Genomic DNA, 144179 nt, shown 5'->3' with positions numbered 1-144179 from the left:
ATTTGGGCCAGTGGTCCAACCGAGCGAAAAAAAATTGGGCCGATCATAAAAAAGTCCAACCCCTCCAAGGTGAATCACCTTGAAGGGTTTGAGGGAGGGTGTTGACAATTGAAACATAAAAATGAATATAATAATATCTCACATCGGTGTACACAAAGAGCTTAATCCACTATATAAATCTCATGAGTCACTCCTCCTATAGCTTAATCCACTATATAAATCTCATGAGTCACTCCTCCTATCACCAATTGGTTTTAGGATATCATGAATTTTTATCAATAACTATTGTATGTACACGTGGATAATAGCAAGCAATTCCGTTGCAAGTAGGGAGAAACTAATTTAGTAGTAGTGTAATAGTTAATTACATCCTATATATTACAAATTTTTGGTGCTGTGAATCAAGACTTGCACCAGAAAAAATGAGGCAAAAGGGCACTAAATAATCTGAATTAAAAAAAACAGAATTACATAATGTTTTAAATGATAAGAAAAACCCCTAAAAAAGGAAAAAGAAAAGAAAAGATTGTTGGATTGGCTGTAAGAATTGATTTAAAATCCATGTCAGTTATATACAGCAGAGCCTTTTCTTTCAGGAATCATCATGCGCTGTCAAAGCTCAACTTTCATGTTTGAGGTTTGATTTTGAACTGCCAAAAATAAAAACAAGAAAGAAACATTAATTGCCAACATTCTACATGGTAAATTTATTTTTTACTGCCACGCACGTTCAATTAATTACCAGTGTTGTGGATAAATCCCATTTGGACAATGCTGTGCAGATCATCTTCAGTGAATGCTGGAAACTGCTATTTAGATTTAGACAAATGTTTAGATCGGAATATTAATTAGGTAGTATAACTTTTTTTCATCCGAAGATGAAGTGCTATCTTTTTTTACCTGGGGTAAATTTTGGGCGAATCCATCAATCTGAATTCCTAAACTAGCATCTAGAGGTAGAGGGTCCACGCTTGAGATGTTTGTACTGTGAAGCTGTTGCTGTTGTACATTCTGATGATGATGGTAGTATGCTGGGGAAGAGGAATCCAAAGGGTACATTTGTTGTGGTAGACTCGTGCTTTGTTGATACATCTGCGAATCGAAATTGGACCCATCAAATCATTCCTCCACCAAATTGTGTGGTCGAGTAACATTTTAGAGACAGAGAGAGAGAGAGAGAGAGGCTCACATCTTTGGAGAGAAGGTTTTCCATGTCTGGATTCACTGATGCCAACTTCATTGACAAAAACTGTTGAGAAACACAAAATTAGTCAGAAAAAATTAAAGACAGGTCGTTAATTAATCCTTGTGACAGCGGCAGCTTTCGAATTTTAACCGTGTTAATTACCTCGACCTGTCGCTGCAATGACTGCACGTAGTTTATGATTTCGTCGAGCATCAGTGCTTTTCCAGTAACCTGAATTATATAAAAATGATTACACTTGAATCAATTTTTTTCCACCAAAGGTGAATCAATTTTTGTACGAACCTTATTGCAACCCGGTACGAGATCTTGGAGAAGCTTCATCCTCTCACTAATTTTCTCTCTCCTCACCTAATACATTACAAATCCAACTCTGCTTAAAATTGAGGTGTAGAAAAGAGAATGATTTTTAATTTTTTTTACCCTTTCTGCTAGACTATGGCTGTCAGTGGCTTGGCCCCTTCTGGCCCGGACATGAATGTAGTCTTTGGGCGGCTCCGGCGGCTTTTGATTCGTCTTATTTTCGTTACATTCTTGTTCGTTTTCGCAATTTTCCGTTTGCTTTGATCGCTTCAGGTTTTCATCTTCCTCGGCTTCCTAATTAAAAAATAAAAAAAACATCAACATAGAATAAACTTGATGCGGAATTAATTAATTAAATAAGAAAATAAGATTAACCTTAGGTGAATTGGATCTGTGATCCTTGTTTTTGCCTCTTGAAGCTGACTTTCTTTTCCTGGAATTGGAGCCGGTTTCGCCGCTCGGTATCTGCTCCGAGACTGAGGATTCCTCGTTGGAGTTGGCGCCGGAGCCGGGAAGCTTCCTGTTCCGCGGTGGCGGCGATCCGTTCAGTTTCAGCGACGGGCTGCTGGCGACGCGCGGCAGCGCCACCATAGATTGGCCGGGGGTGGCGCTGCCCGGCGGCGAAGAGGTCCGGCCGTTGAAGCTCCGGCTACCGAAGCAGGAGAATTTCGCAGCCCGCTCGGCGAAGCCAGGATCGGCGGCGAGCGATGGCAGCGCCGCCGGGGAAGAGCGGTCGAGTTTCCCGATGAGGTGGCGGAGGGCGAAGGCGTCGGAGTCAAAATGGTGATCCACGGAAGAATTGGGGTTGAAGAAGGATTGATCGGAGCTCCATGGAATTGGCATTGAGGCTTCAATTTGGAGTGGAATTCCGGCATTCATCAAGTAATGTTGTTTATCCATTGTTCAAGATTGTTAGCACCGCCACAAAATGAAAACTTTTGCTGGCCCAGATCAAGTTTTTTTGGCTTTCCCTTTCAAGGCTTAGTGTTGTTCTTCTTTTTCTTCACAGACAAGCATACACGTACAAGCACACACATGTATGTAAATATCTTACGAAGAAAGGAGAGAGAGAGAGAGAGAGTATGAAATTGAAGAGGGAGGTTTAGGGGAAGGGGAATGAAAAGTGACGATCGGGATCGAGTTATGTAGCACAAATGGAAAATTAATTATTTTGACCTTTTCTATATTATAATGAGCATACCATCGAAACATTAACAAGAAAAAAAAATTAAAAATACAATATTTATTATTGAAAAAAGGGGGAAGTGTATGTTTATTAAATTAAGAATATTGAGTGAGCATTGGAGGCGTTAAAAGCGGTGGAAGGGTTAACGGCGGGCCTTGAACGTCAAACCAGCACTTTCTTGAAACTACCCCTTTTCAAGATGGTCTTCAACAAATTGCCTGTTGTGTTTATTGAATCCGTATTTAGATATTTAATTATTTGGTAATACTTTTTCTTAAAAGAATTGCTTCTAGCTTGGTGGTATGGCAATCACGAATGTTGCGTTTTGATACTTTCGCAATTTGTGGGCGCTGTCAGACGTCTTTTAAGTACTTCTTCTTTTTTAGTATTTCTTTGTTAATGACACTTTGCCGATTTTACTTTCTCAACGACAGCTTTTGTTTCTTTTTTTTACAATGAAATTCATCTTCAATAATTGGTTTTGCAGCATACTTCCTATTTTCTTTATTTTAAATTATTTATGATGAATTAAAAAAAAAACAAGATTCTCAAAATTCATAGCTTAGTTACACCTCAAAATTTTCAAATACTACTAGTTTATACTACTATGTGATAAAGTAAAAATAGTGGCAATATGTGTTATGTGTGACGATAAAAGTTTTAAATGTAAGTTAAAGAATGAGGTGACAGCTTTTAAGAGATTGAGAACTTATTTTATGATTGTTTATATATTATTGGGAAAAGTTGCAACTTTGTTGCTAAAAACGCCTTCTAGTTTTGGGGCAGGCAGAGGCAAGAGTGTCAAAATAGATTGCTGCTTAGTCCGAGAGAGGGAAACACAAATTATACTACTTCAATAAATATTTTTTTACGAAAAAATATCTAAAATAGATGGAAAAATACTCCAGAAAAAGAGAAAAAAACAAAGATTTTGTGAAACTTATCTTCGGATACTGAACTTCTACTTTATGGATTTTGTAGAATCTTTTACGTTTATATAGAAATGTAATTGGGCCCTTTTTTAAATGACCAAATTTTGTTTATATATGTTGGAAAAAGTAGCAAGATCTGAAAAAAGTTATTATCAAGATTATTCATTATTATAAATAGAATAAAATTACCAAATTGATGAAAACTTTGTATCATTATATTTACCACACCAAATTACACTAAACGTGTGTCCACTCTCATTAAATACAGTATATATAATGGTTAAAAAAACGAAACTTTTGATATTACATGTAACTAACTTGTAGTACTATTTCGAAGAAATAGTAAGTTTCATGATATCATGATTGATGACATGCTTACGTTATTCACTTCGGAAGAGTAGTTACATATCAGGAATTATTTTTCTTGTATTTACTATGGTTGAGTGGAATCGGCATCGATATTTTACAATTATTCTCCCTATCCATGAAATAATATCCTACCTATTTACTATGTATATAATTTATCTCAAATCAGGATGATGACTTATTATTAAAAATAGAAATATATTTATCTTAATTTTATTTACTTTTCGAATTTTATTCTTTCCACTTAAGACAAAATAAATTGTATAAAATCTCGTGTAGCACAAAAAAAGAGTCAATCTTTCCTAAAACAGATATATTTCTTTCGTCCTAACTAAGTTGAGTCAAAGCTTTTGGGCACAGATACTAAAAAAGTATAAAAAATAGGAGTAGGAAAGATAAAGAGAGAGTAAAGTAGATTATGGAATAACGTACAAGTGATTAAATATATTTTGTTTTTTTTTTGTCAAAAAAATGTTTCGTACTTTACTCTCTCATCATTAACTCATAGAACAATACTACATAAAATCTTGTGTCGATTTCTAATGTTTCATATTTAATAGGACGGATTGAGTATTCCCTCCGTCCCAACTAAGTTGATACAAAACTTTTTGGCACGGATGTTAAGAAATTGTGTTCAAAAGTATGAGAGAAGAATAATGTAAGAAAGATAAAGAGAGTAAAATATGTGATAGAATAAAATAAGACTGATTGAATGTTTTGTTTTTATCAAAAAAGGAAATGACTCAAATTTATTGGGACATTTATAAAAAGAATACGACTCTCCTAAATCGGGACGGAGGGAGTATTATTTAGAATAATGTTATGCGGCCACATTATGGCCAGCCATAAATTAATTAAATAACAAAAAATTTGATTTTTTTTTTCAAATTTTTGGTTTAATACTACTTGATTTTACTTTTATATCATCTTCATTATATGTTGCTCAACATGTTAGTGTTGCTCTTTCGTAGTTTTTGCTCAACTTATTACTACTGTCATTTCTTGATTGTTGCTCAACGTATACAGTAATTCGTGATATTAATGTGTTTTACGTAATGGAATTCAAAGATAAGTATCAACTCACAGTCCATTCACACACATATAAATTTATATCGGTAATTCTAATTTTTTATACATGTAAATGGACTAAATTTACTCTTTATGGTCTGCCATATTATGACCATTTAGCACCACTCTATTATTTATGTATATTATATTTCTAGAAATAGAAGAAACTGTCTTGCAGAAATCTGGACCTTGAAATTCACAAAATATTTGCAGCTTTTGATTCAGCCGCAGCCCACTAATTTCAGTGGCCATTTGCAGTTTAAAATACTCAATGATTGGAGTCAACTGAAGCTGTCGCTTGAGCTTAAATTCAAAGAATGTAAAAAAAAATGTTTGCGGATTTTTTTTTAATGTTTTTACTACTCACTTTATTTACTTTTATTAATATTATTAGTTGTTACGCTCTTCGTCTACAAAATGTCCATATTTACTATTTTAATCCGTTTATATTTTTTAGTCACTCCATACCACAATAAGTGTTACTCTTTTCTATTTTGATCTGTCCCATAATAATTGTCACACTTCATTTTTACCATAAATGATAAGTAGGTCTCATATTCCATTAACTCACTTCACTCACATTTTATTATAAAACCAATATTAAAAAAATGGGCCTCATATTCTACTAACTTTTCCAACCAACTTTTATTTACATTTCTTAAAACGTGTGCTCACAATAAGAGTGACAATTATATGAGACGAAGGGAGTAATTTTTAGTAAATAGACTATATTTTTCACTAAATTATTAAGCTCACGTTTTATTACAAAACCAATATATAGAGTGAGATTAACATTTCACTAACTTTTCAACACACTTTCTTTCACATTTTCTTAAAATCCGCACCGAGTCAAAGTGGAACTTGAAATCGTGGAAGAAGAAAGTACTCCCTCCGTCCCGTGTTACTCGCACTTTTCATTTTAGACCGTAAATTTGGAATTAATTTTTTAATGTAATTAAATTAGAATTTTTAGTGTAATGAGATATCACTTAATAAAGGAGCTCTTTGATATAAATCTATGGGTTCCATCCTAAAACCAATTGGTGATAGGAGGAGGGGCCCATGAGACTTATATACTAGTTTCAGTTTTCTCTTGACACCGATGTGGGACAGTTATATGTTATATTTTTAGTTTCAATTGCCAACACCCTCCCTCAAACCCTTCAAGGTGAACCTTGGAGGGGTTGGACTTTTTTCTAATCGATTGGACAATCAACCCAATTTTTTTTTCGATCGGTTGGACCACTTGGCCCAAATTTTTTGAAGTCCAGATATACTGCTGGGTCAGTCATTTTTCCAGTTTCGGCCCAGATATACTGCTGGGTCAGTTAAATTTGACCCACAGTCGGCGACCCGCTCTGATATCATGATAGAAATCTATGGGTTCCATCCTAAAACCAATTGGTGATAGGAGGAGGGGCCCATGAGACTTATATACTAGTTTCAGTTTTCTCTTGACACCGATGTGGGACAGTTATATGTTATATTTTTAGTTTCAATTGCCAACACTCTTAACTTAATCTAACATATTAATTAAATACATTAATTCTAACTTAAACTATAAATAGTGTGAGTAGTTTGTGACGAGCCGAAATGGAAGAGTGCAAGTAACATGGGACGGAGGGAGTATATGTTTTCACTCCCTCCATCCAATAATAGATGATACACTTATATAATAACATAGGATTTTAAGAGATGTTATGTATGTTAAGTGGATATAGAAAATATTAGCGTACTATATTTATATTAGTGTAAAAGAAAACTTTTCCAAAAGGAAAATGTATCATTTTTTTCTACAAACAAAAAAGGAAAGTATGACATCTATTATTGGATGGAGAGTACAAAAATTTTATTCTTATTTTTTCTTTATTTTCTACTACTCTTTTTTTAGTTAAACTCTAAACATCAATTTCTTGAATCTCATATCCAAAAGAAATGTGTCAAGTAGTTTTGAATGGATGGAGTACTTATTTTAGGGAATGACTAATAAGGAAAGAGTTCATACTTTTAGGACGGAGGGAGTAACTTTTAACTTTTTCTTGTTCTTTTATCTTTAACAGTCAAACAATTTTTAAAAATTAATGCGAATCAAAGTGACTCTTTAAATGATGGATGGATGAATTATGTATATGAAAATATTTAATACTCCATCTGTCTCATGTAAGTGATCAACTTGAGTTAAATAAATAAAATAAAATATGAGAGAACATAAAATAGGAGAGATAAAAAAAATAAAGTAGAACAAAGATAAAATAAAGAAATTAAAGTGTTACTCGTTCCGTCCGCCATTAGGTATTCCGTTTCACTTTTACTAAAAATAGTAGGTACACCTCAATTTCCACTAACTCATTCTACACACATTCTATTACTCCTTACGTCCACGAAAAATAGGACATATTATGAATGACACGGGTTTTAGTGTGGAATTGGTAAAGTAAGAGAGAAGGAGAAAAAGTATGAGAGAAGTAGTGGTAGTGGAATGTGGGGTCCATATTATTAGTAAGAGAGGGGGAAAAAGGTACTCCCTCCGTCCCTCTGTAGTAGAGACGTTTCTTTTCGGCACGTGATTTACGAAATTGTGTTAAAAGTGAGTTAAGTGAAGGGAGAATAAAGTAGAAAAGGAAAAAAGTAGAGAGATGCAGAGATAATAAAGTAATAGAGAGTAAAATAAGAGAGAAGAAAATGGTGTGCTTTTAGCTAAAATAGGAAATGACTCAGCTACATTGGGATAACCAAAAAAGGAATATGACTCAGCTACAGAGGGACGGAGGGAGTAAGAGATAAGTTAATTGTGAAAAACTTTTCATTTTTAACTAAAAATGACAAATGTATTCTATTTTTCTTGGATGGGGAGTATGAAACTAATAAGTCACATTCAACTATCTTTTCTCGTACACTTTTCTTTACAAACTCGTATTAAATTCAAATGGGACACCTAATAGAAATCGAATGAAGTATATTTTTTTTTAGTAAAAAATGAAATCAATAAGTTGAAAGGCCATCATTTAAATCATTTGAAATTTGAAAAACGTAAACGTGATATGAGCAGGTCAATGATTGCACAGATTCTATCCTGTGTCCGCCTAAAGAGGGTTTGGTCGGACTCCTATGCCGAATGACCAATTATGAATTTACTTACTTATTTTAGGGTAAAAATATCACTATTTAATAGAACAACATGAACAGTTGACAGTATAAAAAACAACCTAGCAGTTTACTCCTATTCATTAAAAGAATTATTATAACATGTTGATCAAGATTATGAACAATAGCAGAGCTGTAAGAGTTCATCTGGAATGTTGTATTCATGCATTTAATATAACAATTGAAGTGATGGGGTATGTGATTAATTAATTAATTTATCACCAGGTATTATATTCGGAATTAATAATTTTGTTTATGATTTAATAATATTCCAATTTGTCACGGACTCTTTACCCCTAGCCATATATACAATCACGACAAATTATGCGATGGGAAATTACAGATTTATGTCAGAAAATTATTGATTCTATGCGGCCTTTTGATTTCTTTTTACAATCGTTATATCTCGTGCAGATTTTTTTTACCTACACAAAGATGCAAAATCAGGATACATTAGTTCCCTGGAACTAATAGGGACGTGATCAATTGCTAATTTTTTAAATTGTTAACTCTATTGAATCATCAACGTAGTATATTAAAAATGTTAACACCATGATATTAAAATATCAACACATAATTTTGTTGACATTCCAATATACTGTTTTGATATTTTAATGTCAACGTATTGACATTTTTAATACACTGCATTGATGAGTTAGCAAAGTTAGCAACATAATGCATTCCCATCCAATTATGGTATTGCCATAATCTCACTCAGAAACTCAATTTTAAATTGAATTTACTAGTAATCGTCTAATTCTGCCTCTACCATAAATGGCACCATTTTATACGATTGTTCTGTATTGAACTAAATCAAAATATTTAGAGCCTATTAGTTTTTAATAACTCTAGACATGATTATTTAAATTATTACAAATAGGGTGGGACAATGAAAGTGACTAGGAAGTAGGAACCTAAATAGTGAGCAAGAAGACATACTCCATATTTTCGTGATCAGTTTGTCAACTTCGAAAAGGAGTTATATACATATATTCAGCTTAAATAAATCGTGAATGTTTCCTTTGCGGCTTTGCCTACTACCTATATCACATAGTAGTAATACAAATTAAATTGGGGTTATGTTACTCAGGGGTTTAGTGATGAAATTGGTGAATTTACAACATGATCGGCTCTTATCGAAAAATTTGTGGATCCAATTAGACATAAGTAGTAATTTTCTAGCGAGATATTTAGTTCTTATTTGGGAATAGGGTAACTAATAGTACTCTAATAGTAAATATTATAAAATTTCAAAACGCAGCTTCAAATCCGATCTTGAATTTTCTAGTGTTAATATACGTTTATATCAGGTTTCTGTCTTATCATCTAAATATTCATCAAGATTTTTTTAAAATGATTTACTTTGGAAACTGATGGGGTACGTACTAAACAAGCCCAATAGCAGTGACAGCTCGGCCAGCCCAAAGCCCAAGAGTTCAGTTCGGCATTACCAAAGAGTTCGGCCTCAGCCTACAGCTCGGTAAAAGCCAACCAATCAAGCTCTGCTCTCAGGTCGGCATCAAGCTCTACTCTCAGATCGGCAACCAAAGCAGTTCGGTCTCGGTATTCGGCCGAACAAGGAGTTAGTGGACCCATACAGGATGTCCAACACACCCACTACCACGTGATGTCAGTTCAGGCCACGATCGTAGGCCATGACCTACGCTTCGCCCACGATCTTAGGCCATAACCTACACGACATCCACGACTTAGGGTGGTGATGCAAGCCATGATCTGAGTTCATTATATAAATAGAACTTAGATCTGATAGAAGAGGTTAGAATCTCTCTAGAGAAACAATCATATAGCAAGTCTGTGTTGTAAGCTGTATTTGGCAGATCAAGCAATACAAACCTGCCCCCATTTCTCCCCGTGGACGTAGATTTACCTCAGTAAATCGAACCACGTTAAATTCTCTGTGTCGTGATTTATTTTTACGAGCATTTATCATCATCAAAAATTCGCGGAATCATCACTGGCGCCGTCTGTGGGAAGATCAAGAACAAAATTTGTGATAAAGCGAATTTTTGATCCATTTTTTCCACCCAAAAAATGCATACCAGATCGCAGAATACCCGCATTCCTGCCCGTGAGAACCCGGAGGAAGCCAATCCATCCCATAGGTCTGGAAAACAGCCTAGGGATAAATCCACCACCAGTTCTCATGGCGAAGGAACAGGCCGCTCCAAAAATCGTCCCACTGAGTCTTCCCAGCAGCCTGATTTGAATGAGGCTGTCAAGCTGTTCTTGGCTGAGAAGCAGGATGAGTTTTTAGCCTTCCTGCAAAAGAGCCAAGAGCCGAAGACGAAAACGGAGGATTCTCCTTCCTCATCCAGACATGAAAGTCACTACCGCAGTAGTGCCGTGTCTTCCAGGAAGAAGAATCCTCAACCCCGACATATTCCTGATCTTCCTCGGTACCGGAATCACAGGAGAACTCAATCTCCTCCATACCGACGAGATATCGGATTCGCCGTGTACGGAGCACTGAAGACTCCGTTCTCGGACGACATCACCCGAACTCCCCTACCACAGAACTACCGAACTCCGTCGATGACTTACGACGGGCTCGTGGACCCTCACGATTTCCTGGGGCGCTATCAATATAACATGGCGAACCAGGGTCTCAACGAGGTCCACATGTGCAAGCTATTTCCCGAGCTGCTCATCGGGAACGCGAGAAGGTGGTTCGATAGCCTCCCCCAGGGCAGCATCAGATCTTACCGAGATCTAATGGATGCCTTCCACAGGAGGTTCTTTCAGAAAGCGGAAGCCCGAATCACTTCGGCTCAGCTGCTTTCCATTCGTCAAGGTCGCGACGAAAAAATCAGCGACTTTATGACAAGATTCCACAAGGAATGCCTGCAAGTGGACGATCTCAACGATCTGCTTGTCATCTCGGCATTCCAAAATGGAATCCTGCCCGGAGCTCTCTACAGGAAGCTCGTTGAGTGCGGTCCGCAGACAGCTCAGGAAATGTGGGACATTGCGGACCAGTACTCCCGAGCCGATGAGGCAGACCGTCGCAAACGGTCGTTAGACAGCTCATCGTCCCGAGGAGACAGGAGGAAGCCCGATCATAGCGATCAGGGACATCCTCGCCGAACTCCTTTTGGCGATCAGGGACATCCTCGCCGAACTCCTTTTGAAAGGATTCAAAGGACTCCGGTGCAAGACAGATTGGGACCCCGTCTCAATCCCGAGAAGCCGCCCGCTCAGTTCGTACCGCTGAACAAGCCGAGAGCGGAAATTTTCGAACTACACTCCGACCTGTTCGAAAAGCCAAAGCGGATGACGAAATCTGCCGCGCGCCGACCCCAGGATAACTACTGCTCCTACCATCAAGACCACGGTCACGATACCGAGGAGTGCAGAAACTTGGCTGCAGGTATCGATGTTCTTGTGAGGGCAGGGACATTGAAAAAATACCAAAGCAAGCAGTCGAAGAAGAATAAGAAGCAGAGAGGTGCGAACTGCGCTCCTCAGGATCCGAAAAGGCAGCCGGATCCCGAAGACGATGACGAGCCGCAATATGATGGAGTAATCCTGACTATTGACGCTCTCCCTGCCGGGAAGACCAAGTCGTCCCTGAAGTCAGAGCGCAGGGGCTCCAATCGAGAGGAGCCAACGCATAAAAGGCTGAAGCAGGACGAAGTGATTACGTTCTCGGATGCTGATCCCGTCCCGGCCATCTCTCCTCACCAAGACGCCATTGTCATCCAAGCCGGAGTGGCAAACAAACTGATCCACAGGGTGTTTGTGGATACAGGAGCGTCAGTCAGCATTCTTTTTAAAGAGTGCTTCGACAAACTAGAAGTGGACCCAGCTCGGCTCAGCCCGGCTCCGCTTCCCCTGAAGAGCTTCGCCCAGGAGGACACCCGCCCTGAAGGTATTATCAGCCTTCCGATCACGGTGGGGAAAGCGCCTACTAGCTCCAGTACGATGATTGAGTTTTTCGTGGTAAAAGCTCGGTCCCCGTACAACGTCATCCTGGGAAGAGACTGGCTCAACACAGTTCGGGCCGTTTGCTCCACCTATCACCTCACCATCAAGATCCCTACTAAAGGAGGGATAGCGGTCATCCGAGGTGACCAAAAAAGAGCAAAGGAATGCCTGCAAATTGCGCTTAGAAGTGCCGAGCAGTCAGATCGGCACCACCAAGCATAGCAATCACAGCAGCCGGAGTCAGAGGCGATGACCGAAGTCATACCGGAGCCGAACTCGATGACAGTTCAGCTGTACGAAGACGATCCATCCAGAACGGTTAAGATCGGCTTCGCGGGAACGCCTCTACTTCGGGAAAAAACCATCCAGCTCCTCAAGGAGTACAAAGACGTCTTTGCATGGTCTCCGTTGGACATGACCGGAGTGCCCCCCGAGGTAATCACTCATCGTTTAAATATTGATCCTTCGGTCCGGCCGATAAAACAGAAGCAAAGACTCTTTGCGGCAGAACGAAGTCAAGTCATCCATGACGAAGTCCGTCAATTATTGAAGGCGGATGTGTTATTCGAAGTGAAGTATCCTTCGTGGGTGGCCAATCCTGTCATGATCAAGAAAAAGGAAGGAGGATGGCGGATGTGCATAGATTTCACCGATCTAAATAAGCACTGTCCCAAAGATTGCTATCCCCTTCCGAACATAGATAAAAAAGTAGAAGCTCTGATAGGCTTTGAAATTTTTTGTTTTCTTGATCTATACAAAGGATACCATCAGGTTTTAATGGATGAGATTGACGCTTCAAAAACGGCCTTCATTACTGATTTCGGCATTTTCGCTTATAAAAAGATGCCATTCGGTTTAAAGAATGCCGGAGCCACTTATCAAAGGATGGTAGACAAGCTTTTTCGGCACCTGATTGGAAAGGAAGTCGAAGTATATGTTGACGATATAGTCGTCAAGAGCAAAAGCACCTCGGAGTACGAGCGCAACCTCAAGTCCACTCTCAACGTGCTCAAGAAAGCCAACCTCAAACTTAATCCCCAAAAGTGTACCTTTTTGGTAGATTCGGGAAAGTTTCTGGGTTGTTGGGTTTCAAAAGACGGACTCAAGGCAAACCCCTCAAAAGTTCAAGTCGTTCAGAACATGGCAATGCCGAAGTCCATACATGACGTGCAAAGGCTAACCGGATGTCTAGCCGCACTGAGTCGATTCCTTTCCCAAGCAGCCGAAAAGCAACTGCCGTTCTTCAAGGTGTTGAAAAAGGCACCAAAGTTCGAGTGGGGAGCCGAGCAGAAAAAGGCCTTTGACGAGCTCAAAAGTTATCTAGCCGAGCTTCCTATTCTCTCTGCTCCAGCCGAAGCCGAAGTACTATTCTTATACTTAGCGGCATCGGATCAAACCATCAGCGCGGTGCTTGTACGAGAAGAAGGCCTAAAGCAGTTTCCCATCTACTTTACAAGCCGAGCATTAAGAGGTCCAGAAACAAGGTATCAACCTCTGGAAAAAATTGCTCTGGCGTTAGTAAATGCAGCAAGGAGACTGCGGCCATACTTCTATGCTCACAAGGTATGCGTCTTAACCGATCTACCTCTTCGGCAAGTTTTGACCAAGCCAGAAGCATCGGGCAGAATCGCCAAGTGGGCTATAGAGTTGGGAGAGCACACAATTGAATATCTACCTCGGAAAGCCATCAAGGGACAAGCCTTGGCAGATTTTCTTGCAGAAGCGAAGTTCGATCAAGCAATTCCTATTATTGCCGAACAGAAGAATTCTGCCAATGCCGAACTAGCACAACCCTTGGAATCCGAAGTAGAGCCGCCGGACTGCTGGAGCGGATTCGTAGATGGAGCTTCAAACAAGATGGGAAGTGGAGCTGGTATTTTACTTGTCGCTCCCGACGGACACGAGGTAACCTACTCACTTCGTTTCCTATTCCCCACTACTAATAATGAAGCCGAGTACGAAGCCCTCCTGGCCGGACTCCAGTTAGCGCAAAGTCTACTCGTCAAATCTCTCAAAGTCCATTGTGATTCACAAGTCATAGTAAATCACATGTTGGGTACAAGTGAAGCCCGTGACGAGAGAATGAAGAAGTATTTGGACAAAGCGCAAAGCATCAGCCGAAGTTTCTCCTATTTTCGGATAATCCGCATTCCCAGAGCGGAAAATAGCCGAGCAGATACCTTAAGTAAGTTGGCCTCAGATCCGAGCTCAAAGGCGGAAGAATTAATGCATCGAAGCATTGATGAAGCCGAGGTACATTCTGTATCCAGCTCGCCGAACTGGATGACGCCGATCTTGCAGTATCTGGATCATGGACAATTGCCCGAGGATAAGAGAGAAGCTCGGAAGATCACGTGCCGAGCTCTTCGGTACGAACTTCATGAAGGAGTCCTCTTTAGAAAGTCTTACCTCCAGCCGTTATTGCGGTGCGTAGGACCAGAAGAGACGGACTACATCCTCAGAGAAGTTCATGAAGGATCGTGCGGTAGCCACATCGGAGCCAGAGCTTTAGCTAAAAAAGTTCTGAGATGGGGATATTATTGGCCAACCATGGTACAAGAGGCAGTGCAGCTCGTCAAGAAGTGTACGAAGTGCCAAATTCATGCAAATGTCCCAAGGATGCCGCAGACCGATCTATACACTATGCAAAGCCCTTGGCCTTTCATGCAATGGGGCATAGACATAGTGGGACCACTTCCTCAAGCTCCTCGGCAAATGAAATTCCTTATCGTTGCCGTGGACTACTTCACGAAGTGGGTGGAGGCTGAACCATTAGCTACGATAACGAGCTCAAAGGCATTGGACTTCGTCTGGAAGAACATAGTGTGCCGATTTGGCATACCCCACATCCTCATCTCGGATAATGGGACTCAGTTCACCGACAAGACGTTCAAGAATTGGTGCCAAGAGCTGAACATACAACAGCGGTTCACTTCGGTCTCCCATCCCCAAGCAAACGGACAAACGGAAGTAACGAACCGGATTCTGGTGAAAGGGTTGAAAGCTCGGTTAGAACAAGCCAAAGGACAATGGGTAGAAAATCTCCCTCAAGTCCTATGGTCCTACCGAACTACACCCAAAACCTCCAACGGTGAAACTCCGTATAGTCTGGTGTACGGCACTGAAGCCGTAATTCCGGTGGAGATCGGCGTACCCAGTCCCCGAACTCTAAATTTCTCCTCAGAAATGAATGACGACGGACTGAGAGCAGAACTAGATCTCGCCGAAGAAAGAAGAGAATTGGCGTGCATAAAAGCAGCCAAGTATAAGGAGCAAGTAGCCCGGTATTATAACCAAAGGGTGAAAAAGCTTCAATTTCAAGTGGGAGATCTCGTCTTGAGAAACAACGAAGTAAGCCGAGCAGAAAAGCTGGGCAAACTCGAACCCACATGGGAGGGTCCATATCGGGTGTCAGAAGTCCTCGGCAAAGGGTCTTATAAATTGACTCACATGTCAGGAGAACAAGTACCCCGAACATGGCACGTCTCCAACCTCAAGAAGTTCCACTTGTAAGAGACAAGTCCGGTCAGTCCGTCTCGTGTCTAGTTCGGTCATAGGGGTATGTGTTTTTATTTGTTTGTTTTTTACTTGCACCTTTTACTTGTCGTTTTATAAAAAGTTTAAAGTTTTTTCTTTCGTCTTTTTCATTTTTTCTCTATGTGTTTTGTCCCTATGTGCTTGTCGTCTCTTACAAATGGTACCAAGGTATATCGTTCTTTAAAGACTGATCCCCTTTTTAGATCGATTATTAAAGACTATTGTGAGTCCAAGCTTCTAAGGAGGATATAAGACCACAATTCAGCTTAACAAGCAGTCCGTCTGAAACGAACTGCAATAAGCCCACGATTGCGCGTCAAAGCTTCTAAAGAGGATACAAGACCACAATTCAGCTTAAACAAGCAGTTCGTCTGAAACGAGCTGCAACAAGCCCACGATTGTGTGTCAAAGCTTCTAAAGAGGATACAAGACCACAATTCTGCTTAAGAATCAAGCACTTCGTCTGAAACGAACTGCAACAAAAGTCCGATTCTCGCGATAAAACTTGCCTGAATTAGGACAAGGGAAAGTCCAATCCACGCGATAAAACTCGCCGAATTAGGACGACCAAGTTCGGTCAAAGCAGTTTACCTCATAAGACCGAGGACGACCATGTCTAGTCAAAGAGGTTTACTGCATAAGACCACTTCGGTTAACTGGGAAAGTCCGATCCACGCGATAAAACTCGCCGAATTAGGACAAGGGAAAGTTCGATCCCGGCGACAAAAATCGCAAAATTAGAACACAAACCAAGTCCGGTCAAAGATGTTTATTTCATCAGACCAAAGACGAGTCCGGTCGAAGATGTTTATTTCATCAGACCAAAGACGAGTTCGGTCAAAGGTGTTTATTTCATCAGACCAAAGACGAGTCCGGTCAAAGATGTTTATTTCATCAGACCAAGGACCAAGTCCGGTCAAAGAAGTTTACTTCATAAGACCGAGGACAAGTACGATGAAATTTTTTCGCTAAGCTGTAAATACAGTGTTAGAAGCGAAAACAAAATTTCATTTATCAAATCTTGTTCGGCATACAACTCCGCTACCCTACAAAATGGCGTTACGCTATTACAAAGGACTATTCTACCGTCCAGGGTTGCTGAAGTTAAGCCACCTATCTGCAAAATCCTCTGGAAGCCGAGTTCGGTTGTTCCGAGCAGATGAAGAATAAGCAGGTCGACGAGATGCTATCCTCGACCCAACGCCTCTTCCCCGAGCCCGAGAAGTCCTAACACCTCGGCGATGAAGAGTCTCTGCAATAAGCATCTGCTGATCTTGCTCGCTCATAGTCACAACTCCTCGGCGAATTTCAGTCCGTCCCCGTCTTGACGATTCCGGTTGCTCCTGAGCCCGTTCTCGTCTTGACGTTTCCGGCTGTTCCGGAGTTCGTTGTTGGCTGGGAGTAGGATTTTGAACAAGGGAACCAGAGGTTTGATCTGGAGTGCGAGCATCTGTTGGCACGATATGCCGAAGGAATCTTTCTATGGAGGGGCGCCGAGAAAGGACAATGTCGTACCGAGAAGCCCAGCGCCGTAATGATTTCACAACTTGTTGGCAAGCCGAGCTCTCCAGCGCATTGTTCCTCCGGAGTACAAGATATTCCTCCCACAGTTCGTCAACTCGACTCTGAACATCTGAGATGGTCAATCCCCCGCGCACACGGATGTAATCCTCGTACGCAGTCCTCTCAGCAATGGTCGTATTCAGCTCGGCCTCCAGATCCTTCTTATCGGACTCTAAGTCCTTATTATCGGCCTCCAGCTTCACTAAACGAGCCAGAAGCTCGTCATTCTTCGTCTGATCGGCTATAGCTCTTCTCTCAGCTTCGTCTAAAGCCGAAGAGTACAGCCGTTTCCAGTGAAGTATCTCCATCTCCTTGAGTACAAAGCAGCTATATTAGTTCGGCAGCTGTACCGAGCAGGTAGTAAAATACAACAGGAGTAAAGGCGAGTACGAAAAGCTATACGAAGACAAATGTAGAGAATTTTTCATTCACAAGGAAAATTTTTTACACTAGGGCTTCAAGGCCATTTTACAAGGAAGAAACTAGACTAAGAGAAGGGAGACGAAATCATACTCCGCCTGCTTCGTCTCCGGCTCCTCGGTCTGGTACAGCTTCCTTCTCCTGGGCTACCTCAGCCTCGGCCTCGCCTCCTGCCGGCCTCGCCTCCGCCTCCTGATCGGCCTCCTTCTCCGGATGCCCGGCCTGATCGACTTCGGCCTCCCGCTCCAGCGGCTCGGCCTCACCCTCTCCGTTGTAAGTCGAAGCGGGTGAAACGGGTCCCACGGAGGCAAAGATAGCCTCCAGGTTCTCGTCCCGATCAGCTCGACAACTCCGGACTCGGTCTGCAGAAAGCAGGACCGAGGATGAAGCGAGCTCCTCAAGGAGCGGCAGATTCTGAAGCCGAGCAGCTATCTCTCGGCTGTACAGAGGCAGCACGACGTCGGGCCCCTGCTCGCCCTTATCGGCAATTAGCCTTACCAGACTACCGACAAAGGCCGAGAACTGGCTGCTCAAAAAGAGTCTCTCCGTGTAGGCACGGAGACCCTCTCCTTGGGCAACCACGGCGGCAGCATCCCTCCGTTTCGTCTGCTCTCGCTGGATGACGAGCTGGTTTTTGGCAAACTGAGCTTCATCCTGGGCCGAAATCCTAGCAGCCCTGGCTTTCTCAAAGTTTGCCTCAGCCTGCTCGGCCCGGTGACAAGCAGCCGCCAATTTCCTCTGCATCTCGGCATAGTCGTTGGACGCTTTGGAGAGTTCGACGGCGACGAGCTTGGAGAGCATATCATTCCTCTGAAAATGGATAAGGAAAAAAGTTAACAGAGGGCACCAAAAATACAAGACAAGCCAAGCCAAGGAATCAAGAAGACAATTCACCTCGGCGAAGTCCGTGGGCCATAAAAATGGCTCACAGATATGCTCCGAAGGAGGCGCCAAGACCACGTCTTTCTCTGGCGCCCTTGGGGGCTTCTGGGTCTTCCCCTTCTTGCTTGCCGAAGTCGACTCCGGCTTCTTTGGACCCGAAGAGGTCTTTTGCCTCTTCGGATTCTTCTCGGCATCAGGCGCCGAGCTGGTAGCCTTCTCTCTCTCCGGCTCCACAAGCTCGGAGGACTTTCTGATAGCCTTATTCAACATGAACACTGCCAAAAAGCAAGAAAGCAAAGTCAGATTTTCTTCGTTAAAGCAGTAGAGCATAAAGATAAAGAGAAATCCTCACCCTCGGCCTCTTCGTCCGAAGACGAGATGTCGAACACGACGTCGCCCTTGACGAGCTCAGACTCCGTGTATTGTTTCCTAACTATGGGAATCTTGTTGAGCTCGCCATCGAGCTCGTCCAACGGTTCAGGCCGAGGGTGACGGATAACGGACTCCGGCCCTCTCCAGGGAAAACTAGGAGCCGCGGTCCTATCATAGTAGAAGAAGCGATTTTGCCACTTCGGCCACTTCGTTTTACAAAAGGCCCTAAAGGGCTGTAAAGGGATCAAGTAAAACCAAGACCCCTTCCTCTTAAATTGAAAGAATTTAAGGATCGCCTTCAAAGACAAATCCCTTCCTAACCTACGGAGTTCGGCAGCGAAGGCCGACAAGTGCCTCCAAGAGTTCGGAGTCACCTGGCCTAAAGGAAGCTGAAAAAAATCTAGTAAATCTATAAAGGCAGAAGGGAGGGGGAAACGAAGCCCGCATTCTAAGCAGGCCTCATACACGGTGACGTAACCCTCCGGCGGGGAGTCAGCCCTGTGATCACCGTCAGGTACCACCGCCTTCCCCCCAGGAAAAGAGTATTTTTCGTAAAGGGATATCACAGTATCCTTACTCAAGATACTGTGAAAATACTCTACGGTCTTCTCCCCGGATTCTTTCCGGCTAGAAGACCCCTTACCCCCTTTCCTAACGCTACCCGACTCCGAAGAAGAAGAAGAAGACATTTTTCTTACTTTTTGAAGGTGAAGGTAGTCTGAAGAAATTTTTGAAAGCGGAAGGAAATTTTTCACGCAGAAGATAGAGAGTGCAGAAGAAGCCAATAGCAAAGGTGTTCAAATGATGAAGAAAGACGGTATTTATCAGATTTGGAAAAGATTTCAAATCATCGCACCGTTTCATATCCCACCTTTTCAGGATTCAACGGCCGGATTTTACTGTCGCATTTAATGCCGCATTTAATGCAGTCACGCGCAGGGCACGTCCCCTGACTTCAGCCTCCCCCGTACCCTTTTCCAGAATGCCGAAGTGACTCGCTTCGCCGAAGTGAATCACTTCGCTTTTCGGGGGGGGTAGTGATGGGGTACGTACTAAACAAGCCCAATAGCAGTGACAGCTCGGCCAGCCCAAAGCCCAAGAGTTCAGTTCGGCATTACCAAAGAGTTCGGCCTCAGCCTACAGCTCGGTAAAAGCCAACCAATCAAGCTCTGCTCTCAGGTCGGCATCAAGCTCTACTCTCAGATCGGCAACCAAAGCAGTTCGGTCTCGGTATTCGGCCGAACAAGGAGTTAGTGGACCCATACAGGATGTCCAACACACCCACTACCACGTGATGTCAGTTCAGGCCACGATCGTAGGCCATGACCTACGCTTCGCCCACGATCTTAGGCCATAACCTACACGACATCCACGACTTAGGGTGGTGATGCAAGCCATGATCTGAGTTCATTATATAAATAGAACTTAGATCTGATAGAAGAGGTTAGAATCTCTCTAGAGAAACAATCATATAGCAAGTCTGTGTTGTAAGCTGTATTTGGCAGATCAAGCAATACAAACCTGCCCCCATTTCTCCCCGTGGACGTAGATTTACCTCAGTAAATCGAACCACGTTAAATTCTCTGTGTCGTGATTTATTTTTACGAGCATTTATCATCATCAAAAATTCGCGGAATCATCAGAAACATTCATCCATCAATATTTAATGCTACGGTAATATTAGTACATGGAGTATTAATTAATATCCAGGAACTGAGGCACCGCTCTACTACTATATTTTTTAATTATAAATATATATATTAGAATCCAGTTTATCTGAAGGGTAAAAAGGCAGAAAAGTGCCATTGTATTTAAATAAATTAAATTAGTCCCACCTCCATCCTTAATAAATAAATTATTTTAAAATAATATGAATTTTAATATATAATTGATAAAGTAAGAGCGGAAAAAAAATATTGGTAAAATAAGACAGAAAAAGAAAAAATAATGAAAACAGTAGTGTTAATGGATTGTGAGGTTCACGCCTTAAAATAAAAAAAATTAACAAAATTTCTATTTTTAAACGATGACCAAACATGAATATAATTTTCATTTTTAAAGGTCTGATGTAGTAAGTCTCAGTTATGGTTTCCTGGTTATCATTTTCAGACTCAAATTTGATAAGAAGTTACGTTGCCTTACGAATATGTAATCTTCTGATGTTTTTATTATAGAAATAATAGTTTTAAATTTGAACTGAGTTGGCATATTTAAAAATAGGCAATATTAACTTTGAAAAAGTTTATTTTTTCACGTGAATTTTAAATAATATTACGAAATTATATAGTTGTTGCATTTTTATCACCAATGACAACTCCGACTACATTTCACTTACCATCACAACACGTTGGATATTAATGGGAAGAAAGTATAGTTGAATCACAATTCTATTTTGTTCTTGCTATAGATAGAGCCATTTTTCTTTATATCAAAATTCAACACATTTAGTTTCTATTCTATTTTACTCTATATTCAATTATCTATTGTATTCTTTCTCTAATTTATTCTCTCGCACTGAGCTTACTATTCCCATTCTTAAATTTCATGTCCAAAGAAAATGTGTCAATGGGACTCGGGAGTGAAAGCAATATAGTTTTAAATAGTTAATTATAGACACTAAATGATCACAAAATAAACCCAGTTAACGTCAAAACCAAAAAGTGTTAAAAGTTTAATGCTGAGCTGGTGAGTTTATTTTAAAGTGAAGGAGAAACGCATAATTGTTGCATTAAGTAATTATTAGTAGTATTACTGGACTAAATTTTTCTTATTATATTAGTGAATTACTGAATTAATTTAATCAATGGTCGGTGCTAGTTGTTCCCCTTGTTTCTGGTTTTGTGAAATCTAGGGGCGGTGCAAGATAATATAGTAATGCAAACAGGTCTTTAATAAAAAAATAATTCGCATAAATTTATTTACCACGTAGTTATGAATTAAATAAATTTGACATGATTACATCATATATATATATATATATATATATATATATATATATATATATTTATAAGGGTGCATTATAATGATAACCCCAATTTCCGTAATAACCTTATAACTAAATCTGGACCACACATTTTTAAAATCACGTGGTCTAGATTCAAACTTAGCTTTCCTTCATAAAAAAGGCGCAGAGGGTAAATATGTCATTTTGCTTATTTAATTTCTGAAATTCGCTCATGATAAAATTTACGTATCCAAATTTCGCTCATTTAAATACGTAAAATCTTATTTCCCATGATGTACAGATGCATGAGGTTCAGTTACACGTATGTATGAGGTTAAGTTATACGTAAAATCTTATTTCCCATGATATACAAATTTCGCTCATTTAAATACGTAAAATCTTATTTAAGTATCATTCTATCATTTTATCAGTCAAAAGTATCATTTTATCAACTCAGAGTATCATTCTATCCGCCAAAACTATCATTCTATGCAATAAACCTAACATATATCATTTTATCATTTTATCAGTCAGTCAAAAGTATCATTTTATCAACTCAATGTATCATTCTATCCGGCAAAAACTATCATTCTATGCAATAAACCTAACATATATCATTTTATCATTTTATCAGTCAGTCAAAAGTATCATTTTATCAACTCAGAGTATCATTCTATCCGGTAAAACTATCATTCTATGCAATAAACCTAACATATATCATTTTATCAGTCAGTCAAAAGTATCATTTTATCAACTCAGAGTATTATTCTATCCGGCAAAACTATCATTCTATGCAATAAACCTAACATATATCATTTTATCATTTTATCAGTCAGTCAAAAGTATCATTTTATCAACTCAGAGTATCATTCTATCCGGCAAAACTATCATTCTATGCAATAAACCTAACATATATCATTTTATCATTTTACGTGATATTTGGCGAAATTCAGAAATTAAATGAGGGAAATGACATATTTACCCCGCGCTTTTTTTTATGAAGTAAATCTAAGTTTGAATCTCAACCACAAGATTAGAAAATATGTGTGGTTCAGATTTGGTTATAGGGTTATTACGTGATTTAGGGGTTATCATATGATCACAACTCTATATCTTTTATATATATATATATATATATATATATATATATATATATTCTGTAAAATTTTGTCATCCAAAAGAAAACAACAAAATTAAAAGAATTAAGTAAAATATGGACACACGAATGTCTTACTCTACTTTTATTTCTTCGTCTAAAATGAATTTATGGAATTTTTTATAGGATTCGACTATAATTTTAATACAACAAATTAAAGACGATCGCACAATCTATATCTATATCTACATTAATATTAAAGGAGAGTTTTAAAACCATATATACAAACACCATTTTAAGGGGAATTGACTATTTGGCAAAAATTAGAAGACTTAGACATCACTATTATCCAATAGTAAAATATAGAGATGTTGACTTCTCAAATAAAATTTAAACATCTAGTATAATCTAATTTATTCATACTTTAATGTGAATTTAATTGTTTATTTCATGCTATTGATAATATATTTTAAAAAAATGTTAATTAGTAATCCATCTGTTTCATAAGATTACACATTTTTTGTTGGGCATAGATTTTAATGCACAGTTGAAAAAGTAAGAAAGAGATAGAAATAAAAAAAATAATTAAAGTATTATTATTGGAGAATATATCCTATCTTAATAGAGAGAAAAAAAGTTTTCAAATTTAGAAAGTGCATACTTTTATGAGATAGACTAAAAAGGAAAGTGTGCATACTCGAATGAATGGAGGGAGTATCATTTGTTGATAAGAATTTATTTCAAGTTATATTTACATTTAAAGTTAAAAACATAAATAAAATAATATATATAAAATAATAAATAACATTAGTATGATATATTACAAATATTAATAAAAGTAATACGCGGAAAAACAATCTTATAATTTGATAGTCCTTTATTAAAAAATTAGTACGCAAAAAGAAAAAAAATCTTAATAAATACTTACAATTTAAATGTTATAGGTATATTTTGTTATTTTATTGCTATTTTGTAAATCAAATATATTGTGAGAGAATTTAAATTGTTGTTATGCGCCTTTATTGATATACTATACTATATAAGCATATGTACAATAAAATTATTACTCGTATTTGTAACGATATTGATAATATTTTTTTACGTAATATCACTATTGTTGGTTATAAAATATTCGCTAAATTTATGTACTCCATATTATTGTGATGAAATTTAATAATTTTGAATTTTTTTATGTATGTACTGAAAATTGATGTGTATTAAATAACAACGAGTTAATTATAACAATGGTTATTTATCTATAAATACGTGAACTTTTTAATATTTTTTTAATTTTTCCATAAATTTTTATTTTTGAATGTAATTAAATAAACTTTGAATTTTTCTATATGTAGTGAAACTGGGGAACTCAAAGATGAAAGAGGCTAAGGTAGTATATTTTGTGTATTAGCATTATTTTTTTATTTTAATTGGTTAACTGACAATGTAAAATTAATACGAGGAAAATAAATTGGACCGATTGCACCGGCATGAAAACTAATGGATAATAAAATGGTTGTTCCTGACGTACAAAATGAATTTTTTCTGTTACATAAATTAACTATGAAATCAAATGAAATCATTAAATGTACGACTTCGTCTGAACAAAAAACTTTTGGTCCAGTTTCATTATAAAATCGGGCTTTACGTGCTCATTAAAAAATGGATCATTTAACGGGCTTCAATATAGCGAAGGGGGTGCTGGGAACATGGAATTGGAATTGGAATTGGAATTGGAATTGGAATTGGAATTGGAATTGGAATTGGAATTGCCAATTCCAATTCCAATTCCAATTCCAATTCCAATTCCAATTCCAATTCCATTTCCATTTCCATTTCCATTTCCATTATTTGGTATCACAAAAATATATAGAATTGGAATTGAATTATAATTCTAAGTTTTTCAATTTCATGATTTGAATTCCATATCAAAATTAGAAAATTGGAATTCCAAATAGTCATCAAATTAGATAGCTTCACCATATACCCACTACAGACATTTCACATACACTTCACACACTACACACACTACACACACTACACACCTTTCACACACTACACACCTTTCACACACTATACACACTACACAAATTTCACATATTTCCTGCACTACACACATTTCACACGCAACACAAATTTTACACATTTCCCGCACTACACACACTACACAAGTTTCACACACTACAGTACACATTTCACACACTACACAAACTACACAAGTTTCACACACTACTCACATTTCACATACTACACAAACTGCACAAGTTTCACACACTACAGTACACATATTTCACACACTACACACTACACAAATTTCACACACTACACACATTTCACACATTTTACATATTTCAAACATCCAATTTTTTATTTTTTTTCAGTTTTAGATTTTTTTTTTCAGTTTTATATTTTTTTCCGATCTGAATCAAACAACTGAAATTTTCCAAAAGTTAAACTGAACCAAATTTGAAATTTTAGTTTGTGAATAGTGTGTGTACTTGTGTAAAATTTGTGTCGTGTGTGTATTTTGTGTGTAATGTGTGTAGTATGTGTATTTTGTATAATAGTGAATGTAGTGTGTTTATTTTGTGTATAGTGTGCAGTGTGTAGCGTGTTTTGTGTATAATGTGTGTAGTGTGTATATTGTATGCAGTGTTTGTATTCTATGTATAGTGTGTGCAATGTGTGTGAAGTGTGTGCAATGTGTGTGAAGTGTGTGTATGTGTTTATAGTATATGTATTTTGTGTGAAGTGTGTGTGAGTGTGTATTTTGTGTACAATGTGTGCATAAATTATTTAAATTCAATTTCATATGAATTACTTTACTTTATCAAACATAGGATTCCATTCTATAGAATTTCAGTTTTACTTCAATTCCAATTCCAATTTCATGTACCAAACTGAGTCGAAGGGTATATAGCCGAAATTACAATTTAGTCGCTGAAGTTTCAATAAAAGTTGACTAATTTTGGCTTGAAGGGTCAAAAATGCCCTTAATTTTAAAAATCCATTTTTTTATATTTTAAACTGCTACTTACCATTTTCCTCTTTAAATACACATTTTGATCCAATCTCATTTGTGCAAATTGATCATTTCAAAATCTAATATGTTCCTCATTTTCGTGAATCTCAAAATTTTAAAAAGTAGCTTTCCAAATTTGTTGGATCTTCCACTCGTCAAATTCTGCATCACAAAATTCTAATTTATCCTTTTCAAAATATAGAATCATTCGCTTTTGCAAAATTTTGATGTTTTTTTTAATTATCCAAATCATCCAGAGTCCAGACCAAGTTTTAGTCAGTGGTGTTTTTGTGTATTGTATTTTATTTATAATGTGTTGTGTTGTGATAGTTTCAATTTTATATAATCAATGGTTTAGCCATGTTATTTTTATATTTCGCACAATTAAAATATAGTATTTCTTTTTATATATTAGTATTATTTAAAACAGTTTATGCATTTAATTATATAATAAAAAAATGTAGGACTAACTAAAAAAGCCAACAATATCCACCAAAATGATGTTGAATTTATGCTAAACACTTCCCTACCAAAAAAGCTCAATACAATAGCAATCAAGCAAGAGCTGGAAACTGTTCGACATCTTCAAAAGAAGGTGGCGGCAAAATAACAACAGTTCCGACTCTCGGAGAGGCATCGGGTTGGTTTCTAGAACCATTTTCTCGTCTAGGACGCCTCCGTGGTGGTTGCGGCAGCATAATCTTTTTGGCCTTAAACGAACATGAAGATGAGGAAGACGAACGAATCGTCTTCTTCAGCTTGTCACCAGAAGAGATCTGAATAAACACAAGCATGCACGATAAATGAATGGAGGGAATATATAAAGTTGAGTTGATAAAAATTGGATGAATTGAATAGTATAAAGACTAACAAAATTGGGTTCTTCTTCACTCTTCTTTGCAATGATATGCATAGAATAGAAGTCTGTGTCAAGTGCGACCCTCCGCTCTTCAGTTTTCATTATAGAAAGTAAAATAATCTAAAAAACAGATCATAAGCAAATATACCACGATTGAGAGAAGACGACAAGTGGTTACTGTCATTCCTTTTCTTCGCCTTTGCGGTGGAGACGACGACGAGTAAATTTTCGGCGTCGGCTTCGTCGCCTTCTAAAGCCGAAAAGGCGTTCTTGCCGCCTCCGCCATTACGGCTGCTACCACGTCTCAAATGTATAGATTAATATCTGTATATATATGCACGAGAATGGATTTTATGGTAATACACTAGTATAAAATTTCATAAATTAAATGGAAAATATATAGGAAAGGCCTTTGTCACCACGCAAAATCTCGAATAAATTTTAACTATTCCGCTAATAATCTACAAAGATTGTATGATTTAAAAATATTATATAATCAGCCTTTGTGACCACGCAAAATCTCGAATATATTTTAACTATTCCGTTATTAATCTACAAAGATTGTACTAGATATGATTTTTAAAAAAAGTATACAATCAGCCTTTGTGACCACGCAAAATAATTTCTACTATTCTGCATATAATCCTTCGATCCCTTTTTCTTATTTACCCCATTCAAACTTTGTCACGTCCACTAAAAAAACTTACTATAATTTTTAAAGACTCTAAAATCGAGTGCGTTGAAATTTTTTTTAAAATAAAATAATTTAAGATGCAAAAGAAAATGTTCCTAAATTAAGGATAAATTAAATTAATATTTTACTTTTATAGGATGCTTCCATTTGCATTCTCTAATTTTAGTTGGGACAATAATAATAACAACGATTTTTTAGGTGTTGGTGGGAGCATATTTTAAAACATAAACTAGCGTCTTTAACTAAATTAAAAAACCTTTTTCATGGATTTTTTTTTGTTGGAGAGGTCGACCGATAGTATCAGTTAGTGCACTCACTAATATATTGACAAGAATTTGCTACGTTGCTACTAAATACGTTTAAAAAATTGAAGCAATACAAGGTATAGAAAGTAAAAGATATACGGAAATGGGTTTTCTTATACAATTCTCGATTTTTTTTTTCAACCATATTAGTCCATATATATGGTGTATAGTATACTGTCTGTTTGCTAGATGCATAACAATAAAATTTAACTGGAAACATGATTTATTGGCTGGATTTTTGGAGTAGCAAGGAAATTATATTTCATAATGCCCTAACTTACCGGCACAAATCATATTCTAATTTTGAGGTGGACCAAAAACAAGTACAAGGAGTACCAATTATCATAAATTTCAAATAGTTGGGCATCTTGATGGTCTGATTTAAGCCCAATTGATATAAAATCCATAATTAAAATCATCAATATTGGACTTGACTAACTAAATCCTTGAAACATTCGACATATCTTTATTACTGATTTGAATCACATGTAATTCAAAGCCAAACTATGGAATATGTGAGATCTTACATATATTTAATGTGTACATAGTTTTAGTTTTAGTTTGTAGACGCAAATAATAACATGGGATTCAGATCAACGTTTTTTTTCATTCAATCTCCACTTGACACATACCATGGGAGATATATAATTGATTCGGTTAAAAAATTGAAATTCAACTTAGTGAAAATTACAACTATTTGGAGTTTCATTTTTTAATGTCTATCATACACTCTGAAAAAGGTATCATGCGTTATATAGTAATGTGCTTGTTATCTTGAATAATTTGGATTGAAATTGTCAAGTAATTATAAATATCTTATTATACTACCTGATACTAATATTCACATAGTCTACCACCGCCAAAAGAAATATGGTTGGCGGTGGCCTACAAAAAAATCTAAATATATGTGTTTTCTTGATTTGGTTCACCACAAATTAATAATAAGATTTTAAAATAGAGAAATTAAAAAAAAAACGGAAGCAAAATTGTTAAGTCATGTGAGTTGAACTCCTCCCTAATTACTCCTTAATTAACGAGGACCCAATTGCATTCGTATCAAACACGTATAATACATAGAAAAAGTATATCTTCATAAAAATATTCTGCACCTTCCCTTCACGTCGACTCCTGACTGTATAGTTAACCATTTCATTTTGTTATAGTATTATATTATATATTAATATCTTTATTGGTATATGTCAACTTTAGGATTGTACAAAATGATGGAAAGATAGAATACGAAAACAAAATAATTTTTTATTCGTTTAGTAGTGTTTAGATTCAATTTTGATGAATCTTGATCTATTGAACACTCATTATTACCGATTCTAATAAATTGTGTACGTACAACTACACTTAGGAGTAAAAAAAAAAAATATCTCATCATTGTGCATGCTTGTTCACGTATTTATAACAAAATTGATTGCGATATTATATTGGCATATCAGTCTTTAATATTTTATTCTGAATTTTACAATGTAATTTGTCGATTATTTGAAATTTTAGTAATTATGAATCCGAACAACGAGTTGTATAAATAAATCCGACGCGTTAAAAAGTAAACGATGTGTTATGATTTAGGAAACAAAACAATCATGAAAGACTCGTGATTTTTGCATTTTTCTAGTTTTCTATGGAGAAGTGTGACAGTAATAAAATTACGGAAATTGCGGTAATCAAATTCCCTAATTGTGAGATCTCTTCAACTTTCGGCAATCCTTTCTACCTTTGAATATGGGTCACAAATCAACAGAAATATATTCCACGCTCAAAAGAATATTATTCACTGTTCTAATTCTAGCTGTTGAACTATGTTTAACAAACACAAAAAGAAAAAAAAATACTCCTATAGAGTAATTATATCGTAATGAAATTGATTTCTTCTTTTCCCCTTGCACTAAAATTAATTCTATATTCAATTAGATAGTAATTTTAGTAAAATTACATTACTACTAACTTACAATTAAATTGTATGCTTATTATCTTAGTACCTACCAAATCAAATCCTAATTAACTTCTAAAATAGATCAAATTAAATCTTAACAATTATAGCAATAAGTTATAAAATAAAACTAAATAATATTAAATAACACATGCGTTTAGTTGACATACAAATGCCTACATGTTAACATCTATAAAATAAATGGTTGACATAATTGTTAATTATCAATTTAAGCAAATTACAAACAGATCATATCCCAAGTTACCGAAGACTAACTGAATTGTTTGCTTTATTTATAAAAGCAAGGATCGAACTCATATCCTCATATTTAAGGAATAATCATGCGCTGATACACTATGGTTATACAATGAATAAAAAGTACTCCTTCCGTCCCACAAGAATATATACTATTTTCTTTTTAGTCCGTTCCATAAGAATATGCACTTTCTAATTTTTGAATCTCTTTCCTCTCTAATGAGGTGAGACTCATTATCCACTAACAATATTTTATTTACTTTTTCTTTCTATTACTAATTTTGCATTAAAACCCGTGCCGAAATCAAAGTGCATATTCTTTGGAGGGTGATGGACTACTACTTAATAAATAAGGAATGAGTCTAAAGATAAATGTTGACTTGCGAGATGTAATTAATGTCGGTTGATTTATTTAATTCAACTATCTAAAAATGACCATAAAGAGAAAGCTGAATAAAACCCGGCTCCACCGCAGTTCTCTCGGTGCGATTATGCTGTTACTCAAATTTCCACTAGTTAAATTAATTAATTCTTCTGTCTAATGAGAGACAAATAAATGAATAATTAAATATGAGTATTTAGGTGTAATATTTCATTGTGATACTTGACGTGTACAATATTTCAATTTGGGTTTATGAGATCGATTTATTTGATATGACTTGTTTTTGCTAATGTCAATTGAAAATAATTGAAATTTCACATATGGTTTAACATTTATACAAATTATTTTACGTTTTAGATTTAATTTTGTAGTTTACTGCCGAAAACCTATTTATGATTTTTTCGGTGATCTGTTATTCAAATTCACATGGCAATGAACATATGTTTCTTCTTCCGTTGGAAATCTCATATTTTCGCAGTAATTAGGTGGTCTACACTCTACAATGAATTTCAATTTTCTTAAATATACGACACAAACTTTTATAAATCAAATAGTTTAAAACGATTGATGAAGATTAATATGTTTATCTTTCTATAATAAGTAATGAATGAAAAGACTAATTTTGAACTCGATATATGTATAATTAGCTATAAATTTAATAGGACATTAGGTGTTTAGTAAAGAAATACTTTAAATAATAAAGTATGTCTAAAAGAAATTTGTTCTGTTCAATTGAAAATTTAGAGTGTATATACAATTTATATACATTTATTTTATTCATTAACGGATATAAAGTTTATATGCAGAGTTGAATCACATTTTTGCATTATTTTTTATATAGACATTGCATATTTTATTTTGGGTTTTTTTCATTTTATCATGACATGAATTTTGTCCTATACTTTTAAAAATGATAGTCTTCGATAAAATAGTACTCTTAAAAATAAAACTACTTCCGTTAATAAATTTTTTTAATATAATACTCAATCCGTGCCATGACAATATAAATTTTCTTTTGGACGCCCACCTAAAATAAGACAATTTTTTGTTTGAAAAATTTTACTATAATTACACTCACTTATATTATTTTCTCACCTATTTTATTTTCTCTTCACTCGTCCACAACATCATCGTATCATCACATATATATATATCCAACTAAATTTGATGGAGTATAATATTTTCATAAATTTCGGGTTACACTTGCATAAAATTAAATCATTATTAATTTAGTAAATTTAGGGAAATTCACCGTTGCAATACAAAAAAAGAGTGTAAATTCGATAATATTTTCATTATTTAAATAATATTATTATATTACTTATTTTGAATATATGTAATCAATAACTATTTTTTAGACAATAGAAAAGCACAAAAATAATAAAAAGGACATCACACATGTCCTCTTATCATTTTCAACTAGTACACATGTCCCTTTTGATCCCTCTCATCACATGCAAAACTAGTACACTTAATTAATTAAATAAATACTAATTTTTCTTTGCGATGCCTAATTTTCTCATATTGTACACTACAACACATAATCACATTTATAAGTTTTAAATATTATTAAATAATTGCACTCGGTAGTAATATTACACTCTGAAAACGCAATGTGAAAAAGTGTATTTGCATTTTAGAAATTACAGTGAAACCATGTTCATCTATGAGATTAATTAGTAGTGCTATCTGAACAAATTAAAATAGTCAATTCTAATTACTATTACTCCAAACTTAAGAAATTAGCCTTTTACCAAATTGATAATTAATTATACTCTGTGACTTCAAACCTGCTGACACATTTAACAAAATAATTTAGTCTCAAAACCCAAAATTAAAACAATTGAAACCCCAAAACCATCCACGTAGTGACACATAGTCACAATTTCACAATCAATGCTAATGAGTAAAACATATCAAATGTAACATACAACGCACAAATATATTAATTTGTGCTACAACTTACTTACTGCGCTATGACAACACTAATATGAATGTCCATAATTATTAATAAAATTTCAAAACGAAATTCTTAAGAAATAGTGAATTAATTTGAAATATTAGGTGGTAATTAATTAGTCCAGTAATTGTGCATGAGAATTGAGAAAACGCCCTTGTGCCAGCTGTCCAGCCATGGATTCACTGATTGCTTGATAACCGTCCCCACCACGCCTTCTCTTCTCTACAAACCAAACCTACACACACACAGAGAGAGCACTTATTCGTATCGCACACTTCACTCGCATCACATACAATACAGGTACAGCCCCCTTTCTAGAGAGAGAGAGAGAGAGAGAATTCAATTGCGAATTATATGCTGCGGCGAGTGGAGATTCTGTATGACTCGAACTGCAATTGAATTTTGCGGGTTAGAGCTGATAATATGGCGAACAGCGAAGGGGATGGAGAGATCAGGCTGAAAGCAATCGAGTTGAAGAAAGAGCTGCAGAAGCTGTTGGAGGTGATTGTGGAGGATGAAGACCTCAATCTCAAGACGGTCGATAGGACGCAGCAAATGCTCTCTGTGTTGAAGGATTTGAAACTGAAGAAGACTGCTGATTTGGAGCTCCAATGCCAAGATTCCATCCCCGTCGCTGTACCGGAGGAGTTCAAGTGCCCTCTCTCTAAGAAACTCATGAGTGATCCCGTCATTCTCTGCACCGGACTGGTTCGTTCTCCATTCTCTCCCTCTCTGTGAAATTATGGTCTGTTTTCTTCTTTTTAGGTTCTCAATTTGGTTGCAATTGTGTGTCTCTTTCTTCATCTTCATTTTAGGTTATGAATTTGGTTGCAATTGTGTGTGTGTGAAATTATGCTCTGTCAATGTATGTATTTCGACGGTTAAATTGGCTCAATTGTGTGTGTGAAAAAATATGGTCTGTTTATGTGATGGCTCCGATCATTGTGGGGATTTTTGGGGAGTTTAAAATGTTGCTTCTCTCAAAAAGAGGGAAATTCCTATACGGTTGATTGGATCCTTTTTTCCAGATTGAATTTTCCCTACTTGATCTTTTGGTTTTTAACTGTTTTTCTAAATATATTTGAATTTCTCTGTTAGATTTGGTTGAGTGTCGATTGTTTAAAGGGGATCTGTTTTGTTGAATATTGGCAGACATATGATCGTGCCTACATTCAAAACTGGCTTAAATCTGGGAAGAGGATGTGCCCTCAAACCGAGCAGGTGCTGTCACACACTGCTCTCGTACCAAACCATTTGATCCGTGACATGATAACGAACTGGTGCGAGATTCGTGGGATCAAACTGCCAGAATGTAATTACAATGACGGGGAGGCCTTGTCCGAGGCAGACACACGGGAAGTCCATCATCACCTGTCCAAGTTGTCGTCCACGTTATTATCTGATCAGATAGAAGCTGCTAAAAGGCTGCGCCAATTGACAAAACAAATTCCTTCCATTCGCGCGTTATTTGCTGAATCTGAAAAGGCCGTTCCACAGCTAGTGTCTGTGCTCTCTCGAGTGAATACCAAGATTCATCAAGGCCTGCTAGAGGATGTCATCACGACGATCTTGAACATCTCCATCCACGACAATAACAAGAGGCGCGTTGCAGAGACGCCTAATGTGATTCAGATTCTTATTAATGCTGTGAGGCCAGAGACTGCGACTGTGCGGATAAGAACCAATGCAGCTGCAGCCCTTTTCACATTGAGCGCCCTAGACTCAAACAAGGAAATGATTGGGAAATTGGGCGGCTTGAAGCCCCTCATCACGCTGCTGGACGAAGGGCATGATTTGGCAATGAAAGATGCTGCCTCTGCGATTTTCAGCCTGTGTATCCTCCATGAGAATAAGGTGCAAGCTGTAAAAGATGGCGCGGTTGGAGTGATTGTGAAAAAGGTCAAGGAAGGAACACATGTGAATGAGTTGTTGGCCATCCTTGCTATGCTTTCGACCAACCAGAAGTCGGTTGAGATGATGATCGACATGGGTGCAGTCCCTTGCTTGCTCCGCATCATAAGGGAGAATCCTTGTCCCCGCAATAAGGAGAACTGCGTGGCCATTTTACATACAATCTGCTACAGTGATTCAAGTACATGGAGGGACATGAGAGAAGAGGAGAACAGACATTGCACGCTATCTCAGCTCGTTCGAGACGGCACTTCCAGGGCAAAGAGGAAGGCCAATGGCATTCTTGATAGGATGAACAGAGCTGTCAACATCAACCACAGCGCATAAATGTGAGCACATATATTCTGTAAATTCTGGTGACAACCCTGCTTTTGAAAACGATCTTGAGGTATCTCGTGGTCATTTTTACCCCTTGTGTATATTCGCGTTGGAGAAAGGTTTTGATATAGTTGTGAATAATTCATTTCAATATCAAGTTTTTTACCGTGGTCAATGGGTTTGGGAGTATATGCCTGCTTAGATTGAAATCTTAGTAGTAATTGATAAGCTCAACGTGATTAGATGTATCACAAGAGCTACACTACTTTCCTTTGCTACACTTGGTGATGTATTGAACAGGTTCGTCACCGACTAGGAGGGTGTTTAGTCATCTGCTAACGCCCTCCCAACGAGAGTAATGTGGGCACATTGAATGGCCGTGTGTTGTCTTGCTCCGTGGTCCATCAAAATGGCACCAAACTTTTCTGTGTTTTGGTCACTATGAATTTTGGGTATAACTAGTGCATGTATATTAATTCTACTATTTCATAAATATAATACTAGTACTAATACACATATCACAGTCGCAATAGACAAACTATGCCACCTCAGAGCTAACAAGGAAAATAGGTGGAGTCAGTGTGTGTATCCACAATAATTTCTTTTGAGTGAAAATCACATAATTTGCTAAGAACTTTAATTTGCATTTTTATTAAAATAAATAAAATATCCGACAATGTCAAAGAGCTCCTTATATGGTGGAATGGAACCTCTCCAAAATATGGGTATTTAACGCTATTTCCCAAAACAGGACAACTCATCCAGATAATAAAACAAAAAAATGATATTGCGCCAAAAAAAGAAAACAAAAACAAAAATGAAAATGAAAATGAAAATTATTATGGTTATGCTTTCAGTGTTTGAAATAGAATATTTTTGGCAACGTGTTCATTCTGCACATAAGAAGAAGGAAAATAATGAAGTCGATAATGCAAGAGAAAATAGGTGTCACATAATTTGCCATTGTTGTTTTCAGAGACACCCACTGATTAAATTGATGGGAAAGAAAAAAAGGGGTCTACCATGTGTGACTGCACAACTTCATTTTCCTCACATTTTGCAAAAATGAGCTTTTTAACTTTTTGTGCACATATGGCTCCCTCCCTATGCTGTTTCAAAATTATTTTACATGGAGTAATAAATTTGCAAACCTTTTTTTTCCCAAAAATTTATCGTGGGTCGTGTGACGTGTAACTGCTATTGGAAATGGAAATATTTTTTTTCATATCATTATATGTAATTGATATCTTATGCAAAATGTTTTGTCGTTGAGGATGGAGACAAAATTACTTGAGTTTTAATAATAGAATGCCCAATCAAAGTGAAGCCCACTTTGCAGCGCATAACGTGAATTTCATAATACATTTCAGAATGTTTTTAAGTTTTAATTATTACTACCATAGAGTTAGCCCAATTTGTTATTGAACCAATTAAAAGGTCATCCATTTATAATTGATGTTTTAAATTCGAAATCAGTATATACTAGTACTTACTACTATCGAAGCATTCGAATGCATTTATTGTCATTTGTTCAGTTCAATAATAGTTTTTATTTATTTCTGTGGATGTGGCAACTCTCCAAATCAATTTATTTTTTTATATGCATATACAAAATTTTAATAATAGCTCCCCATGGATAAATTTTATGCATCTGTAGCATTAGAATCAAAATGGTCAGATTCTCTTGCCCATTCTCATTGAAAATAAAATTAAACTAGCGAATCTTATTTGGGCCTTTGTTTCGAAAAAAATGCTGATATTCAAGTGGGCTGTATTTTAATTTCAAACTAAGTCGTGAATTGATGTTTTTTTTGGAAGAATGGATTGTGGTTCTCTTTCCTCTTTAAGGGTAATGCTTATGATAATTGTGATTAATTTGAAATTTAGTGTAATTGGGAAAATCTATAAACTTTAGGATATTAAAAAATAGACGTACATAAACAAAAAAATTCAATCATATATATATATATATATATATATATACACTACATCAACCAATATTGAAATGAATTAAGCGAGACATCTATATGTACACGAAAATCAATTAGTACCTTTTAATTATTATGAGTAAACAGTTTACACATACCTAATCCTTTTCCTACTCCACCCCTCACAAACATAATAAAATCACGCGGTCTAGATTCAAACTTAGATTTACTTCATAAAAAAAAGCGCGGGGTAAATATGTCAATTCGCTCATGATAAAATTTACGTATCCAAATTTCGCTCATTTAATTTCTTAATTTCGCTCATTTTATCATTTTATCAGTCAGTCAAAAGTATCATTTTATCAACTCAAAATATCATTTTTATAAGGTTATTGTCATTTTATCCGCTTAGATTATCATTTTATCATGTAAAAGTATCATTTTATTAAACAAAAATGTCATTTTATACACCAAAAATACCTTTCATTCTATCGGCTGAAAGTATCATTCTACCCGGCAAAACTATCATTCTATCGTCTGAAAGTATCATTCTATCCGGCAAAACTATCATTTTATCAACTCAGAGTATCATTCTATCCGGCAAACCTATTATTCTATGCAATAAACCTAACATATATCATTTTATCATTTTATCATTTTATCAGTCAGTCAAAAGTATCATTTTATCAATTCAGAGTATCATTCTATCCGGCAAAACTATCATTCTATGCAATAAACCTAATATAATCGGCACAATACATAATATACAAACTTACAACGCAGTAAACGTATCATTTTATCAACTCAGAGTACCATTTTTATAAGGTTACTGTCATTTTATCCGCTTAGATTATCATTTTATCATGTAAAAGTATCATTTTATTAAACAAAAATGTCATTTTATACACCAAAAATACCTATCATTCTATCGGCTGAAAGTATCATTCTATCCGGCAAAAGTATCATTCTATCGGCTGAAAGTATCATTCTATCCGGCAAACCTATCATTCTATCGCCTGAAAGTATCATTCTATCCGGCAAACCTATCATTCTATGAAATAAACCTAACATATATCATTTTATCATTTTATCATTTTATCAGTCAGTCAAAAGTATCATTTTATCAAGTCATAGTATCATTCTATCCGGCAAAACTATCATTCTATGCAATAAACCTAATATAATCGGCACAATACATAATATACAAACTTACAAAGCAGTAAACGTATCATTTTATCAACTCAGAGTATCATTTTTATAAGGTTACTGTCATTTTATCCGCTTAGATTATCATTTTATCATGTAAAAGTATCATTTTATTAAACAAAAATGTCATTTTATACACCAAAAATACCTTTCATTCTATCGGCTGAAAGTATCATTCTATCCGGTAAAACTATCATTCTATCGGCTGAAAGTATCATTCTATCCGGCAAACCTATCATTCTATGCAATAAACCTAACATATATCATTTTATCATTTTATCATTTTATTAGTTAGTCAAAAGTATCATTTTATCAACTCAGAGTATCATTCTATCCGGCAAAACTATCATTCTATGCAATAAACCTAATATAATCGGCACAATACATAATATACACACTTACAAAGCAGTAAACGTATCATTTTATCAACTCAGAGTATCATTTTTATAAGGTTACTGTCATTTTATCAGGTAAAAGTATCATTTTATTAAACAAAAATGTCATTTTATACACCAAAAATACTTATCATTCTATCGGCTGAAAGTATCATTCTACCCGGCAAAACTATCATTCTATCGGCTGAAAGTATCATTCTATCCGGCAAAACTATCATTTTATGCAGTAAACCTAACATTTATAAGCTAAAAGTATCATTTTATCAACTCAGAGTATCATTCTATCTGGCAAAATTATCATTCTATGCAATAAACCTATCATTTTATCATTTTATCAGTCAGTCAAAAGTATCATTTTATCAACTCAGAGTATCATTCTATCCGGCAAAACTATCATTCTATGCAATAAACGTATCATTTTATCATTTTATCAGTCAGTCAAAAGTATCATTTTATCAACTTAGAGTATCATTCTATCCGACAAAACTATCATTCTATGCAATAAATCTATCATTTTATCATTTTATCATTTTACGTGATATTTGGCGAAATTCAGAAATTAAATGAGGGAAATGACAGTTTTACCCCCGCCCTTTTTTTTATGAAGTAAATCTAAGTTTGAATCTCAAAACTATCATTCTATGCAATAAACATATCATTTTATCATTTTATCATTCTATGCAATAAACATATCATTTTATCATTTTACGTGATATTTGGGGAAATTCATAAATTAAATGAGGGAAATGACAGTTTTACCCCCGCGCTTTTTTTTTGTGAAGTAAATCTAAGTTTTAATCTCAACCGCGTGATTTTAAAAATGTGTGGTCCAAATTTGGTTATAGGGTTATTACGATATTTAGGGGTTATCATATGATCACAACTCTCTATATATATATATATATATACACACTACATCAACCAATATTGAAATGAATTAAGCGAGACATCTATATGTACACGAAAATCAATTAGTACCTTTTAATTATTATGAGTAAACAGTTTACACATACCTAATCCTTTTTTCCTAATACATTTCCTACTCCACCCCTCACAAACATAACCCTTCATCCCGCTACAAGTGAGGCGCTTCAAATCGGACGTTGTTTTACAAAAATAATAATAAATAGTTAGAGTAGAGATAAAGTAAAATAAGAAAAATAATAATATATATACGACTCTCTTCTATACTATTCTCTTTCTTATTTTACTTCTAATGATGGAGTCCATTACTCATGCTTGTGAGTGAGGAATAGGAAATGTATTAGGAAAAGGATTAGGTGATGCTTACCGCACTTTCACAGTTTCACCCATGAGTTCCAAAAGAAACATTTCAGTTTTTTTTTACATATTTTTACCAACTGATCATTTGACGTTCCTGCAGAAATTTCCACCTCTTATTCACATAGTATTTTGTAGTGATATTGTTATTTTTTTTCATTTTAAATATCATGCTGCGTTCATAATGTTATGAAAAATCGATAATATTTTATTTAAACAACATGATCAATAGTCAGTGGTTTTATGGATATTTATGATAACGTAAAATATTAAATGTTAAAATGGGTTACCTATTTTCCAAAAAGCGGCAAGACATCGTAGCCGCCTTTGTTTGGAATGAAAAAGATAAGTGGTTTGCTGTTTTTTGCAGCCAATTGAATAATGCCATTCACTTTTCCTTCACACGTGTGCTGGGTATTGCTTAACTTTTGCCAATGTGATTCATTCATATAGTCAAACTAAAATTCTACTATTGATAAGGCAAAACTAATATTCTACTATTGATAAGGCTTCGGCTATACATAAGCTACTTTAAGTATTGTGTAAGTGATTATGTTTTGCTGATTAAATTTTTTTTGGGTGAAAATAGGCCTTTGATTTAGCAGTTTAGATTACTTTTTGTATTGACTGCGTGAATTCACCAAACTATTGTATTGACCCATTTTGTTTTCAAATGCATTCTTCCCTAGTTACTTTTTGTTGTCGTCGGCAAATTATGTCGACTTACACGATATTCATGAAACTCACCAAAATTAACACCGACCAACTGGTGCTTAGCTCATTTTAGATACAGTATAATACTTGGTTGGATTATAAGTATATCGTAGTGACATTCAATATTTGCTTCGACTTTGTGTTGTGATATAATAGAACAATTATGTAATCGAGATAAACAGAAACGTAAAGAGATACATACTTTACATGGTTCAATGTTGGCTACGTCCACGAGAAAGAAACATAGAACAAATTGTATTCAGATTAGAGTAAAGACCAAAATTGGTTCTGAACATATGCCCATTTTACGATTTTGGTCATATACTTTATCTTTTGAATTTTTGCATACTGAATATTTCAACTCGGATCACAATTGGTCATGCACTAACTGTTCCGTTAGTTTTTAACGATCAACAGATTTAATTCCGATTTTGACCAAATTAAACTATTAATTATAATTTTTTACTACCTAATTATATCCTTAATTATTTATTCTAAATAAAATAATTAACCCAAACCCAAAACCTTCTTCTTCATCATCATGCAAATCTCCAATAAAACCCTCTTTCCTTTTCCCACAATAAGCTCGAGATTCCCCAAACAAATCCTCCAACAGCCCGCTTCTAATCCTCTCCGACGCCTCAAACTCCTCCGCCGCGTCGCTCGACGCCGCTGCCGGAGTCAAGACCGGCGGCGGCGGTGGCGATTGGACTGAAGAAAGCCCTAGAGCCCCAATTCCATAATTCACTGGATTTAGAGAATTGTAATATACCCATCACTTTTAAAAAAAAGAATGTGACTAAACAAAGGTACAAGCGTATAACATTTGATTAAAATCGGAAAGAGGAACACAATCTTGAAGCATTAAGATGTTAATGACAAAGATCTATACATATTTATCGGCATTTCTTCGAAAAATCTAACTAAAATAAACTTGATAAATGCACTAATCAGATCTCTAGTGTTTCCGCATTGAGAAAGAGTGAAATAATTGAATTTAGAAGAGAGCCTTAAAACTCACCGCCTATTCTTTCTGGCGGAGCTTCGGGATTATTCAGGTGACCGGATAATTTTATTCAACCAAATAATTAAGGAGTAAAAAATCATAATTAACAGTTTAATTTGGTCAAAATCGGAATTAAACCCGTTGACCGTTAAAAACTAACGGAACAGTTAGTGCATGACCAATTGTGATCTGAGTTTAAATGTTCAGGATTCAAAAATTCAAAATATAAAGTATAGGACGAAAATCGTAAAATGAGCATATGTTCAGGACCAATTTTGGCCTTTACTCTTCAGATTATTTTTCAATGTGCCCTACTTCTATGTAAATAGGCACACAAACGACGGGCTAGGCCCAATATAACAATTAGGGCCTAAAATAGAAACATATCATGGAACCATCATACAGATTCAAGGCATACTCAAATACAGAACAAGATAAATCATGGAACCATCATCAGTTTTGTTGTGATACACGCAACAATCATACGAACTCCTGATATATCCCATCTGAACCATGTAGCTGTCAAATCACTTATACCATTGCCTTGGAGACTGCTTTAGTCCATACAAGGACTTCTTCAGCTGAAAGGTGTGGATGATATGGTTCCATGATCTATCTTATTCCTACGTGGATGATATGCTTATAGCTGCAAAGTCGAAGTCCGAAATTCAGAAGCTATAAAAGTGTATATTATAATGATATGCATTTTGTTAAAAGAGTTAGTCTCATGTGCGCGCACATAGCACGCTCAAACAGTACAAGGGAGGCATAAGCGATGATGGAGGAGAGGGAGAACTAGAGAAGGGTGGTGTGTACACAAAACCCTTTGCCTTGTCAAAAATAAGTAATAGTGCATCTTTTATACTCCCTCCTCTGTCCCAGTTTAGGAGTGCAATTTAGTTAGGGCACGAGTTTTAAGAAATTATTAAAGTGTGTAATAATTGAAGTGAGGTAGTGATTGTTAGAGTGTGTAATAATTGAAGTGATGCAGTGGAAAGTGAGACCCTTTTGACTTTTTGTATGTTTAGGATTTTGTTTTGTTTTATTTTTTATGAAAGTAATGGCATTTGAGTGTAAATTTCATCAACAATGAGATTACATTTTATGTCCAAATATGGTAAATTCTAAATGAGACTCTTAAATTGGGACGGACGGAAATAGCAAAATATGACTCTTAAACTGAGACGGAGGGAGTATTTAAAAAGTGATAAATTTATAATTATAGGCAGCTATTTGGGTCCAATTTAACCAAGGAAATTATTTTGTGATGGAATGAATGACGAAAATCAAAAGTAGCATATTCTAGGAGACTAAGATTTAATAATAGTAATAATATTTGGAAAAAAAAGAAAGAAGCATCACGCATCGTGCGCATGCCTCCAAATTCTACTCCTCACGTTGTCATGTTTGTGTATGCGTGTGCCAAACGCACCATCTCCCCAAAAATGACTTCCCTTTCTCTTTCTCTGAAGGTCCATTATCTGTAAAAATACAGAAATCTGTTAGGCCATCCACAATAGGAATAACCCAGCAATAGCCTAGCCACAAACTCCTCCTGCCACATCATCAACACTAAAAATCCTCCTGCCACATCATAAATAGCTCAGCCATAGCCTAGCCACATCATAAATAGCCCAGCCACATCAATAGCCACATCACTCAAAAATATATAAAACAAATAATTAACAATCACACAAAATACGCAATTTAATTTACGATACATATACGAAAAAATTCAATAATATTATTAAAATTTAAAAAGTACATTAATTAAAAAAATTACATAATTAACAAAAAAACTACTGCCGTGCAGTCCTCCACGCCCATAACTCTTCAATTAAATCCTTTTGGAGTCGAATATGAGCCTCCGTTTGGCGCATGTCGGCATGTGCTTGGAGGCGGTCGTCTTCATCGTGAGGTACTCCACTCCGTACGTTGGGGGCGGCCACGCCGTGGCTTGGACCGGCTTCATTATCATCGTTGGCCCAATCAGTCAGTTGTCCACCTTTATCTTCGACAATCATGTTGTGCATGATAATACATGCGTACATTATATCTGCAATGCAGTCGACATGCCATAAACGCGTTGGCCCCTTAACTGCCGCCCATCGAGACTGGAGCACACCAAATGCGCGCTCCACGTCCTTGCGCGCCGACTCCTGTCGTGCCGCAAAGTAGGGCTTCCGCTCATCTGATGCGCATCGGATCGTCTTCACAAAGACGGGCCACCTAGGGTATATCCCATCCGCCAAGTAGTAGCCCATATCATGTCGGTTGCCGTTGGCGACAAAACTGATGGCCGGACCGACACCCTGACACTGCTCGTTGAAAAGTGGCGACGAGTTGAGGACGTTGAGGTCGTTGTTCGAACCGGCTATCCAAAAATACGCATGTCAAATCCACAGCAGGTAATCAGCTACGGCCTCGAGGATCATCGTGGGATTCTTTCCCTTGTAGCCGGTAGTGTACATCCCCTTCCAGGCGGCGGGGCAGTTCTTCCACTCCCAATGCATACAATCTATGCTGCCTAACATCCCTGGGAACCCATGATGTTCCCCGTGCATCCGCAGCAGATCCCGGCAGTCATCAGGGGTAGGGCTTCGAAGGTACTGGTCACCGAATATTTCAATCACGCCCTGACAGAAATACTTCATACACTCCAGGGCAGTCGTCTCACCGATGTGGAGGTACTCGTCCCACATGTCTGCAGCGCCTCCATAGGCCAACTGCCGGATTGCCGCAGTGCACTTTTGAATAGGAGTGTGGCCGGGTCTGCCAGACGCATCGTGCCTAAAGCGGAAATACAGATATCGTTGCTCCAATCCGTTAACAATACGTATAAACAGGGACATGCTCATCCTAAAACGGCGCCTGAAAAGGTTGGCGTTGAACCGCGGCTCCTGTGCGAAGTAGTCTTCGTATAGGCGCTGATGTGCAGCTACGTGATCACGATCAATCACCGCTCGGCGGTGTACCACTGGTCGAGGTCGAGGTACCGCCGGCTGCAAGGCCCTCTGCATCCATTGATCAATCTCACGGTTCGTATAGGCCTCTAGCGCTTCGTTCATTATACGCTCGTACTCCTCAGCATCCCCACCGTTCCCACCACTACCACCGGCGTTACTCATTTCTAGGTGTTGATCTTGTACAGAAATTAAGATAGATAGAGTACTCGTTAATACAAGTGGTGCGAATGAAAATGACGGGCAAGTCGCGTATATATAGTGTTTCGGAAATAAAAAAAAATTAAAAATTCGCGCTAGGCGGTGCACTAGGCGATCCGGACGCTGCAATAGCGCCTAGCGGATCGCCTAGCGCACCGCCTAGCGCCACGGAGCCGCCGAGCGCTAGACGGTTTTTTTTCGCGAAAATCGCTAGGCGGTGCGCTAGGCGCTATTGTGGAAGCTCTTATTTTTATGTTGCCACTCTTAAAACCAACACTAATAAACCCAATTCATCAAGTGCCATTTGGATTCCATTCCGCGAACACACATTCACTCATGTGTTTCTATTCTCGATTATTTCACCTTTTTTTAATCCAAAAAATACCCATTCACATATTGTAAGTGTGCATTCTGCCAACGTCGTGTAACATCCCTCCGTAACAAAAAAAAAAAGATTTTTCCTCATTTTTAAGTATACGTATGATTTATGGTCGCAGGTCGTATAACCAAAACCACGCCCTGATTATATAAAATTAACATTTTCTGTATACACACACTTTAACTTTAATTTATTACATCTCTGGTCTACTACATTTGTTTCCTAACAAATTCTCTACCCTCCCAACTGATATTCATAAATGCGTTTTCAATAATATGATTTCTGTAGGTATGACGAAAGAAATTACTCTCACTTGACTTTGTGCTCACTTAATTATACTTAGCAATAGCATCCTGCATATGTATGTAAATATGATTAAATAGTTCGGGACAATTATTATATTGTTTATATTTACAATTTACATAAAATTTAATTGAAGTAACACTAAACTTGTATATTTAGGTGTTGTTCGGTTGCCATAATTAATTATTATACGATAATCCATCTATGATTAAGTTGTGAGATTATTTTAGTTGTAGAAGGTGACTATGACTAATTAGCACATAATTATCCATTTACGATTAAATTATAAGTTACATATTTCATATGTTCCATTCTCAAATCCATTTAGGATTAAGTTGTGAAATTATAAATTGTGAGATTATTTTAGTTATAGAAGGTGAATGACCATATGTTCCATTCTCAAATTCTTATGGGAACAGAATCTTTCCCACCTTGTATACAAAATATGGAATATGAATTATTAGCAATTTAAAAAATAGAATTATTGGAATTTAGTCTCTATATAAACCCTTCCGTAAATATCTCTCCTCTCCACAAAACACAACCAGCCATGGCCTCTCTCCTCCTCCTCCTCGTCGCCACCGTCTCTCTCCTCTCCTCTCCGGCATTGTCCCTCACCTGCAAAACTCAACCATTCTCCAAACACAACCTCACATTCCCCAACTGCACCGACCTCTCCACACTCGACGCCTCTCTCCACTGGAACTACGACGCCGCGGCCAAGACGCTCTCCGTCGCCTTCACCGCCCCGCCCGCCAAGCCAGACGGCTGGGTAGCCTGGGCCCTCAACCCGACCGCCACCGGCATGGTCGGCGCCCAGTCTCTGGTCGCCTTCGCCGCCCCCAACGGATCTACAATAGTCAAAACGTACAACATCTCCTCCTACGGCCCGATCTCCGAGTCCCCGATCTCCTACCGCGTGCTCGCCAAGAGCGCCGAGTCCTCCAAAGGCGCGATCACTATATTCGCCACGCTGGCGCTGCCGGAGGGCCCCGCCGCGCTCAATCAGGTCTGGCAGGTCGGATCGGCCGTCGTCGATGGCGTCCCGGCCAAGCACGCCTTCGCACCCGATAATCTGGCCTCCAAGAGCACTCTGCAGCTCGCCACCGAGGCGGAGGGGGGTGCCCCGGCGCCTGCGCCGGGTTTCGCGGCGGCGCCCGGAGCAGGACAGAGCGGAAATGTTAGCGGAGGCGAGAGCGCGTGGGGGAGTGGATTGGGGGTGTTTGGGATCTGTGCGATGCTTGGGGTTTCCATTTTTGGAATTTAGATAATTTGTGAATGATTTTTCACATTGCTCACGGGAATGGTTTAACACATTTTTATTTATTATACTGTCCTCTTTTTTTTTAGATTCTGTAAACGACATTTTGAAATAAAAGTTCTGTTTTGTTTGTGAGTGCTATATAGCTATTAAATAATACTACAGTAATGTTTAGTTTTTCTCATTTGATTTCAAAAGTTTTGTAGGGGATAGTTTTTTCATTTAAAAAAATAAAAGTTCATTTTTGTGTGTTTGTGTTTGTGTTTGTGTGTGTATCATATTGCAGATTTGTTGATATCGTTAGTGCGGTGTATATTTATTTCCAGCTGGAATAGTGGATACCTAATTTTACTATAAGATCCTAACATTGAAGAAAAGCGACTATTTAGGAGTAGTATTTTCGAATAACTAATATTGGGTAAAGTTGATTATGCCTGCTTTTTAGGTTTGCCCCATGCAAAAATAACCATCTTTTCTTCGTCTTTTTGTTAATGTAAACGTCAATTACCTTTTTTTAACATAGTTTGGCATCTTAATTACGTACTACTACAAACAATATGATGCTTTGTGTTTCCCACTTTTTACCGTTCATTTAGCTTTAGCTAGCTGCATACCTAATCATTAATTAGGTATGCTAATGTTGGATAAGATTATTTGAATAGCGCCGCGCCTATATAGATTTAATCATTTAATCTGATTTATTTTCTATGAAATTCTCAAAATGTTTGGAATTGAATAAAGCAAAAAAAAACCTTTACTTTAACAATATTAAACACTGTACTGGGAAAAGGAGAGGAATTAATCAAAAAAGGAGAAAAACAATTTAATTTGACTTTTATGTGCACGACATTTGGACCATTAATATTTTTTAAATCATTAGCCTTCTATTTTATGAAGAAATTATGTTCATCGATACAAAAAAAAGAGATATAACTGGATGATGTTATTACTGACTAGTGTTAACCCTAGTGAGATGCAAGACTCAATTTATTTTCACCATATTATTTTCATATTGTCATTTATTTATTAAAATAAGAAAATGGCATTACATAGAGTGTAGTAACAATTAAAAAAATAGTATTGATTTATTGAAAAAACTATAAATATAAAATAGAATAAGTTTGAAACTAAACAAATATGAACATACATGTCGATTAAACACTTTGGATCTCTACTACAAACAGAGCAATCACATTTTAAAAACAAACTTCTATACCGAAACATAATCTAATGTATCTATAAATCTATGAAAATAAATAAATTACTAATACTTATGGAGGAAAATTTACTGATTTTTTTTTCAATGCATCAATTACTTTTTATTACTTTGAAACTTTTAAATTGTAATTGACCGAAAATAGTTTAGAAAATGAATTATTCATTATTTTCAAAATTTATTTGGAAAGCCAATGATTTTGCATTGTAGTAATGGACAAAGGGTTGACTAATAATTTTTGCCTTTGATTTTAGGCAATAAATAAATTTTCCACTAAAATGGTAATCTTATAAGACTAGTAGCACAATGTTTGTTTTCTTCATTTTTTTTCTTTTACACATTAATCGAGTAGATAAAAATATTGTAGGTGCCTAACATAAAAATCTCTTGTCGACATAAAGTCGTTAAAAAAGGCGTGGGTCGGTAAATGTTTCTTGGAATGTATTGTTCTGAACTGAATCAAATCATCAATTATATAAGCATTCAACTTAAGGTCTTAAACTATATAAGAAAATGATGAGAAGTAGTGGGAATTCGGGCCACTTAATATAAAGTAGACAAAAATAATTGGATTTTGTTACTCCACTGGATTGACAATTTCTCCATGATTAGTGCTTTCATGATTTGTCATATTGCTAATTGTCCAACAAACTATGTTAGAAGCCCACAACTATAGGAATTAAATTCCACGTCGTCGTGCCCCATTCCATATGCTAGAGAGTATTGCTTTTACTAGAAAAAGTAGACAGAGACTTGCAACAAAAGTCTTTTAAATTTTTAATCGATATAAACAGACGATTTACAATTTAAAAAAGATACTACTCCTAACAAACAATGCAATCAAATAACATTTTTTTAAAAAAAAATTATTCGGTTGCCGTTAATCAAATTTCACAGGTTAGTTTAGTAGTAATAATTTGTTTCTTTTGTTTTTATGTCGTAATGATATGCAAACATATAACATATGCAAGATGACTATGGCCGACCTTATGATTTCATGAGATCGATTCAAAATTTAAATTTTCTTTGATTTAATTAGTAACCGACTCTGTATAAATCACAACACCTTTTTCTATAAAAATATAGTAAATCACAATTCTTTTATATTTTTCTTTTTATATAAATATAGTAGTAATATTTTCAATTATCTTCCTATATTTGTATTCTTAATAATTATCGTGAAAATACTCCTGGACGACTTTCCTAGTGCAATTTGTTAAATTTCTATCAAACGTGGCTGAATTTCGCCATGATATAAGGCAGTTTCATATTATTAGTAAATGATATAGTTTTCATCTCAATTAAATGAAATTAAATTTCGCCTTCTAAATTAGGAGGAGAAATTGAATTGAACTCCTCCATAATATTTACACACAAAAATCATAATACAATAGAATTCGATTACCCTAAATATGGAGTGATTAATTTGATGATCGGATTTTTATCTACATGGTTAAGGTTAATGGTAAAGAAGTCCATATTGCTATCATTTTTTTAATCTACTTAAGTCAACTGCCACAAATTAAGGTCCACATGACCTGCATTTCAAAGCCGTTGAAAATATAATTAATTTGACTTACTTCCACTTGAAATCCCCTTAAAACACGTCTTCCTTCTGATTTTATAACTCACGCATAAATAGCGGATTAATCACCAACTTATTTAACTAAATTCAAACAAAAACATCTAACTAAATCATAACTCATAAGGTGTGTACATTCACGTCTATCTCCAACACTTTATAGAGTAATTCAAAAGGTTGATATGATATAAATTTAATTTGGTAGTGGGGTGCAAAATGATATGGTGTGATGATGCAATGATGTATAAAACCTAATTATAACTATTTCAAAGGAGAAAAAGGAAATTGGGCCCATTATAAAAAATTCGTCACGGGTGCATCGTGATTACATCCAAATAATTGCAACGCCATCAATATCATATTATGTCGACGTGGACTTAATTAGAGTCTTTGTCTCCTAAATATATTCAATTCATCAACGGCCAAAGATGAGCGGGAAATATGTTTGAGATTCTTCAATAAAAAAAGGAACATATATTCACAGATCTAGCGTCAATTTCAAATTTATTCGAATCAGAAGGTGTTACAGTCATTAAATAGAATAAAGAGTAAATGTCAAAATTGATCCTGAATATATGCTCATTTTATCATTTTGGTCATAAACTTTATCTTTTGAATTTTTTGATCCTGTACATTTTAAATCGGATCACAATTGGTCCTCCGTTAACAATTCCGTTAATATTTAACGGTCAACGATTTTAATCACAATTTTGACCAACTTAAACAATTTTTAATTATTTAATCATCAAAATTATTTTTTTAAATAAAATCATAAATTATTCATTCCAATTGTCACTTTCATCTTCTTCCTCCACTTTCATCAATGGCGTACGTGGAATCGATCTTGCAGAAATGCATCTTCTTCCCTCAAATCCTCTCTTCTCTCTCATTAACAAAAAATCCCTCTAGATCGGAAGACGAAGAAGAAGCAGACATAGGAGAGGAGATTAGCGCAGCTGTAATTCGTCATGGCAAAAACAGATTGCAGTCTCCAACAACCGAAATCCGTAAGCCTGCCCGCCATCAATCATCAGATTTGATTTCATGTATTAATTAATGAATGGCAAATTGCTTTGTGTGAATTAAAGGCGAGGGGCGATCAGAACAGGTCGAGGCTCAAGTATTTGTGTGAATGCCACCATTCATTTGATGATGCTCATCGCCACCATCTACCGTTTCGCCAAGGAGAGATCCGGCCGCCTCAAGCCAACTATTTGCGTCGTTGAGAACTCTGTCAGGACACTTATTGCCCCGCTTTACGCCAAAACATACCATCTCCCCATTCAATTCCTCACCTTTGCGGATTTGAGGGAAGAAGATGCATTTCTGCAAGATCGATTCCACGTACGCCATTGATGAAAGTGGAGGAAGAAGATGAAAGTGGCAATTGAAATAAATATTTTATGATTTTATTTAAAAAAATAATTTTGATGATTAAATAATTAAAAATTGTTTAAGTTGGTTAAAATTGTGATTTAAATCACTGACCGTTAAATATTAACGGAATTGTTAACGGATGACCAATTGTGATCCGATTTGAAATGTACATGACCAAAAAATGCAAAAGATAAAGTTTATGACCAAAATGATAAAATGAACATATGTTCAGGACCAATTTTGACATTTACTCTAGAATAAATAATCTTTAGTGCATACGAGATAAAAGTGGGTAAGTAAGAAAAAAAAAATGAATTAAAATCCTAGGCGTCGACCGTTTCAACTTTGAAGTATCAATTCGATCAGCCCCACTAAAATAGTTTATTTAACTTATTTATAATATTCATATAAAAAAGGTTGAAACCACAACCAAAAGGCCCCCACTTCTCAGTCCGACAGTATTGTCAGGGGTGTTAAATTAGGATACACAGTGACCCGCTAAGGGGGAGGGCCTAACCCACTGCCTGCCAGAAGCCCACCTTCATACTTGTGCTTGAGAGGTGTTGCGTTGCAACTACACGACAGTAGTGAGATTTGATCCTTGGTCATTTTTACAAATCTGCCCCTCCAGAACCAACTGCGCCCCTGCGGACAACTTATTTATAATATTAGACTTAAGAGAAATTATCAAAGTATAACTAATATTACTGACATAACTAGAGTTCACTATATAAGCGCTTTAGTTCACAATATGAAATTAAAAAAAGGAGTGAACCAAAATACCTTTATAGTGAAGTATTTACTACGTCAAGATTTAGTTCACTGTAATGGCGTTTTGATTCACTCCTTCATGTAGTGAACTAAATCACTTTTATAACTCTTATAATAAACTAAATTCTTGTTCTTTAGTTATGCATTTAAGCAATGGTTTCCCTAGATCACTACTCTTAGACTTAATACTCACTTGTTGTGTAAGCCGTGTATTCATAACATAACTTTTAGAATTCCATAAAATAAAAGAAAAAAAACATATATCTGACTAAAATTCAAGATATGGCGTGATATTCATTTATTCTTTCTTTTACTAAAGAGCCCCTTTTTCTTTGTTGAAATGTTTGAATTATAAAGTAACACAAGACACCAAATCTTGATTTAAGTTTTACTCGATTCTCAACCTCGCCTTTTGGATTTCTTCTCTAAAAGGTAGTGGGAGTAATATATATTTTCTTTTATATTTAAAATAATCTAACTTGAAAAATTAACCGTTTTAGCTATTATATATTTTTAATTACAATGACTTAGGAGTATTAATTAACTGAGGATTTATATAAACTTGTGTTAATACCCGTGCTATGTACGAGACATAAGATTTTTAAGTAATGAATACAAATTTTAATGAAATTATAGATAATAAGAATTCAAAATAATATAAAGATTTATATAATTTTAAGTTTGATATAAGAGGAGTAAAATAAATAAAATAAATGACAAAGAAAAGAAGTGTGACTAATGATAAAAGAGTATGAGCTAGTTAGACTACGATAAGTAAATAAAGAAAATATGTGTGAGTAGATATCAAAGAGGAAAAAAAGCAGATAATTGAAAAAAACATAGCTCAACAATTGTGATCAACAAAACATAAATATCCATAAGTTTTGGAAAACTTATTAGTAAATAACATTTGTAGTGAAATCACCCCTAGTAATTAGAATAAGTATTCATAACATTTTAAACTATTAATAATATTATAAACAATAACAAAAAGAAAAATATACTCCTCTCAACTCACTCAAAATGAAACATTTCATATTGGGCAAGTTGTGCCACAACTTAAAATTATGAACTAAGTGGAGTCAAATAAAATAAAATAAACCATATATTACTAATATTATGGGGGTAGAGGTTGTTGCCTACTGTGTCGGTTATTGTAGGGTTGATACGGTTTGGTAGAATAGTCGGCCATTTTCCTCTTAAATACGAAGACCCAAGTGAAGGCCGCCAGCAACAAGGCAATGCCTCCAAGAAGCGCGATCACAATAATGTATGCACGCTTCCATTTGGTGTCAGGCTGCAATATGTCCACCCCTTTGAACTCGTTGATGATCCTGTTGGAGAGAAGATCCTCAAGAATCAAGGACCCGATTCCCTGCAATCACAATTAAATGAGGAGATTAGGAATTAAATTAATTGATTTTTACCTTGTATAGAAGATTAGATTTGGGAGAATGATCTTACACTGGTTTGTAATCTTTAGCCTATAAAGAGGCGTGTAGAATGTACTCATTTGTGTGAATGAGAAAAAACCTATTCCAAAACCTACTTTTATCATGGCATCAAGAGCAGGTTCGAACTAGGGCTCAGAATATAGCTTCATCACTGCCCGTTCCATACCAAACTCGGCCAATTCACCAAAATCAGAGAGCAAACAAACCCAAATCAGTATCCCAACAAACATCAAAATGTCAGACGATAAGAAACCGACAGAATCAGAATCAGAGTCATCAAGCAGTAAGATTCGAGCGAGTAAGAACGTAACTGTTGCGTTCAAACTCAATGGAGGGAATTACCCGTTATGGTCGCGGCTAATGAAGGTTGCGATTGGGAGCAGGGGAGGCTACTCCCACATAACCGGAAAGCCGGCTCCACCACTGCCGGGAACCAAGGACTACGACGATTGGGAAGAAACAGACCTAATCGTTTTTTCTTGGATCGTGGATAATATTGAGAACGATATTATAGCAGATTTTGCCCACCACCAATCGGCTAAGGCTATATGGGATAGCCTAGCCACCACATTCGAGAGCGAGGCCGACCTCTATCTCGTGTATGACCTGGAAGATCAAGCAAACACAATTAGACATGGGAGTATGGATCTCGAGACGTATTACCGCAAAATCCACGGTATGTGGATCAACATCGACCGGTGTCAGAAGCAACCGGTCGACTGCTGTGAGAAAGGGGTGAATCAATTCAGAGTCTACACCAACACCAAGCGATTACTCCGCTTTCTGGCCGGCCTTAACGAGGAGCACGAAGGAGTCAGACGCGACATCCTCAAGGAGGTGTCACCGCCCCCACTGGAAACCGCATACGGGTGGGTTAAGAAGGAGGCGGCCCGACGACGGTTAGGGCCACCGGAATCCCAAAAAACCAGCACCCACGGCCACGGAGGAGAAGGAATCGGACATGGGTTAGCGGCGCAGGGGCAACGACAAGGCTACCGAAGCGGAACCCCACGCCAGAACAGCACCACCACCGCTCATCGCCCGGGGAACAAACCGGTGGATAAATCAAAGCTTTGGTGCTCTCACTGTGGGATGCAAAAGCATACACGGGAAACGTGCTTTCAATTGCACAGATATCCCGAATGGTGGGAGGAAAGGCAAACGGCGAAAGCCAAGATGGCGACCGGAATCTCGGTCAACCGAGAGATGGAGAAAATGGCGATCGGAAATCGGGAGGCGACAACCGGTCGAGGCAAGCAGAGGGATGAACCGGAGGCCCCCAGCGGAGGCGGGAACGGAGGTGGACTGATCGGCGCCGGCAATTTTGCCGGAAGAGCAGAGAATCGAAATTGGGGAGGCGGCGAAGGAGGTAACGGGTTAGGGGATGAAATCCCTAACCCTAATTTCCCAAATATAGAATTAAGTTTCAGTAAATTACAAACCCCCCCCCCCCCCCCCCTGGACTCTATGAAATTAGAATGCTCACCCCGGAAATTGCATGCCAGCCACCCCACTCCTGGAAAATTACATAATGAACCCCAGATTATGAATTATTGTGAAAAACCCCCAGATTTTTGGCCATTTAAGCAATTAAGCCCTATATTACTTAGAAATCAATTTGAGCCCTTGGACCGTATTTCCGCTGCATTTACCGTTAAAAGGGATAATTTGGGAGACAAAAGAGGATGGATATTTGATTGTGGAGCCACAGACACTATGACCCCTAATAAAGATGATTTTGTTAACTTTAGTAGTATTACTAAATCTTATATCGAGACCGCAAGTGGTGAATTGATTACTGTGGCGGGGGCGGGTACCATTGAAATATCCCCCACCTTGAAATTATCAAACTGTCTCTATGTCCCGACCTTGTCTCAGAGACTGATGTCTATAAGCCATGTAACGAAAGAGTTGAATTGCACCTTACTGATGCATCCCGACTTCTGTATTTTGCAGGATATTCGGACGAGGAGGATACTTGGGCGTGGCACTGAAAGTCAAGGACTCTACTATGTGGACGAGATAGCTCAACAAGGCAGTGCGATGCTGGCTCACGGGTCCACTAACAGAGAAATTTGGCTTTGGCACCAACGACTGGGACACCCATCTCCTGGTTATTTTAAGTTATTGTTTCCTAAACTTTCTATTCCAACAGACTTTTCTTGTGAGACTTGCGTTTTGGCCAAGAGCCACAGACAATCAATTAAATCTACAAATACTCGTATGAATTCTGTTTTTTCCCTTGTTCATGCTGATGTGTGGGGGCCTGCACCTATTGCCGGGGGGAATGGTTTGCGATATTTTGTGATTTTTGTAGATGATTGTACTAGGATGACATGGAACTATTTCCTAAAACACAAATCTGAGGTAGTTGATAAATTTATCCTTTTCTTTAACCTCATCCAAACCCAATTTCAAACCACAATTAAAACCCTTCGATCCGACAATGGGCGTGAATTCGTCAACCAAAGAATGACAGACTTCTTTACCCAAAAAGGCCTAATCCATCAAACCTCTTGCCCTTATACACCAGAACAGAATGGGGTGGCAGAAAGAAAAAACCGAACCATCCTCGAAATTACCAGAGCATTGATGCTTGAATCTAAAGTACCTACCCACTTCTGGCCCGAAGCTGTTGCCACCGCCATTTACCTTATGAACCGACTTCCCACTAAAATCCTAAACAAAAAAACTCCCCTTGATATCCCAAAGTTTTCGGATGTACTGTCTATGTCCATATTCCAAAACATGAAAGAACAAAACTATCCCCGTGTGCGACTAGGTGTGTCTTTGTGGGATATGGGATTAACCAGAAGGGATATAGATGCTTAGATCCAACTACAAAACGGGTAGTAACCACAATGAATTGTAACTTCTTGGAAACAGAATTCTATTACCACACCCACCTTGGTAGTCAGGGGGAGAGTGAGTCACGAAACACAGTGGACTACCTAAGTTGGTTTGTGCCTGAGTCAAATCTCTCCAAGGAGGACCCAACAGAAAAGGTTAGCACTGTCGCCGAGCAAATCTCAACCACAACAGAGTCTCATCAACAACCGCCTCCAAGTGTCTCTCCTCAACCGATATCCGAGGCACCTGAGGTAATTCCTGATACACCTCAAGAAAGTATCTCTATTACTGATCCTACTGATGCAGAGATTATAGACTCAGCCTTGGATGAAAACACGGGTCGATATATACTTCCACCACGAAGTACTCGTGGAGTACTACCAAAGCGGTTCTCTCCCGAAAAGATCGGGAGGAAAAGCCAGTATGCGGTGGCAAACTTTGTGAAGGGAAATCTAACCAAGATGGCTAGGGCATTTGAGGCTGCCCTTTACGAGGAAGAGGAGATTCCCTATACAGCCGAAGAAGCAATGCAGGTTAAACATTGGAGAGGCGCAATGACCGTAGAAATGAATGCTCTATTAAAGAACAAGACCTGGGAAGTCAGTGAATTGCCAAAAGGAGCATCAACTGTGGGATGTAGGTGGGTATTTACAATCAAGAGGAGACCCGATGGCTCTATTGACCGATATAAGGCGAGGCTAGTGGCAAAAGGATATACGCAGACTTACGGCATCGACTATGCAGAAACCTTCTCACCATTTGCCAAGATTAATACAGTAAGAGTACTTTTCTCGATAGCAGCTAATCGAGATTGGCCCCTGCATCAGTTCGACGTCACCAATGCTTTCCTACACGGAGAGTTATCCAAACCTGTCTATATGGTTCCCCCACCTGGGTTTAGCGGAGACTTCCAAAGCGGAGACGTCTGCAAGCTCAAGAAAACGTTGTATGGACTCAAACAATCTCCTAGAGCATGGTTCGGGAGGTTCACTGAGGTGATGAAGAAATATGACTACCACCAAAGCAACTCAGATCACACCCTGTTCCTGAAAAAGAGGAATGGTAAGATTACATGTCTCATCATTTATGTTGATGATATGATTATTACAGGAGATGATGAGGAAGAGATAGGCCAGCTGAAGAAGAATCTGTCCAAGGAATTCGAGATGAAGGATCTTGGTCACTTGAAGTACTTCATAGGAATAGAGGTACTTAGATCAAAACAAGGAATTTTTATCAATCAGAGGAAGTACGTGCTTGACATCCTAGCAGAGACGGGGATGATGGACTGCAAACCAGTAGACACTCCAATGGTCCAAAATCATGGACTTCAGATTCGGGAAGGAGCCAAATTGGCGGACAGGGGGAGATATCAGCGATTGGTCGGAAAACTCATCTATCTATCACACACCAGACCAGATCTTGCTTACGCCGTTGGGATTGTAAGTCAGTTTATGCATGCCCCCCAAGAAGAACACTGGGAGGCAGTGTTAAGAATAGTGCGGTACTTGAAAGGAACACCGGGACATGGAGTATTGTTCAAGAAACACGGGCACTTAGAGATCCATGGCTACACGGATGCAGATTGGGCAGGAAATCCAAATGACAGAAAATCGATTGCGGGATATTTTACCTTTGTGGGAGGTAATTTGGTGACATGGAGGAGTAAGAAGCAGAAGGTGGTGGCATTATCAAGTGCCGAGGCAGAATTTCGGGGGATAAAGAGTGGATTGACTGATGTATTGTGGCTCAGAAGACTTATGACCGAACTCGACCTCAAGTCCGTCCAACCATGTCGCCTGCTGTGTGACAACAAGGCTGCTATTAGCATATCCGAAAATCCAGTGCAACACGACCGAACCAAACATGTTGAGGTAGATCGACACTTTATAAAGGATACAATTGATACAAAAGTGGTGGAGTTACCATACGTCAAGTCAGAGGATCAACTAGCGGACATCCTAACAAAAGCAGTGAGTTCACACTCGTTTCGAAGTGTACTAGACAAGTTAAGTATTGGGGATCCCATTACTTAACTTGAGGGGGAGTGTTGGAGAGAAGATCCTCAAGAATCAAGGACCCGATTCCCTGCAATCACAATTAAATGAGGAGATTAGGAATTAAATTACTCCCTCCGTCCCCAAATAAGAGTCGCTAATTTCCATTTTGGGACGTCCCCCATTAAGAGTCACTCTTCATTTTTACCATAAATGGTAGTAGGCCCCACATTTCACTAATTCACTCCACTCACATTTTATTATAAAACCAATATAAAAATATGGGTCCCATATTCCACTAACTTTTTCAACCATCTTTTCTCTATATTTCTTAAAACTCGTGTCCGGTCAAAGAGCGACTCCTATTAGGGGACGGAGGGAGTAATTGATTTTTACCTTGTATAGAAGATTAGATTTGGGAGAATGATCTTACACTGGTTTGTAATCTTTAGCCTATAAAGAGGCGTGTAGAATGTACTCATTTGTGTGAATGAGAAAAAACCTATTCCAAAACCTACTTTTATCAGATCCCAACAACAGCAACTGAATATCCTACTCCCTCATGGTACACCTTCCAGTAGATGCGAATTTTATGGTTCTTCTTGGGCCTCAATAGCAATGCAAATACCTACATAACACACCACGCAAAGCTCACACACTCATTCTTTATAATGGTGATCACGCCGGCGGAGGATTCCTTGACGTCGAACCAGACCTTGGAAGGCGAGGAGGGCCTGGGAGCCGGCCATGCCGGAGGAGACCCAGCCGTCGGGCTTGGAAGGGGTGGCAATGAAGGCGACGAAGAGGGTGGATTGGGGCTCGTCGAAGTCCCAGTGGAGGTACGAGTTGAGGGAGGGGAGGTCGTTGCAGAAGGTGTAGCGCTTGTTGTTGTTGAAGGACTGTTTGGTACACGTGGCGACCTGTGACTGGGAGGCTGCTGCCAAGAGGACGGCGAGGATTAGGAGGGGTGGTGGAGGCGACGACGAGCTTAATCGTAGAGAGGTGAAAAAAGGTGTTTTAAGAGAGAGAGAGAGAGGAAGCTTGTGTTTATATTTGTGATGGGTGGAGTTTCAAAAGAAATTCCAACATACTTACTCTACTGCACACTCAATTTCTTTATCAATATGATAATGAGTTGCAATCTTTATGTTTTTGCTTTTTTATATGCAGTAAAAAACTTCAAACTAAATGGAGTAGTATATATCTAAATTCAAAACATCGTAATTCAAAAACAAATAGATTTGTAATTAATTAAACGGCTAATTGTCACTTTCTGTTTATTTATTTCTGAACTGGTACACATACTTTTGATTATGAAGTTTGTCCCACTTAAAAAAATCGGAAAACTTTCCTAAATTGTAGCCAGATATTCGCCTATATATTAGCCGTTACATAAGTCGCAGGGACCAGTCTGTGTAGTCTATCAGTTTTTATTTCCTAATCTACTTTTATTTACCAATCAAGTCAAAGGTTTATTAACTCTCAACTCAACCATGAATAACTCATGTTGAACAAGAAATTTTACCATTCTACAAAATGTGACACAGGGCATTATATGCCGGTGAATAATTGCAACAAAAATAGAAGAAATAAAATAATAGTAACCCATCTTATATGAGGGTGAGATTCACACACTCCCTTTTTTGTTGTGTAGTTCCAACATGCAATAATACCGATAATTCATCATATTACTAAATTATGATAAAAAAAAGGACTATCAAGATAGTAAGTACTACATTACTATATAACTTGTAGGCCGGAGAGCCCGAGAGAGGGAGAGAGAAATGCAAGAAAATGAACTTTAATTATGGTGCAACACTGTGACTAATCTATCATAATTCACAAGTGGTGTTCGATTTTCAAGATAAAATAATGATAAGATATAATCTAGGATTGAGTCGTGAGATTATTTATAGTGAGGGTTAACTATGACTAATTATCCCATGATTATTCATCTAAGATTGAGTTGTGGGATTGAGTCTCATGAACCAAACACATTACAAATTTAATCTCGGATACAATCTTACAAACCGAACACCCCCTCATATGATTATTTCATACACATCCATGGATTAAGTTATACTTTAATACACTTCATTTCCATGTTACGACAACATATTGTCGAAAATATGAGGTGTATTAATAATGCAAAAGGTAACACGTGAAGGAGATATAAAGAACAAAAAGATTCTATTCATTTATGAATAAAAAAAAACAAAGAGATCTTTTTATAAAAGCAAAATACTCTGAAACTCATGACTCATCTCAAGCAGCAAGACATGACGCCACGGTGCTGTTTTGACAAGCCAACCCCGTTGGCTAGCCTGACCCGGCTGACCAACAGGTCGGCCTTGTATGAGTCCGAATTGAGGATCTTCCGGCTGACCTTGTCATAGATCTCAAATGCCTTCATCACATTGGTAGAGTCGAGGGCCGAGGTCTCTATGAAGAACAACCCTTCTTCTTCGGCAAAGCTCTTCACCTCGTCTACGCTCACCTTAGTGTCGGCAGTGATCTGCACATTGTTGCACAAAAGGTCAAACAACGAATAAATGATCGCATACACGCGTTAATCTGAGAATTCTTGCTCTAATTTAGATAGAATTATGTGTAAGTGATCAAATGGGACTAGTGTGTTGCTAAGCAATGAATCGTCGCACACTCATATCTCAAAATTCATGTATGCCCTTCACAAGCTAAAGAGGCTATCCTCCTTGAACTTTTCTTTATATAGTAGTATTAAAAGATTACGAATTGCCAACAATTTTTTTTGTAATTGATTCTCTATTAAAACGTACACGTATGTTGATTGAAAAAGTAGTTAGTTGAAGCATAGAACTACAGAACCATTGCTTAAAGATATGCTACTTCTTAAATCCGTTAAAGGTAGCAATCTGACGACAAAATTCAGCAATGAGTAGTACATCTCCACCTAAAAATATAAGCCAAGTTAGAATTATATTCCAAGTGTGTATCTTGATCAAATTCAGACGTTAATGTCGTTTATAACCACCTAATGACATAAGAAGCAAATCAAGTCCTCTATCATAACTAACATGCACTTGTTCGGATTGTCGACTGCAACAAACATTTGATATTGTCCGCTTTGGACCAAGCCCGCACGGATTTGTTTTTGGGTTATTCAAAAAAGCCTCAAACTAATTAGGGTTGAACAGGAATTATATACAACTTTCAACTTCACTTAGACTCAAAACTTCACTCAGACTCCCGATGTGGGATGGGTGTGTACCAACAATTTAGGTAGGTGAATAAATTCTTCCAACAACAATGTAACAGATCAGGCATACACATTGTGTTACTAAATCAGGAATTTATTTCGCTCTTGGGCACAATGCACCTATAATTGGTCAAGAACCTCCTGCATTTCACTTCCATCTTATTGCTATTTCCTTGTGATCATTAAAAAAATGATAGTAGTATTGAACATATTTTAGCAATTGCTATTTCCTTTCTGCATTCATGTCTAACGTGGAGCTATAACTAAATCAAAGAAACAAAGGAGAAGGAGAAATTCATAGTGACGAATTAGGTTAAAAAAATTTGACAATGAAGCGCATTTCAGTTGTAAGGCCCCTCTATTCTACTCTAATTAGTACTTTTTTTAAAAAGTAAATAAAAGAAAAAAGATTGATTTATTTTCATTATTACAATACACTGCCCTAAACAGAATCAATATTAAGAATTTAAAACCAGTTGCATGTGGATTAGTAGTATGAAATGCTACAGCATAATACTACATCCCCTGAGCAATATGAACATTTTCTTTAATTAGTCCCTAAAAGTATTTTTTAGTATGAATTTTTTAATTTTGAAAATTTCTCTCTCTAATAAAAGTGTGAATTATTCTCTGCTAATAATATTTTAAAGAATGAACTACGCAAATAGTTCCTGAACTATGCGTTTTGCATGCAAATGGTACCTAAATTTTAAAAATATCGTGAGTAGTCGCTGAACTATGTAATCACATTTATGGTACTTTTTCACTATTCATCATAATTTTACACCTAAAATACCCCAAAGGCATGAAAGACATTTTTAAACTTTCGTATGATTTGATATTTTATTTATCTCTTTAATATTAAATATGATATTTTCTTATAGTTTGAGTACTTAAAATGATATTATTCATATTTTTTGAATAGTAAATCTTCTTTTTGTCTCTGTCTCTCAAATTTTTAAAAAAATTAAAAAAAAATAAAAATAAAAAATACTACCGTGAAAATTTATATTTGACCATACGTGTTCGACAACTGTGATTAGAAAAATAAAAAAACCTAATTGATAGCACGTCCGCTTATTCAAAGTGTACCTCTTCTCACATCGCCGCCGCCGCTGCTCCCACTCTAGTCACCGCTACTGTTCACCCCATCCTCGGGAGCTTAACATATTCTAATGCGGCTGAGCTCCCACCGTCCAAGTCTTACTCATTGCCGGAGAATTACGTGATTTAGCATACCCACACGCTCTTCTCCGTCCTCTCTCTCAATTCGTCGAGTTTTCGTGCAATGGCGTCCTTCATCGGATGTTTCTCTCTCAAATCTACACATCGAGGTAAATTGCTATCGACTCTAATTTCGGCCGTTTTAGAGTTATCTAAATGTAACGCATCTTATGATTATTCTCTTATATTTTTCTGAACAAAACTTCTTCCTTTGGAGATGGTGTCTTCATGCGCACGCCACACACACTACTATCATTATTTCCCGTGGTGGTAATTGATTCTGTTTTATTGTGTTTCTAAATTTTTTAGGGGAATGCAGTATAATTGATTTAGGCACAATTTGACAGTATACGTTTGAAGAATGATTGATGTTCTTCGTGCACCCTCAAACTCATGGTTTTTTTTTCAAATAATTATCAAAATTATTTGACTAATGATGCATGTTTTCACTTCTATGGTGAAGGTGTGCTTCCAAAATGGAGATCACCTAGAGCAGCTGTAGTTCCCAATTTTCACCTCCCAATGCGTAGTAACGAAGTTAAGAACAGGTAATTGCGCAATCGATTTGATCATAGCAAGTGGTTTTTCATGTCAGTACATGATATAATAAAACATATGTTTGATAGAGGATTGTGTTTTAGTGGTGGAAAGAATGAGCTTTGGAAGTCAATAATCTTGTTGTGATCATGATATTGGTAAAAACCAGTGTTCACTTGTCAATTTGTCATTTATGTTTCCTACAAATATCTATAAAAAAAAGTTTGAATAATTATGGTTAATAGTTGAGTGTGCAAAAGCTTGTGTCAGTTGGATATCTCAGCTCATACCCTTGTTGTGTCCTTGTGCTTATTGATAGTAGCAAGTGTATATTATGTTCTCATTAGCCAGTAAATATTGAATATAAAAAGTGGTGTTGTCATAGAAAAAATGATTTTTTGACGCTTAACATGACGTGCATTTGAAATGACAATCTTAAAAATTTCGTCAGAGATACATCTCTAGAAAGGTCAAGTTCGCAACTCAGTGCTATGACGGATGGAAGAATATATGCAAAGGAAATATGGTGCTCCTATATGTGTTATTTCATGTAATCATGTCCAAGGAAACCAGCATGTGTAATGTGAAACTCCTGACTGCAGGACTAATGTCGAAGACATCAAATCACTCAGATTGATTACAGCAATCAAGACACCTTATCTCCCAGATGGCAGATTCGACTTGGAGGCCTATGATGCCTTGGTGAACATGCAAATCGGAGATGGTGTTGAGGGAGTGATTGTTGGTGGCACCACTGGTGAAGGCCAATTGATGAGCTGGGATGAGCATATTATGCTCATTGGCCACACAGTCAACTGTTTTGGCAGTTCAGTTAAAGTCATTGGTAACACGGGGAGTAACTCAACACGAGAAGCCATCCATGCCACTGAACAAGGCTTTGCTGTTGGTATGCATGCGGCGCTCCACATCAATCCTTACTATGGGAAAACCTCCTTGGAAGGTTTGGTCTCTCACTTCGACAGTGTGCTTCCCATGGGCCCTTCAATTATCTATAACGTACCATCACGGACCGGCCAAGACATTCCACCACCCGTGGTTCACACCTTAGCACAGAGCACCAACTTGGCAGGCATCAAGGAGTGCGTTGGAAATGATAGGTTAGAGCAGTATACGAGCAACGGTATAGTCGTGTGGAGTGGGAACGACGACGAATGCCACGACTCGAGGTGGGACTACAGTGCCACTGGAGTAATATCAGTTACAAGCAATTTGGTCCCACGTCTAATGAGAGAACTGATGTTTGGAGGAAAGAATCCAAGTTTAAACGCAAAACTGATCCCTCTTATCCAGTGGCTTTTCCGCGAACCAAACCCAATTGGTGTGAACACAGCCCTAGCTCAGCTCGGGGTCGTTAGACCTGTTTTCCGGTTGCCATACGTGCCCCTTCCTCTGGCCAAGAGGGTTGAGTTTGTGAACATAGTCAATGAACTTGGAAGGGAGAATTTCGTAGGAGAGAAAGATGTCCAGGTCTTGGAGGATGAAGACTTTATTTTGATCGGTCGGTATTAGATGCTACACCTGGTGAACTGTCTCAACTTGAATCTTTGGATCTGCTTGCTTTTCCCTAAACAATAATTGAAAATTGTGAGTTTTGCTTCTTGTATCAGATTTTCCGTTAGAAATTTCATGTTTTGCTATTTCAATAGCCACAATCCACACCATTTTCATATATCTATATGAAGCTTGAATCAGTATATAACTAGTCTTGTCATTAATTATTACTATGAATTATTGATTCTCTGAAGGTGAAAAGTCGAATGTTCTTCTCCATGATAGGATAAGATTTGATCTATGTAAATGCCAAAATTCAGTATTACAGAAAAGAATGGAAGTGTAACCATTAAGTCTTTGGCATAAAATTCCACCAATAACCTAGTAAGTAATTATTGGACTCATAAAAGTAATTGAACTCTAACCTAATGCATATAGGGAGCATCTTTTAGGCTTAGAAATTTCCCAACCAATCTATAGATTCATTTTTTATCCAGTAGGAAGATTCTTCTTTTGTTACTAGATAAAACAATGGTTTTTTCCACTCAGTATTCAGTAGGAAGTTGCTCTACATAAACAAGTCTAACTAATCGGCTCCACATATAACATAAAACCAAATTATTTTACTCTCTAGCATTCTGTGTAAGCGCAGCCATGAAATTGCTATCTATCTTCTCCCTCATCCTCCTCTCTGTGTACTTTCTATGTCTAAGAGTAGAATCAGCAGAAATCTCGGCCACTTCCTGCAACGACGACACCAAAACCAACCCCGCCATATCAAGACTCCTTGCTGCCTAAGCTAGTCTCAGGCACCATCCGCCATGGCTTTGTGGCTGCCTCCCACGGAAAAGGCGGATACAAAGTCTACGGCGTGGCCCAATGCAGGGGCGACGTAAGCAGCAGCGACTGCGCCTCCTGCATTAAGGATGCTGCAAAGGAGATAAAACCCGCGTGCCCCAGCCAGTCAGATGCAAGAATCTGGTGTGACTACTGTTTTTTAAGGTACAGCACTGCCAAATTCTTGGGAGAAGTTGACACCTCGGGGGTCTACTTCTACAACGTGGAGAACGTGACGGAGCCAGGTGTTTTCAACAAGAGATTGGGTTCGCTGATGGATGAGATAAGGTGTGCTGAGTGTTTGTAAATTGCTGTGAGTAATTTTCCTATATTTTGTGGGGATAAGAGAGGGTGTCGGGTGTTGTATAGCAGCTGCTATGTTAGATATGAATTGTATCCCTTCTTCTTTCCTCTTGATTCGGCGAGTTCGAGGTTTGGAGAAGATGACAGAGTGGTGGCTGTTAGAATCTGATGTATGTTGTGTTTTTTGCTTTTTAAAAGTATTTCTGTTTGTTTGTCACTAATGTTGTGTTGATGCTCACTGTCACTGGTGAATGTTGTTGTTAATCATCTCTATGAGAAAGACTGCTGTATGTATCACTCATCTTGATTCGTGTAACTGTGAAAGTGTGTCCATGCAAACTACTGGAGCTCGGCTTCTGAGCTCGGAAATGAAGCTCGGCTTTGAGTCCGGTTGTGATCGAGTGGTGGAGCCTCGGCAGCTCCGAGAAGAGATCAAGAAATAAAGCTCGGCTTTGAGCTAGCCGAGAAAGGCAGTTCGGTTGATAACCGAGAAAGGCAGTTCGGTTGATAGCCGAGAAATGCAGTTCGGTTGCTAACCAAGAATGGCAGTTCGGTTTTAGCCGAGCAGCGGTTATAACTAACTTTGGGAAATAGAGTTAGTTGGATTTTTTTTCTTGATTGCATCTTGTATAAATAGCTCGATAGAGCTCAGTAGTGAGAGACGCAGAACACAGATTACACACACAATAAGAAGAGAATTCTTGCACTAGCTAGCGTTTGCTTAGAGTGATAGATTGTGAGTGTGAAGTTCTTGTATTGAGAGTTCCATCAATAAGATTCCGGTCATCTTCTCCGTGGACGTAGGTGGATTATCACCGAACCACGTTATATCGTTTGCGTGCTTTATTTCCTCGTTCGTGCGTGTGTGAGATCGGCGGTATCACGACCCAACAAGTGGCGCCGTCTGTGGGAAGACTTCCACGATTTGCCGATTGATTGGTTTCTGGGTGAGTTCGTGTCTAGAGGTTCCGTTGTATAAGCTGATCTTGGCGATTGCCCACCGCTCGTTTTGAGAAATGTCTACAGCCAAGTTCGAGGTGGAAAAGTTCACCGGGAGAAACGATTTTGGGCTGTGGAGGCTGAAGATGAAGGCCATCTTGATGCAGCAAGGCCTATGGGATATCTTGAAGAATGAAGGTGACGCTAAAGAAGGCAAACCTGATGCTGATGAAAAGGAGAAGCAAAGGCTTCAAGATATGCAGTATAAGGCTTATAGCACCCTGATCTTGAACCTCACGGACAGGGTGCTAAGGGAAGTTTCCAAGGAGGAGACGGCTGCAGGAGTATGGGGGAAACTTGAGTCATTGTACATGACCAAGTCTCTGGCGAACCGGTTACATTTGAAGCAAAGGCTTCTTGCTTTCAAGTTTTCAGATGGGAAGAGCATTTCTGAACAGCTCGAGGAGTTTGGGAAATGCATAGATGATCTTGAGAATATCGATGAGGTCATTAAAGATGAGGATAAGGCATTGATGTTGCTCAATTCCCTGCCTAAAAGTTATGAGCACTTCAAGGATGCAGTGCTTCTTGGAAGAGAAACCAAGGTCACCTATGAAGAGATTCATTCTGCATTGAAGATGAAGGAATCGCAGAAGGCTAATAACAAACAAACTGATCCAGTAGCTGAGAGTCTGCATGTGAAAAATAATCAGAATAAAAGGGGTTCCAAGAAGAAGTTCCAGAAGAAGGAAGAAGGTGGAGTATGGAAGGAGAAGAGAAGCTGTCACTACTGTAAGAAACCGGGCCATTTAAAGAAGCATTGTTTTGCTTGGAAGAGGAAACAAGAGCAAGAAAAGGCTGGGAACATAGAGACTGCTGATCTGGCTCAGGATGTTGAAGATAATGAAGCTTTGAATATCCACTCAGGGGCCAAGATTGAAGAATGCTGGATCATGGATTCAGGGTGCTCCTTCCACATTTGCTCACACAAATCTTGGTTCCAAGAATTATCAGCTTGGGAAGGATCAGTGATGCTAGGAAATGATCAAGTGTGCAATGTCAAGGGCATTGGGAACATCAGATTGAGGATGAAGGATGGGAGTATGAAGACTCTCACAGAAGTCAGATTCATTCCTCAAATCAAGAGAAATTTAATATCTCTTGGAATGCTAGAGTCAAAAGGGTGCAGATTCAACTCTGGTGATGGGATCCTCACAGTAACAAAAGGCACCAGAATTGTGATGGAGGCCCAGAGAAAGAACAGCCTATACTATTTGCTGGGTGAAACCGTGGTTGATGCTGTGAATCTTGCCCAGACAGAAGACCTGCATCTATGGCATGCCAGGCTTGGACATGTGGGTGAGAAAGGCATAAGAGAGCTGGCTAAACAAGGAGTGATGAAGTTAAGTGCATCAGATAGCCTAAAGAAATGTGAATCTTGCATTCTAGGAAAGGCAAAGAAGCTGCCATTTTCTGGTGGGAAACACACTTCATCAGCCCCATTTGTGTATGCCCACAGTGACTTGTGGGGGCCATCCCAAACTGAATCCATAGGTGGAGGTAAGTATTTCATCTCCATCATAGATGATTACTCAAGAAAAGTGTGGATTTACATTCTAAGAGAGAAGTCCCAAGCTTTTGAAAAATTTAGAGAATGGCATGCTAGATATGAGAATGAAAAGGGCTCAGTGCTTAAATATCTAAGGACTGATAATGGCATGGAGTTTCTGTCTGCGGAGTTTGATAGTTTCTGTAAGGTGAAAGGGATAAGAAGGCATAGGACCGTGCCAAGAAATCCTCAACAGAACGGGCTGGCAGAAAGAATGAATAGGACATTGCTAGAAAGGGTGAGGTGCATGCTATTCTACTCTGGAATGCCAAAGAGATTCTGGGCAGAGGCTGTCTCTACTGCAGCTAATCTGATCAATAAGTGTCCATCATCTGCTATATCCAATGAGACCCCAGATCAAAGATGGTATGGAAGCCTAGGTGATTACTCAGCCTTGAAGGTGTTTGGGTGTGCTGCTTATGCACACATTAAGCAGAGTAAATTGGAGCCAAGGGCAAAGAAATGTGTGTTGTTGGGATACCAAGATGGGGTAAAAGGATACAGATTGTGGAATTTGGATAGAGAAGGCAGAAATATCATTGTGAGCAGAGATGTGACATTCAATGAAGAGGAGATGCCATTTAAAGATGATGGGAAGCCCTCTGGTGGTGGCAGTAGCTCTGAAATGCAAAACCTTGAGTTTGGTGGAGAATCTGCTGGAACAGACACTGATGAGGATGTTGTGATCACAGGAAATCAAGAAGAAGGTGGAGCAACTAGCTCTCAACATACTCAGAACACAGGTGAGCAGGAGTCACCAGTGCAGCAAGCTGCTGCAGCTCAAGGGGCCAGAAGAAATCCAAGAAGAAATGCAGGCCTACCTAGCAGATTCTCAGATTATGACATGAGCTTCTTTGCTCTATGTGTAGCAGAAGTACTCATGTTTTCAGAACCCTCAACCTATGAAGAAGCCATGAGTTGCAAGGAAAGTCAGAAATGGATCAAGGCCATGGAAGAAGAAATAGAGTCCTTGCTGAAAAATGGGACTTGGATTTTGGTGACTGATCCAGGGACTCAGAAGCTGATCAGTTGCAAATGGCTGTTTAAGAAGAAAGTAGAGGTGGGGGAAGTTGAAAGCATACGGTTTAAGGCAAGGCTGGTTGCTAGAGGATTCACACAAGTAGAGGGTATTGACTACACAGAGGTGTTCTCTCCAGTGGTGAAGCACACTTCCATTCGGATCTTATTGGCCATGACTGCTCATTTCAACTGGGAGCTGCATCAACTTGATGTGAAGACAGCATTTTTGCATGGAGATCTAGAGGAAACGATCTATATGATGCAGCCTAAGGGTTTTGAGAAGCCGGGAGAAGAAAAGAAAGTTTGCTTGTTAAAGAAAAGCCTATATGGGCTCAAGCAAAGCAGCCGGCAGTGGAACAAGAAGTTTCATGAGCAGATGGAATTGATGGCATTTGAGAGATCCAGTTTTGATAGCTGCGTGTATGTCAAGAGAAGTGGAAATCTAATACTGGCCTATCTACTGCTGTATGTGGATGACATTCTGCTGGCAGGATCAAGCAAGAGTGAGCTGCTGTCTGTCAAGGAGGAGTTGAAGCAGAGATTTGATATGAAAGATCTTGGGGAAGCCAAGAGAATCTTGGGTATGGATATTGTCAGGAACAGAAAGAAGAAAGAACTGAAATTGGTTCAGGCTGATTATATCAGAAAGGTGGTAGAAAAATACCAGGTAAGGAGTGAAAAGTCAGTATCCACTCCATTGGCTAGCTGCTTCAAACTCAGTAAAGAACAGATGCCAAAGACAGCTGAAGATAGAGAAGAGATGAGCAGGATACCCTATGCAAATATAGTGGGAAGTGTGATGTACTTGATGATATGTACAAGGCCGGATGTGGCTCATGCCATAAGCGTTGCAAGCAGATATATGGCTGATCCAGGTAGGGATCACTGGGCAGCACTAAAGTGGATTCTGAAATACCTGAAAGGGTCTGTCATGGTTGGCTTGAAGTTTGGTGGTGGAGTTTGGTCTGAGGAGAGGGAAGTCCTAGAAGGATTCTGTGACTCGGATTATGCGGCTAACTTAGACAACAGAAAGTCTCAGAGTGGTTACATCTTCACACTATATGGCACAGCAATCAGCTGGAAATCAAATTTGCAGTCTGTGGTTGCACTGTCCACAACCGAAGCTGAGTATATTTCTCTGACTGAGGCTGCAAAGGAAGGAAAATGGTTGCAAGGAATCTTGGAAGATTTAGGAATGAAGCTGGGAGCAGTGAAGATTAACTGTGACAGCAACTCGGCTATATGTTTAGCAAAACATCAAATGTTCCATGAGAGGTCGAAGCATATAGATGTGAGGAGACACTTCATCAGAGATGAGATTCAAAGTGGAAAGATCAATGTGGTGAAAGTTCCTACCGAAGAAAATGCATCAGACATGTTGACAAAATCTCTGCCAACTTCGAAATTCAAACATTGTTTGAAGTTGGTTGAGATTGTGGAGTGTTGAAGCTTGTAACAAGGATTGAGAAGGGAATCCAGATATTGATGGAGTTTTGCAAGGACAAGGTGGAGATTTGTGAAAGTGTGTCCATGCAAACTACTGGAGCTCGGCTTCTGAGCTCGGAAATGAAGCTCGGCTTTGAGTCCGGTTGTGATCGAGTGGTGGAGCCTCGGCAGCTCCGAGAAGAGATCAAGAAATAAAGCTCGGCTTTGAGCTAGCCGAGAAAGGCAGTTCGGTTGATAACCGAGAAAGGCAGTTCGGTTGATAGCCGAGAAATGCAGTTCGGTTGCTAACCAAGAATGGCAGTTCGGTTTTAGCCGAGCAGCGGTTATAACTAACTTTGGGAAATAGAGTTAGTTGGATTTTTTTTCTTGATTGCATCTTGTATAAATAGCTCGATAGAGCTCAGTAGTGAGAGACGCAGAACACAGATTACACACACAATAAGAAGAGAATTCTTGCACTAGCTAGCGTTTGCTTAGAGTGATAGATTGTGAGTGTGAAGTTCTTGTATTGAGAGTTCCATCAATAAGATTCCGGTCATCTTCTCCGTGGACGTAGGTGGATTATCACCGAACCACGTTATATCGTTTGCGTGCTTTATTTCCTCGTTCGTGCGTGTGTGAGATCGGCGGTATCACGACCCAACAGTAACGATTTTACATTTATCATCCGTTGGATGGGTTATGATTTCATTTCAAAATTACTGTATGGGATTAATCAAAATTTTACTAAGTACGGATTATTAAATTTTATGAATTTATTGATTATTATTTCATAAAAAAAAATATACTACTCCATTAAATTTCGTATTGGTGTTTTCATTACAGAATTTTATAAATTTGAAAATAAATAAGAAAGTTAAGATTTTTCAAATATTATTTTTATAATATAGTATTTGATTTTCTGTTCATAATAACGGTGATTTTTTATTCAGATAGGAGTATAATGTTTTGTTGAGAGATCTGAGTGGGAGAGAGAAGGAAAAGACTTTAAATACATATCCTTTCACTTTCATTTTCCACTGAGACTAGCGATTTCTGAAAGAAAAAATATTCGAAAACCAGAACCAATGGCAGAATCCAAAAATTGCGACGGTGAAGAGAGCGTAACGCTAGATCTTCTCAAGAAGAAAATGGATGATTTTGCAAAAGCAAGAGACTGGGAACAATACCACAGCCCAAGAAATCTACTTCTCGCTCTGGTAAATTCCACTCAAACCCACTCATTTTCCCCCATTATTTCATCCTTTATTTTGAGTAATTAAGCATGCGTCTGTAACTCTGTGTTATGCTCTTTGGTGTTTTCTTCTTTATTCTTTATTCTCTTCTCCTTCGTAAAATATAATCATTCCGGAAAGTAGTACGTATTGTAGTTTCTTAATTTTGTCGTGATTTATGAACTTTATTTCCCCCAAAATTGATCTAGGGTTTTTGGCATATTCATAAATAGCAAGAAAAATCGAAAGGGGTTTTTGGCATATATCCATCCCCCTTTTCCCCCAAAAATTCATCACTCTATCAATTAAAATGGAGTATTTTGTTTGTAGCGTTGATTGTTGACGAAAAATTGTTTGCAGGTGGGAGAAGTGGGAGAGCTGTCGGAAATATTTCAATGGAAAGGGGAGGTGCCAAAAGGGCTTCCTGGGTGGAAAGAGGAAGAGAGAACTCACGTCGGAGAAGAGCTATCAGACGTCTTGCTTTACCTGGTACGGCTGTCGGATATGTGTGGGATTGATCTTGGTAAAGCTGCGCTCCGCAAAATGGAGCTCAATGCACTCAAATATCCGGCGCCTATGAAGAACGATGACCATGGGAATCAGTAGTAATTCTGATACTCTGTTTTGGTTTAACTCTTTTGTATTTGTGGGTCTCGAATTCGATCGTTACCACTTTTTTAATTGATTGAACTGCTGCTGCTGCTTCTTGTTGTTTAATTTGTTCCTCATCGATATTGACCGGCTTTTTAAAATCCCGGATCGTTGTTGACGAGGGATGTATGTGTCATTGGAGCATTTCGTGGGACACATAAACGGCAAAATTGAATCATCGGTACATTAGGGCATCACTAACCCCGTCCCCATTTCCGACCCCAAGTCCCCTCCACGTCATCATTCCTCTACAGTTGCGGCCTAGGCCCCAACTGCTGTAACCCTGCAGGCCGCAACTCGGGCCGCAACTAATAAATGACACTATTCACAACTCCAACCTATTTAACTCGAAAACGCAATTCGTTGAACAATTGAAACCGGGAAAATGCATTGTTCATTCGAAATTAACATTACATTACTGGACGAAGCAAATTTAAAATACAAGAAACCCGGGCCACGACTACTACTTCTTCATTTGGGCGCGAAGGTAGGCGATCATCTCACGGTGCAACTCGAGCTCCTCGTCCGACATCTTCGATGTATCCCTCGCTGTCAACTTCGTCAGCTGGCTCATCCGCCATGTAATATTCATCTCCGACAAAGTGTCGGACATCTTATCCAGAGACGGATTGGTCGGTGGTGGCACCATAGCGGAGTTGCTCGCAGTTGCCTTCCCCTTTGCTTTCCTCTTGGCCGCCTTTGTTCCCATCGGGCGGCTCTGAATGCTAGGAGAGGAGCCGAAGACGTCGTCGTCCGTCACGTTGAGGTCGATCGCCGGACCTCCTTCGCTCGAAGAGTAGTTTCCGGAGGCGGAAACTTTGGTTCTCTTCGCCGCCCCAGTTGCCACCGGCTCGGCACCGCTGGTGTACTTCGGGCTCTTCTCGACGAGCTTCCAAACGTCGATGTACTTGAAGGCCTTCTTCCCGTCAGCGAAGAATGCATCCTTCGCCATCTGGACGTGGTCCGCCTCGCTGTGCCCGCTCGGCCACATCCGGACTACGTTGGCCCACTTTCCGTTCCACTTGCTCATATCCGCCTGGACCCGGCCCCAATGCTTGCGTAGCTTCTCGTAGCTACGCTCGATCGACCCTTTAGGACGGCCAGCGTTATACTTCTCAGCAATCCGCTCCCAAAAAACCTTGCTGGTTTGCTGGTTGCCGATGATAGGATCCTCGGCGATGTCGATGTAGTTCCTCGCAAGCCACATTGTCTCTTGCGGACTGTACTTCTTCGGCCCATCCTCCTCGCCCACCTTCCCCTTGCCCCGCTCTTGAGCGGGCTCCATCTCACTGACCTCGAACTCTTCGGTAGTGACCGGCGATGTTCCGTCGACGTTGCTACCGACTCCCGGACTAGGCGTCGGCTGCGATGGTGGCGACGCCGGTATGTACCAATTGTTCGAGTTAACGAACTCCTCCATCTCACGTTGATCGCTGTTGAACCAATCCATTTACACCGACACAAAGGGTATAATTGTTCGAGTTAATAGAGGATTGAAATGTAACGTAGGATTGAAATTGAATGCACGTAAGATTTATGCACAACAAAGGCTCGTATTTATAGACATTGAATTAAAAAAAAATGGATTTGCGGCCTGGCCCGTCACCGTGCAACGCCGTCCCGGGCCGGGACGCGGGACGCTAGCCAGGCCGGGAACGCGGCCCCGAGAGCGGCCTGGGCCGTGACTCTCCTCCGTGCAACGCTCGGGACGGGCCGGGACTCGCGAGATGCGGCCCGGCCCCTTGCGTTACGCATGCTCTTAGTTGTTAGACAAGTTGAGAAGTGGTTCTAAATATATATGAGCGTTTTATGACTTCGATCAAGAATATTATTCTTCGTATTTTGAAGAAATGAAATTGAATCATTTTTTGTATTTTTTTATGGCTCATTTTTTTATGGAGCCATAAAAAATTAAACGGTCAATCCAAACTAAGGTGTCTTTGACTATATTAGTATAATAAATCGTGATTAATTAGAATTATTAAATCCAAAAGTGGTCTTAACTGTATAGTCGTTTTATGATTTTGGTCTAAACTTGTTTTTATCCGAGACCTTATGTTTTGAACATTCTTATCCCGTAGAAATGAAATTGGTATGTTTTTATTCTTTATTTACGAAGCCTTAAAAAAATAAATGATCAATTCAAATTAAGTTTATGTTATAGTAACCCGCCCTCGCAAGCAGTCAAATCAGTCCGGTCAATTGAACCATGAACAAATACTGTAGTTTTGTTGGTTCGTCCAATTATTGCTATCAACCAACAATATCACTAGACAAATATTTTTTACCTGCATGGGCAACCCAGTTGGTTTCGGAAGGTCATAGTTGCAGGAATGGTCAAGGATCGATTCTCACTACTGTCGTGTAGTTGCAATCTCTCAAGTACAGATGTGAGGCCTTGAGAGGTGGGCTTCTGGCAGGATGGTGGATTACTGCCCTCCCATTTAACGTGTCACTGCGTACCCTGATTAAACACTCCTAACAATAATGTCGGTTGTGATGTGTGGGGCCCTTGGGGTTGGGTGATAAGGCTCATTTCATGCAATGACTTTTGGATGATTTTACACATATTTGGGGAGATAATGCACGAATTTTGAGTTAAATGTGCAGGAATTGCTGCTGGATCAGATAGATCGTGCAACTTGACCGAGCAAATGAGAACACAGCAAATTGGAGCAAACATACAGAAAGCCACCTAACAGATCAAGCAAACAAAATGGCGTGAACCTCAATTACTACAGGGGTAAAATGGTCAAATCCGACAAGAAGTTGCCTTAGGGTTGAAGTTGGAGCTGCTCTACAAATAGAAGCTTTCCACAATGAAGAAGAAGCGCTTAACGCTACTATTCTCGTAGTTTAGTTAGGAAGCTCTCATAGGCGCTTAACGCCACCGCTATCTTAGCTTAGTTCAGTTTAGTTAGATAGTTTACTGCTTTCTTAGCTTAGTTCTGTGGTTTCGACGGAGGAATTAACTACTTCGACGTCGGGATTACGTTTTATTTCATGTTTCAAGACTTTAGTGTAGATTTACAGTGTGTTGATCGTTTCAATGGTGGAATTGACGCCTCCATCTTAGAAGCTCCTTCACACCTCACTTTCTAGTTAGATTTAATGGCTTTATCGGAGGAATTCACGACTCCGCCGGTGGATCTTGGTTTATTTCCAGTTTTATGAAGCTTTGGTTTATTTTCATGTTGATGATGATATTTACTCATGTTTCTTGGATGTTTTTCGTAATTGGTATCTTAGATGTTTAGATCCATGTTGTTTACATGTGTTTCCAGTAGTTTAGATATTGAGATCTAGTTGTTCACGTGCTCAATTTCTGAGATATGTTAGTTTAGGTGCTGTATGCAAGGTTAATCTGTGTTTATTTCGCTTTCTACTGAGTCAAGTAGCGTAGATCCAGTAGTTCTTAGTCGAATTTCTCGTTCGCAACTTGTTTTGAAGCATGCTCTGTTTTTCCTGCATCAATGATGTCTCAATACTCTGTTTGCTCTGTTTTTACGTGATTGTTTGGAGAAGATAAAGTAGGAAGTAGTTAGAGATCCAGATCTGTAGTTGCTTTGTGCTTTTTGCTTTCCCAGCTTTTGCTGTCAACCCAGTCAAGTTAGGAAAAATGTCCCCACTTGCTTTTGCATTTTGTCTGCCTGTTTTAGGAAAGTTTCAGCATGATCTTGTAGTTGCATGTGTTCTTGGTTGTTTAATTTCAAACTAAGATGTCTGTTTAAAGTTTAGTCGTTAAGCATGTTTTCCGTACTTTTCCCGTCTAGTCGGTCAGTTAGATAGAGTCATTTGTTTAATCTGCCAAGTCAAGTAGATTCTTAACTCACTCAATGAATGCATGATAGCAACCGACTCCTTTTCCGATTTTGTCATAGAAACAATCTCGAGTAGGTCTATAGTCTTTGCGGTTCGACCCCGCTCTTGCCTCTTATACTTAGTAATATTTGTTGCATTAGTAAGAAAATTATAAATCTTGTTGAAAAAATGGACACATGCAAAAATCCTCTCTTCATTGGGGTTTCAACCTTTTGCAAAAAGTGAGGAAGTGAGTTTAAGTGTGTATTTTATCATTAGTGTGTTACCAAACGACATCATTTTGTCTACACATATATTTTTGACCGATACACAACCTCGATTTCGTGCAAATTAAAAAGTTGAGATGGTTGTGAATATTTCAAACTTGGTGGTTTATAGTTCTATATTTAAAAAAAAGTGCGACATCAACTAGAATTTAATCAAACTTAGTAATTTACTTCGTTACAAAAATATGCACTTTTGATTGGAAACGAGTTTTAATGTAAAATTGATAAAGCAAAAGAAAGATGGACATAGAAAAGTAATTAAAATATTGTTAGTGTAAATTGAGTCTCACCACATTAGAGAGAAATAAATGTTTCTATTAAAAAACTTGTATCTAAAATAAATGTGTCTTCAATTAATCACTAAATGTTGCTATTAAAAACTTGTATCTAAAATAAATGTGTCACAAGTAATAGAACGCATGACATATAATATAACAATATTAGGATATAATATACTAACCAATCCTTGCATATATATGCTTTGCGGCTTTGCCTACGTAGATCAGCATTGCTCATACTTTAATTAAAAGAGGTTTAAGTCAACTACAATCATCATAACCACATATTTTCATTTAATTGATATCCTTAATCTTATTTTTCTTTGAATCTCAATCTGTAATCAATTATTACTTTTGATAATTTTCTTACTTGCATTAATTTAGATTTTTAAAGAGAAATTATTTACTCCCTCCGATTAAATATACAACATTTAGGAATCGGCACGAGATTTTAATGGGACATAGGAAGTACTGATTTGGAAGTCAAAATACTTTATATTAAAGTTAGTTACTTTTGTGAATAATATACCATGTAGTACTCCATCCGTCCCATAGTAGATGTCACACTTTCCTTTTTAATTTGTCCCATAAAAAGATGTCACATTTCCTCCTTTGGAAAAAGTTCCTTCTCACATCAATTATAAAATTATATTTTCTCTCACCACTTAACACACAAAATAACATCTCTTAAAATCCCGTGTCATCTCCCAAATATGACATCTACTATGGGAAGGAGGGTAAAACATGAATTTCGATTTTCACGTCAAACACAATTTCCTCCAAATACAAATATATGAGATAATTAAAATATATCATAAGAAATGATACAATTAATCATTTTCTTAAAGAGTAAATGTCAATTTTGGTCTTAAATATATAATCAAAATACGAATTTGGTTTAAAATATTCACTTTTTGAAAAATAGGTCCATAACAAATGAATTCCTTGTCGAAGTGGTCCTTTTTTTACGGTTCTGTAAAAAAAACTAACGGTCATGTCACTGTGCAATTAACGCTATCAGTTAGTTTTCTGACAGAATCGAAAAAAATGACTACTTCGACGATATTTTCATTTGTTATGAACTCGTTTTTCAAAAAGTGAATGCTTTTGATTAAATTCATATTTTAATTATATATTTAGAATCAAAATTGAGCTTTAGTGTTTTTAAAACTATAAGAATAATAAGCATTTTACCAAATTTGATGAATTTATGACCTTTTTGCCCATACTTTTTATAGATCTTATCAACAGTCAAACAACATACTCCGTAATTTTCATTTGAAAACGGTCCATAACTTTTGAATTTTGAGGAAATATTAAGTCAAAATACTTTATTTTAAATTTATATTTTATATTTTTCATATTAAAAATAATGTTCACTTTATTAAATTCTAAGTAGAATATTTCCTATTCGGTATGCTATTTTATATGGTTTTATTTTGTGATTTGGGTGGAGAGAGAATATAGTACGAAAAAAATATAACAAAGATGATTATATTCTTATTTGTAAAAAGAATGTAAATTAGAGTGAGCCATTAAAAAATGAAAATTACCTCTTAGAGTGAGATAAATAGAATATTATAATTTTTTTTTCTAAAGTTACAGGATTAACAAGCAATTTATCAAATTTGTCGGCCTTTTGGCAATTTACCATAATTTTTACAGATCTACTTAGAATGAGACAAATGAGGTAGAATATTAGTAATTAATTTTTTTTCTAAAATTGCAGGCTTAACAAGCAATTTGTCAAATTCGGTGACTTTATGACAATTTGCCATAACTTTTAGAGATCTTTAATAATCAGCTTCGTTGCACACTTGCACTATCGAATCCTACAATAGTAGCATAGTTTCCATTGGCAACGGTCCGCAATTTTTGAATTTAGTGATAGTGTACTATTCCAATTAAACAAACTAATAAATCAATCATTTAACACAAAATTAAATTAATAATTCAATATTAAACATCAATTAAGTTGAAATTTCAACAAAAGATCCGTTGCAAGCTCGTGGGTCCCGCTTTCCAATCAGTACTGCACAGTTGTCTGAAAATGAACTCAATCTCACCTTGAGACGCGTAAAAGGATGCAGAATAAAAAGAGTCTGAACATATTTTGGTGAATTATTTTTTTGGAAAATTGTGCGTACCACTAAAACCAATTCAAAATTGTTTAAGTTTGCCTCGGAAATATTAAAAATAAATAAATATAGTAATTAAAATAGAGAAAAATATTAATTTTTACAAATAGAGAAAATATGAAAAATATAAAATGCAATATAAATTTTATTTTTATATTTTAATTTTTTAATAGAATATAAGTGAAATTAATCAGTAGAATATGAACTTTACTAATTAAATTTTTAAAAGTAAATGATGCTTGTGATGATGGATGGACCGAAAAAGAAATTTGTGATATCTATCAAGAGACTCGAGCTCATCCGCAATGGTGAGCTCATCTCACCGAGAATAGAGGGGAGGAGTAGCGTTGCAGGTGCCGCCTCTCGGCAAGAAAGATGGGGGACGACACAACTCGTCATGCGCCCCCCACCTGGCCTCTCTAGGTTGGGCGATGAAGACCACTCATCCCCTTCTTTTGTTTGATTAAATCGATTTTAATTATAAAAATTACTTTTAATTATGAAAAAGTGATTTGTTTATTTTAAAAATCTATTTTTAAAATAAAATAAATCTATAATTTCATAATCATCCATTCTTAAAGTCAGGTTTGTGAATTAGTGAAAATTAAAGGAGTATGTTATTGCTTGTTTGACGGAACTCCAACTTTACTTGTGATTTTGATGTTGGAGAATTGATTATTTTATAGATAGGTTTTCATTTCATGTGATTTTGATAAGGAACGAGAGTTTTTATTTCTTTATATTGTATTATATAAATTTATACGTGTGTTTTCTTTAGTAAGAGAAATGGTAAAAAGTTAGGGTGAATTCCATTAATTGTTGATGTGAAAAGACGGCGGAGAGACACCATTGGATGCTCTAAGGGTGTCCACAATGGGGGAGCCGCGGCCCATGGCTCGGCGCGCGGCCCCCCATTACAAAGGCCGAGAGCCGGGGCGGTGAGGCGAGAATCGTGGCTGAGCCACGGCCGCGGCCTTCACGCGGCTGAGCCGTGTGAGCCGCGGCCCTCCCATTGCAAAGGCCGCGAATCGCGGCTGGGCCGCGGAAATTAGTTTTTTTTTTTAATTTTCGAAATTTTGTTATAAATATACACTCTCACTTCCATTTTTTCACTTCATTCTACACTTCAAATCCCTTCATTTTGTTATAAATTATGTTGTGTTTTTAAAATATTTTCGTTGTAGAATTTTCCCATATTAATAGTACGACGAAAATTTGTCTCTACTTCTCTCTTTATTAAATTATTTTTATTATCCAAATTATTAATCTACTAAAATTTAATAACATTAAATTAAATTAAAAAATAACATTAAAAAAAAGCAAAAAAAAAAAATTAACATTTTAGAGGGCCACATTTGGTGGCCCTTTGAATTTGCATTGACTTTTTTACATTTGCCATTACAAAGGCCACATGGGAGCCACAATTGGTGGTCGGGCCACAAATGGTGGCCTTTGAAGGCCACCATTATGGACACTCTAATATCACTTTGAAGTAGTATTAAGGTTAAGGTTAATTGTGAATAAACTCATGAATAATATATGTAATTTTATTATTTATTTTACACTATTTAAAATTTGAATGATAAATCATAAAATTTAAAAAATTACTAATAAATGTCCCATTTGGTGAAATTTGTTTTATTTAATTTTTTTTACTTTTTAGTTATTAGTCTTCAATTATAGTACCAGCAAAATTTTATATATATGTACACCAGTTTCAAATCAAAGGAAATAGATTATAATGAAAAATCGTAGTATGATTATATAAATTTTGAAATGTATGACTGTTTAAAATCATTTAAATAGTCACGTGTAATTATTATAAATAATCCAAAAAAATTTATATAATCCGGTGTAATTTATTGTAAACCATCCATAAAAAAGAAGTCGCATATACCATAAAAGTAATGGTGGATCTCAATTAGATTTCTTATCCAATGTTAGATAAATCACTTTATAGTTTATAATCTTCAATTAATTTCCTTTGTGAAATTGTTAGCACTACACCACGTACATCTTTCTCTATCCACAACGTGCAAGTGCCGAATCTCCAAAAGTAATCCACCCACCCCCCCTACCCCATCCCCCATCCCAAGACCCAAAACCCTTCTCTATATATACAGCCATAGATGCACTTCCGTTAGAAATATAGCTCAGCTCTCACACATTCGATACTACTCTGTTTATATGCTAATGTGCGTTTGGATCCCTTGTTTGTGTCATTTGAAGCAGCAGCAGCAGCAGCAGCTATGGGGATGAACAAAATGAGGGTGTTTTTGGTGTTTCTTTGTTTGTGGGCTGCTGTTTCTGAAGCAGAGTATCTCAAATACAAAGACCCCAAACAGCCCTTAAATACAAGAATCAAAGATTTGATGCAAAGAATGACTCTTGAAGAGAAGATTGGGCAGATGACACAAATTGAAAGGAAAGTAGCATCCCCTGATGTTATGAAGCAGTATTTCATAGGTATAAAGATTCATTTTGATATTCCTCAAGATCCCATCTTTATGAGCCTCATTTTTTGCAACATTTTAAAGATTTTATTTTTCTTGCGCAGGGAGTGTGTTGAGTGGTGGAGGAAGTGTTCCTAAGCCCAAGGCTTCTCCTGCAGATTGGATGGAAATGGTGAATAATATTCAAAAGGGGTCTCTTTCAACTCGGCTTGGGATACCTATGATTTATGGGATTGATGCTGTTCATGGCAACAACAATGTCTATAAAGCTACCATTTTCCCTCACAATGTTGGCCTTGGTGTCACCAGGTATACATATATAGATACATGGATAGATACAAGTGGTTTGTCTTTGTGTGTGAGATTGTGTGTTTTGGGTTAAAAGTCTTGGTGGATAACTTGTACAATATGACTTTCAATTTATGCGTGTCTCTTGGTAAAAGCTAGCGTGCTATGACTAATTTCAATTAAAGTAATTATTGTCACTCAATTTTATCCACTTAATTGTGACATTAGTTGAAATCACATCATAGTCTTGTCTGAAACAGTTTAATTCCATTTAGTTACATTGATCTTTGGTAGGAATTTCCAAAAAGTCTGATGTGTTCAAAATACGAGTACTTTTCATCTCAGTAAAAATGGCAATTAAATCTAGGGAATATGATTTTTTATCATACTGTATGATTATTCCATATTTGACTCATCAAGACTCAAATGTACAACATATGAGGATTTGGATTGGATCTATGCCATTTTCGAACTATGATTGAACCGTATTGATAAACAAAGATGTTGAGACGATTGTACAGTTCAAGATTTAGTTCGCTGATTGTTGGTAACTGCGAATAGGGATCCACAACTTGTAAAGAGGATTGGAGCAGCTACTGCACTTGAAGTTAGGGCCACCGGAATTCAATACGCCTTCTCTCCCTGCATAGCTGTAAGCGAGTTTCACCCGTCTATTTTCCACTATTTCTGTTTAACTTCTTCGCGTTTCTTGATGTGTGGTCATTTGTAACTTAATAGGTCTGCCGGGATCCAAGATGGGGCCGTTGCTACGAGAGCTACAGCGAGGATCACACGATTGTTCAGAAAATGACTGAGATCATCCCCGGTTTGCAGGGTGATCTCCCAGCAAACTCTAAGAAGGGCGTTCCATTTGTTGCTGGAAAGTGAGTTTTCTTTTCTCATAGTATTTAAATCAATACCGCGTTTGTTATTTATTTCCTAGAAGAAAATCTATTTGGGAGTAGGTTTTTGCTTTGATATTCACATGGCCTGTCCTGATATTTGTCTGCTGTTTTGTCTTTTTCCCATTTTCTAATCAATTGAATAATGTGTGTTACGTTATCATATGCCAAAATTTGTTAGCATCAGTTTCGGTAGCTGAATGAATGTGATGTATGAAATTCTTTCATCATTCACTATCAACACTTTGAAAACAACCGGCTCTCATGATGTCAAAGCAGTTGAACTTAGTAAACAAATTATTGTCTTTTTATAGTGAAAATTTGACCAAGAATAAAAAAAGAAATAATGAACTGACCAAACTTGATCATCTTTTCATAGAGAAAAAGTTGCAGCTTGTGCAAAGCATTTCGTGGGAGATGGAGGCACGACGAGGGGATTAGATGAAAACAACACCGTCATTGACTCGAAAGGACTGTTTAGCATCCACATGCCTGCCTACTATGATTCTGTCAGTAAAGGCGTTTCCACAGTTATGGTCTCTTACTCGAGCTGGAATGGCAAGAAGATGCATGCTAACGGCAATCTCATCAATGGCTTCCTCAAGGACAAACTAAAATTTCGGGTATGTACTAACATTTGAATCTGATTAACTTCTAGAATCATGATGAAATGATTTCTAATCGTCAACTGTCATTGCTCTTTGTAGGGTTTTGTTATATCAGATTGGGAGGGCATTGATAGGATCACGAGTCCACCCCACCAGAACTACACTTACTCTGTTCAAGCCAGTGTTCTTGCTGGAATCGACATGGTTAGTTTTACATCCGAACTATGATATGAAGAAGACCCTCCATTTCAAACAGTCAACCCGATCTTACATGTTTCTTGATCTCATGCAGATTATGGTACCTGAGAACTTCCAAGAGTTCATCAACAGTCTGACCTCGCTTGTGAAAAGTAATGCGATCCCCATGACCAGGATTGATGATGCTGTCCGTAGAATACTAAGGGTGAAGTTCGTCATGGGCCTATTTGAGGATCCCCTAGCCGAACCCTCCCTAGCAAAACATCTTGGAAGCCAGGTTTGTTTTTTATTAGCTCATTTATATTCATCACGGCTCCAAAGTAGTTCCTTTTTTCGCCTTTAGTGAAGCGTTTTTTTTATCATTACAGGAACATAGGGAGCTTGCAAGGGATGCTGTAAGAAAAACACTCGTCTTGTTGAAGAATGGCAAGGGCCCACACAGTCCATTGCTTCCCCTTCCGAAGAAAGCACCAAAAATTCTAGTTGCTGGCTCTCATGCTGATAACTTAGGATTCCAATGTGGTGGCTGGACTATTGAGTGGCAGGGTGTTCATGGCAACGACCTCACAGACGGTAAGTTGTTAAAGCGAGGTCATTTGGGGTTTATGTTTAAGGTTTAGGGATGCAATGATCATAAAGCACAATACAAACCTATTGAGCTTTCAAAACACACACAAATAATATGTTATGTTTGTCTAACTATGTAATGGTCTTTACAGGAACTACAATCCTGGCTGCCATCAAGAAGACGGTAGACCCTTCGACACAGGTGGTGTTCTCAGAGAATCCAGATGCAAGCTTCGTGAAGAGTGGTGGATTCTCCCATGCCATCGTTGTAGTAGGGGAGGTCCCCTACGCAGAGATGTTTGGGGACAGCACGAACCTAACCATAACAGACCCTGGTCCAAGCACCATAAAGAACGTGTGTGGATCGATGAAATGTGTGGTGGTGGTTGTCTCTGGGCGGCCTGTTGTAATGAAGCCCTACGTTAACCAAATAGATGCTTTGGTGGCGGCGTGGCTGCCGGGCAGCGAAGGGCAAGGGGTGGCTGATGTGTTATTTGGTGACTATGGATTCAGTGGGAAGCTTGCAAGGACTTGGTTCAAATCAGTGGATCAATTGCCTATGAATGTTGGAGATGCACATTATGATCCTCTTTTCCCATTTGGATTTGGGCTTACAACTCCACCTAGGAATGCCCGAGGATCAGAGAGCTAAAGTAAATTGTTTATGATTGTATTTTGTGCATTACTTTTGTGGAGAGGAAAATGCCTCATGCTGGATCTCTACATATTTTGAGCTACATGACTTACCCCTACTATTTATTTAATTATTATTGCAACCATGATTTAAGATTGTATTTATCAAGTTCCCATCAAACATAAAAAAGAGGGTCATTTTTGTTTGATCGAATGCATTAACCAAGTTCACGTATCACAATTTATTTTGAGCTCACTAGCAACAATCTCAATTATTTTGATAAAATAAGAAAAATCAATATGGACTGCTTGTTGATGGAAGATTCGTTTTTAGAAATAGCGAATGTTTTAATAGGTTAAAATTATTTAATAGAATAAAGAGTGAATTACATATTTAGGACCTATACTTATCACGACACATGTTTGCGGTCCCTATACTTGCAAAATATCATTTGTGGTCCATATACTTGTACATATGCACGTTTTTAAGGTTCTTTTCACTTTTTGACATTTTTTAGGACGAAAATACCCCTAAATAAATGGAGGGCAAATTTATACACTATTTTCTCTCCTTTTTCTTTCGTCTTCCTTTTTCCTCTTTTTGTAAATGACTTGTATAATTAGAAGAAAATTTGCCTTTTTCCTCTTTCTGTAAATGACTTATAAAGTTAGAAGAAAATTTGAGATGAAACATATTTGAACAAGGAAATAAGAAAAATCAAATGTTCAACTAAGAAGTTTATTTTACATTATTTTGTTAGAATTCCGAAGAGAAGTTTCTGATATGAGAACCCACATAAGTCGCCGGGCACCGCCCACTTGCTAAATAATACACACAACCAAAATTACCATAATTTCATCCATTCCATTTATCGCTTATTATTCCCCACTTTACGATTGATTAGATTTAGATATTCACTTGTTGAAATTTGTCATTCAAATTCGTAATCTTTTATTTACGAGATCATTAATTATAATACTCCACATCGAAGCATAATCACAAATACTCTAGTGTGGTGAAGGAAAACGACGTGAAAATGTAAAATTTATCATCATATGATTAAATTGATTAAAAAATTGAACAGAACACAAGGAAATAAGATTAACAAATACATAATTTCAGTTCTAATTTTGTTATAGATATAGGAAAAGGGAAGGAGTACAGAGAGAAAATAGAGTACAAATTTGCCCTTTTCCCATTTAGGGTATTTTCGTCCAGAAAAATGTCAAAAAGTGAATAAAAACCTTAAAATGTGCATAAGTATAGGGACCACAAATTATATTTTGCAAGTATAGAGACCGCAAATGTTCGTCGTGATAAGTATATGTCCTAAATGTGTAATTCACTCTAGAATAAATATAAAATGATATTTTAGTCCTTAAATATTATAAATATATTTATTTCATTTTTATTATAACATTGAAAATACTTACTCTTTACCTTAATTTTTAAAATTACACATATCTTGTAGAAATGCTTCTAAATTAATCTCATATATTTTGGTGAGATTAATATATTGGTGTGAATAGTTGAAGACTAAAGTCCCAAAATGGTCCTTAACATATGACGTTTTTTTTATTTTGATCCAAAACATTATCTTTTGAATTATTCGGTCCCTCACATTTGAAATCGGACCACATTTAGTCCAAAATTGACGGAATAGTTAAAATGTAACGGTCAACGGAATTTAAATCAATTTTGACCGGATTAAGATTTATAACTATGTTTTATTAAGGGCGAATGCCTAATTAACCTAATTAACCTAAAACTTAAAAATGTAAAATGTAAAATAAGTTAAAATATAAAACCTGCAAATAAAAAATAAAATGAAAATGTTCGATTGAAATGCGAAGCGACGCAGCCTTCATCCACACTTCGAACAAACTCTTCACTTAACTCTTCACAAAATGTTCTTTATGCACATAAATTCCAATCGACACTTGGAACCCTAGATTTCGCCGGCGATTCAACCCGTTTCTCACCGGCGATTCCAAAGTAGTTCGCAATGAGTTGGTACGTGCATGACTCCTATCACCGTTGCCTCGGCGATCCTCGTGATAACAAATACACGTTTGAGAGGAGGAGGAAGGCGTTGCACAGTCAACCAACGCCGAGTGGAAATAGAGAAGGTAAGCTTTACTTCATGTTTAATCTTGTTTCGAAAGTGGTCCCAAATTTTTGTGTCAATTTGTCCTCTATTTGTCTCAATTTTGTCTTATTAGGAGTTGATTTGTCTCAATTTTGTCTTATTAGGAATTGATTTGTCTCGATTTTCACTTATTACGCGATTAGGGTTTTGTCTCGATTAGGATTTTCACGCTGAGTGTGCTGAGCATGTGGGTGTGGTGTACTGAGTGTGCTGAGCATGTGGGTATGTGTGCGTATTCTTTGATGTGTGTTGGTGGGGACCAAGGTTGGTGATGCGTGTTTTGCTTCGAATTTTAAATGCTTATGGTATGGTGTTGGGGAACAATCTTGGTAGTGGGGACCACACTTGTTAACACAAATATTTGATTGTTTAAAGTAGATGTTTTGAACTGATATGATTCTTATTTTCTTTTTATTGAAGATGGTACATTCACAACAAAAGTGCGTTATTCTGGATATATGGACGAAAGCCGTGAAAGCCGTGGAAAACAATACGTGGATGAGATGACTGAGTACATGCATAGATGTGACCCAGACAAATGGTCGAAACTTGAAGTAGATGACTTTGTTGATTAGAAGCTTGGTCTAGATGTAAGTGTGTTGGAGTACTTTTACTTGAAGACTGTGATGAATTTAAAAGAAGGCTTGGTCCGCTTATTTGACAATAAATCCTCTATGGATATGGCTGAAATTGGAGTAAAAGCAGGGATAGTTGACCTCTATGTTGTGGAAACAACTGGGGTAGTGGTCAGTAAGTAACTCAAGACCATGGAGATGATGGAAAGTCCACTGACAAGGGAAATGAAAGGCTAGATGCGGCTGCTTAGGGGAAGAGTGTGGTTGATGTTGATGAGGAGGACAATGTGGAGGTGCCTCCATATGTTGATAGTGACTACGACCTTACACAAGACCATGGAGAGGCTAATGTTGATGATGGAAAGTCCACTGACAAGGGAAATGAAAGGCTAAATGCGGCTGTTAAGGGGAAGAGCAAGGTTAATGTTGCCGAGGAGGTCAATGTGGAGGTGCATCCATTTGTTGATAGTGACTACGACCTTAGTGATAAGGATGAAGATAATATTATGGCTGCCCAAGTGGAAGGGTGGAAAATGGTCGTGGATGTAATGTCAAGGCGTTTGACTAGTGACAGTGATCATCTTCCTAGTGACTCACCAAGTTCGGGATCTGAAGATGAAGAAGATCAAGAGCATGATGACGATACAATGCGTTTGACTAGAAGATATAAGGCTGACACTAATCTCAACGACCCGAGATGGGAAATCGGGTTACGTTTTAATTCCAAGGCAGACTTCAAAGACTTAATTCGTCACCAAGGAGTATTCTTGGGGAAGAAGCTGAGGTTGGAAAAAAATGACAACATTCGTTGCATAGCTCACTGTCGAGGGGTACTAAGAAGAATAGCGAATGCCCGTGGCTCGTGGCACTGGCTCATAGGCCTGCCCATGGGTTTTGGCAGGTTTCCCGGCTCCACAACAACATAAGTGTGGCGGGGCTTCATATAACCATGGATGTGCCAATGCACGGTATCTCGCTAAGAAATACAAGGAAGATATCCGAGTCATCTCTGGAATGACTGTTGGCCAATTTATAGAAAAGGTGAATTGTGACATGAAGATTACCATATCTCCAGGAAAGGCCAAGAGAACTATGCAACATGCACGGAGGCTGATAGAAGTCGACTTGGTGAATCAGTACAAGCGCCTACATGACTACAAGGCTGAAATTCTCAGGACTAATCCGGGAAGCACGGTTGTCTTAGCAACGCAGCGGCTTGAGGATGGAAATGACAGGTTTAAGGCCATTTACATTGCTTATGAAGTATGTAAAACTTTTTTCAAACGCCATTGCAGACGCTTGATAGGCCTAGAGTGTCATTTGAAGGGGCAAGCCAAGGGAATTCTTTTGACAGCCATCAGATTGGATCCGAATGATCAGATTTTTCCCTTGGCTTTTGCCGTAGTTCAAATTGAAAATACTGACACATGGAATTGGTTCCTCGGGCTGTTGGTGCAAGATTTGGAAATTACGGACTCTAGCAAGTGGACTTTCATCTCGACAGACAAGAGGTACATTAAGCTAACATAGTATGCTTAAAGGTTCCTAAGTTTAAGCATAAGGTTGTTTTCTGTTATTGAACCAGAAACTAATCAGTATGTTTTTTGTGATTGGCTGTACATTTTGGCTGTTTTCTGTGAATGAACCAGAAACTAATCAATAACAGGGGCTAACAAATCTTTTTGTTAATGGCATGGGCTAATCAATGGCATGAGAAAGTGTTGCCCGCGTGCCGAACACCGGATGTGTGTTTGGCATATGCACAACAATTTCAAGAAATTGTTTCCTTCAACTATTTTGAAGGACTTGATTTGGGAGGCAGCTCGAGCAACTAATATTCATGGCTTCGAAAAGGCGATGAATGAATTGAAGGAAGAGAATGAGCAAGCATACAAGTGGTTGGCAGATCACACAACGAAGGAGAATTGGAGTCGAGCCTTTTTTGGGTTTGAAGCAAAATGTGACATCCTTGTTAATAACACTTCTGAATGTTACAACAAGGTCTTACTATTTGCTCGGGAGAAGACGTTGTATGGGATGCTCGAGTGTATTAGGATGTATCTCATGGATAGGTTTACCACAAGGAGGAAGATGGGGGCAAGGTTGGAGGATGCTTTTGGGCCGAAAATCAGAAAGAAGCTTGAGAAGACAAAGGAGAAGATTGGAGAATGCATGGTGAGAGAGGTCGAGGAGTGGATTTATCAAGTCAATACAAAGTGGAATGACCAATTTGTTGTCGACATGGGGGACCGCACTTGTAGCTGTAGGCGCTGGATGTTGACTGGATTACCGTGTCAACATGCCATTGCAACGATTGAGATGACTTTGGAGAATGTTGATTACTTTGTCGCAAAGTGCTACTCCAAGGAAACCTTCGAAATGGTGTATGAAGCCATCATCTATCCGGTCCAAGGACCGCAACTATGGACAAAGACGGCCCACCCGAACGTTATTCCACCCGAGCTGACCAAGCTGCCGGGACGTCCGAAGGGAGCTAGACTAAAGAGCGTGCAAGAGGCTCGAGAAATGACAAAAGAAAAGGCTCGGGCAGCCCGTATAGTGCAAGTTAGAGATGACATTAATGGAGGCCAAAAGATGTCACAGAAAGGGTTGATGATGGATTACAAATGTCGGCTTTGTGGAGTTGTCAGTCACAACAAAAGAAAATGTCCCCAACGTGAGCCAACAACTCCGAGCAGCCCAAAACGCACAAAAGGTATAATTGTCTTCCATGTTATAAACCCTAAAAATACATAAACCTTACTAATGTTGATTGTTAACAACCTATTTTGTAGGGAAGAAGCGGCAGCGAGGCGAAGAGAAACAAAAATGCACATTGTGTCATCATCCCGGTCACAATAGGCTATGATGCCAAATTGCTGTTGCCGATATGTTTGTGGATCAGCCCTCCTCGGCCGCGGGTGACAACCATGCTACTTCATCAACTGTGAAGAAGAACTGAAACTATGCTAATGTGTTTTTGTCTATGAAACAATTGTGTTACCCCCTCAAAACTCTTGTGTTACCACCTGAAATTCTTAGATTTTGGCTGATTTGGTTGATTTTAGTTTGGGCAGTGCCCATTGTGGTGGTTTATTGCCTACTTGTTGTAGGTTATGGTGGTTTCACTTTATAAACTGGTGGTTGATTTTGGTGGTTCTCATTTTGGTTAATGTATGTTGAATATGGACAGATTGCAAGGGAAATGAATTGTATGTTGATACTTGTTATATCCCAATCTTAAAATTTCATTCTGAATTGCTAACTTCATTTTGAACATACTTGTTATATCCCAATCTTTAAATTTCATTCTGCATTGAGATACTAATTGCAAGGGATGCCTCGTTGTATTCTGAAAAGATAATCACCAGATTGAAAACATTTTTTGCACTCTTATGCAACATATTTATATAAGATTACACTGTCAATTTGGTCGTTAACATTTTGATAACATTTTTTGCAATCTTCAATCATACAACTCCTCACCCGAGATTTAGTCCTTAACATTTTTTGGTCCATCTAAAATGCTTAGATTTGGTACTTAACATTTTTTGCACTTTTAGAGCATACAAATCCTCACCCGAGAGCACCAAATCTAGCCTATAAGCCCCTAAATGCACCTCCTCACCCGAGAGCAACAAACTATGCGATACTCACATTTTGAAAACAATATATATATAATTCATGGCAACTCTAAAACCATGATATGAAGGTGTAGATCAGTCCATGCCACTGAAAGTCCAGTAACAGCCAACAACAATATATGCATAGAGTTGCAGATATTCTTGCCCTTCAAACACCAAGAAACGCAATTTTGGAGTGCAATTCATACCATTCTGGAGTACAACATACACCAAGAAACGAAATTTGATTCAGATTCCAGATTTGATTCACCATTGGAAACGGAATTTCATTACTTGAACCCTAATATACAAACAAACACCACAACAAATAAACAAAATCCATACATCACAACACTACGTAATTTCTCTATTGCCCTATTATTCTCCTCGATTGATAACAAAATCAAACTAAAACTCTCACTTTCGGTCTCCGGCAGCGGCATTGCAGATGTCACGGCGTCGTCTTCGTCGATTGGCTCACACCACTTGAAAAAACGACAATCTTTTCTCTCACAAACAAAGTATAGCTTCCCCCTTGTTGGTTTTCCATGGGTGTTGACGATTCTCAGCAAAGCCCGATTCTTGCAATGGCAAAATTCGTACCGGAATCGGAGGTCACGTCCACCGCCACTCTCACCGGTCTCTCTGCTGTGGTTCGAACGGTCCATGGTTGGGGAGTTGGGGTTACTTGATGTTCTTCCGAGAATTAGGGTTTCTCGCGTTTATCTGCCTTCATCAGACGAAGAAGATGAATGGAAATGAGAGAGAGAATTAAAATTAGTTTTATATTCATTTTATTAAATATAATTTTGAACCAAATTTGCATTTATTTCAAAAAGAAAAAAAATCAAATTTTTATAAAACTTAGTCGGGTCAAAATTGATTAAAATTGCGTTGACTGTTACATTTTAACTATTCCGTCAATTGTGGACTAAATGTGGTCCGATTTCAAATGTGAGGGACCGAATAATTCAAAAGATAATGTTTTGGACCAAAATAAAAAAAAACGCCATATGTTAAGGACCATTTTGAGACTTTAGTCATAGTTGAAATGCCGAATGAGAATGTAGACATTATAGAGACGGGGTTAAATCGAACCAAGATAGTTAAGCGTGGACCTCTTTTTTCCATTCTCTTCGCCCGAAGACCAAGATTACACCGTTGGGCCAAGATTAAATTAATCTTACTCCATAATGCATCTTACTTAAAGCATCCATAATACGTAGGACTAACCAATAGCCTAGCACTAGGACTAATCAAAAATACCTCATGCCACGTCACTAGGACTAATGACAGCACTGTCGCATCACTAAGACTAACCACGTCACTAACAAACACAGATTTTGCATGTTTTTAAGGACTAGATTTGACTTGTTTTAAATGTCAATCATGCAAATTAAGTTCTTAAAATGCATATGTTATACATTTGGTATTTTTGACGTGTTTGTTGATAAATGATAGAAAAAGATAGAAAAATGAGGAAAAAAGGGCTAAAGTGCAGCAGCCTCTGTTCGAGCCCATTCTGCCAGAGATTTTGAAGTCCAGTAAGTGCTTACTACATGCCATTCTCTTCGTCTTCGAAATAACTTCGCGTGGATATCTTGCATGTCTCAATCGGAGTTCTGTGGAGAAAGTTATGATAATTCTACGAACGTTGCGTAGTGCAGTCAAAGCTGACGGGAATTTATGCGGAAATTCACGGAAGAAAAAAAATTATTATATTGTGAAGCCAAATCTCTCCTATTTCTTGTAGGGCACGAAATTTATCAAAAATAAACCTTTTTCCAGCCTTCCAGCCTATAAATACCTCTGAACCTAATTCATAATCTTGATCTCAGAGCCTCCAATCCTTCTCCCCTCTACACTTCTTCCATTCCATATTCCACCCTTAAATTCATCCATCTTCCATTGGAGCGGAGTTCTGCAGATCCAGGCAAGAGAAGATTGAATTTTGAAGATTCAACCTTTGGGTTTTATCAATTTCTTTCATGTCTCGTACTTTATTTTTAGTTTTTACTTGTCTATGAGTTAAACATCAATTGTGGAATTTTTGGTGAAGATATTCGATTGATTTTCCTTGTTAGCTCTTGTAGTTATTTGATTTATCCTTGCGCTTTCTATATTCAATTGATTAGCTACCTCTTGAATACATGTTAGAGTTGATTAGAGTACTCGGGAGACGAAATAGTTGACTTGGAAAATGAATAATTCACACTTTAATTCAATAGAACTCAGGAGAGTTGAGGTTTCACGTGAGGTCATTAGTCTTAACGATCTTTTAGGAATTAGATGTTAGAGATTTAAAGGGGACTTTGATTTCAACACCTAATCTACGGATTTCTCACATCGGGAGATGGTTTAATCCAGTTAAGTGACCGACTTAATAACTCTAGAGACCGTAATTCAAGAAAGTCGATTGTGTTTTGGATCCTAATATTCTACATTCCTATGCCTGCTTTGTATCATTGTTTATATGCTTTCTTTTTATTTGTTTATTTATTTTTCAGTCTAGTTTAATAAAATCAAACAAAAAAAAACATCTGTGTCTTTAAATAGTATATGACGCTTAGTAATATGATAGCCAGTTGCAATCTTATTCCCTGTGTTCGATATCCCGGTACTGACCTTTAGCTATACTAGATCTACCCTGTAAACTTGCAGGTATTTTTAGTGCTAATAAATAGTGCATCAAGTTTTTGGCACCGTTGCGGGGGGATATTATTGCTTTAAGCTGATATTGTAAAATGGTTGATAATACTAATTTAGAGTGTAATATTTTGTATAGTTTTATTTTAATTTTTTTGTTTTATTTGTTTTGCAACGAGCACGAAGCATAACAATGGATTACTCCAGTACAAGATAGAATTATCTGCTACAACACTTGATATGCTCCATAGAGCGTGGGTGAGATACATACATTTGATTGCTCCCTTGTTTTTATTAGTTTTCTTCTTTAGTTTTCTCCTCCGTAGAGCTGATGTTTCTCCGTATAGTTGAAGTTTAAAAGAAAATTTATAAAAAAATCATTTCTTTTAACTTTTCTTTCTCGTTGTTTTTTTTTGTTTTTTTGCTTTTTATTCTTTTAGTTCTGCTTTTCTTTTTTTTTTCTTTTTTTTTTCTAAAAAAAACATCCGTGTCTTTAAATTCATCTATCTTCCATTGGAGCGGAGTTCTGCAGATCCAGGCAAGAGAAGATTGAAGATTTAAGATTCAACCTTGGGTTTTATCAATTTCTTTCATGTCTCGTACTTTATTTGTAGTTTTTACTTGTCTATGAGTTAAACATCAATTGTGGAATTTTTGGTGAAGATATTCGATTGATTTTCTTTGTTAGCTCTTGTAGTTATTTGATTTATCCTTGGGCTTTCTATATTCAATTAATTAGCTACCTCTTGAATACATGTTAGAGTTGATTAGAGTACTCGGAAGACGAAATAGTTGACTTGGAAAATGGATAATTCACACTTTAATTCAATTGAACTTGGGAGATTTGAGGTTTCACGTAAGGTCATTGGTCTTAACGATATTATAGAAGTTAGATGTTAGAGATTTAAAGGGGACTTTGATTTCAACACCTAATCTACGGATTTCTCACCTCGGGAGAGAGTTTAATCCAGTTAAGTGACCGACTTAATAACTCCAGAGACCGTAATTCAAGAAAGTCGATTGTGTTTTGGATCATAATATTCTACATTCCTATGCCTGCTTTGTATCATTGTTTATATGATTTTTTTTATTTGTTTATTTATTTTTCAGTCTAGTTTAATACAATCAAACAAAAAAAAACATTTGTGTCTTAAAATAGTATATGACGTTTAGTATATGATAGCCAGTTGCAATCTTATTCCTTGTGTTCGATATCCCGGTACTGACCTTTAGCTATACTAGATCTACCCTGTAAACTTGCAGGTATTTTTAGTGCTAATAAATAGTGCATCAGTCACAATAATCTCATTAGGACTAGTTGACGCCCTAGCCAATAAAATAAATTCACAAATTTACAAATACGGAATTAAAAATTCAACATGAATATAGAAAAAGTACAACCATTTTATTTCATTAAAAAAATACAGAGTTCAACTAGAATAAAAATAAAAATATACAAATCTTATTATGAAAATTACCCAATTTACCCACTTTATCGGTCATATTTTTCATATTTTGCATTAAAACTCATGTCATCCATCAATATTTTATTATAAAAATTACTACTAATAATCATGAAATTTGGTCAATTCTAGCCGATCATACAACTTTTGAAAAGTAGAATGTAGTTTTTACATTTTTTCTTAATCATCTCATTAATTAAGATTTAGAGGAACATTAAATATTATTTGAAAGCCATAATACATTAGCTTAAATCTTAATTAATTTCCTTTGCCAAATTTAGATAAATTTTATCCTATGCAATATAAGTAATATTAATGATGGATTTCATTTAATAAGAAACTAAAAAAAGTATCACTCTATTATGAATAGATTAGGATGAAAAGTCAAAGGTAGTACTCCCTATCCCTGTTGTCACGTAGATGAGTTGTATTTATTTTTAGGTTGTTATACTATAGCTAGGTCATTTCTTTTTTTTCCTTTTTTTTGATAAAAAATAACTTATTTATACTCTCTTATTTTATTCTCTTTTTATCTCTCCACCTTTTTCTTTTCCTATTTTATTCTCTATTCACTTAACTCACTTTTAACACAATTTCTTAATTCTCGTGTCGAAAAGAAACACCTCTACTACCATGGGACATGGGGACTATGGTTTTAATTTTAAAATAAAATGTACTCCCTCCGTCCCCAAAGAATATGAACTTTGAGTTCGGTATGAGTTTTAATGCAGAATTGGTAAAGTAAGAGAGAAAAATAAATAAAGTATTGTTAGTGAATATTGGATCCCACCTCATTAGAGAGAAAATAGTTTCCAAAATTAGAAAGTGCATATTCTTGTTGAACGGACTAAAAAGGAAAGAGTGCATATTTTTGTGGGACCGAGGGACTATTACTCTAATAGGATTTAAAGATATTTTATTTATTTTTTATGTATCGCTCTAAAATAGTTCCCTATTCTCCTATTATTTAAATTTACTAACGTGTAATATAGTATAAATATTTTAAATACTCACGTGTAATACATTGCAAACTTATCCATAAATGAATTGTGTTAGAAAATTTCATTTACTCTAGTGTAATCTATTGTAACTCATCCATAAAAGAAGCCCGGTATATCATAAAGCAATGGTGGATGTCATACACATTAATACACGAGTATGAAATAAAAAAAATATAAAAATTTCAATTAATTTTCTTTGCCAAATTGTTAGCACTACACCAGGTAGGTTGTTTCACACCATTATATATTAAGCCATAGACGCACTAAGATAGCTCAGCTCTCACACACTGTAAACTAATGTGTTCTTGTAAGTGTTGCTCTTTTCTAACAATTTTCGTTAATGTATTGTTAATATGCTAATGTGAGCTTAGATCTCTAGTTTGTTTCAATGGAAACAGCAGCAGCAACTATAGGAATGAACAAAATGAGGGTGTTTTTGGTGTCTTTTTGTTTGTGGGCTGCTGTTTCAAGAGCTGAGTACCTCAAATACAAAGACCCAAAACAGCCTTTAAATACAAGAATCGAAGATTTGATGCAAAGAATGACTCTTGAAGAGAAGATTGGACAAATGACACTAATTGAAAGAAGAGAAGCCTCCCCTGATGCAATGAAGCAGTATTTCATTGGTATGATGATGCATTTTGATATTAGTCAAGATCCCATCTTTATTTGGCTCATTTATTGCAACATTGAAAAGGAATTTTGTTGAGTGGTGGAGGAAGTGTTCCTAAGCCCAAGGCCTCTGCTGCAGATTGGATGGAAATGGTGAATAATATTCAAAAGGCGGCTCTTTCAACGCGGCTTGGGATACCTATGATTTATGGGATTGATGCTATTCATGGCAGCAACAATGTCTATAAAGCTACCATTTTTCCTCATAATATTGGCCTTGGTGTCACCAGGTATACATCTACAGATGCTGTTTATAGGAATTGATGCTATTCATGGCGACAATTCAAGATTTAGTTTTTATTGCATCACTATAACTATGATTGAACTTTATTGATAAACAATGATGTTGAGACGATTGTGCAATTCAAGATTTAGTTTTTACTAACTGTTTGTAAATGTAAATAGGGATCCACAGCTTATAAAGAGGATTGGAGCTGCTACTGCACTAGAAGTTAGGGCCACTGTAATTCAATACGCCTTCTCACCCTCCATATCTGTAAGCCGAGTTTCACCCTTCTCCTTTCCACTACTCCTGTTTAGCTTCTTCGTGTTTATTGATATGTGGTCATTTGTAAATTAATAGGTCTGCCGGGATCCAAGATGGGGCCGTTGCTACGAGAGCTACAGCGAGGATCACATGATTGTTCAGAGCATGACCGAGATGATCCACGGTTTGCAGGGCGACGGCTCTAAGAAGGACATTCCATTTGTTGCTGGAAAGTATGTTTCCTTTTCTTCTTCTCATTATTTATCTTGCAAATTAGCTGACCAAACTTGATCACCTTTTCACAGGGAAAAAGTAGTAGCTTGTGCAAAGCATTTCGTGGGAGATGGAGGAACGAAGAGGGAAATAGACCAAAACGATACTGTCATTAACACCAAAGAACTGTTTAGCATCCACATGCCTTCCTACTATGATTCTATCAGTAAAGGCGTTGCCTCAGTTATGATCTCTTACTCGAGATGGAATGGCGAGAAGATGCATTCTGACCGCAATCTCATCACTGGCCTCCTCAAGGAAAAACTCAAATTTGAGGTAAATATCAACATTTGATAAACTCTTCCAGAATCATGATGAAACAATTTCTAATTGCAATGCGCATTGCATGGCTTTGTTGTATCAGATTGGGAGGGCATTGGCAAGCTTACAAATCCACCTCGCCTGAACTACACGTATTCTGTTCAAGCCGGTGTTCTTGCTGGAATCGACATGGTTAGTTTTTACATCCAAACAATGAAACAAAGAGAAGACCTCCATTTGAAACACAGTCTACCTCAGCTATCACCTTTCTTGATCTTTTGCAGTTTATGATAGCTGATCATTTCCTAGATTTCATCAACAATCTGACTTTGCTTGTGAAAAGTAACGTGATCCCCATGACTAGGATCGATGATGCTGTCCGAAGAATACTAAGGGTGAAGTTCGTCATGGGCCTATTTGAGAATCCCCTAGCCGATCCCTCCCTACAAAAACATCTTGGAAGCCAGGTATGTCTTTTGTTAACTCATTTATTTTCATCATACCTCCAAAGTGTAGTCCATTATTTCGCATTCAGTGAAGCGTTTTCTTTCACTACAGGAACATATGGCGCTTGCAAGGGAAGCTGTAAGAAAATCACTTGTCCTGTTGAAGAATGGCAATGGCCCGAATAGTCCATTGCTTCCCCTTCCGAAGAAAGCACGAAAAATTCTAGTAGCTGGCTCTCATGCTGATAACTTGGGATTCCAATGTGGAGGCTGGACTATGGAGTGGCAGGGCTTTAGTGGCAATAACCAAACTGAAGGTATGTTGCTAAAAAAACAAGGTCATTTATGGTTTATGGAAACAATGATCATGAAGCACAATACAAACCTATTGAGCTTTCAAAACACACACAAATAATATGTTATGTTTGTCTAACTATGTAATGGTCTTTACAGGAACTACAATCCTGGCTGCCATCAAGAGGACGGTAGACCCTTCGACACAGGTGGTGTTCTCGGAGAATCCAGACGCAAGCTTCGTGAAGGATGGAGGATTCTCCCACGACATCGTTGTAGTGGGGGAGACCCCCTATGCGGAGAAGTTTGGGGAGAGCACAAACCTAACCATAGCAGAGCCTGGTCCAAGCACCATTAAGAACGTGTGTGGATCGATGAAATGTGTGGTGGTGGTTGTCTCGGGGCGGCCTGTAGTGATGGAGCCCAATGTAAACCAAATAGATGCTTTGGTGGCGGCGTGGCTGCTGGGTAGCGAAGGGCAAGGGGTGGCTGATGTGTTGTTTGGTGACTATGGATTCAGTGGAAAGCTTGCAAGGACTTGGTTCAAATCAGTGGATCAATTGCCTATGAATGTTGGAGATGCACATTATGATCCTCTTTTCCCATTTGGATTTGGGCTTACAACTCAACCTAGACATCATGCCTGAGGGTCTCAGAGTTAAGTAAATTATTTAAGATTGTATTTTGTGCATTCCAATATGGATTTGGGATCAACTTCCTATGAATGCCTGGCCATCCGCATCGCGTCTCGATGCTGTCTCTATCTCGTCTCGGAGAGATGAGACGGCATCGAGACAGCGATGCAGCCATCCATCTCGATCTCGTCTCGACGGGCGTCTCGGCCCGGAAGGTGGGTTGGCGAGACGTCTCGTCACGCGCCAGCGCCACGCGGCGAGCGCTAGCGCTAGGCGTGACGCCCACTCGCCGGCCCGCGAGTGGGCGTCGTCATGCTGACGCAATAAATATTTTTTTAAATTTGATTTTAATAAATAAATAAAATAAAATAAAAAACGGTAATATTACCGTTAAACGGTAATTTTTATTATTTTTTATTCTATATATACTCCTCTTTCATTCTCATTATACACACAAACACACATCTTTTCTCTCCAATTTTCAACTCTCTTTTCTCTCCAATTTTCATCTCAAAATATCCGGCGACGAAAACTCTGGCGGCTCCAGCGGCTATGACTTGAACACGTTTGACGACTGGGGGGCATGTACAATGTCTTGGGTGCTTCCGGTTCGTCGACGCCGGACAACCAAGGCTCGTCGACGCCGGCGGCGTACCAACCACCCTATGTTGATGTGGATGCATACTCTCATCTCTCCTCCCCGAGGTATGGGCAATCGCAGGGATTATCCCAAATTAGGGAGGATTTTCCAGATGAACCGTATCCGGAAGGAGGACGAGGCGGTGGAAGCTCCGGGGGTCGTGCATTCAACGTTGTGGAGGAAGAGGAGGAGGCGGCTGAGGAGGAGGAGGATGTAGGTCGTCATCCATACAGCCGCAACAACACGATGACTCTGTTCAACGCTTAGGTCAGCGTCTCGTACGATCCCATCGTCGAGAATCAACAAACCCGCAAGTGTATTTGGAAAAAGGTCACCGACGCCTACAACGAGAACAAGCCAAAGGGGTCCCGCCGCCGCACCATGAAGATGCTCTGCAGTCATTTTGACCGAGTCGACAGAGATGTCAAAAAAATTTGCGGGATCTACAAGAATGAAGCGGCGAATTACCAAAGCGGAGCCAGTGGAGCCGACATTCTGAGAGCGGCTATGCGAGTCTTTTTTGACGACAACAACAAAGAATTCAAACATGTCGATGTTTGGGAGGCGGTCAAAGACGTTTAAAGGTGGGCTGGCGGTGTCCAGTCCAGCACGAGCTTGAGCTCGAAGCACACGAAGCACACGGTGGGTGGCCAATACTCGTCTAGTGAGGGCGGGTCAGGCAACGCCTCACAAGAGGTTGAGGGCACGACCACCGATGCAGGGGGCTCCTCCAGTGGGCGCCGTCGGCCGCAAGGGACCAAGGCGGCGAATTTGGCTAGAGGGAGGAGGGGCCGAGGCGAATCAAGCCAGGCGGGCTCGGTCTCGGGCTCGAACACCCTATTGTCCATGTACTTGACCGCCACGATGGCTGACACTTCCCGCATGATGCCTCCCCAATATCAAGCCCATCTTGCCGGAATTGAGTATATGACAAGTCAAATTGGTATTCCGCCTACAGGTGGCTTGAGTTCACCGCCACCGCCTTCGGGGGATGATTCGCCGGCGGAGTAGTTTTTAAGTGTGTAATTTTTAATTTCTAGTATTTTAAATTATGTCTTTTTTATTTGTTTTTTTAGATTTTAATTATGTGTTTTTTTTAATTATATATTTTTTTTGTTTTTTTTAGGATTTTAAATTGTAATTTTATTTTATTTAATGAAGTGTGTTTTTATTAATTGAATTTGTTGGAAATAAAAATAAAAATGAAATTGAATGAATAGTGAAGGGATGAGATGGTTAATAGACGGTTAAGAGATGGAGGGATGTAGGTGTTGTCTCTTATTTAAGAGATGGGGTGAAAAGTACAATGTGGCCCATGAATAGTGAAGAGATGAGACGGTTAAGATACGGATAAAAGACAGGGATGCGGATGGCCTTCTACCGCATATTTCGAGCTATCAGACTACTTATTTATTAAATTATTGCAACCATGGAGTATAAGATTGGAAGTATCAAATCACCATTAGACATTAAAAAAAAGGGGGCCATTTTTGTTTGACCGAATGCATTAACCAAGACCTTCAACACTAAGTTACTTTTTCAAAGTAGTTCTTGTAAAAAAACTTGACACACAGTTTATATATTTCGATGCCACTGCCATCGATCTCAACTGTTTTGATAAAATAAAAAAGATCAAAATTGGTCTTTTGAGTTTAGCATACGAGAACAAATCTTGGGAAGTAATTTTACCCTTATGGCTACTTATTCGTGAATGTAATAAACACAAAATGACGGAAACATATTCTTTGCCTTAGTTTTGATATAACATTGGATTCACCCTAAACATTTGATTTTAAAGAGGATTCAGTGGTGAAGGATTTGTATCAGCAGATGATACGGAGACAAATAATGGGCAATTAGAAAGGGTGCAGTCCTTTGAGAATGATGTGTTAGAGCAGATAGTTTTCATATTCTATTGATTGAGAAAGTACTCCAACATCTATGAATTTATAGGAGAGTTGGAGACTCTTGAGATACAATAATAAATACATTCTTGGAACTAGTATACTATTGAAACTAGGTATTATAAATGCTCTATTCTTGAAACTCTTGATGTTCATCTTGGAACTCTTGAAGTTCATTAACTAACACCCCCCCTCAAGTTAAGTAACGGGATTTCCGATACTTAACTTGGTAAGAGCTTCTGAGAAAACTTTTGCTCCAACTGCTTTTGTCAAAATGTTTGCAAGCTGATATTTAGATCGAATAAATGGGAACTCAGCAATTTCTGCCTCGATTTTCTCTTTGATGAAGTGTCTATCTACTTCAACGTGTTTTGTTCGATCATGTTGGACTGGATTTTCTGCAATGCTGATCGCGGCTTTGTTATCACAAAACAATCGACATGGTTTTCGTGATAGAAAACTCAACTCTTCCATCAATCCCCTAAGCCACAGTACCTCTGTCAAACCATTTCGGATTCCTCTGAATTCTGCCTCTGCGCTTGACAACGCTACGACCTTCGACTTCTTGCTCTTCCAAGTGACTAGGTTTCCTCCAATAAATGTAAAGTACCCAGAAGTGGATTTTCTATCCACTGGGTTTCCAGCCCAGTCGGCATCTGTATAACCGTGAATCTCCAAATGTCCATTCTTCTTGAACATAATTCCATGATCAAAGGTTCCTTTGAGGTATCGGACAACTCTCAATGCTGCTTCAAGGTGGTCGTTTTGGGGTCGGTGCATAAACTGACTTATCACACTTACTGCATATGCGATATCTGGTCTAGTATGTGACAAGTAGATTAATTTTCCTACTAACCTTTGATACCTCTCTCGGTCAGCTAGTTGGGCTCCCTCGGTCATTCGGAGACCATGGTTTATTGCAATTGGTGTGTCTGCTGGCTTACACTCCATCATGCCGGATTCTGCTAGAAGATCCAAGGTGTATTTCTTCTGATTGATAAAGATCCCTTCCTTTGATCTTTGGACTTCAACTCCCAGAAAATACTTGAGTACCCCCAAATCCTTCATTTCAAATTCCGTCGCCAAATTCTTCTTAAGCTGCTCTATCTCTTCAGAATCGTCCCCTGTGATGATCATATCATCAACATAAATTATTAGGCATGTGATTTTATCCCCTCTCTTCTTCAGGAATAGAGTGTGATATGCATTACTCTATTGATAGTTGTACTTTTTCATGGCTTCTGTAAATCTCCCGAACCAAGCTCTCGGAGACTGTTTTAACCCATACAAGGTTTTCTTCAATTGGCAGACTTCTCCGACTTCAAAGTCATCCTCGAAACCAGGCGGAGCTTCCATGTAGACTTCCTTCTTGAGTTCACCATGCAAGAATGCATTAGTCACATCTAACTGGTGTATGGGCCAATCTTTGTTTGCTACAATGGAGAGCAGTACTCGAACTGTATTCATCTTTGCCACTGGTGAGAATGTTTCGGAGTAGTCCACCCCATATGTCTGAGTATATCCTTTAGCTACAAGACTGGCCTTGTATCTCTCGATAGTTCCGTCAGGCCTCCGTTTGATTGTAATGACTCATCTGCAGCCAACAGTGTGTTTTCCTTTTGGCAGTCGACATTTTTTCCAAGTCTTGTTTCTCCCCAAGCGCGGACCCTCTTCTACTGGGTAGTATAGTGAACCTGGTATCAATAATTCATCAACCCTCTTCTACTGGGTAGTATAGTGAACCTGATAAAACAAGCCCCAGCTAATCCTGAACCTGGTATCAATAATTCATCAACCCTCTTCTACTGGGTAGTATAGTGAACGTAGGGGTCGAATCCCACAGAGATGGTGACGATTTGGAGTGATTGTGGTGATATTCTGGAAGGGTTTGGTTAGCTACCACGCTTTGGGTTGAGACTTATCTAGGCTGGAATTTAAGGTGGTACTCTACTGACTAGGAGATGTGAGAGACTTTTGATAAGCAGCTGTGTACGTGAGAGTAGGGGACATGATGTTTCAGAAATAAATGTAGAAGGTACGAGTTTACTATAAAGGCTAAACGGAATATCAGAGGAAAAGAGGTAGTTAGGTGACTAGACTGACAGATCTGTAGGGTACCGCCTGAAAAGGTAGAAAAAGTAAAGGACAAAACCAAAAGTAACTAAAAAGTAAAAGTGGTCCCAAACTTGGATGGAGATGTTGTCTTCTTTAACATAAATCAAATCAGATCAGCAAAACCAGATTCATCACCATAAAAACACAGATTAACAACTTCAAGAACACAGATCTACAATTAAAACTTCAAATCAAAAGATCGAACACTGAAACTGTAATTATGCTTACTGGCCAACATGCAGGGTGGCAGAAATCACGTAAACTGGGTTTCCACACTTAACTAATTCAGATCTAAAATCTAACAGCTATCTAGACTTGCAAACTCAGAGAGATTAAGTACAGAAGTTAAAACATGCGATTCCACACTGAAAATTACCGTAACAGCTAGATCTAAGCTATCTAGGCAGAAAGAAGCGAAAACAAACATGAACCGATGCTGGAAAACAACTTCATATTCAATAAAACGTTTGGATCACAACTAAGACTTCAAAGTAAGCAAATATTTAAAGTGCAATAGATCCAATCGTAAGAAAATAGAATGCGATTAACTAAGAAAGCAATAAAGATTGTTTGCCACTCCGGGCGATGAAACTGCTACGACTACGGAATAAACTGGCTGGAACGATGGAAGGCGAATCTCCGGCGGACTTCTGGAACTTCAGGTGACCATGGCTGTGGCGAGGAACGAGAATTACGAAGGATAATGCTGAAGGAGTGATCTACCGAAGAGAGATTGCTAACTAAGCGTAGGAGTTAACTAACTAATTGATTATGATTGTCTCTCCAAGTGGCTTCCTTTTATAGGGAGGCCTCCCTTGATTTTTAGGATAGACTTCAAACATGAAATGACTCCTTTGCCCCATTGCTTGCGGCTGATCTTCCCAACTATCCTTCTTCTCTATCTCGAGCCTTTTTGGCATGCATACTGGTCAGAATAGCAACATCCTGACGCCCTTTTCGCCTGAAGTATCCGAAGCTTTGCCTACTGGCTAGAACACTCAACCTGCACACTTAAGCAACTGTTTTGCAGATATAATTCAATTATGCACATCATACTGACCAGTAACCAAGGCCTAGAATACGACTTATCAAACTGCTCACACTTACCGCATGCTTGTCCTCAAGCGTGAAGAACAAACAAAAAGAAATAAGTCGAATTCTAGCCTGGTTACTCCCCTGACCGACTCAATCCTACCCTAGACTCTAACTATGACGCAAAGAAAACACATAACAAAGACAAACACATAAAAGAAAACTAAAACACTTAGACACATTAACACAGTAATTGGGCTATATTTTCAACCATCCCTCCCCTCGGGATCAGGTGCAATCCGGCCTTAGACAGCCTTGAACTTCCGCCGCCCCCCTTTTCTCTCTCAGTCAGTATATCCGCTCGTCAAGATCGCCCAAACTTTCGGCCAAACACTAGGTTCACTCAGTCACTCATACCTCTCCGGGAATGTTAGGACTGCATTCTCTCATAGTGCTCAACCACAATTGCTTCGGACTTAGATTTCACGTGCAGCTACTGAAGGACTTAAAGGCTTGTAACGGGGCTATTAGTTTGTGGTGTTTTGGGTGGATGTTCCTAAGGCTCTAAGGTTCAAAAAATTCCACTTTATTTGGTGCGTGGGAACTGTGTGTACTCGGGCTCTTGGCTGTCACCTCGGCTTGGCTGGACTTTTTCTGAAGTTGCTTCCCAACTGGTCAGTAGCGTCTTTTGGCTTCGCCACCCTTATTCATTCTCATCCTTTTTGTGGTCAAGTGTTTTCGACCATTTTCTTTACATTTTTCTTCTTCCCTTTTTATTATTTTTTTTGGACCTGGAATGACTTCCTGGTCGATTTTTTTCCTTGCTTCTCAATTCTTTCGCTCCAGTTGGTTTCTTTATTGTATGTCCTTCTGACCAGTTGCCTTCTTGCCTTATGTCTTGCACACACAATTCCAGTGGCTAGGGGTGTATATCTGGGTATGTGTATGGCTAGAAAGTGGGGTTCTAAAGGTTGGAAAATAAATATTTTTTTTTTGGGGGGGGGGGTTTCCTACTGCCTTCAGTGTTGCTGCACGCAGTCACTTCACCCTAGGCACCTTGTGGCAGCCACTCTTTTCTTTTCTGAATTAGTGGAAAGTGGTTCCACTTTAGGCTTTTACTCACATTTAAAGAGGGCTTTTGCGTTTTGGCTCTAAGTGTGGGCTTTTCTCTCATACTCGCATCATCCATACTGACTAGGAGATACTAAGGGGGGTGGTTTCCATTTTTCAGCATGTCGTATCTTCCTAAATTCCCCTTACCGTCAGCTCAAGACAGTTGAGTTTTAAGCTCAATCAAATAAAAACTAGACCTACACACTACGCAAACACTTAAACATAGATAACACATATGTACACATACATCATACTGGCCATTGCGTCCCCCCTCCCACTTCACAAGTGTCTGCCCTCAGATAAGGCTGTGAAGTGGAAAAGGTAATGTCCAGTATGTTGACACACAGACAAAACAAGCACAACGACATACTAAAACTGAAACCAACAATACGAAACATGTATATACAACAAACTCCTCACACTTAGACTATATAATAGGCTAAGTGTGAGTTGACATTCATACGAAAAAAGAAAACAGAAAACACAAACACATGCGCTAAAAAAACAAACCCTTTACTTCTCACACTTAGACTATTGCGTAGGCTAAGTGTTATGAAAGGGGTTTGCTCACGTACTACACAGATTATAATACCTAAAAAAAAAGCAAAACACAATTAAAATACGAAAAACTAAAAACTGAAAATAAAAAGAAAACTAACTGGTCAGGTGGGGTGGTGGTCACTTGTTGCTCCTACTCCTTCGCGGGGCAGGTTGTGGTGTAGGTGGTTCTTCCGATTGTTCCTCCTCATTCTCGGACTGCTTGTTCCCAGATTCTGCCGACTCTTCGGCATCTCCTTCCTCTTGTTCCGCTTCTTCTTTCTGCTCTGCTTCTTTCGTCTCGGGTATTACTTCCTCTGATACTCGTGGTTCATTAGTTCGGCCTCCGTGGCCACTCGGTCCAGATTCACGGACCAACTTCCCGGTTCCCAACTCGTTCAAGATTCCTTCCATCACAGTTGCCAAACGGCTTAACTCCGCTCTTACTTTTCGATTCTCTTCCGCCAACTCTTCCACGACTTTTTCCAACCTCTCCTGCCTCTGCTCCTGCGCTGGTGTTCCCTGGGCTGCCGTCGCTCTCCCTGTAGGCATAGCTTCTTCTTCCATTGCATAGAAACGTGGTACGCCCTGCCTCATGTAAACGGTGTTCGTTCGGACAAACAAAGGTGTATCAAAGAGACCAGGAGGGTCCACCATGATCTGGTCGGATAAGTCTGCAGCCTCCGTGATGATGATGTTGTTTCTGACGAACACTCCCAAGATATGGCAGAGAGTGAGGTTTCTCGCTGGGTGGGTGGCAATTAGATGGCATTGGTAGGCGGTCCAAAAACCCAGATGTAACTTCCTTCCGTGCTTGGCGCACCAGAGAAGGTATAACTCCGACATCGATCTCCTGACAGCGGAGTTCGACTGCCCCAACAAATTGAAGTCCAAGTGAAGCTGGACTAGGCGTAGGATTGGGTTATTGAAATGGATTGAGCCAGAGAGAGTGGATGCAAATTCTCCAGAGGCTGGGTGAGTTAACTCCTCCCATGCCTCTCGGGGCTCAAATTCCACATGTCTGCGGGGAATTCCCCGTTCCCTACTTCTCCACTCATTCCCTATGGCCTCCTCCAAACTGCACATTCCCAGACGCACGGTCCACTCAATCAGATTCATCCGTATCTCTCCTCCAAACAGCCTAAAACTGATACATTCCTCATCTAGATCAGTGGTGACCTTAAACCTTAAGGTCGTGAAAAACTCCTTCGCTAATCTAACTGGGACTCTCGCCTCTCCATTCTCCAATAACCATTCGAATCCTAACGCGTGCAAATAAGAGAGAAACTGCTCGCGGACACCCAACTCATCTAAAGAAGGAATATGAAGTACCTTTCCGCTCTTCACTTGCTTACTCCCTTCATCCTTGCTATCGAAAACTATTTGTAGCTCCTTCGAGTCGAAAAGCTTTATCTCCTCCACCAGATCATCAGTAAGGTCCACTGTCCAGCGCTGGTACCTCAGTCTCTCTACCGGGGGTTATATTAGCTCCCGATGATCGTGCGGAAGCTGTTGCTCACTGTACTCCTCGTCCTCCAGGGAAATATAGCTGTCCGATTCTGACTCTTCACTGACAGCGTATTCGCTATCACTTTGTTCCCTCCAGTGTTCCTGGGCTCGCTGAACTGACTCAGTAATGACTATGCCAGTGTTCACTGTACGTGGCTTCTTGTTGCTGGGCTTCTTCTTCATAGGGGCCTTCCCCTTTTGTTTTCTCTCTTCACGGTATCTAACTTCCTCTCCGTCATCCTTGTCTTTCTCTTCTTCGGGTTCCTTCTCAGCTTGTGTCGAAAGTGGATCCTGGGTAGTAGGGCCGGTCTCCTTGTGGCCTACTGACCTGGATGCGAGGTCCAGACCCTCAGCCATCCCGTTAGCCTCTTCACCTTGGCCACTCAGTGTTGGAGAGACCGCTTCGGTTTCCATTGCAGTATCCTCTAGGTCAGTAACAGGTAAAAACTCTTCCCCAGGTTTTGTGGGAGTGGTCCTCTCTTCTTCACTCAAGATCTCCACGGGATTTGCCTCCGTGTTCGGCTTCGCCTTACTAGCTGCCCACTTTCCTAAGCATCGTTGAGATACCCTTTGCGGCTTTGGCCGACTAGCCTTAGGTTCGCCCTTCAACACCAACTTCCTCTTGACGGCCTTCGGTTTTGTCATCGGAGGTGCCACTGGGTTGGGTACTTCTGGTCTTGCTTCTGTTTCTTTTGCTTTCGTTTCATGTTCTTCAATAGATGTATCACCCCGTCTCTGTTTCTGGCTGGGGTAATTCCGGCATAATCTCTTCTTCCCTAGCTTGGCTTTCCGAGCGGTTTCCTTCTTTGACTTCTTCACTCTCTCCTACTGCTCGTGATGCAAGGTCTAGCCCCTCAGCCACCACGGCAGTGTCATCTTCCATCCGATTGACATCATCTAAAATAGCCTGAAATTCCTCATCGGTCATTAGTCCCTGCTTCTTGGTCGTCTCATTCAGATCTATCTCCCCTCTAGCCACTTCGTGAAGGACGGTTCCTGCGACCGGCGTCTCCTCAGCTGCACTTCTTCCCTCTTGGCCTTGCTTCTCCTTCCTCAGCCTTTCCTTCATTTCTTCTGGATCAGAATCGTAATAGGCCGCAATAGGGTTAACATCCATGGGCTCTGTCTCTTGGTGGTGTGGCTTCAGTGGGAGATTCCTCTTCTTGTGGAGTCGTTGGGGAAGTCGGCATAGTAGATGGAGGTTGTGCCGTGGGCTGCGAGCTTGTCTTTGATGCGGTTACTGCCGGGCTTGCTCCAGTCACGCTCCCATGTCCTCCGATTCGGCTGAAATTTGCCAACTCTGCCGCCCAATTTCTGGTCGGATCTTGCAGCCTAAGAAACTCCGCCATTGCGTCTAACGAGATCATCGCTGGTGCTTGCGGAGTCGGCTCTGATGGTTGTGGGTTTGGCGATGGTTGGGTGGACGGTGGTTCTTCTCGCGGCTGTTGTGTTTCTGGGACCTCTTCCCGGCGGTTTGAAGTGGGTTTGATTTTTGTTGCCCATGCTTTCTTTACCATGGCTTAGGTCTGTGAAATTCTGGGTATAATGTGGGGGTTGGTGTTTGTGGAGTGACGGTGGAAATTTTGCAGAGAGAAAAAATTGCAGAGTGAAATTGTGAAGTGAAAAACGGGGGAGACGGCTGGTTATGGGTTGGAATAGGGCAGTTGTGGTTTTGCGACCGGTTATAGGCGGTTCCAAATCGCGTCGTTTCGAGGGAGAGGCGGTTGAGAATACTGACTCCTGATTGGTCGGCGTGTCCACTCTCTCTGCTCACGCGCCCCTTCCAGCCGCTGCCACCCTGCAAAATCTGCAAAAAGTCCACAAATTCAAATTCGTTCCTTAATGATTTCCCCCTATATTTCCTAAATTAGAAATAAAGTATAAAGGACACTTAAATAAAATAGGAGTTTCACCAAAATGGTATTCTGATGGTCAGTACGTACTCCCAATTAATATTTGAGGTCCGAAAAATATTTTTGGTTTTTCTTAAAACTACCTAGCATGCAAAGGTTCAAATTAATTAACTACCACATATGTACCATATTTACATCTTCCTTAGGAAAATTGGGATTCTACTTTGCCAGCATATGTACATTACGCTAAAGGAGCTAGCCCAGTGGAATTCCAATCCCCATTCTACCGGTCAGTATGAAACCTGAGTATGTGGTTGCAGTGGGATCTCATCCACTACAGCCACATCATTATTGTCCCTAAATACTTTTAGCCTATGCCCATTCACAATAAAAGGTTCAGAGTTAGAAGGACTCCCTGAAATTTCTACTGCTCCATTGGAGCGGAGTGAGGTGATGACATAAGGCCCTGTCCATTTCGACTTGAGTTTTCCAGACATGAGCTTCAGTCTTGACTGGAAAAGTAGTACTTTCTGCCCAACATGGAGATCCTTGGTCCTCAGATTCCTGTCGTGCCACAATTTGGTTCGCTCCTTGTACCACATAGCTGAGTCGAACGATTCCAATCTGAGTTCCTCCAACTCCTGCAGCTGCAGCTTCCTTTCCTCTTCACAGGCTGTAGCATCCATATTCACTTGTTGTACTGCCCAGTATGCTCGATGCTCAATTCCCACTGGTAAGTGACACATTTTTCCAAAAACAATTCGGTACGGGGACATTCCTATGGGGGTTTTGTAGGCTGTGCGATATGCCCATAGAGCATCCTCTAACCTCATACTCCAGTCCTTCCTGGTAGGATTTACGGTCTTCTCCAGAATCTTTTTTATCTCTCGGTTAGAGATCTCTGCCTGCCCGTTCGCTTGCGGGTGGTAGGGGCTTGATAGTCTGTGATGCACACCGTACTTCTTCATCAAGGCTTCGATGGTGCAGTTACAGAAGTGGGTGCCTTGATCGGATATTATGGCCCTTGGTACTCCGAATCGACTGAAAATGTTACTTTTGAGGAACTTGGCCACCTCCCTTGCTTCACACGTGCTTGTGGCCTTGGCTTCTACCCACTTGGAGACGTAATCCACTGCAACTAGGATATACAAATTGCCATAGGACGAAGGAAAAGGACCCATGAAGTCCATTCCCCATATGTCGAATAACTCATAGACAATTACCGGAACTTGGGGCATCTCATCTTTTGCAGATATCCCACCGGTCAGTTGACAGCGTTCACAACTTCTGCAGAACTCGTATGCGTCCTTGTTAAGCGTTGGCCAATAAAAGCCGCTATCCAGAATCTACCTTGCCGTCTTCTTGGACCCAAAATGTCCTCCACACGCTAACGAATGGCAATGGATCAAGACATCCCGCTGCTCCCAGTCAGGAATGCACCTCCTTATCACTTGATCGGATCCCACTCTCCATAGATAGGGGTCGTCCCAAAAGTAGTATTTTGCTTCACTCTTAATCTTCATTCTTTGGGCCTTGGTAATACTCGACACTTCTGGAAGCTCTCCAGTCACTAGGTAGTTGGCTAGGTCTGCATACCATGGTTCTTGCCCTACCTTTTCTTTCCCTCTTGCTGTATCGTACTGGCCAGTAAGCTTCATCACTTCTTCCCAGTCAATTTTCCTGACCTCAAAAATCACCTCACATAAATGCTCCTCTGGAAACTTGTCGTGCACCTCTTCGCTGTTTCCATCTTGCACTATTCTACTCAAATGGTCCGCCACCTTGTTCACAACTCCTTTCTTATCTTCCACTTCCCAATCAAATTCTTGTAACAAGAGTACCCATCGGATCAAACAGGGTTTGGATTCTTTCTTGGCAATCAGATACTTAATCGCTGCATGGTCAGTATATACGATGACCTTGGATCCCAACAAGTATGGCTGGAACTTCTCGAAAGAATACACCACTGCCAGCATCTCCTTTTCAGTGGTATCGTAATTCCGCTGGGCTTGATTCAGAGTCTTAGATGCATAAAAAATTACGTACCTCTTCCCATCGATCTTCTGACCCAGTACGGCTCCCACTGCATAGTCGCTGGCGTCACACATTACTTTGAAAGGATAGTCCCAGTCAGGAGCCCGTATGATAGGTGTGGATATCAGCTTTTCCTTGAGAAGGTTGAAAGCAGCCTTGCATTGCTCATCAAAAACGAACTCCACTTCATTCTGAAGAAGTCGGGTAAGGGGTTGGGCGATCTTGGAGAAATCCTTGATAAATCTTCGATAAAATCCGGCGTGCCCTAGAAAGCCCCTTATCCCCTTCTGATCAGTAGGAAACGACAATTTGGATATAACGTCCACCTTGGCTCGATCCACCTGGATTCCTCTCTCTGAGACCACGTGTCCTAGAACAATCCCCTCGGTGACCATAAAATGACACTTCTCAAAGTTCAAAACCAAACTCTTTGCTTGACACCTTTCGAGAACTATGTCTAAGTGATGAAGGCATGAGTCGAAAGAATCTCCGTAGACCGTAAAGTCATCCATAAATATCTCTATACAGTCCTCAATTAGATCGGAGAATATGCTCATCATACATCTTTGAAAAGTACCTGGAGCGTTGCATAGGCCGAAAGGCATGCGTCTGTATGCATAGGTTCCGAATGGGCAAGTGAATGTAGTCTTGTCCTGGTCCTCAGGATCCACGTAAATTTAGAAATATCCACTGTATCCATCCAAAAAGCAAAAGTACTTCTTACCAGCTAGTCTCTCCAACATTTGGTCGATGAAAGGCAAAGGGAAATGGTCATTCCTCATTGCATTTTTCAGCTTTCGGTAATTGATGCACATTCGCCAACCTGTGACTAGCCTCGTTGGGATCAGCTCATTCCTCTCATTTTGAACGACTTGGATTCCCGACTTCTTTGGAACCATGTGGATCGGGCTGACCCACTCACTGTCCGGCACTGAATAGATAATCCTTAGCGATAACAATTTCAAGATTTCCTTCAATATTTCTTCTCGCATGTTAGGGTTTACCTTCCTTTGAGCATCTCGATGCGCTTTTGCTCCTTCCTCCAGCCTAATATGGTGCATGCAGATGTCGGGGCTTATCCCCACCAAATCTGTAAGACTCCATCCAATCGCTTTCTTGTTCTTGCTCAGCACAGTCAGTAGCCTCGCCTCTTGTTCCTTTGTAAGGCTGCTGCTGATGATCACTGGATATGAGTTCTCCTCTCCGAGGAAATCATACTTCAGATTCGATGGCAGTTTCTTCAGCTCGACTTGGGGTGGAAGTGTGTCTTCGGGTAGAGGGTTTCTTTCAGCTTCTCCTTCTCTTTCTAATTCTCCCCCTGGGGGTTCCTCTATACTAGCTGGTAGCTGAGCCCCTGCGGCTCCAATGAACTCTGATTTCTGGCAAAATTCCTTGATTGCTCCTTCTATTTCTTCATCAGTCAACCATTGGCTACTGATCAGATCGCACCATGCAGCAGCTTCTACGTCAGTCTGCTCATACACATCTAAAGCTTGAAGTTTCTCCTGCAAGAGTTCGGTCTCAAGAAAATCTTGGACTAAGGGGTCAATCACATCAACATAGCATAGGTTTTCAGAATCAATAGGCTTCTTCATGGCCTCATTGATATCAAAAGTAAATTTCTCCCCATGGAAATCAATGCAAATTGTCCCCTCAGCCATGTCTACTATTGTCTTGGCCGTTCTAAAAAATGGTCTCCCTAACAATATGCCACTAGATTCCCTAGCCTCTGACTCACTCATTTTAATCACATAAAAGTCAGCAGGGTAGGTAAAATCATGCACTCTAACCAACACATTCTCTAAAACACCCTCAGGACTTATGCATGACCTATCAGCCAGTTGGATCAACACCCTAGTACTCGACAATCTAACTCCATTCAATCGGTTAGATATTGACAATGGCATAACATTTATAGATACCCCCAGGTCACACATTGCATGCTCGACTTTTACATCTCCTACAGTTATGGGTAGAGTGAACATACCTGGGTCGGCTCTCTTGGATGGTAGTTTTTCCTGCACAATCGCCGACGCTATCCCTTCCACCATGATCTTCCCATCCTCCTGGGCTTTCCCGGCTATGAACTCCTTAATGAATTTCCCAAGAGGGGGTAGCTTCACGGCTTGGAGGAATGGTATGGTGACATCCAATTTCCCAAAAATCGACAAGTAATCCATCGGGTTCTCCTTCTTTCTTTTTGTAACAAAACGGAAAGGGAATGGCCTCTCCCCTTTAGTTCCTTCCGTCGGTCCCCAACAGCCTTCCCGGAGTCTTTCTCGGGCGCATTCTGGGCTGGAGTTTCCTTCGTCAGTTCCTTCTCCTTAGATTCACTGTTCCTCGACGGTTCTTCATCCAAGAAAAACGGATCCTGCATCCGAGGCATGGGTTTCTTTAGCTCTTCCAACGAAATGATATTGCCCATTTTTTTCATCCCACTCGGTTCTCCATTGGCTTTTTTCGGTTAGGGTCCTTCATAGGTGGTGTCGGACCTCAGTGTCACCTTACTAACATTCTCTTTTTCGGGTATATGGACTGTAGAAGGGAGTTTCCCTGAATTTCCTCTCAAATCACCCACCGAATTGGCCAGCTGGGCCAACTGCCTATTCATCATATCCATGTTCGCTTTATGTTCCTTCTGGGCATTTTGCATCCCCTGCACTACTTCGTTGTGGGATTGCAACTCGCCCTTGATACCTTGCTGCGACGCGAGCAATTCTCCCATCATGTCCTCCATGGATCGTCTGGTCCTGTTGGAATATTGTGACTGATTTGGGCCTTGGTGCTGGTTATACTGGGAACTTTGGTTGGGCTGGAAATTTTGGAAGTGTTGCTGGTTCTGGTTAGGTGGATATTGGTTATACTGGCCAGGAGGGTTATACTGGTCTTGGTGATATTGGTTCTGGTTCTGGTTTTGGAAATGATTTTGGTTCTGATGGTGTTGGGGTGCTTGATTCGGCTGATTTTGGTAATTTTGGAAGTTTCTCTGGTGGGGTGGTATGTAGACAGGGTTTGGGTTTTGGTGTTGTGGGTTTTGGTTTTGGGATTGTTGGTTCCTTCCTGACCAGTTGGACTGGTGGTCCGGGTTTGCTGGCCCACGGTTGGGGTTTTGGTTCGAGTGGGGGTTATATTAGTTCTGACCTTGACCTTGGTTTTGATTTTGGTTCTCATCTCCCCATCGAAAATTTGGGTGATCCCTCCATGGTGCGTCCCGTTGTCTCCCCTGGATCCAATTCCCATTTGAGTTAAAATACCCGACAGCATTAGCCTGTTCCATACTGACCGAGTCGTTTGGCTGATCATAGCTCGGTTCTTGGTTTCCCTATTCTGCACCCTTGTAGTTCCCAACTAGGGAAGTCGGCGGTGTATTCTTCTCGATTGCGCTCAGGAGTGACTTCTTCAGCTCATCCATCTTCAAATCCATTTTCTGTTCAAGCTTCTGCTCCTGGTCAGTAGACGAGGCACTTGCAACCCTTTCTCGGTTGTATCCATCTCTTGAATGGTCATACTCCTTCTTCGCACTCAGTAGTTTCCTTAGGACCCTCTTCGCTTCACTGACCCGTAGCTGCGTGAAGCTTCCTCCCGACGACGAATTGGCCAGGTCCTTGGTTGTTATGTTCATCCCCTCATAGAAGGTATGATGTATCTCAATGTCCGTCATGCGATGATTGGGACATGCATCTAAAAGGCCCATATACCTCGTCCAATAATCGCTCAAAGGTTCATCGTACCCTTGCTTCACACTAGTTATTTCCCTTTTCAGCGCGTTTGTCTTGGATGACGGGAAAAACTCGCCTAGGAATACTGACTTGAAATCAGCCCAACTCTCAATGGAGTCGGGGGGCAGACGCATGAACCAGGTGTTAGCCTCCCCTTTCAGTAAGAACGGCAAGGCCTTCAGTCTATAATCATCCTCAGTCGCTCCTGCTGGCCTTCTCTGTGCCCTACAAATTTTACAAAACTCATGAAGGAACTCATACGGCCCTTCGTAACTCTTCCCGCAATATGTAGGCGGAATTGCGATCATATGAGGCTTCACATCACAAGCAGTTTGCCCTGGGGTCACAACTATGGCTTGAGGTGGTTCTCCCTCGGTATGTGCGTTCAGCGTCCCGATCTCAGGATCTTCTTCTCCTTGAGCGGCCATCCTTCTCGGGTTTCCCTCTATCCTTGGTATCTCTTCCGGTATTGGTCATTTTATTGTGTATTGCTCCTCGTCACTACTCGAACCTAAGTCAGACAAAGCCGTCGATAGGCCGGATCGAGTGGTTACGAGTATAGATCCTCGCTGAAGTATCTTCGGTCTCCACTGGTCAGGAGCCGAACTGCTTCTCATAAATTGAAATAAAAAGAAAGAGAAAAATTATCCACAATATATACGCCAAAGTATCACACACAATAACAATAAATAACGCCATTCATCTCCGGTAGCGGCGCCATTTGAAAGAGCAGGTTTGCGTCAGGTGTCGTTCAAGCCCAGGTGTATCCTACTGATCAGGATAAAACAAGCCCCAGCTAATCCTGAACCTGGTATCAATAATTCCTCAACCCTCTTCTACTGGGTAGTATAGTGAAGGTAGGGGTCGAATCCCACAGAGATGGTGACGATTTGGAGTGATTGTGGTGATATTCTGGAAGGGTTTGGTTAGCTACCACGCTTTGGGTTGAGACTTATCTAGGCTGGAATTTAAGGTGGTACTCTACTGACTAGGAGGTGTGAGAGACTTTTGATAAGCAGTTGTGTACGTGAGAGTAGGGGACAAGATGTTTCAGAAATAAATGTAGAAGGTACGAGTTTACTATAAAAGGCTAAACGGAATATCAGAGGAAAAAAGGTAGTTAGATGACTAGACTGACAGATCTGTAGGGTATCGCCTGAAAAGGTAGAAAAAGTAAAGGACAAAAGCAAAAAGTAACTAAAAAGTAAAAGTGGTCCCAAACTTGGATGGAGATGTTGTCTTCTTCAACATAAATCAAATCAGATCAGCAAAACCAGATTCATCACCATAAAAACACAGATTAACAACTTCAAGAACACAGATCTACAATTAAAACTTCAAATCAAAAGATCGAACACTGAAACTGTAATTATGCTTACTGGCCAACATGCAGGGTGGCAGAAATCACGTAAACTGGGTTTCCACACTTAACTAATTCAGATCTAAAATCTAACAGCTATCTAGACTTGCAAACTCAGAGAGATTAAGTACAGAAGTTAAAACATGCGATTCCACACTGAAAATTACCGTAACAGCTAGATCTAAGCTATCTAGGCAGAAAGAAGCGAAAACAAACATGAACCGATGCTGGAAAACAACTTCATATTCAATAAAACGTTTGGATCACAACTAAGACTTCAAAGTAAGCAAATATTTAAAGTGCAACAAATCCAATCGTAAGAAAACAGAATGCGATTAACTAAGAAAGCAATAAAGATTGTTTGCCACTCCGGGCGATGAAACTGCTACGACTACGGAATAAACTAGCTGCAACGGTGGAAGGCGAATCTCTGGCGGACTTCTGGAACTTCAGGTGACCATGGCTGTGGCGAGAAACGAGAATTACGAAAGATAATGCTGAAGTAGTGATCTACCGAAGAGAGATTGCTAACTAAGCGTAGGAGTTAACTAACTAATTGATTATGATTCTCTCTCCAAGTGGCTTCCTTTTATAGGGAGGCCTCCCTTGATTTTTAGGGTAGACTTCAAACATGAAATGACTCTTTTGCCCCCTTGCTTGCGGCTGATCTTCCCAGCTATCCTTTTTCTCCATCTCGAGCCTTTTTGGCATGCATAATGGTCAGGATAGCAACATCCTGACGCCCTTTTCGCCTGAAGTATCCGAAGCTTTGCCTACTGGCTAGAACACTCAACCTGCACACTTAAGCAACTGTTTTGCAGATATAATTCAATTATGCACATCATACTGACCAGTAACCAAGGCCTAGATACGACTTATCATCACTTTTAATTCGACCATCATGCTTCTCTCCAGTGTTTGATTCTTAGGGCTTCTCTCACTGTCTGTGGGATTTCTTCTTCTTCATACAAAACTGCCTCAAATGCTCGGGGCCAGTTTCGTCAAGTTTGCTTTTGCTACACTTCCTATCGGATATCTTGATTTTCTTCCGCCTATCTTTTCCGGAGAATATTTTTTGGGTGGAATTCCCCGAGTACTCCGATGTGGCAAAATATATTGTCCAGTATCCTCATCAATGATTTCTCTTTCTTCATCTTCTGCAACCATATTGTCAGCAGTAACAGTAATAGAGTTCTCATTAGAGTTGTTTACCTCGGATATCGGATGAGAGGACGTTTGGGCGACACTTTGTTCCGCAGGTTGACATGTGTGTAAGACATGCTCGGTGACAGGAGTAGTTGGCTCGGGTTGACCTTCATTGGGATTATGATCATGGATTATAGGCATCCAACTTAGCATGTCATCATTTGAAACCTCATTCATTTCCTTCTCCCCCTGATTGTTAAGTTGGGTGTTGTAAAAGAATTCTGTTTCTAGGAAATTACAGTTCATCGTGGTGATAACCTGTCGGTTTTGTGGATCGTAGCATCTGTATCCCTTTTGACTTCTCCCATACCCAATGAAAACACACTTAATCGCACAAGGGGCTAGTTTCGTTCGCTCATGTTTCGGGACATGAACGAACACGGAACATCCGAAAATTCGAGGTTCAAGAGATAAGGCTTGAGGGACACTAGTTAAGGTAGATAAAACTTTAAGTGGGGTTTGAAGATTTAGGATTCTAGTTGGGAGATGATTTATAAGGTATACTGAAGTAGCAATTTCTTCCGGCCAAAAATATTTTCGGACTTTGGACTAAAAAATAAGTGCCCTAGTCATTTCTAGAATAGTTCGGTTTTTGCGTTCAGCTACCCCATTCTGTTCAGACGTGTAGGCACAAGAAGTTTGGTGAATAAGACCTTTCTCAATGCAAAAAATTTTCATTTTTGCGTTAACAAACTCCCCTCCATTATCTGATCGAAGAATTTTGATTTTTGTCTGAAATTGGGTGAGGATCATGGCATAAAATTCACAAAATTTAGAGAAGGCATCGGATTTGTTTTTCAAAAAATACACCCATGTCATGCGAGTGCAATCATCAATGAATGAGACAAAGTATTTCAAACCGTTTCCCCCAGAAATTGGACAAGGACCCCACACATCTGAATGTATCAAGGAAAAAATCGAGTCCACTCTAGTATTGTTGGATTTAAAAGATTGTCTGTGGCTTTTAGCCAAAATACAAGTTTCACACTAAAAAACAGAATTGTTCACAAGATGCGGAAATAAAAGTTTTAAGTAACTAGAAGATGGATGCCCTAACCGCCTATGCTATAACCATGTTTCTCGTTCTGAAGATCCATGAGCCAACATTGCCCTGCCAGTTTGAGCTATCTCGTCCACAAAGTATAACCCGCGACGTTCAGTGCCACGCCCAATAATCGTCCCGTCCGGATATCCTGAAGAAAACAAAATTTAGGATGCATCAGAAGAGTACAATTGAGCTCTCGTGTTACGTGACTAATAGACATTAGATTCTGGGAAAGAGACGGCACGTAAAGACAATTAGATATTTTCAAAGTAGGAGAAATTTGAACAGTGCCAGCCCCCTCGGCCCGAGCAAAATCACCACCAGCAGTTTCAACATATGTTCGTTTCGCCTTAGATAATTCACCAAAGTCCGATCTATCATAGGTCATAGTATCGGTTGCCCCACAGTCAAATATCCAACCTCTATCATTTTCTACATTTCCCTTTTTGACATTGCATGCGGTAGAAATTTCAAATTCATCTTCTAAGGCTGAAAAATGATTTTTACACAAAATCTGGGGGGCATTATCATATTTTTCATGAAATATGAGGTTATTTTGTGTAAAAATGTGAGTCTGGGGTTCTATCTGCAATTTAGGGGTTCTTAGGGGTGTGCATGCAATATGGTGGGGTAAAATTTGATATTTATCAAAATTGGAAGGGTTTGAGGATAAATCCCCAAACCCTTTACCTTCAACATGGCAACTTGCGACGAATTGAGCCCTAGCCGCTGCATCTCCTCCAATTTCGACTCCTGTCGCCGACCACCCTCTTGCCGCCGTCACCGGTTCGCCGCTGCCAGATGGGAGAGTCGCCGGTCCACCTCCGTCACCCCGGGTGCAGGTGGCCGCTTGGCTGCCCATCCGGGTGGCAAAAAATTCTCCCCCTCCTGCTCTCCCCATCGCCAATCTCCCCTTAGCGACTGGATTCCGGTTGGTTTTGTGGCGGTCCTCCCACCACTCCGGGTAGCCGACAACTTCGAAACACGTCTCCTTTGTATGTTTTGTTTTTCCGCAGTGGCTGCAAACTAGTTTGGATTTGTCCATTCGAGGTTGATTGGAGAAGGAACAGGACGAAGGCTGACCTCGGTCTCTCGGAGGTGGCGGCGGTCTGGTGTAGCCCCGGCGCGGTGGCGTTGGCGGTGGTCCGCCCGTTCGACCTCCGAATCCAGCCCCGATTTCTGAATCAGGAGTTGGGGTGGAGGGCTTCCAAATTCCAGTACGTGGTTCTTCTTTTTTGACAATCCCAAATGCCTCTTCTGCAGAGGGCCCAGGGCTCTGTTTAAGGAGTTCTCGGCGGAGGGCATCGTATTTGTCATCTAAACCGGATAGAAATTGGTAAAACCTTTTGATTTCAGTCTCTTTTCTGTATGTATTGATACCCTTCTCGCAGGATGTGTAGGGACAGGGTCTTCGGGCATCCATTTCGACCCATAATTGTTGGAGGTCGCCTCACTATTGTTCCAGGGATTCATTCCCTTGCTTGAGTTGATTGGTTCTGATCTCGAGATCGTAGACTTGAACGAGGTCGGCTCTGACTCCGAATGTTGTTGCGAGGCTCCGCCATAACGCCTTGGCAGTTTGGTATTGAGCAAATTGCAAAACAAGCTTTGGCTCCATGTTTTGGATGAGCCATGTGAATACGGTGAAGTCGGAAGCTTGCCAGTTGTTGAACTCTGGGTCGGTGGTTTTTGGAGGATCCTTATCTCCCTCAATGTGGTCGAGTTGTTCTCGACTGCCGATGATTATTCGCATGAGGCGGGACCAGACAGTGAAGTTTCTTCCATCTAACTTGAATCCTAAAGATACAGATTCAACTTGTTTGGACATTTTGAATATGGTTTGATTGGTGCTCACTTGATTTTGGTTGTTTTCAAGCTTGAGGATGGATGTAGGGGCTGATTTTGCCTTGATTTAGTCAAGAGGTTGAGGGGTTTTGAACGATGATGAGAACTTCTCTGAGTTCTCAAAAAAAAAATTAGGATCGAAACCTTGCTCGTGATACCATGTTAGAACAGATAGTTTTCATATTCTATTGATTGAGAAAGTGCTCCAACATCCATGAATTTATAGGAGAGTTGGAGACTCTTGAGATACAATAATAATTCTTGGAACTAGTATACTATTGAAACTAGGTATTATAAATGCTCTATTCTTGAAACTCTTGATGTTCATCTTGGAACTCTTGAAGTTCATTAACTAACATGATGGAGTCACAACAAACAAGCTGGAGTGTTTGTGGGAGTCGAGATCTGATTGAGCAGTTGCAGATGGAGCTTAAGAAGGTGACGGCCAAAATTACGAATGGACAAAATTGCCCTCAACCCTTTCGGGGTGATTTTGTTAGGAAAAAGTAACAAAAAGTGAAAAGAACCTTTAAACGTTCATAAGTACAAGTATAGTGACCGCAAATGATATTTTTAAAGTATATGGACGCCAAATATAGGGACTAAATATGTAGTTCACTCTGATCTAATTGTAAAGATTTAATAAATATATATCATCCGTCTCACCTAGAATGTCCAATTTTTCTTTTTAATTTTGTTCCATTCAAAATGTTTATTTTTTATATTTGGAAATAAATTTCCCTCTCCTCTCTCATCATTAAAATATTTACTCAACTTTATCAGACAAAAACTACACCTAAAATTTCGTGTAGGGCTGTGAATTTTTGGGCCAATACAATAACCTAACACGAATCCACACGAAATTAATGGGTTTGTGTTAAAGCATATTGAGTTCGTATCCTTATCGGGTCGACCCGTTAATAATACGAAAATTTCGTGTTGTGTTCGGGTCGAATTCGGGTTACCCGTTAAGAAATAATATTATAGTATTATTAATTTTTAATATTAAAAAAATATTATTTATTCCTTGGATTTTGTTATTATGAATCTGTTGATGTTATTGTTATATTTTCCGTCTTTTATTAATGAACAATTATAAGTTATATTTTATCTCTTTCATTAATGAATAACTAGGGGACGGACAAGAATGGAAAGTGCGCATATTTTTGTGGGACGAATGGAATATTAATTATATTTGATATATTTATTTACAAAATACATAATTTAAAAGATAACTAAAGCCCTACTTTAAATATTTTGGGTATAATATAGATTTTTTTTAGTATATGGTATTACGGTATATTGTAAATATATGATAGACCGCAATATCAGTAAAATAACGGTATTAAAAATTAACCCATACCGAATATCTGGTATACCACAAAATTTGGTACCGTGACCCACCTCAGCAAAATAGAAATATGAGAAATATAAAAAAGTTTAGGCTGGGAGTATTAAATAGTAGTAGTAGGAATAACAAAAAACTTTACTCGTAATTGAATATAAAAAAGGCGTTATTAAATTTCAGTCATTTGTCAACACTAACAGGTTGATGGCCACAAAAACTCCAAAATTAGATGTATTTATTATATACATGTCACTATTATCGTATTATTACTTGCAACTTAAATTTGGGTTTGCTATTTCATGAAATAAACAGTACTCAATTCCAAAATCAATTTTAAATCTTTATATTAATTTAATCGGTCTACCATTTCACATCGCCATCGATTTTAGGCTACACGTTATTTAAATCTTTATATTAATTTAATCGGTCTACCATTATACATCGCCATCGATTTTAGGCTACACGTTAGTTAATACTCCATCAATCTCATAAGAATATTCACTCTTTCCTTTTTAGCTTGTCCCACGAGAATATACACTTTCTAATTTTGGAAAGTCTTTTCTCTCTAATGAGGTGGGACATATTCTCCACTAATAATACTTTAATTACTTTTTCTCTCTACATCTTTCTTACTTTACCCATTTTACATTAAAAGTCGTGTCGTTCCCAAAGTGCATATTCTTTAGGGACGGATGGACTATTTAACGTACGACCATCATTAATATTAATAAATGAAAATGTTTGAAAAAAATAAAGAAATAGTATATCGTACTAGTAGTAGTATAGTACTCCCTCCGTTCTATAGTAACGGAAGTGTTTCTTTTCGGCAAGGAAATTAAGAAAAATTGTGTTAGATGAGTTAAGTAAATGAAGAATAAAGTATAAGATGAAAAAGGTAGAGAGATGAAGAGATAATAAAGTAAAGAGAGAGTAAAATAAGTGTGGAGAAATGTGTTGACTTTTACTAAAAAGGGAAATGACTACTCTATTACTCTGGAAAGTACCAAAATGTTAAAATGACTATATTACTATGAAACGGAGGGAGTACAATATGATTTCATATTTCATTTATTTAAAAGTGGAGTATTTTATTATGTTTAGTGGTGCGTTACCGTCGGAATCAAAGCTGAAATAATATGATTAATTAACCCGCATAAATCAGGCTACCTCCATTTTATAAAACTGCTTAAATTAAAACACGGCGTTAAAAATAAATTGTTTTCCTCCGTTTGCAATTCACATTCATATTTCCAATCTCTCTATTCACTTTCTCTCTCTAATTCAGTTTCTCAGCAACAGTGAACAAGTTTAATCAGTGATCTGCATATTTAATTGCAAAGTCGGCATCCATCCTTGTGGATAATTATTCCTTCAATGTCGAGAGTCACGGCGGCGGCGACGCGGAGGCAGCCGCTGCTGACGACTTCATCGGAGACGTCGAGCGATTGCGGAGTGAGAAGGAGCAAGCGGGCGAGCAGGATGGGGGAGACGGCGGGGGAGTGCGCGGCGGTGTGCTGCTGCTGCCCCTGCACAATGGTGCACCTCCTAATCCTCACCGTGTTCCGCCTCCCGAGGGGTCTGTGGAGGAAGAAGAAGAAGCGGAAGATGCTGCTGAGGAAGAATCGCCGGAATTCGGAGCAGGAGGCGGCGAATCAGCCGAGATCGAACTCGCTCGTCTTCCGCGGCGGCGCCGAGATTGAAAACGACGTCGTTGACTGGGATAATGATGGAATGTGGGACCGCTTCTACGGATCAGGCTTTTGGAGGAGTTCATCACAAAGAAGCGACGAATGATTGATTCAATGTTTGTGCCCAATTTTTTTTCTTCCTTTTTCTCTTTTTTTTTGGTACATGCTATACATTTTCCCACATTTTCAATTTTTTTTAGGGGATCAGTGTGGTGTGTGGTAGGGTTTAAGAATTGAAATGTGAATTCTTCATCCAATTTCTTAAATTTTGAGGTAATCAATACTTGTACACAAACTGATTTTGTGCTCATTTGGTCTTCCTGATTTCTCATCGATAAAGATTGCTGGCTGCAATGTTTTAAAAACCGGACCGGACCGGCCGGTTCGACCGGTCAGACCGCGAACCGGTAGGTAGTCCGGTCCGGTTCACCCTTTAAACCACCACTGCATTGAACCGCCGTGAACCGGCCGGTCGGACAGGAATCGGAAACCAGTTTTCTATTTTTTTTCAAAATTTTTTAAAATTTGTTGTTGTTAGAGGTTGAACTCATAACCTCTCTTCTAGTTAAGAAGACATCTACCACTCCACCACATAGGCTCATTGAACAATTTAAACATTAAATATTTTTATACATTAACCATTAATTTTATCTACAAAAACTAATAATTCATTTTAATTTTATTATTCTTTAATATAATTGTTAATTATAATATATATAATTATCATCCTTTATGTTTTAATGATGCTCTACTTACCACCTATATTATTATTAGTACCATATATGATTCATTATTTACTATAAATAATTTTTTTATATTACATACTTAATTTATATACCCTATCTATTGACATTAATGAATAATCTTATCTAAACTAATTAATAAGTACTTAATTCGTATTTAATTATATATTATTTTACGAAATAAATTTTCTTAAATTAATATAAACATTATCTATTTTAATACATGAAATATTAAATTTTTTATCTAGACTAACTAATATTAAATATATATATCTGAATATATTTACTAAATTTTAATATTATTTATATTTATACATCACTAATTATCTATAAGGTTTAATGTTTTGTGATATATTATTAATTGTAAATCATTTACTAAATTTAATATATTTTTATATATATTTGCAACAGTAAAACGGTTAGACCGGTGGTTCGACCGGTTGGACCGGTTGAACCGTGAACCAGTAACGTTGCCTGTTCGCTTGCCGGTCCGGTTTTTAAAACATTGGCTGGCTGTTTCTCTTGAATTTGATTAAAGCTGGTGACAATATTTCCGATGAATTTGCAATGCATTTTTACAAAGTGACCCTTGGTTAATCATGATGGTAATTTGTAGGCATGGTCCAATAAATACTCGTTTTTTATGCATTCTATTTGAACAATTTTTTTACGTAAAATGTAATAAATTTTTTTATATTAATGCAGTGTCCCTAAAGTATATTAATGTCATCTGGCAGAAGGTCCTCATATCCAGAAATACAGTAGTAACTCCATTCCATTTTCGTCAAGAAAATATTCCATCTACTTATTTTCAATTTGCTATTGCAGCAATTCATAATCCCGGCATTTCTACTCCACCGCGCTTGGTGTTTTTCGATTCAATTATTTAGGAATTAGGATAGTAAAATTATTCTACTGCAAATGTAGTGTAAGAGAAACATGCAATTCAAGTTAAACGGTTCAGAAAGAAATACTCCATAAATTAAAAATAAAGTGATAATAATTGAAGAAATGAATAGTCTAGATTTCTCTTTCATATTAGCAGACTAAATAAGGGGAATTATTGTAAGATGAACTTTGTTGTTTGTACATTCACAATCTTATAAAAAAAATGCGTGAATGTTCAGACTTATATATATTTAAAATGTTTTTGCAGTTTTTTAAACTTTTTTTTGGACATTGAGGAAATAATGTTTATACATTTTTATTTCTAAAAACCAAACACAATGGACCAAATATTTAAACGGCGAGACAAAATCTCAGAGTATTAATACAACTTAAATAAATTCGTCGTCAAACTCAATGACGTTTTCAATGTGGATCCTCTGGTTAAAATGCTAAATTCTCATTGGACATTTTTATCACGTGTTCTAACACATTGTTTTTTATTTTTGTTAAATATTGCAGTTCAGAATTTTTTACTATACTACACTATTATTGATATATTAAGATACGTTTTGAGAATGAGGCGAATTAATTACTTAATGTATGGTGCTCTATTATTAAAGAGCAACGCCTATTCTAACTCAAAATATACACGCAATATATGTATACATATAACTTCAAATAAAAACTTTGTTATGCTTTCGATAAATTGAATTCAATTTTATTCTAAATTGGATTGCATTATATAGAATGTATCGATTTTGTGGCTGATAAATTAGTTGGTATAAGATGATACTCGAAAATTGTAGAGATCCTTACGGAACTTAATAATTGTTGGGGATTGCATTATTGTTTGATGTGCAATTCTTATAGATGTGACAAATCCTAATTATATGTCTTGTTATTTTAGGCATTGGTGGGGCCTCCTTGTATTTTGTTTATTTCCGTCACGGAACCAAAAAAACACAAAATAAAACTGAGTTTGAGATCTGAAAAATAACTAATCATTCATTCCACTCGGAAACTATAAAAAGAAAAAGAAATTGCTATTTTGGACTTCCGATAGCTTATACTCATACCTCATGTATCATAATTCGAGTTTACTTTCCGTGATTAATATATTCCAGTACTAACTTTCGGCAACTTTACTTTATATGATACATAGTATTTTATTTCTATTTGAAAATAACTAAATAAGTCTTGAGGTCATCATCATCACTTAATTAAGTCTGGTAGACGACGGATTTAAAGGGAAAAAATTTGAAAATTACGTGGCTATGGCAAATCGCGGATCTAGGTAGGCATGCACAAACCGGCCCGGCCCGCCGGTTAACCGCCGGTTCGGGCCCGCCGGTTCATGAACCGGAATCGGACCCGGACCCGGAACCGGCGGTTTGAACCGGCAGGCGGGTTGAAGGGTCGGAAGGGCCGGTTCAGGTTCGGCAATATATTGAACCGTGAACCGGCGGTTCGGCGGTTCGAACCGCCGGTTCAAAGGGTCGAACAGTGTTTTGTAGGTTAGGGGTTCGTAGGGTTCGCGTAGGGGTTTAGGATAGCCGTTGGAACCGGCGGTTTGCGGGGTAAACCGCCGGGTTGAGGGGTAAACCGGCGGTTTGTCGGGGTAAACCGGCGGTTCGGGAGCCGGTTTCCGACGGTTCCGGCAACTTTTCAGAGGCTAGGTCGTAGGGTCAGTGTTTAGGCCTGCAAAACCGGTCATAAACCGCCGGTTTTCGTTCAGAAACCGGCGGTTTTCTGACGCAAACCGTGGCGAACCCGTCGGTTTAGGGTTGAACCGCCGGTTTCGGACCTACGTGGACTTTGATTCCCTAATGCAAATGAGCAATTGGGATACGTAGGCACCTCAACTTAAATTAAATTTAAGTTGAGCTCAAGTCCTTTTTCTTTTATTTCTTTTTTTTCCCCATTAATTCCTACTTTAAAAATATGCAAATACAATTACATAATTGTATTTGTATATACTCTAGTCGATGAAGTATATTTCTCTATACGGCTAAATGAGGGAAACTTTTGACAATTCTACTATAATTGTTGATTGTTAGACGAAACTCAACATTTAAAGTTGAATTGCTAAAGGTGTCCTTAATTAAGTTATGTAGAAAGATCTTCTTCGCCGGTTAAGAGTATATATATAATACACTTATACGTTTAAGAACTTCAACGTCGTTTCTTGTCATTTGTAATTAGTTCTTCACTAGTAGTCTCATTTGTATTTAAATTTTGTTTAAGACTTCAAGACCGCCATATGTTTTCAATTTGTAATTGTTGTAACTTGTAACGTGTAATTTGTAAACATGCAATTTCAATAAAATTGCAACTTTAGCCGTATTTTTTTTAATTTTATTTACTCACATTTCATACAAAAACAAACTTGAAAAGTGTAATGTAATTTGATTAAAATTGAAAAGTTGAAAAATGCAAAAAAAAAAAAAAATCGTCGAACCGTCGAACCGGCCCGGAACCGGCGGTTCAAGCCGAAAACCGGCGGTTTTGAACCGCCGCGTAAACCGCCGGTTTTTTGAACCGGAACCGGAACCGTCGGGAGCTAGGCGGGCCGGTTCAGGTTCATGGATTTCTCGACCCTTGACCCGCCGGTTCGGGCCCGGAACCGGCGGTTCCCGACCCTTGTGCATGCCTAGATCTAGGATCCTAAAACGGAAATAAAATTTATCGGAAGCAATGGAGGGGGGAGGGGTAACGTTGGAAGCTCTCGGAAGGGGCGACAATGGAAAAATCACGTCCGAGTCATCCACCACTGGCTATGGCCTCTGAACGTGAATACATATATTTATGGTTATTTAAAATTTGTAATGTTAGAACGAAAAAAGCACCTCGTTTTTTGTCGCGAAATTTCCCAATATAGAACGAACAAGAATAATTAAACAATTGAAAAGGTTCTTATTTGATATCTTGCGTAATATATGTAAACATATGGACCTTAGAGCATCCACAACAGCGAGCAATTGCTCGTCCGTCCGTCCGTCCGTGCCAGCGGCGCGGCACCGCTTTCCGCCGTTGCGCTCTTGCCACTGGCATGGCGCTGCTCGATGCATCGAGCACGTCCGTGCCAGCGAGCAGGCGACGTGGCACGTTCTGATTGGCCAACGGCATATCCGTTGGAAAATAAATTTTTTTTTAAAAAATCAAAAATAATATCAAAAAATAAAAAAATATATATATTTTCACAATCCCAAAAAAATGGCTGTTTTTTTGCCCGTTTTTCTGTATTTTTTGAATTTTTTTTTATTTTTCCCCAAAATCATCTATAAATACATACATTCATCATCCATTTTTCACATCAAATCATCTCTCATTCATATTTTTCATACAACTTATCTACACCTTCATCTCTCACTCAAAACATCAAATTGATTTCACCCATCTCATTGCGGAAGTGAAGCGCGCGAAGAACAAGAATATTACGAACAACATTACGTCGCTTATGAAACATATGTCGCAGCGAATACCCCCGCCCCTCCTCCTCAACCAACTAGATCAACTCTCCGCTACATCCATCGTGACCGGGAGGGAGCCCACGAAAGGCTCGTTGCCGACTATTTTTCCGAACAGCAGCGGTTTTCGGAAGATTACTTTAGGCGTCGTTTTCGCATGTCAAAGCGCTTGTTCATGCTCATTGTCAACACATTGTCCGCTCGTGTTGAATACTTCCAAACAGGTCCAGATGCAGCCGGTCGGCAAAGTCTCTCGGCGTTGCAGAAGTGTACGTGTGCCATCCGACAACTCGCTACTGGGAAAACAGCCGACCTCTTCTACGAGTATTTGCATGTCGGTGAGTCCACTGGAATCCTTTGTCTTAAAAATTTTTGTGAGGGCGTTCGTTCAGCTTTCGGTGATGAATTCCTTCAGGCACCCACCACCGATGATTGCCAACGGTTGCTTCGTCTTCACGAAACACTCCATGGCTTTCCCGGTATGCTTGGCAGCATTGACTGCATGCATTGGAGGTGAAAGAATTGCCCGACTGCTTGGAGGGGGCAACACTTAAGCGTCCACAAAGGCGGCGGCCCAACACTTATCTTGAAGCGGTCGCCGACTACCGCCTATTGATTTGGCATGCATATTTCGGTGTTGCCGGATCCAACAACGACTTGAACGTGTTCTATTCTTCACCCCTCTTCAATGGTGTGTTGAATGGTGTAGCACCGGCGATCGATGGTATACCACATGTATACCACATGGGTTACTATCTTGCTGATGGTATCTACCCAAGGTGGTCGACTTTCGTGAAGACGCTCAGCAACCCGCAAGACCCGAGACAGGTTCTTTTTGCGCAGCGTCAAGAGTCCGCACGGAAAGACGTCGAAAGAGCCTTTGGGATCCTTCAAGCCTGATTCAAGATTGTGAAGGCCCCGTCTCGGCTGTGGTACGTGAAAAATATCGCCGACATCATGTACACGTGTATTATCTTACACAACATGATTATAGCCAACGAAGGACCGAGGGCGGCTAGCTTTTACGACGAGGATAAAGTCGGAAACTCAAGCGCGAGGTCTTCCCCACGCCGAGGTGTGCATACGACGGTGGGTGAGAGGATCGAAACAAGGCACACAATGCGCGATACCCGAACCCACGTTGAGCTACAAGAAGACCTAATCAAACACATATGGGCGAAATTCGGCCACGAGTAGTGGGTTTTTAATTTTATGAATTTAATTATGTAATTTTTAATTTTTAGGAGTTTAATTATGTAATTTTTAATTTTTAGGATTTTAATTATGTAATTTTTAATTTTTAGGATTTTAATTATGTAATTTTTTTTAGGATTTTAATTATGTAATTTTTAATTTTTAATGTATTTTGTAATATTATTCCAAGTATTTTTAATGCATTTTAATTTTGTGGAAATGTTTTTATTTAAATTGAATAATGGAATGGTGGGACCCTTGTGCTCGTCCTTATGGAAGAACACGGATGTGAGTATTGTGCTCTTGCCTAAGAGCATGCAGAAAAAGTGGGGTCGGACCCACATCCGTGCTCGTTAGCAAGAGCACGAATGTGGATGCTCTTATCTTTTAGAATGAAATTAATTGTCACGATTTTATCTTTTAGAATGAAATTAATTGTCACGATTTTAATATTGACGTTGTTGGGTGGCGGTTGGTGTGGTGGCTACTGCATTATTATATGGAAATTTGTGTACTAAAATTTTGTTCCCTTAATATTTAATCATTTTTTAGACCGACTACCCAGCAGCTCGTGCAAGTGAACTTTAGGCCATCCACAACGCTGTTCCTATATCGTTCCTTAACCGTTCCTTAAACTATTATTTGCGGGCCTATTGTACTTTTTTACTCCATTCCTTAACTAAGGAACGAAATCCGCAACCCTCCGTTTCTTATCTGTTCCTTAACCGTTCCTTAAATTACTATTCATTCAATTTCATTTTTTATTTTTATTTCCAACCCAATTCAATTAAAACAAACACACTTCATTACATAAAATAAACTTACAACATAAAATTCGTAAAAAAACATAATTTAATAATTTCCTAAAAAATAAAAGTACACAATTTAATAATTTCACCCCCAAAGTTTGCCCAAATTTGCTCAATTAGATCCTCTTGGAGTTGGGTGTGGGCGCTAGAGTCGCGCGTCCTTGCACGAGTAGATAACCGTTCTTGTATAGACGGATGCGCTCCACTTCGAGGCGGACTACTTGCGGTTGAGCTTCCGGGGGATTCGGGGTCGAACTAATTTCTCACCTCAGGTCCTTCGTCTTGGACAATCATGTTGTGCAAGATTATGCACGTATACATGATGTCGACCATGCTCTCCATGAACCACGTACGAGCCGGGGCTTTGATGATGTTGAAGCGCGCTTGGAGAACCCCGAACGCCCTCTCCACATCCTTGCGAGCAGCCTCCTGCTTCTGCGCAAAAAGAGTCTGCTTTGGGTTCGGAGGCCTGCTGCACGTCTTCACGAAGGTAGGCCACTTCAGGTAGATGCCGTCGGCGAGATAGTACCCCATTTTATTAAGCCGGTTGTTGGCGACGAAGTTGATGGCCGGCGCTTTACCGTCCAAAACTTTGGTTAAGAGGTCGGATTGGTGGAGCACATTTACGTCGTTGTTCGACCCGGGGACCCCGAAGTACGCGTGCCAAATCCAAAGCCGGTAGTCGGCAACGACCTCGAGTATAACGGTTGGGTGGGTGCCTTTATGGCCGCTCGTGTAGGACCCCCTCCACGCCACCGGGCAATTCTTCCATTGCCAGTGCATACAATCAACGCTGCCGAGCATCCCGGGGAATTCGTGCACTGTTTCGTGAAGGTCGAGCAGGAACTGACAATCGGTCGTGCTTGGCCTTCAGAGAAATTCGTCGGTGAAGGCTGCCCGGATGCCTTTGCAGAATTTGAGCAAGCACATTCGCCTAGTGGTGTCTCCGATGTGGAGGTATTCGTCGAACATGTCGGCCGTTTGTCCAGTCGCAAGCTGGCGGATTGCTCCAGTACATTTCTACAGCGTCGTGTGGCTGGGACGGCCGATCTCGTCGAACCCTTCCTGGAAGAACTCTTCTCGGGCTGCCAAAGTATTTGCGATGTGGAGAAATAGCGGTTTCCCCACGCGGAAACGGCGACGGGAGTAGGTATCTCCCCAAACCGGAAGTAGTCGCGTACTAACCTTGCGGCGGCTTCCTCCCGGTTACGATGGATGTACGTACGGGAGCATCGTTGGGGCGGCACGGCTTCTTCCGCCTCCCCCCGTCGATCTTCTTCAAGTGATTGTTCCATTATTTGACGCATTTGTTCAAAAGGATCCATTAGTTTGATTAAATTTGGGAGAAGAAAAACAGAGTTGATTTGAGATGAAAATTGGGGTGGAAATAGAGAGGATTTGCGAGGAATAGATGTGTGTTTGTGAGTGAAATGAGTATGAAATAGGAGTATTTATAGAGTAAAGAAATTAAAAAAAAATAAAGAAAATTAAAAAACTGATAAAAAACGGTAACATTACCGTTGCAATTTTTTTTTAATTCAATTTTTTTAAAAAAAATGAATTATTGTGTCACCATGACGAAACCCACTCGCGGGGGCAGCGAGTGGGCGTCATGCATGCACTGGGAGCTCGCCACGTCGCCTCGGCGCGTGGCGAGACGTGTCGTGCCGCGTCTCGCGGCGACGACTCACGGCACGGCATGGGGACGACACATGCATCCACAACGCGTGTCTCCACGGTTTCATTCCGCAGACACGGAACGCGGCACCGTGAAGGCACGTGTTGTGGATGCCCTTATAGGTATTTGTGAAATCAATATCTGTATACTATAGTAAAAAATTATAATTTAATCGAGTAACTACGACTTATACTCAGATTTTAAGTTGGCTAGTTTGTAAAAACTAAGGTCATTTCATTCTTTCACTATTCATAGAAGTACTTTCTACTTCATCTATTAATTCAGAGACAATACCTCTAATCCTTAATCACTTATTCATCACATCTTTTCACTATTCATGGATCCACTATTTTTATTCTTCAATTTAAAATGCAACTAACAAAATAAAATTTAAATAAAAATTTCAATTTAAATTTGCATAATTTAAAACAAACATAATTAAAATCCTGAAGAAAATATATTAATAAAATAATAGAAAATAAAAAAGTACACAATTAAAATCCTAAAAAATTTCTTGACCTGAAGGTTCGATCTTAGCTCGAATTTCATATTTAATTTTCATAACATAATTGGAAAAATAATTTCTTATTGTTCAACTAAATCCAAAGATTTAATCATGAAGGGGAAGGCAATAATTTAGCCGAGCTCAAGGATTGAATTTAAAATAGCCCACGTAATTAATTAGTAAGATCATTTTAACTAATAAAACCAGCCCAATTCATAAATTTCCAAAAATGGGCTCTCCTACTTAATTAGTTCTGCTGCCCAGATTGTTAAAGACTGAATCGGCCCCATCTCATATTTCTGCAGCCCAAACTTATTTTATTTTTATTAGTCGAGTTTCGAATTCATTACCCATTGTTTTTCGGAATCGCGTCAATACACAATCTAAGAATTAAATCACTTCCATCCCTGTTCCGATCAGATTTTTGTTAGCAAAATTTACGATGTCGGCGGAAGAAGAGGAGAACGCCGCTGAGCTTAAAATACCCGATGGTAATTGAATGCATCTTTGGTTTTTTCCCCCCAATTTTCATGGTGGAAACGATTTTACTTTATCAAATTCGTCTTCGCCCTGATTTTTACATCTTAGGGTTTCGTTGTGTTTAGGGTTTTGGTGAGTAAGCTAATTATAAATTATATAAATACGGTTATTGGGATACAATTTCTGTTGAAGCAATTGTGTTGTAACCTCAAGTCTTGTGTGTATGGGATAATTGGGATTTGTATGCGAGCTTACTCACTTTTTTTCTTCTTCAGAATTTTTGAAGGCCAAATGTCTTATGAATTGTGAAGTTTCCCTTATACTTGAACATAAATATGAGCAACTTCAGCAGATGGCTGATGATCCAATGAATCAGATGTCTCAGTAAGTATATTTACTTTGGGATTTTCATGTTTAGCCCCTGTTGAATGTTTCTTTTATTAAAATAATGTTTATTCGTAAATTTGATTGCTTATATGGTTCTTTAATTGTTTTCTATATAATGATAAATTCTTGTCCTTAACTGCCAAATTTGTATTTGCAATCCTTTTCATTGACAATTTCGAAGAAATTGTTCATATTTTAACTTGCCATATATAGGAAATTTATGTATGCTGCTAGATCCTGATTGTCTCTCATTTTCAGGGTGTTTGAGAAATCACTCCAATATGTGAAGCGTTTTAGCCGGTACAAGAACCCTGATGCTGTCAGACAAGTTCGAGAGTATCCTTTTTATCGTTTATTTGCAGGATCCTGTTTAGCACATTCATACTTGTTTATGATAGTGTGGTCTGGTTAAACTTCTATGCAATCTCTTATATTGAAATTGCATAAGAGGAAATATGGTCTCTTTTGTTGATTGAACATATTTGTACCATCTATGTTCAAGAACTGACTATATTGAATTTTTATCTTAGCTCGTCATTATTCATTTGTGCATGCCATCAGAACTGAAAGATCATAATATCATCTCTCTGTAGACAAGTGTAATTCTTAACCCAAGTTACAGAATTCTTAGCAGATATCAGCTTGCTGAGTTCGAGGTAATTTTCACTTTTTCTGATCAATATTGTTTGTGTATTCACTCTGAAGAAACATTTGTAAACTGTGTGTTTTGCAGCTCTGTGTACTTGGGAACCTTTGTCCTGAAACAGTGGAAGAAGCTATAGCTATGGTTCCGTCGATCAAGGTACACTCATTATCTCGATTGCAGCTCTTTATGTTTTTGTGAAACTGGAAAGTTAAACCTGGATATTGTAAGTTAAGCATGCACTTTTATATTCTAATGTTTCCAACCTAAAAGTTACATCACCAAGTATCTCCCTCCAATTTACTTGCCCGTTTTGTTCCATGGATTGCAAGACGTGGGAAAGGAAATGAGCCACCAGACTTTATCGTAATGTGAATGTTCTCATAGTAGGACATTTATCGACATTGATGACTAAGGTTCTAAATGACGGCTTTTCTTTCTTTACAGACCAGAGGAAGAGCTCATGATGATGAGGCAATTGAGAAGATGTTGAATGATCTCTCCCTGATCAAAAAATTTGAGTAGTCATCTTTTTGTTGTGAGCATATGGCATTAAGTTGTGGCCATAAAAATACATATTTTAGGGATTGCAATTTACTTATTTCGAATCCAGCTTGAAATATTTATGTTGTATGCTTTGATAATAGGATTCTGATCAGAGTTCAGTACATTATTATCATTCCCACATGTCGTTATTTCTGTCTTGAGCCGTAGAGGTCTGTGGACATAAATAAATACTAGTAAAGAGAGTTTACATCAGCTCATCAGAAGGGTAAAATTCTATGCATATTCCCTGTTTCTTAGTGTGTTGAATAGTTAGCGGAGAATGAGAATCTATCTTTATAAGAAAGAAAAAATTGTCATAAATAAAAGATTATTGTTTGGGGATGGAGGGAGTATAATTACCAGCATTTACATTCTATTCCGAGACGAGAACCCAGGGAAGTAACACGATAAACACTATTTGAAAACGACTAGGTGAAACAGGACATTAGTCCTACATGCAAAAACAAAGAGCAAACAAGAGAGATAGAGAGACAAATCTCATTATTACTGCAAGGGGTGCTCCATTTGGTGTTTCTATGGCCTAAATTAAAGGCTCTCCTCAGGTTCTCTTCTGCAACCACTCATTGAATTTAACCTGTGCTCCAACTGTATCCAGCCTATATAACTGGTACCAGTGGTTAGCAGCCTCAGCTCCCAAGGTGAATCCGACTACTGCTCCAAAAGCAAAAGACAACACAGTACCTGCCAGGACGAATAAGTTTATGAGATATTTATGTGTTCGGAGAAAGACAAGTCCACTAGCACCATTTCTAGTCCAACCCCTAACATGTGAGAACAAGTAAAAAAGGAATACATCATTCAAATAATAATGGAATAACAGTAACAAAAATAACGCAAGGCATCAAAGAATGAAAGTGCAACAATATACAAGAAAGAAGCAGCAGATAAGAAGAAAGTTAACCCACAAAGAGCAATAATTATGCCAAATACACGAGGGATGAAGGGTACTTCAGACAATTGTGTTTTAGGCCTAGTGATACTCAATAAAAAACTAACAAGAATCAACATTCCATACAAATTGCCTCCATCTTTCCAATGTCAAGACCTAAAGTAATTACACCGCACATCAAATCAAAGAAATAACAGTACTTCCAATACCCTCTTCATCTCATAAAATTCCCCACAATTAGCCAATCAAGACAAAAAATGGATTAATGGTAGATTTTTTACAGACATATTAACTAGTGGTTAACAACTGAAAAGTATGCAATACATCACTCATGGAATTCATTTTGTGTTGGTTAAGAGTATCTGGATGAATATTACTAAGTGCCATACCGACTGTGGAGAAAAATACTTGCTGGAAGTCCAAACAAATTTGTTTCATAATGTAGCACAAATATCCAAAGTGAAAGAGACACAAATATAATAAAACTAGAAAAGAATCACCATTCCATACACCTTCATCTTTCCAATGTCAAAACCCCATGAAAATACACCAAACATCCTTCAAAGAAATAATGGTACTTCCAATACCATCTCCTCTTTATCTCCATAAATTCCCCAGAATCAGCCAACCAAAAAAAATAGATTAATGGTAGATTTTTAACAGATAAATCAACTAGTGGTTAAGAAGTGAGAAGTCTACAATACATCACTGATGGAATTCATTTGTGTTGGTTAAGAGTATCCGGAGGAATATTACTAAATGCCATATTGAATTACTGATTGTGGAGATAAATACTTGCTGGAAGTCCAAACAAATTTGTGTTCATAATGTAGCATAAATATCCAAAGTGAAAGAGCCTAGACACATAACAAAACTAGAACATACCGTGAGGGCTCTTTGACCACCTCCAAGCATTTCCACCAGTTGTAATCGCTCCAACAGCAGCACCTACATAAGCAAAGTTAGCTGCTTCCTCTGCAGCCTTCAGCTGCAACATGAGGCAGACAAGAGGCAAGAACCAGTATCAAGATAGGGTTACGAGGGAAAAGTTCATCTATCAAGCCTTGAAAATGGAAACCAAAAACCATCAATCTAATATCTTGGGAGAATAATCCAGAATTGCAGATATATAATATCCAGAAAGCCCGTTCCCAATCAAATTGTCAATAATTCCAGATATAATGTAATGAGAAATTTCAGTTTCCAAGCAATAAATACAACCAGAACAAAATAATAATTCTACATAGGCCTAACAAATTACCGTCAAACTTCGACCTAATCTAAAAATTCTAAGAAATAGCAGATGCCTCATTCGCATTTCACAACAACCATCTTCAGAGATTTTACTGAATTCATATTATAAAGCATCAATCCCCAAGATAAAGTGATGAAACATCGAGAAAACGCATGAACAAACTTACACATATAACAATTAACCAGTAATCTTATCCATTCGGCCACACAGAGAACACACAAAGCAGATCAAAATTAAGCATCAGAAACATCAGAAAGAGTTCAAAATCACATAATTTAGCGAGCACATCCTGAAGGAACAAAATTAAGAAAAAAAACAGATTGTGAGACAAATCAGAACATACCGCAGGTCCGTGGACGGGATCAGATGTGATGAACTGCTGGACGGCGGCACTACTCCGATGGGACAAAGGTCTATCAGGGTTTAAAATTTTGGAATAATCGTCGAGATGAAAACTCTTTTTCACAGAATGCCACAAGCTTCTTCCTGATTCCTCGATTTCGCTCATTTTCATCTCCGCTGCAGCGATCAATTGGTTTTGGCTTTTGGGGATTTTCAGTCCAACAAAATCACTTTTTTAGTGATATATTTATATTTTCAATATTTTATTGGGTTTTAATTCTGATTAGTAACTGTATAAGATCGACCATCCACAATAGGAATAGCCCAGCAATAGCCCAGCCATAGCCTAGCCACTGCCACATCATCAGCACTCAAAATCCTCCTGTCACATCATCTAAACAAGCAAATAGACCAGCAATAGTCCAGCCATAGCTTAGCCACATAATATCCACATCACTATTAACAAATATATACAAAATGAAATAATTAACAATCACTCAATATACGAAATTTAATTTACGAGACATATACGGAAAAAGTTTAATAATAATATTAAAATTTTAAAAAGTACAATAATTTAAAAAAATACATTAATTTTAAAAAAATACAATAATAAAAAGGAGTGTCAATTCACTCCTCGTCTCCGTCGTCGCCGCCTCCGTCGCTGTCGCCACCACCACCACAGCCGCTACTCCCGGAACTAGGCTCGTTGTTGAGATCCATTTCCCTTGTTGATCTTGTACAGAAATTAAGATAGAGAGAGTACTCGTTAAAACAAGTGGTGCGAATGAAAATGACGAGCAAAGTGCGTATATATAATGTTTCGGAAAAAAAAAATTAAATTTCGCGCTAGGCGGTGCGCTGGGCGATCCGGGCGCTGCAATAGCGCCGAGCGGACCGCCCAGCGCCACGCGACCGCGCAGCGCTGCGCGGTTTCTCACTACATTCGCCCGCTGGGCGACTGCAATAGACCGCCCAGCGAACCGCCCTCGGCTGGGCGGCATTGTGGATGGTCTTATGGAACCGATAATCAAATACTCCATCCGTCCAAACTAAGATGGTATATTTTCCATTTAAATTATCTAAGATAACATATTTATATTTTTATTAAGTTTTTTTCTTCAATTTCGTAGGGCATCCATGATAAGAATAGCCCAGTCATAGCCCAGCCATAGCATAGCCACAATAAACAAAATTATAAAAAATAAATAATTAACAATCACACAAAATACGAAATTAAATTTACGACACAGATACGGGAATATTCAATAATAATATTAAAATTTTAAAAAGTACATTAATATAAAAAACACACTTCATTAAAATTAAAATAACATTACAACATCCTCATTAAAGAGTTTGTCCCACATCGAAAGTGGAACATAAAACATTCAAGGATGTCTCTATAAAAGAGAAACAACCAAAAATGAGTTTGTCCCACATCGATAGTGGAACATAAAACATTCAAGGATGTCTCTATAAAAGAGAAACAACCAAAAATGAGTTTGTCCCACATCGAAAGTGGAACATAAAACATTCAAGGATGTCTCTATAAAAGAGAAACAACCAAGAATGAGTTTGTCCCACATCGAAAGTGGAACATAAAACATTCAAGGATGTCTCTATACAAGAGAAACAACCAAGAATGATTTTGTCTCACATCGAAAGTGGAACATAAAACATTCAATGATGTCTCTATAAAAGAGAAACAACCAAGAATGAGTTTGTCCTACATCGAAAGTAGAACATAAAACATTCAAGGGTGTCTCTATAAAAGAGAAACAACCAAGAATGAGTTTGTCCCACATCGAAAGTGGAACATAAAACATTCAAGGATGTCTCTATAAAAGAGAAACAACCAAGAATGAGTTTCATAAAAAAAACATTAAAAAAAAAAATTAAAATTTCCGCTCCCCGATCAGGAGCCTGCAATAGCGGCCAGCCGATCGGCGAGCGCTTGGCGCTCGCCGGCTGCAATAGTTCGTCGAGCGGACCGGCGAGCGCCAAAAATCGGCGAGCCAGTGCGCTCGCCGCTATTGGAGATGCTCTTAGTACTCCACACAAACATAATTAATTAATGTACCTTGGATAAATTTAGTACTCCATAAAATCTATGTGAGAGTTGTAAATTCAAATAAATAATGTGGTTTAGGTGACAATTATCCATTTAATGTACATATTCTTTCATATTCTATAATTCACTTATAGAGGCGACAAATCCTACATAAGAGAGAGTTCCAATACAAATCCTGCATATGACGGAATGTATTAAAACGAAACACGAATGAAACTTTTTGTATGATTTATATAAACTTTAAACTCGTTGTACTATTAATATGAAACAAATGTGAAACATTTTGTAATATGAGTCATGTATTTATCATGGCAAAAGAAGCCATTGTTGCATGTATGTATCTATTCATTCAGCACAAGCTACAAGTCAAGCAGAAACTAGAATTGGTAATTGTCATTCTGATGCAAAACGTATAGAGAAACAAGAATGAACGAGAAGTAATCAAGAAACCCTAGTTTCTATGAAAATGAAATTATAATTATCAAAAATCAACTGTGGCCCAAAACAAAAGCAACGCTATTTATAAGCATCTAAAAATCCTAGAAATTCAAAAGAAAATAAAACGCAAATTAGAAAATTCAAAATAAACCCGAAAAAAATAGTAAATTGCAGTTCAATTCCAAATCGCGTTTCGCATGTACCGTGCGAATTTCAAATCATTCTGACACCGCAGGTTTTTGCCCGATTTCTACGTTGAAACTGCATCATACTCCCCCTCTTGAAAAAGACTCGACCTCGAGTCTGCTTCATCTGCTGCCACCACTTCATTCCCTTCAACATCTTCATCCTCGCTACCACCTTCATATGGAGATAAATCAGCAACATTGAATGTAGCTGACACATTGTACTGACCTAGCAAATCCACCTTATATGCATTATCATTTATCCGTATGAGGATACGGAAAGGACCATCCGCCCTTGGCTGTAACTTTCCCCAACGCCCTCCTGGAAAATGTTCATTTCTAAAATGAATCCAAACTAAATCACCCTCTTGAAAAACCACCTTCTTCCGCCGCCTATCAGCGCGCAGTTTATACTTGTCATTCTGCTGGATAATGCGCTATCTCACTTGCTCATGCAACTCCCGAATCTGCTTAGCATGTTCCTCCCCAGCGGAGCTAAAGTGTTCAGTGATGGGAATAGGCACCAAGTCCAACGGAGTGATTAGGTTGCGCCCATAAACAATCTGGAAAGGACTCTTACCAGTTGTTCGATTCTGTGACTGGTTATACGCGAACTCTGCCTGGGCTAACACTAAGTCCCATTGTCGAGGACTGTCACCAACCAAACTGCGCAGCAAATTCCCCAACAAATTCAGTGATGGGAATAGGCACCAAGTCCAACAGAGTGATTAGGTTGCGCCCATAAACAATCTGGAAAGGACTCTTACCAGTTGTTCGATTCTGTGACTGGTTATACGCGAACTCTGCCTGGGCTAACACTAAGTCCCATTGTCGAGGACTGTCACCAACCAAACTGCGCAGCAAATTCCCCAAACTCATATTAACAACCTCAGTTTGTCCATCTGTCTGTGGGTGATACGCGCTACTAAACTGAAGCCTCGACCCCATTCTTCTCCACAAAGTGCGCAAAAAATGACTCACAAACTTTACATCGCGATCAGAAGTAAGAGATTTAGGAATACCGTGGAGCTTGACGATCTCTCGAAAGTATAGCTGAGCAACCTGACTTGCATCAAACGTCTTATTGCAGGGGACAAAATGCGCCATTTTAGAGAATCGATCCACCACGACCATGATCGAGTCTTTTCTGCCTATGTGTGAGGGACAGCCCCGACACGAAATCCAAACTAATATCCTCCCATGGCACTGTAGGAACTGGGAGAGGAGTGTATAAACTCGCATTACTGTGACGGGTTTTGGCAACATGGCAGGTCCGACACCTCGCCACAAACTTAGCCACATCGTGCTCCAACCGCGGCCAATAGAAATTATTAGAAAGCAAGGATACAGTCTTATCCTTCCCAAAATGACCCGCAAGGCCCCCTCCATGAGCCTCATCAACAATCGCGACCCTCAACGAACAAAGCGGGATGCATAATCGGTTTCGCTTTAAAAGGAACTTGTCGTGAATCTGGAACTGCTGAAAACTCCCCTTTGCACACCTTATCCAAATATCACGAAATTCAGGATCATCACGATATAGATCACTAAAAGTGTCAAATCTCACTACACGTGCCTGCATAGATGACAACAAGGCATGTCGACGACTCAAAGCATCAGCCACTCGATTCTGCACACCAGCCTTATGCTTAATCATAAAGTTGAACATCTGTATGAACTCCACCCATTTAGCATGACGAAAATTTAACTTGTGTTGTTCTTGTATGTATTTCAGTGCCTCATGATAGGGGGAAATCCAGCCCGATGAGGTCTATTGCGCCGGAGTGTCGTTCGATGGACGATCCATTATTCAGCGACGTCTTCACATCATATGATGCGGATGAACCGTCGAAGAATAGTAATAGCAATATATTTTTTATATCGGTGTATGATAAGCCTGTATACGACGAGGATATATTGTCGATGCCGGTGTATGATAAGCCCATATACGACGAGGATATATTCTATGAACTCCCTGGATTAGTGAGCAAATCCCTGCCTCCTTCCATGAAATTTGACAACGCTGTCGAAGACGAGGGCGTTGCCGTCGATGACAATGATGAGTTGGAGGAAATTGTGGCTATGCCGCAAAGAAAGGTCACAGACATGGACGTGGCCTGGACTGATAAAGAGCATGAGCTCTATGATTCCACCTATTTAGAGGATCTTCCTGAGTTTCACAAGTTTGGAGTTCTTGCAAAAAAAAGACTAAGCAAGAGGCTATCTCCCTGTTTTCCTTTGTGGATGCATTTACGAAAGAGGAGCCCTTAGGACCTGATGATATGTGGTATTGTTCTCAATACAAAGAACACAAGCACTCCTCCCTCCATTAATGATGTATACGAGCTTAGGGTTGTTTGGACCACCTCCTGCAGTCCTATGTTATTTATTGAGTGAGTAAAGTCATGCATTTTCACTTCACAGATTGGAATACATACTTAGATAAACATCTAGCATTAAATTGCTACAATTTCCTACTCCGTATCTTGTCATTAATTGCGCATTTACTATTCTTATTTATCTTAAATTAACGTTTTCTATTATGACAATTATAGTATTATGAAGGACTATTTGTATGTACATACATTTAACCTTTGATTTTTTTTTTTCTGATTTTTCTCTTGATTAAATTAAGTATATGTGAGCACACTTCTGATTTCCTTTGATAAACAATTACAATCAAATAAAATTGTTTTGTGAATGGTTCTAACTTTTCCCTTTTCAAATTATTGTAATATTTGGTGTTTTAGAAAATATATCCTTTTTTATTTTTACCGAACTAATTCCAATATCTTGAAAAAGTATCAAATTTTAAGAGATTTTGTGAATTGAGATAATTGTGATTTTTTTTCTTTTAAATTGCTTTTGATTAGGATGATGAGTGTTTTTATTTATATATTAATACTTGATTCTTGTGATTTAATATGATTATGTAAGAAATTGCATAATTTTATTAATTTAAATTGTATGATTCAAATTTTTTGATGAATTATTATTTAAAAAATTTAGTCTCTTTTAATTTTACATAAATATAAATAAATACTCATAACTAAATTTAAAATAAATTATTGACATTAATTATTTACTGAAAAAATTATCATTAAGAGAAAATCATACAATTTTAAAAATTTGGTGAAATTTTAGAAAATCTTAAAGTTTAGAGAAAAATTGAATATCTTAAAAGCTTGTGTATCTACGGTCAATTTAATTTTGTATGTAAGCAATTTATAGCTTTCCATAAATAATATGAGTGAATATATAGATTTACTAAATAGGAGTAGTAATAAAAATGAAATTAAACTTAGAACAATTGTTCTTTCTTTCAGAAAATAAGATTAGTAATGGTACTCTATCTACTTGCTGACTCAACTTTAATAGAGGAAAAGCATCATAACGCGTTGATCACATTAATTAAAATGTTAATAATCGACCTTTTTTTCATTTAAACTTATCACTATTATATATATAAACCCAACAAAATACTAATGTATATTCAAGCCCAACTTTGTAGCCCAAACAAGTGTAGGGCAGGCCCAACAAAGCAAAAAACATGATATTCAGAAGCATACTAACTTCAAATCAGTCGACACGCGGCCCATCGGAAATTTTGAAAAGGGCAGCCGCGTTTTTTTTTTTACCGCGTTAAATAGTGAGGGTGGCCTTCTGTTTTTCGTGTTTTACAGAATAAATTCTATATTATGAGATGATTTAATTTTAAAATTATATTCCTGGTAGATTTTGCTTTTAAATTAATTTAAATTATCGACTGAATTGACTGTGGATAGAGTTCATATTTCTGAATCTAGTATAGTACTATAAAATTCAAAAATTTATAAGTAAAGTAAAAATTTAGAGTTGCGAGCTGAGGACATTTTATCTCGTTTGTATATTTTTTTTCATGAAAAACATAACTCATAAATGTGGTCAATATTTCAAAGTATTTATAAATGAAATGTGACCACAAATTAAGTTTTGCTTTCCCAAAAT

At 38.6% G+C, this 144179-nt stretch overlaps 9 protein-coding genes, 2 long non-coding RNA genes and 2 pseudogenes across 12 annotated transcripts; 10 read left to right on the top strand and 3 right to left on the bottom strand.

Moving 5' to 3' along the window:
• Positions 1 to 315: 315 nt before the first annotated feature.
• Positions 316 to 2638, bottom strand: LOC121761450 (transcription factor bHLH62-like). 2 transcript variants are annotated; one of them, XM_042157092.1, is made up of 8 exons: positions 1883 to 2638; positions 1628 to 1801; positions 1490 to 1555; positions 1349 to 1417; positions 1190 to 1249; positions 901 to 1092; positions 743 to 809; positions 316 to 650 (listed from the first exon to the last, which is right to left on the bottom strand). In XM_042157092.1, exons 1-8 carry the CDS (start codon positions 2405 to 2407, stop codon positions 613 to 615), a joined length of 1191 nt encoding a protein of 396 aa, XP_042013026.1. In that variant the 5' UTR covers positions 2408 to 2638; the 3' UTR covers positions 316 to 612. The 2 variants fall into 2 exon arrangements, with proteins under 2 accessions (XP_042013026.1, XP_042013034.1); XM_042157100.1 differs by having other exon boundaries at positions 743 to 806; positions 1883 to 2637.
• A 23821-nt stretch (positions 2639 to 26459) lies between these two features.
• On the bottom strand, positions 26460 to 27126 carry LOC121780545. The gene is made up of 3 exons (XR_006046048.1): positions 26989 to 27126; positions 26853 to 26905; positions 26460 to 26757 (listed from the first exon to the last, which is right to left on the bottom strand). It is a non-coding gene; the product is annotated as an uncharacterized LOC121780545 (long non-coding RNA).
• Positions 27127 to 32624: 5498 nt separating this feature from the next.
• LOC121761439 (U-box domain-containing protein 9-like) lies at positions 32625 to 34782 on the top strand. Its single transcript, XM_042157085.1, has 2 exons — positions 32625 to 33086; positions 33531 to 34782. The coding sequence occupies exons 1-2, from the start codon at positions 32802 to 32804 to the stop codon at positions 34614 to 34616; spliced, it is 1371 nt and encodes a 456-aa protein (XP_042013019.1). The 5' UTR covers positions 32625 to 32801; the 3' UTR covers positions 34617 to 34782.
• Positions 34783 to 45507: 10725 nt separating this feature from the next.
• On the top strand, positions 45508 to 46385 carry LOC121761427 (auxin-induced in root cultures protein 12-like). The gene has a single exon (XM_042157078.1). It carries the CDS (start codon positions 45534 to 45536, stop codon positions 46248 to 46250), a length of 717 nt encoding a protein of 238 aa, XP_042013012.1. The 5' UTR covers positions 45508 to 45533; the 3' UTR covers positions 46251 to 46385.
• Positions 46386 to 49852: 3467 nt separating this feature from the next.
• On the top strand, positions 49853 to 50495 carry LOC121780618. The gene is made up of 2 exons (XR_006046065.1): positions 49853 to 50049; positions 50131 to 50495. It is a non-coding gene; the product is annotated as an uncharacterized LOC121780618 (long non-coding RNA).
• Positions 50496 to 61785: 11290 nt separating this feature from the next.
• On the top strand, positions 61786 to 64114 carry LOC121789012 (4-hydroxy-tetrahydrodipicolinate synthase, chloroplastic-like). Its single transcript, XM_042187567.1, has 3 exons — positions 61786 to 62063; positions 62417 to 62501; positions 63093 to 64114. The coding sequence occupies exons 1-3, from the start codon at positions 62018 to 62020 to the stop codon at positions 64018 to 64020; spliced, it is 1059 nt and encodes a 352-aa protein (XP_042043501.1). The 5' UTR covers positions 61786 to 62017; the 3' UTR covers positions 64021 to 64114.
• A 234-nt stretch (positions 64115 to 64348) lies between these two features.
• LOC121789020 lies at positions 64349 to 65363 on the top strand (annotated as a pseudogene).
• A 5755-nt stretch (positions 65364 to 71118) lies between these two features.
• Positions 71119 to 72087, top strand: LOC121762857 (dCTP pyrophosphatase 1). Its single transcript, XM_042158873.1, has 2 exons — positions 71119 to 71355; positions 71731 to 72087. Exons 1-2 carry the CDS (start codon positions 71224 to 71226, stop codon positions 71974 to 71976), a joined length of 378 nt encoding a protein of 125 aa, XP_042014807.1. The 5' UTR covers positions 71119 to 71223; the 3' UTR covers positions 71977 to 72087.
• Positions 72088 to 80666: 8579 nt separating this feature from the next.
• Positions 80667 to 84381, top strand: LOC121789002 (beta-glucosidase BoGH3B-like). The gene is made up of 9 exons (XM_042187559.1): positions 80667 to 80991; positions 81083 to 81287; positions 81828 to 81918; positions 82005 to 82150; positions 82548 to 82791; positions 82876 to 82980; positions 83069 to 83251; positions 83343 to 83547; positions 83694 to 84381. The coding sequence occupies exons 1-9, from the start codon at positions 80775 to 80777 to the stop codon at positions 84191 to 84193; spliced, it is 1896 nt and encodes a 631-aa protein (XP_042043493.1). The 5' UTR covers positions 80667 to 80774; the 3' UTR covers positions 84194 to 84381.
• An 11529-nt stretch (positions 84382 to 95910) lies between these two features.
• On the top strand, positions 95911 to 98745 carry LOC121762721 (annotated as a pseudogene).
• Positions 98746 to 123334: 24589 nt separating this feature from the next.
• LOC121774126 lies at positions 123335 to 123754 on the top strand. Its single transcript, XM_042171048.1, has one exon. The coding sequence runs from the start codon at positions 123335 to 123337 to the stop codon at positions 123752 to 123754; it is 420 nt and encodes a 139-aa protein (XP_042026982.1).
• Positions 123755 to 133262: 9508 nt separating this feature from the next.
• LOC121788980 (DNA-directed RNA polymerase II subunit 4) lies at positions 133263 to 135129 on the top strand. Its single transcript, XM_042187551.1, has 6 exons — positions 133263 to 133423; positions 133688 to 133796; positions 134058 to 134135; positions 134422 to 134455; positions 134533 to 134601; positions 134890 to 135129. The coding sequence occupies exons 1-6, from the start codon at positions 133375 to 133377 to the stop codon at positions 134965 to 134967; spliced, it is 417 nt and encodes a 138-aa protein (XP_042043485.1). The 5' UTR covers positions 133263 to 133374; the 3' UTR covers positions 134968 to 135129.
• A 152-nt stretch (positions 135130 to 135281) lies between these two features.
• LOC121788992 (succinate dehydrogenase subunit 6, mitochondrial-like) lies at positions 135282 to 137727 on the bottom strand. The gene is made up of 3 exons (XM_042187556.1): positions 137497 to 137727; positions 136784 to 136886; positions 135282 to 135690 (listed from the first exon to the last, which is right to left on the bottom strand). The coding sequence occupies exons 1-3, from the start codon at positions 137665 to 137667 to the stop codon at positions 135548 to 135550; spliced, it is 417 nt and encodes a 138-aa protein (XP_042043490.1). The 5' UTR covers positions 137668 to 137727; the 3' UTR covers positions 135282 to 135547.
• Positions 137728 to 144179: the final 6452 nt, after the last annotated feature.

This window comes from Salvia splendens, chromosome 2, assembly GCF_004379255.2.
Source record: "Salvia splendens isolate huo1 chromosome 2, SspV2, whole genome shotgun sequence".
Taxonomy (NCBI): domain Eukaryota; kingdom Viridiplantae; phylum Streptophyta; class Magnoliopsida; order Lamiales; family Lamiaceae; genus Salvia; species Salvia splendens.
Note: the sequence above shows the minus strand (reverse complement) of the source record. Positions and strands in the feature narration are given on the sequence as shown.

Excerpts from the sequence above, each read along its gene's own strand:
- LOC121761450 (XM_042157092.1), bottom strand. The coding sequence starts at position 2,407 with ATGGATAAACAACATTACTTGATGAATGCCGGAATTCCACTCCAAATT. Across the intron at positions 1,093-1,189 it reads AAAACCTTCTCTCCAAAGAT|ATGTATCAACAAAGCACGAG; the intron begins GTGAGCCTCTCT and ends TTCGATTCGCAG. Across the intron at positions 810-900 it reads TCGCCCAAAATTTACCCCAG|CAGTTTCCAGCATTCACTGA; the intron begins GTAAAAAAAGAT and ends AAATCTAAATAG.
- LOC121761439 (XM_042157085.1), top strand. The coding sequence starts at position 32,802 with ATGGCGAACAGCGAAGGGGATGGAGAGATCAGGCTGAAAGCAATCGAG. Across the intron at positions 33,087-33,530 it reads TCATTCTCTGCACCGGACTG|ACATATGATCGTGCCTACAT; the intron begins GTTCGTTCTCCA and ends GAATATTGGCAG.
- LOC121789012 (XM_042187567.1), top strand. The coding sequence starts at position 62,018 with ATGGCGTCCTTCATCGGATGTTTCTCTCTCAAATCTACACATCGAG. Across the intron at positions 62,064-62,416 it reads TCTCAAATCTACACATCGAG|GTGTGCTTCCAAAATGGAGA; the intron begins GTAAATTGCTAT and ends TCTATGGTGAAG. Across the intron at positions 62,502-63,092 it reads AGTAACGAAGTTAAGAACAG|GACTAATGTCGAAGACATCA; the intron begins GTAATTGCGCAA and ends TCCTGACTGCAG.
- LOC121762857 (XM_042158873.1), top strand. The coding sequence starts at position 71,224 with ATGGCAGAATCCAAAAATTGCGACGGTGAAGAGAGCGTAACGCTAGAT. Across the intron at positions 71,356-71,730 it reads GAAATCTACTTCTCGCTCTG|GTGGGAGAAGTGGGAGAGCT; the intron begins GTAAATTCCACT and ends AATTGTTTGCAG.
- LOC121789002 (XM_042187559.1), top strand. The coding sequence starts at position 80,775 with ATGGGGATGAACAAAATGAGGGTGTTTTTGGTGTTTCTTTGTTTGTGG. Across the intron at positions 81,288-81,827 it reads GTTGGCCTTGGTGTCACCAG|GGATCCACAACTTGTAAAGA; the intron begins GTATACATATAT and ends AACTGCGAATAG. Across the intron at positions 82,792-82,875 it reads AGGACAAACTAAAATTTCGG|GGTTTTGTTATATCAGATTG; the intron begins GTATGTACTAAC and ends TGCTCTTTGTAG.
- LOC121761427 (XM_042157078.1), top strand. The coding sequence starts at position 45,534 with ATGGCCTCTCTCCTCCTCCTCCTCGTCGCCACCGTCTCTCTCCTCTCC.
- LOC121788980 (XM_042187551.1), top strand. The coding sequence starts at position 133,375 with ATGTCGGCGGAAGAAGAGGAGAACGCCGCTGAGCTTAAAATACCCGAT. Across the intron at positions 134,136-134,421 it reads GCTGTCAGACAAGTTCGAGA|AATTCTTAGCAGATATCAGC; the intron begins GTATCCTTTTTA and ends CCCAAGTTACAG. Across the intron at positions 134,602-134,889 it reads CTATGGTTCCGTCGATCAAG|ACCAGAGGAAGAGCTCATGA; the intron begins GTACACTCATTA and ends CTTTCTTTACAG.
- LOC121788992 (XM_042187556.1), bottom strand. The coding sequence starts at position 137,667 with ATGAAAATGAGCGAAATCGAGGAATCAGGAAGAAGCTTGTGGCATTCT. Across the intron at positions 136,887-137,496 it reads ATCCCGTCCACGGACCTGCG|CTGAAGGCTGCAGAGGAAGC; the intron begins GTATGTTCTGAT and ends CTCATGTTGCAG. Across the intron at positions 135,691-136,783 it reads GTGGTCAAAGAGCCCTCACG|GTACTGTGTTGTCTTTTGCT; the intron begins GTATGTTCTAGT and ends TCGTCCTGGCAG.
- LOC121774126 (XM_042171048.1), top strand. The coding sequence starts at position 123,335 with ATGTCGAGAGTCACGGCGGCGGCGACGCGGAGGCAGCCGCTGCTGACG.